The 118,271-nt window shown below is 41.6% G+C and overlaps 1 protein-coding gene across 1 annotated transcript; it reads left to right on the top strand.

The window, feature by feature from the left end:
- The first annotated feature begins 10,103 nt into the window (after positions 1-10,103).
- Positions 10,104-117,973, top strand: Ccdc3 (coiled-coil domain containing 3). Its single transcript, XM_047521408.1, has 3 exons — positions 10,104-10,773; positions 13,070-13,244; positions 115,938-117,973. The coding sequence occupies exons 1-3, from the start codon at positions 10,400-10,402 to the stop codon at positions 116,211-116,213; spliced, it is 825 nt and encodes a 274-aa protein (XP_047377364.1). The 5' UTR covers positions 10,104-10,399; the 3' UTR covers positions 116,214-117,973.
- Positions 117,974-118,271: the final 298 nt, after the last annotated feature.

Raw genomic sequence — 118,271 nt, 5'->3', positions numbered from 1 at the left:
TCTCTCTAAGTTTCCCAGGCTGGTCTTGAACTTAGGATCCTCCCGCCTCACCTCCTAAGTAGCTGGGAATTATAGGTGTGCACTACATTTATAACTCTGCCTGTAATTATAGGTATACATAGCAATGGATTACAGGCATGTGCCACTATACCTCATGGAGTATGACTTCTTTATTTAGCATTATTATTTTGAAATTCATCTCTGTTCTGATGTGTATGAATAGTTCATCGCTTTATTGCTGAGTAGTATTTCATTGTAAGTCACAGTTTATTTATCCATTTATCTGTGGATGGACTCTTGGGCTGTTCCCAGGTTTTGGATATTATAAATAAAGCTTCTATGGACATTCATATACAAAGTCTTTTGTGTGAAATATGCTTCAGTTCCCTTGAATAAATACATAGGAGTGGAATGGTTCTCTCAGCTGTTTATTTTTTTATGCAACTGTCACGTTGTTTTGCAAAGTGGTTGTACCGTGTTCCCACTAGCTGTGAATGAGAGTTCCAATTCCTCCAGTTCTCAGCAATACCTCTTATGGTTCTCAGTCTCTTTAATTTTTGCCATTCTAATAGGTGCTTATCTAAAAAATGATTTAAATTTGCATTTCCCTAATAACTGATGACATTGAGTATCTATTTATGTACTTATTTGACAACCCTACATCTTTTTGGTAAATTGTTCAAATCTTGCCTATTTTTATTAGGTTGTTTTCTTATCATTGAATTTCAAGAGTTCTTTATATATTCTGGATATGCCTTCTTTATCACATATATACTTCACAAATATTTTCTTTTTCTTTATTTTCTTTGTGGTACTATTGATTGAACTGAGCAGTTCTCTATCTCTAAGCTACATCCCCCCAAAATTCCCCTCTCGTTTTTTTATTTTGAGATGGGGGTCTCACCAAGTTACCCAGGATCTACTTGAATTTGTGATCCTCCTGCCTCAGCCTCCTGAGTAGCTGGGTTTATAGGTATGAACCATCATGCCCAACATTTTTAAGTATTTTCTTCCTGTTTATGACCTGGCATTTAATTCTCTTAACACTCTTTTGAAAGAGCAGAAGTTTTACTTTTTAATGAAATCCAATTTTTATCTAACTCAAGTTAGTGGAGGTTTTCTCTTAGAAATTTTGTAGTCTTTGTGCCATTTGTTTAAGTGACTGTCCTTTTACAATGAACAGTTTCATAGAAAATCAGTTCTTTACACGTAAGGGTTATTTCTAGGCTTCCTTGTCCTGTTGGCATATTTGTTTGTGTTTGTACCAAATATAATAATATGTCTTGAAATCAGATTTCTAGCCTTCTAATTCTGTTCTCTATTTTCTAAGTCGTTTTGGATATTTTAAGTTCTTTGTATTCTTTATAAAATTTGGATATGCATGTCACTTTCTACCAAGATGTCCACTGCAGTTTTCTTTGAGATTGCATCAATGTGGTAAGAACTGACACCTTAACAATATTGTATATCTTTACCTATGAAAAAATGTATGTGTGTATATATGCATATCTATAAATATATGTATTTTTCAGTCTTTAATTTCAGTAATATTTAAAGTTTCCAGTGTACGTGTCTTTCAGATTTTTTATCAGATGTGTTCCTGACTTAAATATATTTTGATGCCATTGTAGTGATATTATTTTTTTTAACCAACAAACTGATTTCCAATGTTTTTGCTTAGTGTATAGAATACAACTGACTTTTTATATATTGATCTTATATTCTGTACTTTATTAAACTTGCTTATTATTTCTAGTAGCATTTTTGTAGATTCATTTGACTTTTTCTAGAAAAATGATCTCATCACCTGAAAATAGAGTTTTACATCTTCTATTTCAATCTGCATGCTTTTCTTTATTTTTATTTTTCTTTATTTATTTTTTTTGACTTATTGCTCTGGCTAGAACCTTTAGTACTATGTTGCATAGAAGTGATGAGAGTTGACATCCTTGTCTTTCCTCATTTTAAGGAAAAGCTCTTACTGTCTCATATTAAGTGTAATATTCTCAATAGACTATTCAGAGACATTCTCAGGCTGAAGAAATTCTATTCTATTGCTGGTTTTCTGAGAATTCTTATCCGGAATCTCTCATCACATATATATACATATTTTTGAAGCATACATTCTTGAGTATATTAAATCTTGAAATTGCATTCAAGCTTTTTGGAACAATGATGTAAATCTATAAAGTTTACACACAGCAACATTTATTTCTATGTCTACTTATTAACATTAAAAACCATGAGTTTGTATTTCAGTCCCACAAAATCAAACTCTCTTCCTTACATATAATTCCCTTCTTTAATACTGGGAATGCTGGGGTCTGTTATCCTTAATAATATATTTATTGGACCCCTTCTTTTGTGTGCCCATTCTCCCATCCCTGCCACCAACCCACAGCTCCTGCAGATGCCTCCTCCACATCATCCCTGGGCTCTGACAGTCACTGTCCTGCTAGTGTCTGGCCTGCCATTAACATTCTCCTTACTCTGCTTGGCTGTCAGCTCCCTGGTCTGGCTGCCCTTCTGTTGGACAGCCATGTCACCCCAGCCATGCTCTGAACCTGGCGCTGGAGCATCCCCTTCCACATGGAAGCCCTTCCCACTTGTTCATGCACTGACATCCCATGTGGGTGGCTTCTTCACCCCCGCTGCCTTCTGATGCTCATGTTAGACTGCACCCTGGGAGGACCCTCTTTATCCTACTTAGACACTGACTGAATCAATGCAAAGCCTGCCATCCCACTTGGTTGTCCTCCTCACTTTCTGGACTTGAAACCCTCATGTCAAGCTACTCCTATGCAGCCAGTCCCTCCTAACCCTGTTTGAACTCTAACATCTTGCACTGACTCACTCCTCTGCATTGATGTCCTCCTCACCCCTCGCAGCTCATTCCTGCAGTGGGTAGTCCTGTGCAGAGGCTCCCCTTTTCTCGTCTGGACCCTCTGTCCCTCCTCTTGCCCCAACTTGGAGACCTAATTTGCCTGGTCCTACTAAAGACCTTTAGGACAAAGGTTTTTAGGAAAGGAAATGAAGAGGAGAAGGAAAAGGAAGAAATTACTCATTTATTTGCCACAACTAACTTTGACTAATTTTAAAATCAAACTCAAGAAAATTCCATGACTTTTTGACATGGATTTTTAAAAACTACATCAGGAGGAAATGACGTATTGACAGTACCAGATCTATTATTTTTCCTTCTGATTCAGGGTCTCTGGTTCCCAGGTTGGTCTTGAACTCATCTCTTCCAGTTTAAGCCTCCTGTGTAGCTGGGATTACAAGGCTTGCACCACTTCACCCTGATCCTTAGGTCTATCTTTAGAAGGTTCAGCTCCATCGTTGTAGAAATGTCTCTCATGAGGCAAACGTGACCATAATTAAGGTCAATTAGTATAATTATTAACATCAGAGCTCAGTCCAGTGTCCAGAGAAGACAGGAAAAATGAATGTATTAGAGAGGGGAAGAACCTGCACCCTGGAAAATCTCTGTGATTGGTCCTCTTTTGAGGCAAGGTATGACTGTAGAAGATGCCATCCCTGAAGTGGGTTCCCTGATTTCAAAGGAAGCAGTGGGATTCTGAAGTTGCAGGGGCCAAGTGGCAGTACTTAACTGCCCAAGGAGTGAAGTCTACCATAAAGAGTGGGAGGGTCATGTTAGTATTCAGAAGGTTTTGACTGGCAGACATCTTTGCCAGTGGTCATGATGTCCTTTAAACTAAATACATGAACATTCCTGGAGGAATTCCTGATCTGTATATTACAGGAAAAACTAAGTCTGGGAGCTGAAAACCTGATCTAAGTTGCCACAAAGGAGGGTTAGAGCCTCTTATTGGGTTTTCAGACATAAGTAAATTCACAGACACAGAGCCATTTAGACTAAAGGGAAGGTCAGGTATCCTTGAGAAAGGACGTGCACCATCACCAAAGTACACATCATGAATCTTCCTTCAAGACTTCTCCAAAGGGTCCTGGGTTGATTGACTAAAAGTCCTGTGTGTTGTAAAAAGGGAATAACCAGGAGGTCCTTTGAGGATTATTAGATACTGGCTCTGAATTGATACTAATTTCCAGACGGACCCAAGTACCACTATGGCCCAAAAGTCAAAGTAAGATCTTATCATATTCAGATAAAACATGTATTTAGTACAAATCAGACCCATGTTGGAGTAAGTTGGTCCAGAAATTCTCCTAGTGGTTATTTCCCCAGCTTATGAAGGTGTAATTGGAATAGACACAATTGACAACTAACAGATCTTGGCATTTGCTGTCTGACTCATAGGTGGTGGCTATTACTGTAGAAAGGGCTAAGTGGAAACCTCTTCAACTTTCATTCCTACCAAGAGAGTAAATCATAAGCAATTCTTTATCTCTGGGGGGGACAGCAAAAATTAATGCTGACATCAAAGATATGAAAGAAATGCAGGTGGTAAAGTCACATGCCCTCATTAATCTCCTTGGATTTCCAAGTTTGACCCATGCAAGAGTCACATGTATCTTAAAGAACAAATGAGGTTTACTGTAACCTTGATGAGATGGACACTAAAATTTTACATACTGTCCCAGATGAAGTGTCTTTCCTGGGAAATCAGTGTGTCCCTTTGTACATGCCTTGCAGTTACCTACTGGACTTCCCCTCATACTGATGTGTAAAGACTACCAGAAATAGTTTGCTCTTACTTGTCAGGGTTAACAATATACTTTCATAGGCTTGCACCAGGCTCCTGCTCTCTGCCACATTTATTCTGAAGAGATCTTGATTACCTTGATACTTCACAAAACATACATGGGGCCCCCACATTGATGACATTGGTGAACAGACGTGAAGTTCATAAAGTATCGGGTACTTTAGAGGTCTTAGTAAGATATGTGTGGAATTGAAGATGGAAGGGAGATAAGCCCCATAAAAACTCAAGGACCTGGCACATCAATGAAGTTTCTCAGCGTTCAATTGTCACTTCTCCAAAGTGAAAGTAAACTGGTTGCTCCTGGGGACCAATTACAATGGAAAAAGAGGAAAAATTTGGGGTCAGTCTTTTTGTCCTGTGGGGCAACATATATCACATTTGAATGCTACTTGGATGCATCTATAAAGTTACCTATAAAGCTAATTTTAAGTAGAAATGAGCAACAGACGGGTCTGCAGCATAAGACTCTGCAACACTGGAGTATTATTATTCATCAAGTCTGGTGACACTTAAAGTGTCTATGCAAAATAGGAACACCATGTGGAGTCTCTTGTAAGCAACAATTGGATAAGCATCAAACTCTAGGATCGAACCCAGGTCCTCAACATTCTAAGTGCTTTCCCACTGAACCACACCCCAGCCCCCCATTTTTTCCCAAAGGTATAGACAGGTTAGACCTTTAAAATTTTTATTTTGAGACAGGGTTTCACTAAGTTGCCCAGATTGGTCTTGAGCCTGCAACCCTCCTGCCTCAGTCTCCCAAGTGGTTGAGATTACAAGCATACATTACCATGCCTGGCTGAACCTGAAAAATCTATGTGTTATTATTGATATGAATATTTTCCTTTGGAAAAATAACTTCTCTCTTGATATCAGCCCTGGTAGAGATTGAATACCTAACCATGGTAGGTTGGTGAACATGTGAACTGAACTTCTCATCATGAACTAGATTTTACCTGACCTACCCAACCAGGAGGCTCTGTGAGTGTAACAGTAGTCTATCATCAAACAGAAATGATATATTAGGGACTGGGCTTGGGTAGGTCCAGAAGGTACAAGTTAGTTTCCCATACAAGTGACTTATATTGTTTGATTCTGAAGACACATTGCCCCTTCTCCCTCCTTTGGTTGATGGACTCTTGGAGATGTTCCTTATGACAATGGATTAAATCCTTTTCTGTTGATACAACACAATACCAGAGGCTAAGAATTTTATGAAGAAAAGAGAAGGATAATTAGTTTACAGTTTTGGAGGCTAAAAGTTTAAGAGTGGGTGGCCCTATCAGTTCAGTACCTGGTGAGGGTCTAATAACAGATGGCACTGTGGAAGGAGCATGTGGGTAAAAAAATCACATGGTGAGGTGAGGCCAGAGACCAAGGTGGGGGGAAAGTCTGGCTCTTTTAGTATAACTCACTCTCACAAAAACTAACTCGGTCCACAAGACTAGCATACATCCCTTCCAAAGAGTGATATCTTCGATGACCTAGTTACTTCCCACTAGACCCCAGCTCTTAAAGTGTCCACCACCTCTTAATACTAGGGAACCATTGGGGACCAGCACATGTATCCTTGGGCTACACACTGAATCCAAACCATTGAAGACCAATTGGCTAAGTTAGAAATAGCTCAAGTCTACTTTACTGTTCACTCTATATTTTATTTGGTCCTGCTCAGTACCACTCAGGGATGATCCTGAAGGACATTGGTGAAGGAAAATGCTCTATGGGTAGAACTCTGAGGAGTACATTTAGTTATCCATCTCATAGTCAGAATAAATGAGTCTTGGAATCAAGGAGTGTAAAGACCATGAGAAAATTGGTGACAAGGACATATGGGGAAGAGGGATATACACGGACCTCTCAGAATGGTCACTGATTGTGAAGACACTTGTATCTCATGTGAATGATGATCAAAGAGCATTCAGTGAAGAGGAGGTTTTTAGTATCTGGGTGGGAGAACCATACACTCTGTGGGTGCCAGTCAGTCCCAAGTGCTTGTTCAGCGAACCCATGAGCAGAGGCCATGGTGGGAGGAAGACAGGCTATTTATTGGCAACCACATGGGCTTCCCCTTTCCACAGCTGGCCTGCCTAACACTACTGCTGAGGGCCTACCAAGTGTCAACAAGAAATCACTATTGACTTCCTAATATGGTCCCATTTACCTGAGAAACCAGCAAGTCACCTAGTGGCAGGTTGATTATATCAAACCACTTTTATCTTGGAAGAGGTAGAGATTTTTACTGACTGGAATAGACACTTTCTGTATCTAGGTTTACTTCCTTGCCCATAATGCTGCTTTTAGTAGTGCCATCTGTAGATTCACTGAACACATTATTCACCATCATGGAATTTCCTGTGGCATCACTTCTGATCAATAATTCCCATAGCATCACTTCTTTCAAGGCAACGAAGTACAAACTGAGGGCTCATGGCCCAGAATGAACTGGTCTTACACCACATGGTACATCACATGGAAGCAATTAGAAAATTTTGGGAATGTGTAATGGCTTAGGAAAGACTCAGTTATAGTGCCACTTAGCAGTCAACACCCTGAAATCATGGGGTGCTGTCTTAAAGGATACTGTATATTCTTTGCAACAGAGAACAATGTATGATATTATGTATCTCATAACGAGAGTAGATGAGTCTTGGAATCAAGGGCGGAAGTGGCTTGATTCATGACTAAGTCCAATAATTCATTCATGGGTTTTTTGTTTCCCATTCTGGCTACCTTGAGTTCTGCTTATTTGAAGGTCTTAGTCTTAGAAGAGGAACTGCTCACCAGGGACACACCAATGGCTCCACCAGGAAAAGTCCCCTACTGGGTGAAGCCTACTGCCTGTTCTTACAGAGAAGGAAGACATGACTGATGTCTCCTCAGAATCCACAAACAGGACAATCTCGAGAAAGGGCTTTTGGAAAATACATTCTGGACAGTACTGGAAGAGTTTTGATTCTGGTAAGTTTATGCAAGAAGAGGGAACACAGCACATGTACTGCTCTTTGTTTATTTGCTTGTCTGAATGGAAAGAGAGGTTGAGGTTTTAAGGTTAGTAAGTAGACAAATCTTTTCCAGACCTCTGAGTCCCTTGAAGATGCAATTAAAAAGAAGAACTTTATTTTCTCCTGTCCTGTCTCTCTTATAATGTAGGACTGAAGTAGAGCAGGGCTCATGGAATATAACATTAATATTATTAGGTCAGTCACTCACTTGTCCAGCTATCCCTAGGGAATGTGCCAAGTTTCTTACTAACCATATACTCTATAAGCATCCTAAACAAAGAGCCAACTTGTGCCTCTAAGACATTTCCTATCTTTACCCCTATTCTCATGTTGGAGTTAAGTTTTTGGACTATAGAATCTGATGGCTGGGTTTTGAATTCTGGCTCACTTTCTAGCTTTGTGATCTTGGGTAATCGTTTAAACTCTCTGTGCTGGTTCCCTTATCTGCAAAATGAACATAATAGTAGTATTTACTTTGGAATTGTTTGGAGACTTAATTAAGGTAACATATGTAAAGTCCTTGCAACTGTCCTTGGCCCATAGCAAGCTATGAATAAACATTAGCATTTGTTAATAGTATGATTTCACAATGCTTACTCTAAGTCTACTCTCCAGAGAAACAAATCATTTTACATCCCCTTTCTATAGCAAACCTGCAGAACACCTGCTGAACAACTATTATGGGCTGCATTGTGCTCCCTGCTTCCCACTTCATATGTTAAAATTCTAACCCTCACTCCAACTGAATATATTTGGAAATAAGACCTTCAGGAAGATAATTGAAGTTAAATGAGTTCATAAAAGTGGAACCCTAATCCATTGGACTGGTGACCTCATCAGAAGAGGAAGAGGCACCAGAGATCTGACTCTGCATAGCACACAAAAGAAAGGCTACTTCTTGCTGTGAGAACCTGCAAGAAGATGGCCATCTACATGCCAGAAAGAGAGGCCTCTTGGACACCAGTCTTGACTTCTTGAACTTTTAGCCTCCAGAACAGGAAGAAATAAACATCTGTTGCTTTAGTCACACCGTGTGTGGTATTTAGTTATGGCAACCCTAGGCGACTAATATAATAACATTATGAAATTTTATAATTTAAATATTCATTAAGAGACAGATTAACACTCCAGAAAAAGTCTCTGGTGTTATCCTTGGATACCATTTGCCTGTTTTGTGATAGTCTACCAAGGCAGGTTACAGCAAGAGAGTCATATACCCTTGGTAATGCTGTCCCCTGGGTTACTTTTGACTAAGTTTTGCCTACAAAACTTCTAGGGATTCATTGTCTTTGAGGAGTTCACTCTTTCTTGTGCTTTTGGGTCTATCACAGCATGGGTGAGAATAAGAATTTGGTTGGCTGAGTCACTGACCAGTGACTAGGGTGCCCCTGGAGTCCCTTAATAGTGGTGTCTAGAGTCTTGACCCTTTCCTTGACTGAGGATACCCAAAGCTTTCTCCTGGTTCCTTCTGTTCCCTTTTCTTTCTGAGTCCCTGCAGCCCCTCCTACTCTAGAGCATTTTCACCCCAAGGCTTGCTTTTCAAAACCTGTGTCCACAACAACTATTCACAAGTGGAATCATCCTAACTGCAGGTATAAGACTCCCAGGAAGAAGATTGGGGTCCTGGGGAGGTGAGAACAGCCTTGGAATTTTTGCTCCCATTTCTGTATCCTCTCTCTCCTTCTTGCAGATCTTCCCAGGAACTCTCTTTCCTCCAAGTCACAGAAGAATGTGACTGGGGTTCAAAGCTGGAACACACAGAAATCTAAATTAATACGTTGCTTGCAGAACAGAGTCCTCCACTTTAAAACAAATTTGCTTATGAATCTAATGTAAACATATAATAGGTATGATGGATGTATGATGATGTGAATATACATATATATGTGATATGCATGATGATAGAATACAAGGTTTAATATTCATGTTTCTATCAATAAGCACTATTGTTTCCTCTTACTACATTAGGTATAATAAAGACAGTTTAGGGAGCATGTTGTTGAGTTTGGGTCTCCTCCAAATCACTCATTGACTCGCAAAATGCTGTTTCGAATTTACTCTAGAATTTATTTCTCAGGTGTAGGGTTTTCAGAATCTCTTATCAAGGCTTTCTGAAGATCATCATTAAAACTAATCAGACTCAGAGGCAGAACGAGAATGAATCTTTTAAGAAGTTTATTAGCCCACACTAAAAACTCGGATGATAAAATCAGATTCGATTTCTACGCATTTTGACTCTAATGAACTGTATAAAAACCGTACTGATGCAGAGTAAGCATGTTAATAAAGAGCAATTATTTGAAGTGCCACGTCTGGAACTCGTGACACCTGGCCAGCCCTGACCCGGCCCATGGCGGGGCGCTAGAGGAGGGCTGCGGGGTCCCGACCCGTCCCGGGGCCACCCGAGCGCCCGGGTCCCCGCCAGCCCCTCCCGCCGCGCCGCCGCCCCCTCCCCCGCCTCCGCCGCAGGGGGCAGGGCAGGAGGCGGGCGCGCGTCCCGCCCGGCCCCGCGACCCTTTTAAAGCGTGGCGGGCGCTGGCGGGGCAGGGCGAGCCCGGCGGCAGGGAGAGCGGCGCCCGAGCTCCCCCGAGCAGCCGCGAGCCAGGCCGCCCCGCCGGGGCCGCGCCGCGGCTCCCCGCCGCCCCTGCGCCCGGAGGGTCGGGCCATGCGCCCCGACTAGCGCGCCCGTCCGCCCGCCCGCCCGCCGGCATGCTGCGCCCGCTGCTGCTCGCCGCTCTCTGGCTGGCCGGCCGCCTCGCGCCCGCCCGCGCCTGCCAGCTGCCCTCGGACTGGAGGCCCCTGAGCGAGGGCTGCCGCGCGGAGCTGGCGGAGACCATCGTGTACGCCAAGGTGCTGGCGCTGCACCCCGAGGAGCCCGGCCTGTACAACTACCTGCCCTGGCAGTACCACGCCGGCCAGGGGGGGCTCTTCTACTCGGCCGAGGTCGAGATGCTGTGCGACCAGGCGTGGGGCAGCATGCTGGAGGTGCCCGCCGGCTCCAGGCTCAACCTCACGGGCCTGGGCTACTTCTCCTGCCACTCCCACACCGTGGTCCAGGACTACTCCTATTTCTTCTTCCTCAGGTGAGCCCGGCACCGCCGTCGCCACCGCCTGCTCTGCCTATTGGCCCGACCTTACGGGCTAGGGTTTCCTGCAGCCAGGTGGGGAACTCCCAGGGGTCTTGTCCGAGCCAGAGTTGAACGTGCCTTAGGACGCTCCTCTTAGGCTTCTTTATTCCCTCCTGCTCTGTCAGACTTCTCTGCAAAGATCCTGGCACCCCCTGGCTAAGGCCCTTTTTTAAAACGCAGAGGATTTCCGTGTTAAGATACACAGCAGTGTTTCAGGCACAGGGTCAAAGTGCTCTCCAACAATCCACTTGACTCATCTTCTTTTAAACTGGCTTCAAGTGGGAGTAGATTGGAATGGGCAGAAAAACAGTCTTTGCACTCCATCTGTCACTGGGATCTGGGCTCCGCCCTTCTGCCTAACTGATACTTGAGATATGGTTATTTCCCAAGAACTTTTGAAACTTCACTTGCATAGAGTGAGAAGCAAGGCTGGTTGATGCTAAAACACACAAATGACTGCAAGGCACCTGGGACAGAGAAGTTGCTTAACCCATATTCATTCTCCTCACTTCCACCCACCTCAGTGCAGGAATGTAGCTCCTGTATCCTCTTGTTCCACTGTCTTCCATCAACTACCTGGTTATTCAAAATAGCAAAGGTTTGAGGAGAGCCTGCTGGGTTCCAGACCCTGGATCACAATGTTTTGAAGAGTATAGAGGTGGAGGCTACAGATAAGTTTTTGCTGATTCTAGACCAACTTAGTCTTTGACAGTCCATGAAATTGACCTGTGGTCAGGATAGAAGCTCTGCCCAAGAGTTCAGTCAAGTTTTACTTACTATGAATGCTACGGAAATTTGAAATGCAGAACAGCAGATGGACCCCTAAATCCACTGGTTAACTGTGGTTGAACTATGAGTGATATAGACCATCTGAGAGAAACATCCAAATGAAATTTACTCTGTACTTCAAGATGGTGAATTAATCCAAAGTTGTCCTGATCAATGATAGTTCCAGACTTCCTAGTCTGAGGTGGCACTAAGGATAGTTGGAATGACTCTGCCTGGGTTTGCAGATTCATTTTTAACTCACATTCTTTCTCAGAAAGAAAACAGTTCCACGGAGGGATGTTCATAAGCTCATGGCAACACGTGTTTTCCATATTGAAGCCAGAATATCTAAGTTTAGAATACATGTCCTGCTTTGTGTTGGCTTGAGTGGTTTAGCTAGATTAGGTTTTTTGTTTTTATAATTGCCAGGAAAGTATAGTTTCTAAATAAAGTCTGCCAGGACTGAGAGAATGCCCTTTCTGATACAGAGAAACTTAGGTTTTTTTTTTTTTTTTTTTTTTTTCATGTTTTTATTTAGGAAAAATACTGAGAACCAAGCTCTAAAACCATTTGACTCTATTTTTCAAGGGTGGGGGTGAGCCCAAGTACTTGAGCAGACATTATTATTTTCAGTTTTTTAAATCGTGAAATACAGTTTTGTCCACTGGCTCTGGTGGCCAGCCAACTCTTTCATCTTTTGCTCTTACATATTTAGAAAAAGTTAGGGCAGACATACAAATGGTAGTCTGACAGATTCTCATTTCACAGGACTGTCTTGCCCTGAAGCGTGTTGACAGCAGCATACAAATCTTTCCTCCTTTGTTATTCTGGGATCCACTAGATGAGAACAGACTGGTCAGGCAGAGTGGCAGCACAGACTCACTGGGGAGTCTATCATGCTCCCTTTTACTCGGATTGTAATTCACATCTCCCTTTTCTTTTTCATGATTTAATCTTTCCATCAAGTGTTTTACACTAGGTTCTGTAAAGTTAGCCATTGTTTATAAACATAATCACACACACACACGCTACCCTCACTCTGCTCAGTTTTATTCTATTTTCTAGTGCAATTCTTGCCACATCACCGAGAAAGTAGGCACTATTGTAATCTTCTTTGAATAAATCGGAGGCTTAGAGAAATTGAAACATGTGTCAGGTCTTGAGCCTGTGTCATTAGGACTGGCCTATCTTTCACCAGGAAAAGAGATCTAGGAGAAGGAAGGCCCCTGGGACACACAAAGAGGCAACCAGGCATATGCACACACTTCCCCCCACTTCTTTGGCCAGACTCATTCTTTTGAAAACCTTAAGAATAAACCCAAGTAGTGAGAGTCAGAAAAACAATTAGAAGTAATAACTGAAGCAGCTCTTTCACAATAGCCATGCCTGGCAAGACCCTCGCACCCTAGATGATTCTTGATGGAAGCTGGTGGGTCCCCAGCGATCACGTGTATATTTCTGACTTTTTCCTCTTCTCTATTAGGATGGATGAAAATTATAACCTCTTGCCTCATGGAGTCAATTTCCAAGATGCCATCTTTCCAGATACACAAGAAAACAGAAGGATGTTTTCCAGCCTTTTCCAGTTTTCTAACTGTTCCCAAGGGCAGCAGCTGGCGACTTTCTCCAGTGACTGGGAGATCCAGGAAGACAATAGGGTAAGAATTGGCTGGACCCTGGGCCATAGAGCAAAACAGTAGGACAGCCCCATCTTGTATGAATTTTGTGACCAAAGGAGTTAAGGGTACTGTTCGAAAATTCAGACCAAAGCCTCAGTCCTCTTCTGTCTCCTTCCCACGTGGTAGAAAACACTGCTGTGAACTTTGAATTCCTAAGGCTTTGCTGTTTGATAAGGGACTCTTCACAAAGTGTGGAAACAAGATGGAAGGAAGGATGGCACACCATGCCTCAGTTTCCCCTTCTGCAAAAGGGAGACAATGGTAGCATTTACATCATAGCATTATATGATTGACATACATAAAGTGTAAATGTGTAAATCCCTTGGTATTGTGCTTAAAGAGTAAGTGCTCAGTACCTGTATGTCATGATGACTGTTGTTATTGATAGTCTAAAGAGTTTTCTTTGGGGAATAAAAAGTCTTTAAGGAATTGAAACAAAACAATAATCATAGCTGACGCTTCTGTGACTTTTTAAAAAATGATGCTTGCCAAGACTTATAGGGTGACCATTGTGGTTGTATAACATAAGGATCAGGATTATTTGTGGTATAAAATTATAAAAGGATCTTACAGTTGCCAAATACAAGTGTGGGGACAATTTGAGTATTCTTATTTTTCCAAAATAAGGAATTCCCACAGCAGAGTTGAGTGGAGAGTGGGTGAGATCAGTCTAGCTTATGGGGTGTTGGCCCATCACTTCCAATCCCCCATCAAAGGTGATTCTAGTGTATTGTGAAGACTGCTGGAGAAAGTTCTGATATGGGCCTTGCCTGGAATAAGGAGCTTTTTTTTACAGGTTAGAAATCACCTTGCACACATGAGGTGGCATCCTTCTTTCCATCCATGTGGGAAGTGACTTTTCTTGTCTGATGGTTTGGCCTGGGTAGCTGCCTTGTTCTGCAAAACCTCCTTACCTCCTGCCCAGGCTCCCTGGTCCCAGGGGTCTTCTTTATACTCTAGAACAGAAGCTGCTATCGTGATGGACAGTGTAGATGGAAGATATTTATTCTTTCACATTATCAAGTGTCAATTCTACCCTATTGACAGCAATCTAGATTCTTCTAACACCTCCTCCAGGCTTTGCCTGACTTTTCTGAAAGCGTATCCTTTATTTTGGTCCCAGCATGGTTCCAACCACCTGTTTGGTTTTTCCCTTCTTTTAAACTTGACTGTTGGCCACTCCATAGTGAATTGCATGTACCAAGGCTAAGCCTGAGTATTCCAAGCCTGAGTCACACCTAGTATGTTCCAAACGCAATCATTTTAGGCCTGGCCCTTTGACTCTGCATTGCGTGGGAGCTTTGCTTGTATAACTAGACCCTTGATAACAATAGATTTGTCAAGAGAGCAGATATTATTCTAAAAATACTTGATTAGCCCCGAAACTCTCGCAGTATAACTTGTTAGCCTTATGGTCACATAATGAAGCCATTAACATTTCTTTGGAATTAGATTTTTCCATCATTTGGGGAGCGGGGAGGAACAATGGGACCATGGAGAATTGCTTCAGTGTGAAGGCAGAGCTATTTCTGCTGATCGGATGTTATGTTGGGGAGAATTCCTTTCCCTTTCCCTTTTCCTTTACTGGCCCTGGCCTCTTCGATAACTAAGTGTGGGAGAGCTACATACATGGAGGAAGAGTCAAAGCCTCAGGGGAGGAAAGTAATTGTTCCAGAGTGCTATGCTGCTGGGCAGTTGAATCAAGGCACCCTGAACTTTTCCAGACCTTTGGCTTCTTCCATTTTTTATTTTTTGCCCATATCGAAAGGGACCACATACAAGTTAATGCAATTAGCTCATTTTAAAATTTAACTTGAAGCTAAAATTAAATACTTTAAAGAATTTTGTGATGTTCCTGGGGCTATTTTTGCATAGTCTGGAGTGATTAACTGTTGTGAATGGTTGCTTGCAGAGTTAGATGAAGAATTACTGATAATTACTTGCTCCTTTCGTTTAAAAAAAAGAAAAAAGAAAAAAAAGATAAAATGTCTGTCTTTTTCCTTGGGAAGGTTAGCATCAAGTTGTCTTTCCTACCCAGGCTGAATGCATCATGCAATCTTGGGAACAATCTCTATTTTTCCCTGAAGCTTAGAAGAGATCAAAACTGCTGCTCAGTTCCTTTTTATTCCAAAGGGAATTGGTGTTGGGAGACTTGTTAATCAGCACGCTAAGGCTTCACGTGTTCTGAGAGCAGTTTCGAATGGTCCTGAACTCTGCACCCATGCCCTTCTTGCAGCACATCTGGGACTGCAAATCCTGCAGGAATCTAGCAAGCTCTGAGCTTCCCATTGTTAATGACATTGTTAACTAAGCTTCTGTTCAGCCTCAACAGTGGATCCAGACTCCCGCCGCAAAGGACACATTTTATTCTCTTTGTTAATAGTTCTATCTTTATCTTGGAGTGTCACATGAATCTGGGACTGTAGAGTAGATCTGGAGGTGAAGAGATGGAACAGGAGGAAAATCTTACATAGGGAAGATTTTGTGTTGCACACCCAGGGTGCTGTACGACTCAGTCCTCGGGAGCAAATCCTTCCCACACTCTAGTTCCTTTCCAGTGCCTCTCCATCTTCACATATCCCACCCACCCCTCAGTTAATAGAAACACAATCTTGCTTTCAAAAGTTGCCAAGAAGTCAATAGTGTTACCAAGTGCTCAGTGGCTCTCGGGTTTGGTGTCATGGTGTTAATGGGGCTTGGGGGATGTCCTTGGCACAAGGGAGTGTTTCCTGGCAGGATTCTCTCCACACTAGCCAAGGACATTTTTCCTTCCTCTTTTCTCCTGCTGGTTGAGTCTAACAGTCAAAACAGAAGTTGGGATATTTTTCTTTCTCTGCCAGTGCTGTCCCCTAGGACCAAGACCTAGCTGACCCTTACTTACATAGTCTCTCATAAAATGCCATGAGATCGAAATAAAATTGGTGAAGGTCATGCTGCCATCATGTCCTCTTTTCCTTTTTTGGAGCTGGGAAGCACGTTGGAGGAGCTGCCTTAGAAGGAATGCAAACTCTTAATCAGAAGATCTAGATTGACTTCGCTGTCTCTGTGGAATGACCTTAGGCAGGTCCCTTCGTTTCTCAACTTCAGTTTTCTTATCTACAGAATGGGACTCATTATATAAACGATCTAACATTGCTCTGTCTAATCAGGACACACATTTGAAAGCACTTTTTTTAAACTCTGAACAGTGATATGCAGTTTATTACTGTACACAGATCATTTAAAAATGTTCCTTTAAAAATGACATTTAAAAAATTTAAAAAGCTTTCTGCTTTTAGCGGTCCTAAAACCTGTGGTTCCTTGTGAGAACAAGGAGAGGGATACATATGGGAGATAGGAATGGATAAAGTCTTTGTGCCTAGTTTCTTTTATTTAGCAGCATTTAATGGTTTCTGGGCAGGAGCGCTTTTTAAAGAAACAGATAACAGTCACAAGGGTTCAAATCTGAAAGTATAAATGTCAGGCAGTAGAGTTTCTCTGCCTCCTTCCAAATGAGTAGCTAGTGTTACTAGTTTCTTATGTAAACAGTCAATGTTCTTGTCCAACATATAAGCCAGACACATTATTTACTGTTGTCTTTGACACACATGGCTGCACCCTAGGCTCACTTCACTATTCCTTGCTTTACTCAAATAGACATTGAAGATTTTTGTGTATTGATACATATGAAGTTGCCTTAAATGTCTGCATAGTATTCCATTATATGCATATGGAAACATATGTAACCAAGTCCCCTACTGATGGGTTGTCAGATCGGTCCCAATATGTCACTATTATGAATAGTGCCGACATGTGGCATTGTTCCTGTGTTTTGTAGAATTGCTCAGTCTACTCTCTGGCACACATTTGAGTATCTACTCAGAGGCAGCTACTGTGTAAGACCCTAGAGTTTCAGTGTTTAACAAACTACAAAGGCCCTGGTGTCATAGAGCTCATTATTCTAATGTTGGTGATTGATAATGACTATATAATTTTAAGTGGTCAGTGCTCCAAGGAAAGAAAGAAAATAAGCAGAGGATCTGGTCTGGACTTGAAGGTGAAGAAATCCTTTTCTAATGAACTGATACTTAAGATCCGATGGGTAAAGAGGCAGCCCAGTTAAAGTGGGGGTAGGGGATAGCAATCCAGAGGAGGAGAGGAATCTGTGCAAAGGGTCTGGGGTGGCAGGGTACCTGGGGCCTTTGAAGAAGCAAAGAAGAGCCTGTGTCTGGAGCAAAGGGAGAAAGTGGGAAGGAAGGACAGGTGTACTGTCAGGAGGCTGGCCACGGAGGGCTTGATAGAACCTGGTGAGGAGCTAGTCTTTGTCCTAACAGCACTAGGGAAATCTTTGACCTTTTGAAAGAATCAAGTTTGCATGTTGAAGAGATGAAACTGACAAGCAGGGAAACTGGGATGGAGGAAATCCATGCAGGGCAGTGAGAAGACCTAGTAGTAGTTTGGAGCAAGCAGGCACAAGTTCTGGGGAGGTGGCTGTGACTGAGAGTGGAACATTCCTCACTGAAGCCCTTGAGGTGCGTAGGGGGAATCAAGTAGGTTGTATCTGGCTGTCCCCTAGGGAAAGTGGCCACCAGGAGGCAGGGGAATAAGGCAGGTAACTGGATTGACCACATGAAGGAACTGGAGGAGATGGAGAACTAGAAACCACATCAAGGGTGACTAAGCCCTGCTTATGGCATAAGAAAGTTCAGCACATATTGCTCAGTATCCATTTTGAATATAAAATTCTAGGAAACAGTTGATAGGCGTTAATGGCGGTTTGGTCTTTGATAATAAAGGAGAGGTGGTCAGAGGTTATGCCTATATTTCTGGCAGTGTAGACCACCTGTCAGCACCAAAACTAAAAACCTGCATAAGACAGTGTGGTAGGGGAATTTGAGTCTAGTTTTGGACATATTGAGTTGAGGTTCTTTAGGCCATCCATGGGTGATCTTGAATCCATTGTTGGGTCTATAGGTCGGGAGACTTGAGCTGATCTCTGAGTAGAGTATACAATTTGGGGACTCACCACCAATCAGATGCCAATTAAAACTGGATAAGACTGAGATTTCCAAGAGAAAGGGTTTAGAGAAAAAAGTAGAGGCTCGTGGGTTGGTAACATTGGTCAAGAAGGAGCAGTGAGAGAGATTGAAGGAAAACCAGGAGCGTTAGGGATCAGTGTTTGAAGGAGGATAAGAAGAATGAGTGATCAACAGAACCCAAAGCTATTGAGCAGTCTGTAAGAGGAGGGCCGAGAAGTAACCATTCAACTTTGGCAACCTAGAGGGAGGACACTTCCTACAGAGGAAGAAGAATCTAGATTGCGGTGGTGTGAGGACTGAGTGGGACCAAAGGCTGTGGAGCACCGTGAGAATGTCCCTTCCTTTCAGGCAGTTTGGCTGTGGATGGTCAAATACAGATCAGGCTGTTGGGGAGGGGTGTATATAAGGGTTGAGGGAGGGGATTTGAACCATCTTGGTTCTCATTTCTCTCCTCAGATACTCCCTATCCAAGCAGGCAAAACTAACCAAGGGCAGGAATATGTGTTCATTTACTATTGTACCTTTGGTGCATTTATGTCTTACACATTTGTTACACGAATGGCATATGTTCTGGTTTGGATGTGTGTGTTGCCCCAAAGGCTCCTGTGTTAATGCAGGAACATTCAGAGGTAAAATGAGTAGATTATGAGGACTGTAACCTAATCAGCCCATCCTAGCCTGAATGGACTGACCAGGAGGTAACTGTAGGCAGGTTGGGTGGACTAGAGGAGTTGGGTCACAGATGCACCCAAGAGACAGAAAACCTCCATCACCTGAAGAAACCTTTGTACTGCCTTTGGAAATCAACCCAACCAACCCTTCTTAGCCAAGCTCCTGGCAACTGCTGACTTCTTCATCGCTACAGTTTTGTGTGATATGATTAAAATCCTAAGTGGGCTGCATTTTTTAGTTGAGCTTCTCTACTGAGCATAATGCACTTGAACTTCATCCATCTTGTATATGTGGATAGTTCACTCCTTTTATTGCTGAGAAGTATTCGTGTGCATGAACCTTGGTTTCAGTTATCCATTCACCAGTTGGAAGACATTTAGGTTGTTTCTAGTGTTCGGTTACTACAGCCGCTATAAACATGCACATACAGGCTTTTCCTATGAACATAACCTTTTGTTTCTCTTGGGTAAATGCCTAGGGATGGGATTGCTGGATGGTAAGTGTATGTTTAACATTATAAGAAGCTGCCAACCTGTTTTCCAGAGTGACCATCATCTGGCATTTACATCAGCAATGTGTGGGAGTTCCAGTTGCTCTGCATCCTCATCAGTAATTGGTATCTTCAGTTATTTAAAAAATCCTAATAGGTATATAATGGTCTTTCATGGTAGTTTTAATATGCAGTTGACTAATGGTATCGAGCGTCTTTTTATTTGCCATCTCTGTATGTTCTTTGGTGAAGTGTCTACTCAAATCTTTTACCCATTGTTAAGTTGGGATTTTGGTTTTCTTGATCCTAAATGGAAGTCGTATGTCGGGAATGTGCTCTTCATATATTTTCTACCAGTCTGTGGCCTGTCTTTTCATTCTCCTGTTCACACCAGGGAGTTTGGAATTTTTGTGAAGTATAATGTATTCATTATTTTTCTTTTCTGGATGGACTCTTACTCAAACCCTACAAAGATTTTATTTTTTCTTAAAAATTTATATTTTTATATTATGTGTATATATAGTGAGTCAAAGTTTGCACAAGTTGTGAGGTATAGGTTGACTTTTTATGTTGTTGCATGTATCTATATACAATTTTTTGTGTGTGGTGCTAGGTGTCTTAGCTTTTTCTCTGCTGTGACTAAAAGACCTGACAAGACCAATTTTAGGGAGGAAGAGTTTATTTAAGGGCTCACAGTTTCAGAGGTCTCAGTCCATGGACAGTTGGCTCCATTTCTTGGGGCTCTAGGTGAGGCAGAACATCATGGCAGAAGAGTGCTGTGTGTTTATCTTTTTATCAATTTCACAACCATCTTGGTTGTTGGAATTTTATAGTGAATCTTATGATTAAGTAGTGTACAATCTTCCAACTTTGTCATTCAAAACCATTTAGTCTAATTTCTTCGCCTTTCCAAAGAAATTTTAGAAATAGCTTGTTGATGACTATGAAAAAAATCCTAGTATTTTGAATGTTACTGCATTGAATCTACAGGTCAATGGTACACCACATACGTACAGAATAAGCCCTAGTTTTTATTCAGAAGGAACTGACACATTAACAGCCTCAAATTATTCAATCCATGGACTTCATATCTCTTATTTGTTTAGACCTCCTTTGAGTTCTTTAATCAATATTTTGTAATTTTCAGCATATATCTCCTACACATATTTTTAGATTTGAATTTCTGTATTCCATTTTTGCTGCCATTATCAATGGTATTAGTGTATATTTTCATTTAAATTTTTATTGTTAGCCTATAGAAATACAGTTGATTTTTGTATATTAATCTCAGAATCCACAACTTGCTAAACCCACTTATTAGCTCCAAAGACTTTTGTATATTCCATGGCATTTTCTTTTCTTTTTTTTTTTTTTTAAACTGGTAATTGAACCCAGTTGTGCTTTATCACCACATCCCCAGTCCTTTTTAAAAATCTTTTGAGAGAGGATCTCACTAAATTGCTGAAACTGGTCTTGAACTTGGCAATCCTCCTGCTTCAGCCTCCTGAGTGGCTGGGATTATAGGCATTTTCCATGTGAATGATCATGTCAGTGGACATGGCTTGACTTTTGCCTTTCCAGATCATGTGCTTCTCTTTCTTTCTTGTTGCATGGACCAGGATCCTCAGTATGAGGTTACATAGGAGTGGGGAGAGTGGACCACCTATTCTAAACGTGTCAACTATAGATTTTTATAAATACCTTTCTTGAGATTAAGGAAGTTGCCGTTTCTGATTTTGTGGAGACTTTTGCCATTATATTACTGCTGGGTTCCATTTGCTAATATTTTGTTGAAGACTTTCTTATCCCCATGCTTATAAGGAATATGGGTCTGTAGTTTAACTTTCTTGTAATTCAGAAAAGTAATACTGGCCTCACAAAATGAATTGAGAGGTGTTCCTTCTATTTTCTGGATGAGATTTTGTAGCATTTTCTTTTCGCTGTTTATGTATTCATCTGCTAGGGCTGCCATAGCAAAGCACTACAGAATGGAGGTGAAGAGAAACTTATTTCCCATAGTTCTGAGACTGGAAGTCCAAGATCAAGGTGCCGGCAGGGTCAGGTTTCTTTGAGGACTCTCTCTTTGGCTTGCCGATGACCAATCTCCTTTACAGGATTGTCCTTGAGCATGTGCAACTGGTGTGTCTCTGTTCGTGCCCTGGAAGGGCACCAGTCAGATTGGATTAAGGACATACAAGGATTGATTAGGGCCACCCTAAAGGTCATTTTAACATAAATACTTCAAAGAATAGTCACATTCTGAGGTATCAGGGGTTAGAGAGTCAACGTATGAATTTTTTTTTTTTTTTTTTTTTTTTTTTTTGGCGGTACTGGGGATCGAACTCAGGGCCTTGTGCTTGCGAGGTAAGCACTCTACCAGCTGAGCTATCTCCCCAGCCCACGTATGAATTTTATGGGAACAAATTCAATCCATAATATTTTGGTAGAATTCACCAGTGAATTATCTGGGCTTGAAGTTTTCTTTTATTGGAAGATTTTAAATTACTAATTTTATTTTTTTTTCTTTATGTTCTTTTTCATACTGTACCAGGAATCAAACCCAGGACCTTATACCTGCTAGGCAGGTACTCTGTAATTGACCTACATCTCCAGCCCCTAATCCCATTTCTTTAATAGATTTAGGATGATTCAGATTATTTGTTCTTGCCTGTGCCATGGTGGCAGTGCAGATGGAGACTGTGTTGGCCTTAGGGCTAGGCTGAGTGAGAAAAGAGATGAAATAAGAGACAAAACCCAAGGACTTCCTCCATACTCTCTGGTACACAGGGCCCCTTTACTGTGTATCCTGGATAGAAATAAGAGCTTTCTCCTGGAGATGTTACTGAATAGTTCCATGATTCACCCTCCTTTGGGTCAGGTACCCATCGCCTCTAATTAATTTTTTCCTAAAGTTTAGCTTTTGTATTAGTTTTGTTCCTAGAGTTTTGCTTTTTGTATTATATGCAGAGATTTTTAGTTGTAATTAGAGGGAGTCATGGGCTATGGTCAGCTTACTTCATCTTGACTGGCACCAGAAATTCATGCTTCTGACTGGGCCCATTAAGAACATCTGGTCAAGCTTGGTTAGCATGTCAACAGGGCAGGAAAGAACAGTATTTTCTGATTTAAAGCAATTAGGAATGGGAAATAGGATCTGTAGCTTCAAAAGTGAGGTTTGAACCGGAAGTAGACCAAGAAAGTTAAAACTCAGTTCTGTGGATGTTCCCTAAAGAACCCTGGAACAGTCTGATTTAAAGATATGTCTGCAGGTGTGCCCAGGTCGTCAGGCACAACAGACCTTTTGATCAGGAGCAAAGGGGTTAATCCTTCCGGGAATACTTGAGCACCAGCTAAGTGTCCCCTTTTCTTTATTCTTCTTGGATACTGTACCCCAACTCAATAGGGTAATTTCTTAAAAGTGAGTTGCAATGTAGAATCCAAGACTTTTCAATGAAACTTTTCATATTCCTGCATGAAAATCATCCATCTTGTGCCTTTTAATGAATTTTTTACATATGATTTTATAACATGATGCATGGACCATTCAGAAAACATTAGTTCAATGCATAATTCAGATATTCAGACACTGACTTGTGCAATATAAAAAGAAAACTTCATTAACATCACCATTGATCTCATCAGGAAAGTCTTTAAATATTGGAAACTGTCAAACTCAGCAACAACTTTCCTAAAATTCCAATTTTTGCTTGACAACTCAAATTTTATCATTGGGAGAAAATAATTGTTTTCTTTGAAGTGACATGGTTATTATATTTATTTTTCAAGGAATTATCTATCAGATACTCAAACTTGAATAAATATAGTTTGCCATTCATCCTTTTAAGTAGAAATAATGTTTGCTGGTGAAAGCCTCTAGTTTGGCTGAGTACTTCACTGATGGGTCCTGTCCTTAACACAGCTGTGCACAGAAGGGCTTTATGTGCACATTTCACTTTTTGAGAGTATTAAAAATGTGTGTTCAAGAGTCAAGAATTAATCAGATTTTTTTACTGCTTCATCAAGGACATTGCTAAATTTCCTGGCAGCCCACATGCTGAAGAAGACCATGATCATGAGTGTCTTTTGGTGCCACGGCCTTGGCACTAAGGAGCCAGCAGTTTAATACCTTTGCTTGTGCACCAGCAGTGTACATGTTAACATGGTGAAAAGGAAACATGGTACCTTGGTATTATTCAGAAAATAGTTTTGATCTCCTGGACCACCTGGAAGAATCACTGGGTCCCCTAGGACTTTGTAGACTTTGAGAACTGCTGCGCTGGACTAACATGGAGGATGGTAAGAGAGGAAGCATTGACTTGAACTGAGCATTTAAGATTGGGGAGCATGTAATGGTCTAAGCAAATGGAGGTGTGTGACCTCTGTGTGGGACCCAGAATTTCAGAAGACCTGGAGTAAATCTTAAGCTTGGAATGCTTTCAGAAGCTGGGCTTATAGCACTGGAAAAAGTGGGAAGTTGCGTAGGTAGGATTGGGTTCAATTGTGGAGGGCAGCAAATACCTTTGAGAAAGATCCAGACAATCAGAAGAACTGAGTTCCACTCTGGACCGTGCTCACTAACTCATGGTGATCTTGGGAAAATGAGTTCACTTTTCTGAAACTTTTTACTCTTCACATAATTAGTACATGCTTAATACATAATTTATTCACTGAAATTAAATAGTTTTCACTTCTGGAAGTCAAAGGGGGGTTATGCTTTATTTTCCTGAGAGCTCTGTACACACTAGATGTCGATTCTGTTCTTCACATCATGGTTGAGTTAACTGAGATCTGACCTGGTTAAGTGAGATATGGGTCAGTGGTGACCAAGCAGGAAGTGAAATGGGGTCTCCTGACTTCAAGTTCACGGATCTATACAGGGTCTCCTGCCTCCCCAAACTGAGAGGCTTTTATCTCACAACACAATTGTTCCTTCCCTGACCCACTCCCCACCTGCTTCCCTTCCTTTGCCCTGCTGATCTGGTTTTATCTTATCCAGTGATCCATTAGTGTACACGCATTCTTCTTTGTGTCTCTTATCACAGCTGTGATTAAGTGATGGTTTGTGAGCATATTGGTTTCATGTCTTTGTCCTCCATAGTTTATAGGATGCAAACTCCTCATTCACCATTGTGTCCCCAGGACCTCACATGGTCCCACACACTAAGTAGGCATTCATGTAGTTGAGTGACAGTATTGAAGTGAAGACAGGGACTATCATGAATGCTGTCGACAAGAGAAGCTTGAGAAAGTTGGAAAGCCGCTCCAGGGGATGATGTTTGAAGTATTCCAGGAAGCCCTAGGAAGCGGGTGGTCCTTGCTGCAGAACTTATAGAATGATTATACTGTTTTCCAAGTGCTTTCGAGGCATGTAGGGTTGGCTCATGCTGCTCCCTGCCCTCTGGATGAAGGCTGTTCTCATATTCCCACATCACCATTTATTTGGCCAGATGTAGCCACATCTGTGAGGCAGGTAGGCAGTGGCCTTTCTCATTCATTCATACTTTCTTTCTACATATACACACTCAGTACTTATTATGTGTCTGGCACTGAGAATACAAAAAGGAATAAGAAAAAATGAGCTTCCTGTCTTCCTGGAGCTTACATTGGGGAGATAAAGTAACTACATCAGTCTCAGTCACTAGATTAGTCACTACCTCAGGCTACATCAGTCACCCCAGACAACCTGCTCTATCAATTGCTTCAGATAATAATATCCGACAATGATAGATTTTTGGCTAAGAATTAAGAGGATAATATGATAGAGAGGAACTGGCAGCTCCCTTAGGTTGAGGAAATGCCTTTAACCCAAAATCTGATGACCCAGGTCCAGTTGTGCCAAGATCAGGTAGGAAAGCATTTCAGGTAGAAGGAAAAGCCAGGGCAGTTGCCCTGAGGTCAAGAGCTCTGGGAACTTGAGGGATGGAGAGTGTGGACAGAGCATGGTTGGTAAGGGAAGAAGGGGACAACTGAGTTAGGAGAGGTGAGCAAAGGCCAGCCCATTTGGAACTTTCCAAGCAAGGATGAGAAGTTTAGATCCTTGTGCCTCAGGGAGCCATTGAATGGAGTGATGTGGTTAACGTGTCAGAGAATTAACACTATGGCTGCCAAGTGAGCCATAGATAGTTGGGGTGGGTGTGGCAGAAGTAGGAAGACCAATTAGGAAGCTACTGGAATAATCCTGGTCAGAACGAGGAAGCCTTAGCTTAGGGTCTAGCAGTGAGCACTGAAGAGAAATGGAGGATTCAGAATGTTTTCAAAGAGGAGCTTTCCTGTGTTTCCTATTTTGACTTTCATCACAAGCCACTCCTCCGTCTCCACTTTCTTTGAGGTCTGTGTCCTCTTACAGGGCCTCAGCCACCTCTAGGGTATGGCCAGTGACATATTTTGTGCTGTAAGATGTTACACTGCCTTTGGGAATATTTGTATCTTAATAAATTGCCTTGTTGAACATAAAGTTTTAAGGCAGCAATTTGTGTCTTGATAGGGCCTTAGAATGGAGTTCTGGGTTCTCACTCTGACTCACCACTAACCTTGTGACTTTGGATATAGTTCGACCACTTGGAACTCAGTTTCTTTATCTGTAAAATGAGTCTAATTGTATCTACCAATTATAAAAACAGAAACATACTAAAAAGTATAAAATATGGATGCCTCCAATTACTCCATCCTCTGTTGAAAATATCCCAAGTCAAAAATGCATCTAACACACCTGGTGGGCTGAACAGCACAACTTAGTCACACAGCATGAGGTAGAGCAGCAGATAGTCCCCTTGTGACCATGTGGATGATTGGCAGCTACAGCATCACAAGAGGATCAAACCACCTGTCACTAGCCTGGGGAAGAACAGAATTCCAATACAGTTTCTACTTTATCCGTGACACATAGGCACTGTTGTAAAGTCAAAAAGTCATCAGGTGAACTGTCATTAGGTTGGGGACCGTGCATACTGGTTACAGGTAAAGGGCTGTCGCGTCTCACACGACCCCATCAACATCCATGGGATCTTGAGGCAGATGGACTTTGCTCTACCCAAGAGAATTTTCAAGTACTTCCCTTCCTTCTTATCACTGTGTCGTGGATTGGGAGAATATAGCAGTAGACTCAGACCTGGTCTCTGAATTCAAGTGACAGGGTACAATTAACCCATGTGGGAAGATGATACTCCGTGCTGGTCCTCGTGAGATGGGAAGGAGTTGGTGGAGAGAGGGATTCAGACAGGAAGGCGCATGCGTGAGGGCTCAGCGGGGCAGGGAAGGTCCATGCTGGGGAATGGCAGGTAAACCAGGTGCGCAGGAAAGCCGGATGAGTTGTTTTGGAATGTAGGTCGTTCACACAAAGAGGTGGGTGCCCCCAACACGTGAAGGCGAGGGTGTGATTTCATGACGTGTGACTGCTGCACAGGTTGTTCCCCGTTCCCATCGGGAAGAGTTTCATTGTCATGCAGCGGTTACTTCTGAACGCTGACCCATACTCTCCCTGGTTACTGAAAAGAACTGTTTTGGAATACTTGGAGATTCACAGGCAGTTTCAAAAACAGGTCCCAGGTACCCCTCAGTCGTGCTGCTCGCTGTTGACAAACGTCTTGTGTGACTGCTGTATGTTATTAAGAACAGGCCATATGTTGGTCAAATCCAGAACTTTTCCAGATTGTGTGTGTGTGTGTGTGTGTGTGTGTGTGTGTGTAAGACTATGCAGTTCTGTCACCTGTGTAGCTTCCTGTACAGGACCACAGTCAAGCTGCACAACTGTCCATTACCACATGGCTCCTATCCATATCTCCCTTCTTGCCCATCACTATACCCTGGTGACCACTGACCTGTTCCTCATACTTGCGTCCCTATTCCATGTGTTATGTAACTGTAAATGTATAGCATAGGACTTTCGAGATTGTCTTTTCACTCAGTGTCCTTGAGGCTCCATCCACATATGACAGGTGACTACATTGCTGCTCTTTTTACCTTCTAAGTGCAGAATTATACCATGTGATGACTGTCCTTTCTTATTAGAGCTATGACTATAGACATTTCTCCTTATGGTGTGTTGAATTTTGATAGATTTTGATCCATGCTAGGTCAACTGTCTTTTTTGACTCGTTGACAATCATGTGACCTCACCAGCATGATCACTCCAAGAAAGGCTATATGCTAATTTTTGGACTGGAAAAAAAGTGCTGTGATTATGTGGTGGTGATGATTATGCAGTGAAATACGGGACATCTTGTGCCCCAGATTTCTAGAATATGTTTATTTGCTATTACTGAAACTCTGTGCCCATAAACAGCAACTTCCTTTTTCTTCTCCCTACTCCAAGCCTATCCCTCCAGCTCCTGGCAACCAGAATTCTGCTTTATGCTTTTGGGAGTTTACGTTTGATATTTATATAAGCAGAATCAGGCAATATGTGTCTTTCTGTGTGGCTGTCTTACTTAGCATAATGTCCTCAAGTTCCCTCCATGTCATAGTATGTGACATAGCTATAAATTTTGATTCATGCCAAGTCAGCCCTCATTTTTTGTCGGGGGGCGGGTACCAGGGAACTCAGGGGCACTCAACCACTGAGCCACATCCCCAGCCCTATTTTGTATTTTATTTAGAGACAGGATTGCTTAGTGGCTCACCTTTGCTGAGCCTGGCTTTGGACTCACCATCCTCCTCATGATCCTCCTGTCCCAGCCTCCAAAACCCACTGGGTTGTAATCCCAGTGTGCTACTGTGCTTAGCCCCTGTCCTCATTTTAACTGATTGGTAATCGTGTGATCGTACCATGACTCAGTTACTCCATCAACAAAATAGATATTAGTAAGCCATAAACTTGGGAGTAACTAAGATCAGAGCTTTGTAAACAGTTGGTACTCTAGTCCCGGGCACCCTCTCCAAAATGCCCTGGTCTGAGGTCAGCAGGGAGAGCTTCTACCCTGGCTGCCTGAAGAGGCTTCTCTGGGTGACTTTGTCTTTTCCTTAATTTGTATTCTATTCTTATATAATGAAATCCACTCTTCAATCCCTCAGGCCTTTCCCGAGAGCCTCAGATTATGATATCCTGAGTAGGAAAGGGAGGGAGCCAGGAAGGAGAGTGGTCCTCTACACCCGAAGAGGAGACTCCTGGAGCCAGTCTCCACCTGGCCCCATGAGCACCCTGTTCTGGGTTTGTTACGAAGGAAATGTGGTAAGGGACTAGAAGCAAAACTTGAGAGACAGAAATAAGCATCCTGGGAGTCTCACGGGTAGTAAATGGAAGTTCTGACTGCTGCTCCCAGAGTCTCCTGCAGTTGCTGACTTCATTAAATTCTCTCTCAATGTCTCACGGTCCCCACGGGGACACAGGTGCTGAATGTGTTCACTGTCTTTACAGGGGCGGTGCAAGGAGGGATAGGAGCCTCCTTGGTTCTCTTGCCATTAAGTTGTGGCTTTAAATCAGAAATGATCATTCATCTCCGCTTTGTCTCAGAAGCAGAGTTTGAACTCTCCCTGTGGACAGCTCAGCTCATGCCAGTTTCTCTGGGGAAGAGGACAAGTATCTGCTTTGTCCTTGCCTCTTCCCGTGCCCTCTTCTCCTGAGGGCCCTGTGCATCTGTGTCCTCTCGCCCAGGACTTGGCAGTGGCTTCAGCTCTTTTCTGAGCGTGCTCGGGAGTTTCCTAGACCTGTAGGGACATTCTGGGTTTGAGTGCACTGGCTAGAACAAACGCTGCCTGTGAGTCTTGGGCCAGGGGAGATGTCCTCCTGTTTCCTCATACTACTTTTGCTCTTTCTGGAAGAACCTGAGGGATGCTGTCAGACTCCAGTCCCCCTGGCTGGTTCTTACCTTCCTTTGGTAAATGAGCTGTGACATTTGGCAGATCCATGCATCCTCTAGGGCTCTAAACAAACCCTAGATACTTCCAGCATGTTCCAGGGGCTCAGGGCCCCAGACATTACCCAGCACACATGAGGCCAGTCTGTTAATTTTGCAAAGACACATGGTGAAGAACGTCTGGGCTCGAAGGGACCTGAGAGATTGTCTAATCCAAACGCTGAACATCACATCACAAAGACAAAGGCCCAGCATGGCTACTCCTGTTACCATGTCACCTAGTGATGCTGATTTGAATGTTACATGCAATGATTATAATTTCAATGATAAAACTTAAGAATAATTGTAGACTCACATAGGTTTCAAAAGTGCACAGGCCTTTGTCACAGCTTTGCAGTAGAGCAGAACAGTCATTGAAAGTCCAGCAAAGTAGCTGGGTATGGTGGTGCATGCCTGTAATCCCAGTGACCCTGGAGGCCGAGGCAGGAGGATCACAAATTCAAGGCCAGCGTCAGCAATTTAGCAAGGCCCTAAGAAACTTAGCAAAAACCTTTTTCAAAAGGGGCTGAGGATGTGGCTTGGTGGTTAAATGCTCCTGGGTTTAATCCCTGGTACCAAAAAAAAAAAAAAAATAGTCAAGTGAACCCAAATATATACATAAGCAAAGGAAGAACAGTTTTGTACAGTAAAATAGTTTTGCACAGGTGATAACCCTGTAGAGGCTTTCTAAGTTCTTTCTGATTATCTGTTCAAAGGGACTTCTTTCCATTTCCTTATTCTGAGCTGGAAAGAAGAGTGGATTTTCCAGTTTTCAGGGAAGGGATTGGAGCTAGGCCTGAACACCAGGCTGGCTTCTGTCTGCTGTCTGACTTCCTTTCCGTCAGTCTCCTCTCCAGTTCTCCCTGCAAACCCCAGATTGACCACCTGCCTTTCTGTCCTCCCTCCCAATCCCCAGGCCATACAGTTCTTCTGCTCCCCCAATTACTTTCCTGACTGTGGCAAGTAACCCCAAGTCTCTGCTAGACACTGATTCCATGAAATAATTCAAGTTAAAGTGTGAAAGGGTAGAGATAAAATTTATTAGTGCCCCATGAACATTGGCATTTGAAAACTTTGATCCCTTGACCCTAAAAATATAAATGGAGCAGACACTTCAGCAAGAGGGCAAAATAGCCATTCCTTCCTAGATGACATGTCGTGCCCCTTAAACGGCAGAGTTGACGTCATCCACATACCCTCTGTGCACAAAGCCAGGCCTGGGTTATTCCTCGGCCCTGTTATTCCAGAGGAAGATTAAGCCTGTGGTTATTCCCAGCATGACTTTTATGAATATTTATCTGAAACTATTTGCAGGTTCTTCTTTTAGCCCCAGTTCTTTTTATGAACTCAATATGTGTCTGTGTATGATGAAATACTGTTGATGGAGTCGGCAATAAATCTTCCTAGTGTTTGGAAAACGTGTGAAGATTTAGGAAAGGCTCAGTCAGGGTTTGGATTTTATCTTATATGACATGCTAATGAAGGAAACCCTCTGTGAGGGTCATTTCTTTAGCTTGTAGCCAATCCATGCGCAAGGATGTTTCTCTCATGCTGGGGGTTTGGTGCTTTCTGGAGAGACCTGAGAAAATTGGTTGTAGATGCTGTGGTTGTCAGCACTGCAGTCGGCAGCTAGCTCCATGGGGTGAGTTTTGCTCTCTTCCTTTTAGCAGCTGAAAGGACTCTGGTATGGACAGGCGTTTAGGGACATCAAAGAAAAACTTAGAAGTCACAGCTTTCTCTCACATGGAGGCTTACAAGTGGTGGGTTCCTCCTCAAACTTTGGACTGGGGCAGACTGGGGTGGACTCTGCAGTGTGGCCATGCTATTAGGCGTCTCTGAGCCTCAGCTGCTTTAGCTGTAATTCTAGGATAATGAGCCCTTTTCCTGGGTTATCTTGAGATGTAAATGAGATTTTTACTCATTTCTTGGTATGGACAAGAGAAGGGCCAGCAGGTGAATGAGAGCACTTAGGGTTGGTAAATACCAAATGTGGCTGACCTTGGGGCCCATCTCAGAAGGATGTTCAGGGTACAGTGTGCAGACTGAGGGATTTGGGCTTCTAAGAGCATGTCTCTTTAAATCTTGGGCCCCAGTAGGTAGGCACCGAGGCTGGCGTGCTGTGCAGTGGCATGTGGGATTCTCTGCCTAGGTCCAAGTGTGGGTTTGACAGGGGATGTGGAGAGGACTCAGTTTTGAGAGCGCACTTGGGCATGTGCGCTGGCTGGGAACCTGAAACTCTGGTCAGTTCCTTGATTAGGTGGGATAATGGGATTTTTGAGACATAGATTGTATTTTTAAAAACAGTTTTAAATTCATAGAAAAATTGAGCAGAAGACAGAGATCACTTATACCTCCTGTCCCCACATATACACAGCCTTCCCCACTATCCAGACCAGCTGGAAACCGCCAGTGTTCCACCATCATCGCCCAGAATCCATAGGTTACATTTGGGTTCACTTTTGGTATTGTGTATTTTATGAATATGGACAAATGTATAATGACATGTATCCTCCCTTATAGAATCTTAGAGAATAGTCCCAGTCTTAAGAATCTCCTGTATTCCACCAATTCCTTCCTCTAATCTAGTCTTACTGGGTTTTCAGCAAGAATTGAATGATTTTGCATGTTAGACAGGGCGTAGTTAGAGGGCTGCATATCTATTTCATCTATCTGTGTTGTCAAAAGCAGGCTGGCAGGCTCAGAGGCTGAAAAGTAAATCCCATAAGATACCCTACTTCATGACTCTGGATTCTTAAGAGTATGGGCAAATGTACATGACACGTATCCTTGACCATTCAGCTTTGCATGGTGGAATTCTTGGTCCTAAAATTCTTGACCACTGCTTTCCCCATTGCTATCACCTCTACCCACAAGCCACATATTCTCCCTGTTATTCTGGGTAATCTTTGAAGGTGGGGGTGTTTTTTCTCCGGCTGTGCATCTGCAGCCTAGCACATAGAAAGTAGCAAATGCTGGGTAAATGTTGAATCACCAGCTCCTGAACCCCCACTTGTCTCTTTCATGCCATCCTGGGATCATCTCTTGACGGCAGACCGCCCCTCCCTCCTGCTGCTGCTCCCTCCACTTGCCCGCCAGAGGGGAAACAGAGCAGAGGCCAGGTCTCTGGAGATGTGTGGACATTTCTTCCCAGCCGAGCCTCATGTGGCAGAGAGAGCTAGGGCGTGAGCGGGTTGAGATGGTGTTTCTCTAGTGTCTAGTGTCTGGTTCCAGTCTGGGGAGATATGGGGTGCAGAGGCAGATAGACACCCTACCTGCACAGGGATTTCACCTCCTGTCCTGAGGACAGTATGATGTAGTGTAGAAGGGTATGTCATGACGGCCCAGTTTCATGATGGGACTGTGTCCTGATTTCCAACCTGACTCATTTCAACTCACTAAAACCAGGGGAAACTAAATTTCCAACCTGCAAATTGGAATTGAACCCGCTGTCACCCTTGCTAACATGGATAAAGAATGAAGTGCTTTGGGGCCTTTCTCTAAAAATTGCTGGGTAATTTTACAACATGTACATTTCTTCTGTCAACTGCCAGGAGTTCCCTTTTGTGTAGGAGAAGGTTCTGGCAACAGTGACTATCAGCAAAACTCGTCTACCTGATTCCTGGCAGGTAGGCACCAGCCTGTTGAGAGCTACTGTTATAGGCCTGGCCATTTGCACAAAGGGACCCTTGCGCATTCTGAGACCACCAGAGGGGTGGTTCCAAAGTCATGTGCCCATCCTTCATCTAGTTGAAAAACAGCCGGGGCTGAATTAAGCTGATGGATTTGTTTTCTCTTCAAAAGGATTTTCTTCTACAAAGGTGCTGAAACTTATGTTCTTTTCCTTTAAAAGGCTGAACAAATGCTCAGCAGGTAGAGTAAAGGCTGAGCAGAACTCCAGAAAGCTCAAGTCTACTGAGAGCTTGGTCTTGGGGCAAGGGCTCCAGTGAACCATGGTTTGTTTCCATTGGAGGGCGGTGGGGAGGCCTAGAGTTGCATGCAACAGGTGTGGGGGGTCTTAATGGGTGGGTGGGGTGGGAAGGGCAGTGATTTCATTCCTTGTGAAGTGCTCCAAGATGGGCAGAGGCCAAAGAACCTGCACAGAGGGCATTTATAAGGGAGCCTGGCCCCTGGACCCTGCTCTTTGCTGGATCAGGGCCTTGGCTTCAAAGAGGGTGTGAATAGTGGGATCCAAACCTCAACACTAATTTAAACCTAGGAAAGGGGCTGACCAGAAAACCCCACATAGGGACTAGAGCAGAGGTAGCTAGGTGTAGACTAGACTCCATGCTTCAACAGGTGTTTAACCTTTGGAAATTCCTCAGTTTTGGCTTCAAGAGCCTCAGAGCCTTCATTGGTTATGTGACATGCAAGGGAAGCACATAATACCTACCTCTAAGGGGCTCTGATTTCATGAAACAATGTCTATAAAATACCAGAAACTGTAAGTCTCTAATGTGTAGTAGGTGTTCTAAAAATATGGACAATCAGTTATGAAACTGAGGGAACATGTTATTAGGGAGACTGAGCTGTATGTAGTGAAATCCTAAGGAGATGCAAATGTGGTCATTAGATCTTCATCTATAAATGGGTTTCAAGAATTTAGCTCAACCTGTGCTAAAAGAAGACCCATCAAAGAATCCAGGAGGTTGAAAGTCCAAAGGCTCCCAGAAAACCCTCTGCTCAGGCAATGATCTGGCCTGAAGGCACCTGCCACGTAGCAGGCAGCAGAGACCCAGGTGGTTAGCACTGAGTGATGGTTCTTTTCCATACACTTTCACAAAAGCTCCTGTCAACAGGTTACCAAACTCCTATTTATTTTTATTTTTTTAAAATATTTTTTAGATGTTAGTAGACTTTTATTTTATTTATTTATTTATATGTGGTGCTGAGAATTGAACCCAGTACCTCACACATGCTAGGCAAGCGCTCTACCACTGAGCCACAACCCCAGCCCTATTTTTTACTTTGAATTATGGTAAAAACTCATGCCATAAAATTTACCACTGGAATTGTTTTCAGGTAGATGGTTCTGTAGTGTTAAGTATATTCACATTTTTGGGTGTCATACCTTACCTTTGCATTTTGCAAAACTGAAATTGTCTACCCATTAACTCAAACTCCTCATCTCTCCCTATAACCACTATTTTCTGCTTTTGTGAATTTAACTACTCTAGGTATAATATTTAAGTAGAATTATACATTATTTGTCTTTTGTGACCGGCTTATTTTGCTAAGCATAATGTCCTCCAGGTTTATCTGTATTGTAGCGTGTGACAGGATTTCCTTTTTCTTAACTTTGAAGGATATTCCATTGTATGTATGGACCACATTTTCTTTATCTAGATGAACATTTGGGTCACTTCTACCTCTTGGCTATTGTGAATAATAGCCTCCATGGAGATGATGGTACAAATATATTTTTGAGACTCTACTTTTAATCCTTTTGGGCATTTTCCCAGAAGTGGAATTGGTGGATCTGAGAATGATTCTACTTTTTAATTTTTTGAGGGTCTACCATACTATTTACCACAGCAACTGCAGTTTTCCATTTCCACCAAGAGTACATGAGGTCTCAGTTTTTCTACATCCTTGCAACACTTTTTATTTATTTTATTGTTGTTGTTTTTTGTTTTTTTGATCTTAGCCATCCCAGTAGCTGTAAAGTGAAATCTCATTGTGGTTTTGGTTTTCATTTCTCTAGTGATGAGTAATGCTGAGTGTCTTTTCATATATATATATATATATATATATATATATATATATATATTGTCATCTGTTGGGCACTTGTTTTACAGCACAGCATCCCATTTCACAGACGTGCTGAATTTTTCAACCTGTGTCCTGCAGATGGGCGTTAACTCTTTTGGAGGCTTGGAGGCCTTCCCCAAGTTCCAGGCATGAATGTGAAGCATTGTGCCAGCTATGGGCTAGTTTCTTCATCTAAAAAAATGAAATAATACCTCATAGGATGGTTAGGAGGGTCAAATGTATGAACTCATGTTAATATAGCAAGGACTTAATACATGGTGGCTTTGATTATTATTAATGTGATTATCCTACCTTCTGTCTTCTTGTTGTCCTACTACTCCATCTTCTTCTTCTTCCATCCCCTACCTTGGACTTGGGCTCCAGGAAGTTTCCTTAACCCTGGGAAGAGGAGAGGAGGGTTATTGGCTCTGTGTTCTGGGGCTGTATTCATGCTACCCTAGTCGCCTCCCACCCACCTCCATTCTAATGCCTCAAACTAGTCCTGCTGCCTTCCGTTGTGCCTGGTAGAAATCAGGTCTTGCTGTCCATGAGGTTATCATTTCAGGAGGGGGCAAGAGGGGACTTGCCAGTGGGCCTTGAGGAGATGGGCCTCTGGGGCAAGGAGGAAGGGGCCACACCCTGACCCTGGGCTTCTCTGGGCTGCCGGGGAGAACTGCTACAAATCACTCTTCCCATTTCCTTTCTGGGATTCAGAGGAGACAGCCTCTGACTAGCAAGAACTTAACCCTGTTCTTGACCCTCTAATCCCTCCTCCTTTCTCTCTATAAATATGGGGGTGCCATTTTGGCTGGGGGGATTCAACCATGGGGAAGGTCATGGGTCTTCCCAGTTGTAAGCTCAGCTCCCAGTTCCATTGTGATTCATAACTTGAACTCTGCCCCACGCCCTCTGCTTCCTAGCACATCATGTTCCTGCTGGGCAGTATTCCATTCCACTCCACTCCACCCATCCCCTGCCTTCTGAGGGACACCACGAGATCGAGTTTAGGTGGATAAAGTGACCACACATGATTTCCAAATTCTGCATAATCAATGTTTCTCCAATATATCCATCACCCTCAGCTCCATCCCCTCTGCTCTTGGAGATAACAAGGGCTGTGAAAACACACTTTGAGAGAAAAACCGGAGGAGAGGAAAGTGGGCAGCCCTGCCAGCTGGACCGTGGAAACCTCTGGCCTGTGCCCAGCTGCCCTGTGCTTGTGCTCTGTTGATGGCGCCTTGCATGGAACATGCTGACCAGCTTGGCCAGGTTTGGAAAGCAGCCCGTCTCACAAATGGAAACTCCAGACAGGGAGCTTGCAGATTTGGTCCTGCTTTCTATATGAGATGAGCATTTCCTAACCATGGCCAGCACGACTTTCCTATCCAGCATCTTTCATTATGGTGGCCTCCGTTATTTCAGGTTTGGGGATGCCATGTTCATCACCCCTTATCTTCCACCAAGAAAGGGACTACTAATCACATCCTTTGACCACCGTAGGCCTTTCTAGAAGCCTTCCCAATTCTTGAGGCTCTTTGCTGCTGTACTCATTGGACCTTGACAACCATAGAAGTCATGATCCCCTTTTGATGGATGAACATGGAAATCAGAGACCCTCTCAGGATCATGGAATTCTCAGTGGTTATGAAAAAAAGAAATCCCAGGTTTCTTAATACTTGCTCTGGAACCTTTGTACCTTATGACACTATTGGGGGCAAAGGCTGGGGTCATGTAAGAGTCCTTGGGAATATGACACCTAGCTCAGATTTACCTGGAAGCTCAAATCAGTGAAAACTAAGTAACACATACAGTGAGGTTCATGAGGTGAAAAGGTAACTTATACCTTATCATTGATGTAAGGACAGAAACGCCAAATAATCGCTGCCTATGACCTTTTGAAGGAGACTGACATATTGGAAGAACTTAGTTGCTCCCACCCCGCCTGCCACTATTACATATACCCAAACACACAGGACTGATCCAGATGGGCCAGAAACAGTGAAACATCCCCTGGGAGCCCCTTCAAGGCTCAGGGATTAGGTCATTACATCTGTTGTTGCCTGATCCCCATCCATTTCCATTGCTCACACCTTCCCCTGTTGGGTGGCCTCTGTAGAGCTTCCTTGTCCTCTACTCAGGCTTGTGACTTGTCCTGTGGGTTGGACTGCTGTCCTTGGCAGACTAGGACATGTGGCTGGGGGCAGGGCCTTGTACTGTGCTACGATACAATTTTGTCTTCCTGCTCTGGTGACGGGGCCCTTCTGGTCTCTTTTCCCCTATGATCCATCAGACTATCTATTGGCAAGAGATCCCATCCATCTTTGAGAAATAAAACAAGCCAAGGGAGGCTTTGCTCCCTTGGACCTTAGAGAGCACCTGTCACAAAGGACTGAATCAATGATAGAGGCTGTCATTGTTCTTATTGTCACTTTTATTCCTCACAATTCTAAAAGCAAGGTGACGTTGTCCTGTTTTTATAGATGAGGAACCAGGCTTAGAAAAGAAGCCTACCCGGTCCTGAGGTCGGTGAATGGCAGCAATGGAATTCAAACCCAACTTGTCCAGATCCGAAGTCAGGGTTATTCTATCGCCCTACTTCCCCCAAATGAGAAACCAAACCAAGCTGGTTTGAGATTCCTCATTTTAAAAGGCATCTGGAATGTGATCCAGAGTCTCTAAGTGGCTGTGGGATAGGTTTCTCACTCACCCTGGGGGAAGGAAGGGGCCTTAACAAGAACTAGGCTGGTGTTAGGACTCCAGCTAAGAATGGGAGGTGGCTCAGGGTAGGGACTCAGACCCACCAGGAACAGGGATTGTGTATGGTGAGAGCTGGTTTCACTGTGAGGGCTGAGTGTTTCCGCCCTGCTGGTAAGAGGTGGAGGGAAGTTGAGGATCCCAGCTTGGGAGGCCACTCTGAAGCAGTGAGGTGGGGTGAGTTCACCGGGAGAGGGACAGGGGAGAACATAGGGAAGGCACAAGCCTTGGGGGTGTGGCTGCAGTTGCAGGTAGGAGAAGGGACAAGATCAGCCCAGGAAACAGAAGAAGCTGTTGCAAACATGGGTGGGAGATGGGAGGCATGTAGCAGAGGGCCCCAGGCCCAGAGCTGCCAGGAAGACAGGGCAGCAGTGCCAGAAGCTGAGATTGAAGGCCCGGGAAGGACACGGGACCTGGCAACAAGGTCACGTATGCCCAGGTGCAGTTTCCCGCCTTCCCCTGGGCTCTGTAGTCTCCACAAGAGAAGCCATGCTCAGAGTGAGTCATCTGAGGTCCTCAAAGACCAAGGGATGTTCAGTCTGCAGGACCTGTTAATGCAAGAAAAAGTCCTCATTCAGCTTGGAAAGGACAGAAGCCATGTTCGTTTTCCGCCCAGGCTTGGTTCAGATGCTCAGAATGGCCCCTTTCCAACTCCCCCCAGCCGGAGTTTTACTCCCTGGTGTAAATACAGTGTGTGAGGCCCCCGGGGACAGCCAGGAAAGCGGGAATCGGCACACACCAGTGGGCACGAGGTCTGCCTTAATAACAGTGCAGGACTTTTCTTCCCCTCAAAGTGCTGTGACTCTGTTGATCTCTATATTGATTAACCTTGACATCACACCTCTAAGTAGATGGCTTCCCAGTTTGAATGATGAACACTGAGAAGTAGAAGAATTTAATGATAATCTTGACTTTGTCAAGTGCTTTAGGAAATGTACATGGGACTATTTTTTTTACAAGTATAAATTGTACATGTTATATACAATATGTCTTAATATATATACATGTGGAATGGTTAAATTATGCTAATTAACATGTACGTTCCCTCCCAAGCTTGGTTTTATGGTGAGAAAACTTAAAATCTACCCTTTTAGCAATTTGCAGATAAACATTAACTGTAGCCACCATGATGTGTAATAGATCACTTTAAATTATTCCTCTTAAATGAAAATTTGTATCTACTGACAAACATATTCTCAGTCTCTCTAAGTCTCAGGCTTTGGTAGCTACCATTGAACTCTCTAGAGTGTGACTTTTTTACCCTCCATATATAAATGAATTCATGTAGCATTTGTCTTTTTGTGACTGGCTTTTTTCACTCAGTGTCCTCCAGTTTCATCCATGTTGTCACAGGTGACAGGATTTACTTTTTCTTTTTTTTAATTAGAAAAATTTTCTAAATTTTTTACAGACTGCATTTTGATTCATTGTACATAAATGGGGTAGATCATTTCCTTTCTATGGTTGTGCATGATGTAGATTCACACCATTCGTGTAATCATACATATACATAGGGTAATGATGTCTGTCTCATTCCACCATTTTTCATACCCTGTCTCACTCTCATTCCCTCTACGTAATCTAAAGTTCCTCCATTCTTCTCTCACCCTCCACCCCTATTATATTATCATCATCCACTTATCAGGGAAAACATTCAGCCTTTGGTTTTTGGGGATTGGCTTATTTCACTTAGCGTGATATTCTCCAATTCTATCCATTTATTTGCAAATGCCATAATATTCTTTATGGCTGAATAATATTCCATTGTGTATATATACCACAGTTTCTTTATCCATTCTTCTGTTGAAGGGCATCTAGGTTGGTTCCACAAAGGACTTAAAATTAGCATACTGCAGTAACACAGCCACATCAATGTTTATAGCAGCTCAATTCACAATAGGCTTTACTTTTTGAAGGCTAAATTGTCCTGTATGTGTGTGTGTGAGAGACAGATATATCAGTATCTGTCCATTTATCCACTGATGGACAATTGAGCTAATTCTAGGTCTTGATTATTGTAAATAATATTATAACGAACACGAGTGAAGATATCTTTTTGAGATACTGATTTCATTTTCTTTGGATTTGTACACAGTATTGGAACTGCTGGATCATACAGTGATTTGAATCATCGTTTTGTAGGGAACCTTCATACTGGTTCCCACAATGGTTCTGCCAGTTCACATTCCCACCAACAGTGTACAAGGCTCTCTCTGCACATTACTTACTCCTTCTCTATTTTATAAGTCATTCTAACAGGTGTGAAGAGATGTTTAATAGTTTTAATTTGCATTTCCCTGCATTTAATTTGCATTTTCTTAAACCTGTTGGCCATTTGTCTGTCTTTTCTTGAGAAATGTCTATTCAGCTCCTTTGGACCCCCCATCCCCATCCTTTTATTGGGTTGCTTTCTTACTGACATTTAGATGTTTGAGCTCCTTATATATTTTGGATATTAACCCCTTATCAGACGAATGGTTTGCAGATCTATCCTTCTTTCTCTGCTATTTCCTTTGCCATGTGGAAGCTTTCCAGTTTGATATGGTCCCATTTGTCTATGCTATTGGGTTCATATCAAAAGCCTTTCTATCCAGATCACTGTCCTTGAACTTTCCCACTGCATTTGGAGTTTTATAGTTTCAGGTCTTCTGTTTAAGTCTTTAATCCATTTTGAGTTTATTGTTTTTTAATGGTGTAAGACGAGGGTCTAATTTAATTTTTCTGCATGTGGATGACTAGTTTTCCCAGCACCATTTGCTGAAGAGACTTTCCTTTCCCTATATTGTATGTTTGTGGCATCTTTGTACAAAATCAACTGACACCAAATGCATGGACTTGTTTCCAGGCTCTCTATTTTGTTCTGTTGGTCAATGCACCTGTTTTTATGCCAGTACCATACTGTTTTGATTACTGTAGCTTTGTAGTGGATTTTCAAATCAAGTCATGTGAATGGGATGCCTCCAGTTTTGTTACTTTTGCTCAGGATTACTTTGGCTATTCAGAGTCTTTTGTGGTTCCATATTTTCTATTTCTGTATATATATGTGTATATATATATATATATATATATATATACATATACATACATACATACACACACACACACACACACACACACACACACACACATATATATCACTGGAATTTTGATAGGAATTGTGTTGTGTCTTTGGCTTTGGGTAGTTTTGGTAGTATGGACACAAGCTCATTTTGTGCTACTGTAACAGAATACCCGAGATTGGGTGATTCATAGAGAGCAGAGATATATTTCTTAGCATTCTGGAGGCAGGAAAGTCTAAGGACCATCTGGGGAGTGACTTCTTACTGTGTTATTCCATGGTGGAAGGCAGATGGGTTTGAGAGACAGAGCTCCAGACTCACTTTGATAGCAATCTACTCCACATTAATCTATTTATGAGGGCAGAGCCTTCCTAAATGTGTGTGTGTGTGTGTGTGTGTGTGTGTGTGTGTGTGTGTGTGTTACTGAGGATTGAACCCAGGGGAGGACTCTACCACTGATCTATATTACACCAACCCATTTTCATCCTTTTTTATTTAGTTTTGAGACAGGGTCTTGCTCAGTTACCAAGTCTGGTCTAAAACTTGTGATCCTCCTGCCTCAGCCTCCCAAGTTGCTGGAATTCCAGGCTTACCCTACTGCACCCTGCTCAATATATGACTTTATCATTGATTCATTCTTATTCCTGATTATAATTCTGTTCAGATTTTGCTTCTCATGATTTAGCCTTGGTAGGTAGTATGGTTTAGCAATGTATCAGTTTCTCCTAGTTTATCCACTTTGTTGGCATGTAATGTTCTTGATAGTCTCTTATCCTTTGTATTTCTATCCTATCAGTAGTAATGTCTCCTTTTCATGTCTGGTTTTGTTTGCACCTTCTCTCTCTTTATTTTTTATATTTTTTAGTCTGTCTAAAGATTTTAAAAACTTAGTTTTATTTGTTTTTTAATTTTCTTAGTCTCATTCATTTTTTTTTCTGTTTTGATCTTTATTATTTCCTTTCTTCTACAAGCTTTGGGATTAGATTGTTCTTTTTATAATTCCTTGAGGTAAATTGTGAGATTTATTTGGAATCTTCTTTTTGATGTAGGCATTTATTGCTATAAAATTCTGTGTTAGGACTGCTTTTGCCGTATCCCATAAGTTTTGGTATGTTATGTTTCCATATTTGTTTGTCTCAAGATATTTTTTAATTTCCTTTTTAATCTTTTTAGCCACTGACTGTTCAGGAGCATGTTGTTTAAATTCCACACATTTGTGATTTTTTTAAGATTCCTCCTATTATGAACTTCTAGCCTCATACCATTGTGGTTAGAAAATATACTCGATATAATTTGTCTTCTTAAATTTAAGATGTGGATGGATTAACATATCATGTATCCTGAAGAATGAACCACGGGCACTTAAAAAAGGATGTATATCCTGCTGCCGTTGGATGGAATGTTCTGTATGTGTCTGTTAGGTAAATGTGGTCTAAAGTGTAAAGTCTGCTTCCTGACTGATTTTATGACTGGATGATCTGTCCGTGGTTGAAAGTGGGTATGATTATATTGTAGTCTCTCTTTCATCAGCTCTATTATTATTTGCTTTATATGTTTACGTGCTAAGATGTTGGGTGATACATATTAACAATTGTCCTATCTTCTTTAAGAGTTGATCCCTCTATCATTCTGTAACAACTGTCTTGTTTTATAGGTTTGACTTAACTTCTGTTTTATCTGATATGAGCGTGGCTGTCCCTGCTCTTAGTCCATTGCATTGGCGTGGAATATCTTCTGCCATGCTTTCCCTTTCAATCTATGTCTTGAGGCTGCCTAGGGTTAGGTCCTGGTGTTTTATATTTTTACTGCTCCTTGTCTTTTTTGTTGGTAGTCAGGAGGCACTTATGTACCTTTCTTTTCATTGATGATGATGTAGTTTTTCTTTTACAGATCATTATATTTTCAAATGCTTCTATAGAATCATTTTTTATTTTTACAGATACAATTGCACATATTTCTTGTGTACATGATTTGAAGTACATATACATTGGCGAATGACTAAATGTTGCTGATTAACATCTGCATTACCTTACATAGTTATTTTTTGTAATGAGAAGACATCTATTCTGTCAATGTGTTTGAGAGTATATTAACTACATCACCATGTTATACAATAAATCTTTTGAACCTGCTTTTCCTGTCTAACTGAAATTTGGTATCCTTTGAGCAATACCTCCTTACCCACCTTCCCTCAACCACCCCAGTCACTGGTAACTACCATTCTACTCTCAACTTTTATATCAACCTGTTTAGATTCCACATTAGTGAAACTGTGATATTAGTCCATCGATTCTGGATTTATTTTATTTGATGCAGTGTCCTCCATATTCAATTCGATTCATATTGTTGTAATGACATGATTTTCTTTTTATGGCCAAATAATATTCCACCGTGTGTATCTACCATAGTTTCTTCGTCTGTCTGTCTTCTGATTCATATTGGCTAATGTGAATATTACTCTAGTAAACATGGGATTACAGATGTTTCTTTGACACAAATTTCATTTTCTTTGGATATATATTTATTAGTGGGGTTGCTGGATTATACAGTAGTTTGATTTTTAAGTTTTTGAGTGAACCTCTATGCTGTTTTCCATGATGGCTATGTTAATTTACATTTCCACTGACAGTGTACAGAGTTTCTGTTTCTTCACATCCTCACCAACTTTTGTGTCTTGTGTCTTTTTTATAACAGTAATTGTAGCAGGTGCCAGGTAATATCTCATTGTGGTTTTAACATGTATTTCGCTCATGATTAGTGATCTTCAGCATTTTTCATACCCATTGGACATTGGAATGGCTATAGTTTTTGAGAAATGTCTGTATATGTCTAAACTCAGTTTTTAAATCAGGTTGTTTTCTTGTTACTGAGTTGAGTTTCTCATATATTTTGATGATTAAACCATAATCAGATACATAATTTGCCACTGTGTTTTTTTATTGAAATTTAATCTTTTTATGTTCAAGGTAGGGATGTACTACTACCAATTTCAATTATTTTTTGGCCATTTTTTTTTTTAGATCCTTTCTTCCTTCCTTCCTTTCTTGTCCTCTTCATGATTTTGTGATATTATCCAGTGGCATGCTTTGGTTCCTCTTTTTTTTTTTTTTTTTTTGCAGTGCTGGGGGTTGAACCCAGGGCCTTGTGCAAAGCAAGCACTCTACCAACTGAGCTATATCCCCAGCCCTGGTTCCTCTCTCCTTTTATCTTTTGTGTAGCTACCAAAGATTTTTGTTTTGTAATTACCATAAGGACCACATAATGCATCTTACAGTTAAAATAGATCATTTTAAGATGCTAGCAAGTTAACTTCAATTGCATAAAAACAGTCTACGCTTTTATTCCACCCCCAACATTTTAATTTTGGTGTCATAATTTACATCCTTTTATCGTGTATCCTTTACTAGATTATTCTAGCTATTATTCTAATGCTTTGATCTTTAACTTTCATACTAAAGATATGCATGATCTACACCACATTTCCTAAAACTTCCTTCTGAATTTAAGTGTGTACTTACTTTTACCAGTGAGTTTTATAATTACATGGTTTTTTTGTTACTAACAATGGCCCTTTTAACCTAACAAAATCCTTTTTGTATTTCTCGAAAGACAAGTCTGGTGGTGAACTCCTTCAGCTCTTGTCTAAGAATGTCTTTCTTTCATTTCTGATAGACAACTTTGCCTATCAAGTAAAGTATGCTAGGTTAGCAATGTTTTTCCTTCAGGATTTTGAATATATCATCCTGTTCTCTTCTGATCTGTAAGTGTTCTGCTGAAAAATGTGCTGCTAACCTTATTGAAACTCCCTTATATGTGACATGATTCTTTAATTTTGCTGCTTTCAGGATCTTGCTTTCTTTCATTTTTGACAGTTTGATTATGATATTTTTTGGCATAATCTACATTTATTGGATCTGACTAGAAACTTGAACTTCCTGCATCTGGATATTCACACCTTTTCCCAGATTTGGAAAGTTTTCTGCTACTTCTCTGAATAAACTTCCTCATCCTCTTTCCTTAATTAACTCTTAAAATTTGAACATTTGCTTTTTTTCATTGCTTTTACATAATTCCCATAAGATTTATTTATTTTTAAATCTTCTTTTTCTCTTGACTATATATTTTCTAGTAATCTGTCTTTGAATTCAAATCGATTTGTTTTATTTTTAATTTTTTAATAAAAAAATCACAATTACAATTCACTCCCATTCCCAGGGAACATGAATGAGAGACTGGGGAGGGACTGGGATGTGCTTCCAATGGAAGACCCTTTACATGGAAACTAGAGGCCTGGGAAAGAGATCTCCCTTCCAGCAGATGTTACTATTTGGAAATAACTCAGTGCCCAAGGATGAGAAGCTGGAGCAGAAGCAGTTCACCCAGTTTACATTACTCCCAGGTGTTTCTTGTCTATAGACTGTAACATATATAGCAAGGTCTGGTCTTGGTATTATCCGTTGAATGGCTTGTAAAGGGGACCTAAATAAGATAGTTGGACTGCAGGATCCACTTTCTGTGCTGAGACACTTAATGATTTGTTATCATTAAAATGAACTCTTTTCACTTTCATAGAACTCTATGATTTATTGAATTACAAGTGAATTACATCTTTGGGTGCCACCTGTCTCTTCCATCTGTCATTTTATAGTTTTTATGTGTAATGAAGTCTTCTCATTAGGGGTGAATCATCTCAGGGTTCTGTTTTACATGATGTCTCTTTATAGCTAAAATTTCTAAACTGCTGGCCTCTAAAAGTTAATGACTTGTGATTACATGGGAAAAGAAGTCTTGACATTTAAGAACAATTCACTGTATTGTTTATACTTTGAATGTCATGGCTAATCACTTAGTTTGCCTTAGATGTGCTGTTATAGTCAAAACCATCAGCACTAAATAAATAATATATTTGCCTTTTTGTGTGCCTTGTGACAATGTGACTTGCACCTGTAGTCACCAACACATGCATGCATGCCCAAACACTCAAAATCTAACAAATTTGGCAGTAGGAATTAGCAATCTATAGTCAACTATTGATGAACTTGCTAAGCATGTTTTCAAGCTTACTTGTATGTGTACATGCGGTTAAGATAATATAGATCCATATAATGTATAAAATATGTGTTTGGATATCCTTGGCTCTACTTTGTAGGTGAAGAAAGGGACAAAGTCACCTAAAACCACACTACTATGCTAGTAAACGTATGAAGAATATGCAGGCATTTGAGATTCAAGTGTTGATGGGGTGAGCAGGAGATTTTCCTATACCCTCTGAGTTCAAAACTGGGTCTGTGAAATAAACCAACAGACTGTTAATGGGAGAAAAGCTGTATATTTTACATAGCTTTTATATAGCCTAATATAAAATATATTACTATTTCATATTATGTGCATTGCGGCATCACAGGAAAAAATGAATACTCTCAAAGCAGATTTAGAAACTAGCATACCCTCTTTGCAGGAGAGAGGGGAAAAGAGCTGTTGCCAACTTAGGGGAGAGTAAGTGGTTTGCTGGGGAGAGAAATGGGCTGGTAGGGGCATAGATAGGAGATGTGACAGTTTGTGATGGCCTGTCTGTCAGCTTCCCATCTCTCCTGTGATGAGTTAACTTTCCCTAATTGATAAGCCCCTAGAAGTGATTAACTGACTCTGGAGCTCCTTCTGGAGGATCAGTCTTTGGGCAGATGAAGGGAATTTAGAGAAAACCTCTGGTTGCTTTCCTCTTTCAAATGCTTTCAACTAGAGGAAACCAATAGGCCAAAACCTTCTTCACCTCCCTTTTAAAATTCATGTACAAACCTTAGTCTCAAATGCCCACAAGTTCTTAGTGTCTTTACTAACAAAGCAGTGTGGACTTTAGGTTTGGTCAGTAGCCTTCTTAATCTCTTTATCTGTAAAGTAGAGCTGATTCTATCATTAATGATGCCTTTAGCTACAAGTAAGAAATTTGGACTCAACTACTTTTTTTTTGATGTCCTGTCTTTTATTTTTTATTGGTGGCTTATAATTATGCACAGTAGTGGGATTCATTGTGACACATTTGCTTATGCATGTAACATAATTTAGTCAGTTTCATTCCCCAGAATCTCCTCTTTCGTCCCAGAGTTCCTTTCCTGTACTCTGCTGGCCTCCCTTCTGACTTGATGTGGACTCAACTAATTTAAAACAATGAGGAAATATTATTGCATGAGGCAAAATGCAAAAGCTATAGCAGTACCAGATGCAGGATAATCTGTGCTCTGGATCCTACGTTGGTGTCTCTGGGCCTGGCATTCTTGGTGGCATTTTGTTCTCAAGCTATCCCTTATAACTACAAAAAGGCTGCAGCAATTCCAGGCATCAACTCTAGAACCTACAGAATCCAAACAAGGAAGATATTCTCTGTTTCTGTGTGGCTTTTGTTAACAACAACAAAATTGTCCTTATGTACTTCTTTCCTCACAACCAGCAGAATTTTTCCCCATATATTGTTGTCTAGAAATGTGTTGACCTTCTGACCGTAAATGGCTTCCTTAGTTTTCTTAGACTAATAGGGACAGCCCACCCTGAGGTAATGGCCATGTGAAAGAGAATAGATCTTAACAACGTTGGGGTTCTATAAGAGGACACAGATTTAGGCAACCAATACAAAAAAATCCCCTAACTTATTAAATCCCATAGGACTATCATGAGGAAAACATGACAGAGTCACTGGAAAAGAGATGTCTCCAGAACAGGGTCTGGAGGAGGTCCTAGAGAGTGGGGAACTCGACTTGGGATCAGTGGGGTCCTTGACTTATGCAACAGAGAAGACTTTCAGAGAGTATCAGTAGAGGCACAGGTTGAGATTTATGTAGGAAACCAGAAACACATTCAAGGGAGGATGCCAACTATCTCAAAAAGGAGAGGTGCTGTGGGGGTTCCAGGCTCTCCTCTTAAAGGAAACTCTGTGAGGGTGGGTGTGGAAGAGTATGTAGGGAGGAGATCAGTCTGGGGATCGCAGGACAGTTTATGGTGGTCTGGTCATTCTCAGGAGCCTTTAGTTCACACGGTGTTCATTATCTGATCAACAGATAATGCTGGAAAGTCCCCTAAATGATAGGTTTCTTAAAATAATGCATCTCTCTTTGCTTAATGTATTTATTGGTGCACAAGGCAATTAACATAAGTGAGTGAATTTATGGTTAAGATTTATACATTTCCTAGAAACTTGGGAGTTACAGGCCCGAGACTGGCTTACAGAGTGACAGACCTGGAAAAGTGTGTGGAACTTCTAAATTCAAATTTTATTTCCTTGTCTTTCATTTATGTCTCCCTTTTGCCCATTTCTTTTATCTCCTCTATCCCAACATAACCCATGATTTAATGAGTTAACATGTGAAACTCTTGCAATAGTGCCCAAGACATGGAAAATACTTTATGTATATATACATGCTTGCTAAGGCTACTGTTATGATTAACGTATGGATTGGGTAAGTCTCAGGGAGCCATACCAATGAAAAGCCTAATTATGAATGGTGGCATTTGATTAGCGATAAAGCAATGAAGATGGAACTGCAGATAAACGAGGGAGAAGATCTAGTTGATACTCAGGGGCTAGGCGGAGATGGATGAGCAGCTGGCCTGTGTTTGGTCACAGTTTGTAATCAGGAGGGGTTAGAGGGAGCCTTCTAAATAATGGGGAAATGCCAGGGCCCAGTGTGTTAATGAAATCCAGTCTCAGAAGCCTCCTCTTTCTCACAGCTATTTTCTTTCACTAGTTGAAAGCAGTGGTTTACTGCAGAAGTATTTTTAAAGCAGCCAAGGCCTCTTAACCAAATAAAAAGTTTAGATTTCATTACTTTGGGCGAGGGAAGAATGGAGGTAGAAAATAGCATGTTGTATATATAGGTATGTAAATTTAAGTGTCCCTTTCTGAAAAGCACACACATAACATTTGCAAGAAACCATATAAAAGCACTAGCAGTCCTAGCCAAAAAAGGGAAAGACGAAAACTGACTTCTTAAGCTTTGAGCCATAACTAAAAATAATCATCTTAGTCTATGTGTGACACATTACTCAGGAAAAACTTTACTCTGTGTATCCTGAATGATTTTTAAGTTTTTTTTTTCCCCTCCATACTTTTTCTGACTTAAAGTGGGTCCCTGTTATATCTGATGGCATTTTATACCATTTGCGACTTAGTGTTCTGTTCTGGTCACTTGATGTGGTGTTTCAGATGTAACAGTGGTTGACTATAAAACTACCATTCATGTCCGTAAGAGAAAGCAGTTCTAAATGTAAAAACCCATTTCACATGAATGCATCAAGTCCTATTCTTGCAGCCTGAAAGATATTTCAGGGTTTGCTGCTTGTAATATTTTTCGAAGCAGATGGCTTGAAAGGGAAGGTGTCTATCCGATATTCTGTACAATGTGTCACATCGACTCCTTCCACTTCAGGGAAATCAAGGAAGGCATGGAGAAATTTTGGAGCTCTTACTCTGGCATGGAAAATGGCAGTTTGTTTTCATTCTTCTTGGCCTTTTTTCAGATCTTGCTTTCAATCTTCTCAGAGCAGTGTTCCATTATTTATAATCAACTTTATAAAAGTCCATGTTTGCCAATCTCTCTGACATTTAGTATATCCAAGTCCAAATAATCATTTCTTCCTTTACAGGAGATTTAAACTTCCTCCCACACCTACCCCTCGAAAATGACTCAGAGGGGCTTTCTCTACATTTCCAGTGTATTTTCTTTGAAGTTTAGGCAGCAGGGAGCTTCTTGGAAGCTTCCTGAGGGACTGAGGAGCACACACCTGGAGAGGGATGCAGTGGAAATAGTGATTTCATTTGATTACTTGAGGTAGGAAGGCCTTTGCTTCCACCTTGAGATGACCTTGAACTCCATCAGCTTTCTCCTGCTTGCATAGGCTTCCTTTGGAAACCAGAATAATGCACCTCAAGTTCCCAATTGTTCAGGCTTAAGAGAACAACAGGACAGGGAACTAGGATACATCCATACCGTGGTCCCAGAGAAGAAACCACAGAAAAAACACTCCAAATTGTTTATGCAAAAATTCTTCCAAGAGCTCACAATGACCATTTTTATGAATAGATTTGCTATATTAGACTGTAGCTGGGATAATTTAAGACTCATGGAACCTTTTTTTTCTTTTTCCTCCACTCTTTGGGCTATTTGGATCCCATTATTATTTAGACTTTCAGGAAATACTGGTATTGAGTTATGAGTTGACCTACCTACCTTTTCCTTTCCTGAAACAATCTTGGGAATATTACATTTCATGGTAGGTAGCAGTCACTTGTGATGCTAGATTTCCACAATCGCCCTGTGATCCACATCTCATTAGGAGCTTCACCTCTCAGATAAGGGAACTCAGACTTGGTGGGGTTAAGCCACTCACCCAAACCACCAGGCTTGGGCCATACAGAGCTATTTCTGGATGGAAGTTCTCCCTGACAACGCCTGGGAGACAGTCTGTATTGCTAAGAAGAAGGTCTATTTCTAGGCATCTTACCTGTTGTGGGATACATCTGTTCTACCTCATGCCTCCTTTATCTCCCACTGACATTTTTTAAATTAAAATTTTTGTTTTAGTTGTTAATGGATGTTTTAATTTTATTTATTTATATGTGGTGCTTGCCAGGCAAGCACTCTACCACTGAGCCACAACCCCAGCCCCCTACTGATATACTTTATTCTAAGAATACCAACCCAGACTGCAAAGGGAAGCAAAGTCTGAAGGTTACCACAAAGTCCCTGTATTTGTGCAGAGCCCGTATCATCTACAAATGCTTTTCCATTTATCTACCTGCTTGGTTTGGTCAGGATGGCTTGCTGTGGGTGTCGGGGCAGAATCCTCAGCTCGTGATCTGATGGGTGAAGCTTGGGCAGCAGTTCTTCTGAATCTGTGTTGACGTGTCTAAACCACTGGTGCTGGGGAGGCGTCCTGGCCCGTCTCCACACTTCTCCCCTCACCCACCGTAGACTGCACCCTGCTCCACCTCATGTTTTGTTTCCGCCTAATCTGTCATTTTGGCAGGAAAGCTTCTTGAGCCTAGTACAAAAACCCTGGAGGCAGGTTGAGTGTGGAAGGCTTTGGTCTGTGTACTCAACATAGATCAGGGCTGGAATGTCACATCAATCTCCCAGCCTAGCAGCTGCCTTCTGTGGACCTATAAGCAGATAAGCCTTGAACACAGGGATGGGGAATTTCCATCCTCTGAGGCACCAGGACCTTGCCCATCTTAGAATTCCAGCTCTCTCTCTCCTACCTCCATCTTTATTCTCAATCTTCGTCCCACCTGCTTCCCAAACACATACAAAAGAAACCCTAAAAAGCAATCAAATAATTCCAAAGTCTGTAGAGCTAAAGGGTAAACACACAAAAGATGTTCAAAGTTCCTGTGTCTCCACTTTTCATTACTTTGCCCTCAAAGACAGGAGTACACTTAATGCTGAGAAAACCATTCAGAATGGAGAGAAGGTTCTGATTCCTTGGGTCACACATGTAAGTTTTCTGGATGCCACATGACATAAGGTGTGCTCGCCAAATCTCAGGTGTTAAACAATGCAGGAGTGTTCAGAGTGAAATAAGGTTTTGAGAGCTGTAACCTAATGATCAATTCATTTGATGAATTAATAATTGGAATGGATTACTGGGTTGCATGATTGGAAGATGGAGGTCATTGGGGTTGTGCCCTACGTTTCCCCTGGATCCTCACACTCTGCTTCCTGCCAAGAGCTAAGCAAGTCACCTCTGCCTTCTCCTTCCACCATGATTGACATTCTGCCTCACCTCAGAACCCAGAGTAATAGAGCTGACTGGCCATGGTCTTAAACTGAAACCATAATAAACTTTTCCTCCTCCATGTTCTTGTCAGGTATTTTGTTCATAACATCAAAGAGCTGACTAACAGACCTGATAACCCCTGGCCTGGGGAGAGGTCCTGGCACTGGCCCTAACCAGCTGTGAGGATCTAGATCATGCCACTTATCCCCTTTGGACTTCCCATTGTTTGACAGTAAACCAGAGCTTAGATTGGATGATTCGTAAGGTCCCTTTCAGTCCTGACATTGTATTGTTGGGGCAGAAGAGGGTACTGTGTTCAAAATAATGGTTTCCCACAATCAAGTTTGATTCCTGAAGAAGTAACTGGGTATTTTGAAGGGAACACGAGGGGGGAGGTTGGTACACATGATTAATCCTTCTGGGTTTGTTACCTGGAGCTTATGGAAGTTAGGCTCCTCCCCTCTCAGAGACGGGAGAGAGTGCATCCTTCCTGATGATTACTTTCAAAGGATGGCTTCCAGGTCCTTGAGAATGACAGTTTTGAGTTGCAGGATACATATACATATCAAAGGAACAGAGAAAGTATCATTTTTAAAAAATGCTATAAGAAAAGTGAGGTCTGTTGTTGGCTGTAATAAATTCTGGCTGCCTTGAGTTCTCTCAGATGGGAACTCAAGGCTGGGTGGGTCATCTGAGGGATGTAACCCCAGGCTGCTGGAAGTCATGTTAGAGTTTGTTCAAGTCTTTGGATTGGAGGTAGGAGGTAGTAGATGAAATGTGTGTGTTAAATTTGCAGCCAAAGTTCGTTGAGGCCTAGTTGAGGGTGTATAAGAGCTTGACTAAAGTTGAAGGAGAGAGTCTTTGTCATTTCCTTGATCAGAATTGTATTACCTATCCTTGAAGAAACTCCAGGTGTAAGAATGTCCTTTCCATTATTAGTGAACGGTAACTTTAGACTGAGATTCATCTCCTGGAGTGGAGAAGGAGAAGGATCTCTGAGCACAAGACCAGGAGGAAGGTAAACAGAGTCAAGGTTCCAAAGCAGGGAGTGGCCCCCAGGGCCCTGTGTCCTCTTCCTCAACTGGAAGAAGACCCTGAATTTCTATCTCAACCATATTCCTACTCCATAGACATCCTAGGTAGAGTATAATTGACTTAATGGTCTCAGGGACAATACACCATACTTTGAAAGGTATAGTATGATGGGATAAGAAAGTTTTCCTTTTTTTTTTTCCCTAGTTTTTTCAACTGTGGGAATGGTAGTCTGGCACAGCAGCAGTGCAGTGGTCACAAGTCATTGAAACAGGGATAAAGTGCATCGGGTTTTGGTTATAAACCTGATGATCCATGGGGCTCACTTTGAATTCAGCTTCTTTTCCTCACTCCCAACACCCTGCCCTGTAATAATGGTAGAAAGGTCTGGAAATAATTTGACTTTGCTTCAGAAAATTTGTACTTTCAGCCATGAATCCAAATTGGAAGGCTTAGAGTAGAAGGAGGAGTAGCATCATAATTGGAGAATGAGGAGTAGGATTTTCTAAAGGGAAATACTACCGGTTGCCTAACTTAGATATGTCCTTGAAAAGTTAAATCATTTCATTTGCATTAGGAAAGCTTGGGACTCAAAGGAATCTTGGAGTGAATCTTTATAAAGATGGAAGTAAAGAATGTTGAGACTCATAACTCCATTTGGTATCCCAATGTGTCTAAGTACCAGACACATCTGAATATTAGAATTGCTCTGAGTACTTCAAAAATAAACAACTACTTGTGTTAAAAAAAACAAAATAGACACTCATCCTGAAGAACAGTTTGCTCTCATGGGTAGTGTGTGGTGACTATGTGTAGTATAGGACTGTGAATGACAACTGGTGAAGTCTAGGTGCGCCAGTCCATAGGCTAAAAACAAGAGGCAGATGGTAGTTGTTTGCTATCATGGCAGTCTTATGGATGACCCACGCATCATGATTGTCTGGGTCTCTTCCATGTTTTCATTGATAAATCATTTTGAATTACTGGATTGTAATTGGGCAAATATTTATATTGCATTCAATAATGTCCCTACTCTGGAAAGGAAATCCAGGGTAATATCCTCAAAATTGAAACTGTTTGAGCTGAATAAAATCTTTTATGAATGTCATGTTTGTTTGGATTTAAAATTCTGGAAATGTCAATAATTTGGAATGGTTCAGATAATGAGCATTCTGGGTAAACTACTTGAGTATTTTCTGAGTGAAGATTTTCAGACAGTACACGGCATGATTTCCCCATGGTAGATCAGAGGCCAGTATCAACACCCTAGGACCCAGATTTGGTCAGCTGGTCAAATATAGCCATTTGCCTATATATATATATTTTTTTTTTTGGCATGGTCCTGAGTTAAATGTGGTTTTTACATTTTTTTAAATGGTTAAAAAAATTTGTGATAGGTGAAAAATTAGGATTTCACTGTCCACAAATGAAGCTTCCTGGCTCTCAGCCACACACTGTCATTTGCTAATTGTGACTGCTTTTGTGCTACTATGCCATTGTACCACAAAACTGAAAAAGTCTCTGGCTTGTTCCTGAAAAAATTGCTGACCAGTTTACCAGACCCTTCCAAAGACTTCTGGTATTGTGTTTTCCCCATAAAAAAAAAAAATTCTTCTCAGGATTAAGGTTTCTGAGTATTGGGGAGGGGTGCTTTCATGGAACTTGCTGTGACTCTTCATACATCACAGTTCCAAAGTCAGTAAAGCTGAGTGGTTGTCCTTTCAGCCTGTTGTCCCTCAGTAAGTCAACAATAAGATTCTGGGTAGAATTTTCTCTGCCCACATTTCTACAGTTTGTACTTGAGGATATTCATAACTTCTGCATGGTACACCTGCTAAAGCATGGTTGACTCCTTACCTCCAGTTTCCTTTTTGCTTCAAACCATATCAGCATTTTATTTGCATGTATATTTTAATTTCTTAGCACTGCCTAAAGATAGGTTATGGGGACATAAGGTAGGTTAAAGGTAGGAGAAGGTCTATTTCCTGGATTATTCATTCATACCACCAATAAAGATTTATTAAGATTAATCATAACCCCCAAGGAGATTAAAATCCACTGGGTGAGTAAAACATATAACAGAGGAACTACAGCAAGATGTTCCAGCACAGCAATGGATACACACACACACACGTCACATGAACAGAATTTACTCTGAGAGGCTGCGGTTAGGGGCATGTGGTCAGGGAAGGTTTTGAGGTGGTCACATCTAACCTGGTGCTCAAAGGCAAATGGTAATAAATCACTGTGCTCCCAAAGATGGTTGGAAGTCCTGGCAGAGAATGCGGAACTGCACTGTCAGCAAGTCTTGAAACAGCCATGTGCAATTGGAGAATTTGAGTTAGTTCATTATTGCTAATGATGAAGTTTAAAATGGGGTAAGAAGGAAGCAGCAGCCATTTGAAAGGTAGGTGGGAACTCTGATATGAATAGATGTCATGGGCCTGTCTAGTGTTTGTTTCATATATGATACATCATAAACATTTTAAGCTAGAGGTAATATATCCTTGGTTATGTTTGTAAATGATTCTGTAAATGAAGCTGAATATATTTATTGCACCTCACCGAAACATTCCTTGTTGGGTTAAATACATTGTTCACATCTGTAAATAGTCACATGCTGTGTGGTGATGCTTAGGTCAGTGACTGACACGTGTGTGATGACATATACCAGCTATCCTGGGTGTATAGAAGGTGTGTGTAAGTCCATTCTGATATTGGTACAACAATGAAATTACCTAACAACACATTTTTCAGAATTTACCTCCATTTTTAAGTGACATGTGACTAATTGTTTTAAAGTTTAGGGCTTGTCCTAATTCATTCCTTCACAAAATTACTCATTCATTTAATATGTAGTGAGGGCTGAGTTTGTGCCAGGGGTTATCCAGGATCTGAAGATGGAACAGTTAAACAAAACCCAGCTTCCTCTCTTGTGAGCTCACATTCGGGCTGGCAACTCCTAGATCTCTGTGGCCGTTCATTGTTTGCAACGCAGGTGGTTTGAGGGAGCCACTCAAGCCTGTCTTATGGCCTTATCTGATTTGGGCCTAATCATTTCGGCTCTGGTTTCTGTGTGGCAACAATAAGTCACTTCTGCTCCACACCTTTATTTCCTTTCCTGTCAAAAGGATACAATCATGGCCATCATTGGTGTAAATGCCAGAAGAAGAAAGCAGACATTGTACAGATGGGGGCCAAGTTCCGTGGAAGGTGAATGTGTGTGAGACCTAAAAGGAAGGGTTCCCGTGAGAATATGAGCTAGCCATGGTCAGTGACTTCCAAACATTTTTGACTGTGGCCCACACGAAGAACATTTCATAACAAGTGACACAAGATAATGAAAGTTGATACCTGATGCTTTGTTCAATCCTGCTTTAGTGGGAGAGACCCACTGAATAGATCTCATAGCCTCCTGCTACTGGATTAGGACTTCAGAATAAACACTCCATTTAAATTGAATGTATTTAGTTGGCTGGGACAGGTTTTTAAAAAAATTTTTAGTTGTCAATGGACCTTTATTTATTTACATGTAGTGCTAAGAATTGAACCCAGGGCCTGACACATGCTAGGCAAGTGCTCTACCGCTGAGCCACAACCCCAGCCCCAGGAGGGTTTTAAACTTCCTTTTATTTCTCAGTGCTCACTAAATTTTTGTCTATGAATGGTTTCCACCCAATTGGCCTTTTATAACCCAAGTAACTGTGCACAAACTGAGCCACAGAGAACTTAAGGAAACCGAGTTCCACCTGCCCTATTATGTACTCCGCCACCTTTGAGGTGGTTCAGGCTGACCTGTCCCCTCCTCCCCATCACAAGTTGGGCACTACATGGAGCCAGGTGTGGCAGGCAGAAGCCACTTCCTCTGTCTTTCTTAGAGAGCTCTGCTGTCGGTGCTGAATCGTCCATCAGCTCACACCCCTTTCTCAGGAGAGGGCCACAGGTCTGAGCATGTGAGGTGCATGGGTTCTTCTAAGGGTTTCTTCCATGGACAAGAAGGTGGGACATTGAGAAATGCTTGTTTTCTTTGTTCATTTGTCTATGGGAGATTTAGTCAGAAAATCCAGGATAGAGAAAAAAAATGATAAAGACAGGTATTTCTGGAGTCCACAGCCCCATATCATGTGAAAACATGTTATGCTGTTTGAATAGAAACATCTAATCTCCTCTTGCTCTTTGCACCTGTGCTCATCTCAGCCATGATGGCTAGAAGCTGACCCTCTAGGTGGAGAATGACTTCCTTTCTCTAGATCTAGATTACCATTCCAGCAGGGATGTGCCCCTTCATTTTTAACTGAAATAAGCCCTTGAGCAGAGCTCCCTGGTGATCCTCAGGTCGACTCTTCTCCTCTGAAATATCCACTGCTTTCTGGCTCCTAAGGTGCTTTGGAGAAAGTGTTCTGTTATCTTGAATGCTCAGACCCACAGCGCTATTGATCATTTTTAGTTTATTAAGTACCTACTAAGCTTCATTCACATTAGATGGTGCAGAACTTCTGCACCAGACCAGATGAGAAAAGGACCAATGTGGTCTGGACTGAGAGAGGAAGGCTTCCAGGAGGAGCTGAGGCTGGCCCTGTGTTTTCAGGAGAATAGCAGATGTGGGGAAGAAGGAGAAGCCAGGCAAAGGCACAGAAATGAGCCAGCAGAGGTGAGCACAGGAGGTTATGGCATGCTTGGATGTGACAAGTAGTGTCAGCCTGGAGAGAATGTAGGTGTGTGAACAGTAGAGCAATAACTTCTCATGTTCAGGTGTGCACCCAAGAAAGCTCACAGAGCTGGGTATAAAAATGACTCCTAGTCATTATGGTCTCCAACTATACACGACTTCAACCTAATTTCACCACCTAATTTCTGGATGGTCTCTGCACCCACAGTGATCTCCCTGCATAGAGTTCATTATAATACTTTCTACTGGCCAGGAAACCCAGAATGGTGATATTCAGGGAATAGTCTTTTGTCCCAGGATCCAATGTGACTGCCTCAATCATCAGGCCAGGTTGTTACTCTATTGATTTAGAAAGTCAGTCTGTGATTGTAAATTTTCTCTCAGTAAGCAAGCACCCCGCTTGTGTGCTATTGGGGAAATTGGTATATATTCTTTAGAACCAGATTTAGCTTAAGGATCACAAATCCCAAGTACAATGACTCTCACTTTGGGGGTAAAGAGAGGGAGATCAGCTACTCCAGGAAAAGTCCTGAAAGTAGAGAAAAGAGTTTGAGGTGAAGGTATCTCCTCCCTCTGAGGCAGATGCAGTTCCCTCCTCCCTCCAGCCACACTGAATTCTTCCCTATGGAATCCAGCATGCCTGTGTGAGGCCCTGGTCTCCCCCAAGTCCTGAAAACCAGGCCAAGAGCGGGACTCTAAAGTCAGGCTTCATGTGTAGAAAGCCTGGATCTGCTACTTAGTAGTTGAAAAGCTTTTGCCTGACTTCTGAGCCTCTGCTTTCTCATTTAAAAACTGGGGAATAATGCTATCCATAGTGTATTTTTGTCCTTTGTGGCTGAATAAAACTCAGTTGTATAGATATGCCATATTTTCTTTACCCATTCATCCACTGATGGGAACCTAGGCTGTCCATAATTTGGCTATTGCGCTGCTGTAACCATGGGTCTATGTGTATTGCTATAGTATAATGATTGGTTCTTTAGGATAAATACCAAGGAGTAGTACAGTTGTGTTGTATCATGGCTCCATTCCTGGTCTTTTGAGGAAACACCATACTGATTTCCCCAGTGGTTGTACTGATTTGCAATCCCTCCAACAGTGTATAAATGTTCCCTTTACCTGTATCCTCACCAGCATTTATTATTTGTAGTCTTGATTGCCATTCCAACTCTAGTGAGAGAAAATCTGTGTAGTATTGCAGTTCCCTGTTTGCTAAAAATGTTGAATATTTTTATAAATATGTGTTGGCCATTCGTATTTCTTCTTTTAAGCTGTTTAGCTCATCTGCCCATTTATTGATTGGGTTATTTGGGTTTTAGTGATTAAGTTTTATTGAACTCTATACATTCTGCATATTACTACTACCAGAAGAGTCACAGCCAAAGATTTTTCTCCCATTCTATAGGTTCCTCTCTCTTCATGCTCTTGTTTCCTTTGCTATGCAGAAGTTTTTCAATTTGATGCCATCCTATTTACTAATTCTTGACATTATTTCCTAAGCTTCATGAGTCCTGTTGAGGTCATTTTCTCTGCCTATATATTAGAGTGTTGACCCTACATTTTCTTAAGCAGTTGCAAGGTTTCTGGTCCAAGTCCTAGGTCTTTGGTCCATTTTTAGTTGCCTCATTGTGCCAAATGATGGGGATCTAGTCTCATTGTTTTACAGACATGTATCCAGTACTCCCAGCACCCTTTTATAAAAAAGCTGTCTTTTCTCCAACTGGGTTTTGGTGCCTTTTTTTAAGAACCAGATCACTTTAGCTGTGTGGGTTTGTCTGTGTCCTCTATTCTGTACCGTTGGACTGTCTCTTTTGATCCCACTACCACACTGTGTGTGTTACCATAGCTCTGTAGTATAATTTGAAGTTGGGTATTGTGATGCTTTCTTAGCTTAGAATTTGTCTATTCTGGGGCTTTTATTCTATATGAATTTTAAGACCATTTCTTCTAGTTCTGTGAAGAATGTCATTGGTACTTTGAATATTGCATTGAATCTGTGGATCACTTTTATTAATATGGCCATTTTAATATTGAGGCATCTATTGTATTGATAAGCCCAAATCTTAGTGATCTAATCAGTCATGTCCAAGTACCTCCTATTTGCTAAGCTCCTGTTGTATAGCACAAAGCAAACTGAAGTTTTAGGTTCTTGCCTACAAGGGACTAAGTCTATTTAAGAACATAAAATACTATAGGTGACAGGTGGCCTGAGAGGTGATGGTGTGTAGTAGGAAAGTCAGGCATGATTCCATCAGCACTTTGTTATTTCTAGCACCCAACACTTGGGCACATGGTAGATGCTCATAAATAAATGAAGGTGGGAATCTTTGCCTACCCAGGCATAAACTTGAGAGCATTATATCCTCTGGTTGCTGGAGACTCAATTCCAAATCACTTACCAAGCACTTGATAGGTAACACAGGCTACCCTCCAACCCCCATCTAAACCACCTTCTTTCCTTATGTGGCCTTGGAAGAGGAATGTGGCATTTATTTAAGGCTACATTGGGCACATCAGAAACTGGACATGAGGCAGAGCAGTTCTTTTGGAAATTCAGGGATCAGAATTTTTGATTGACAGAGTAGAAATAGGAGTGAAAAGCACCAGGAAGAGAGCTCGCTTCTATCTTTTGCTCTTTTGTTTGATTTCTACTTTCCCCTATCCTGCTAAAGGAAGAGAGAAACTGGTGGTAGTGGGTTCATGGTGGGGACTATAGGAAAGACTGATGTTTTGTGGTAGCCTAGGATAAGATGAAGCAAACTGAATCATTCCTAGATTGTGAATGTGCTGAGGGAAAGACTGAAACCAGATTGGAGCAGAAAGACTTTATCCTGCCACACTAGCAAATGGAGTGTTGGTCTTGGGGCTGTAGTGAAAAGTCATATCTGGAAAAAGAACTGTCGGACAATTTTGACAGTTCATTTGAGCAAAGAACAATGCATGGATCTGGCAGGACTCACAACAAGAGATTCAGAGAGTTCCACCCAGAAGTGTGAGCAATGAGCTTTTACAACCGGCACAGGAAACAAGGTAGGAAAGTTGCTTGACTATAGTTAGGAGCTTGCCTGATTTGGGCTGGTGTGATCTGATCAGTTGGCTACCTGTGATTGGCTGAAACTATTTATTATAAAAATACACTCCAAAGTTAGGTTTTGGCTTACTACTAAGTTAGGAGCTAAAGTACAGAAACAGCCTTGGGCTAATGGGCTTTGGCTTATTTAACAATTCCCACTTTTTGGTCAGACTCTCGACCTTGAGAGATTAATTGAAACCTTGGACATGGACACACCTCCATGTCCCCATTATAATGGACTTGTTTGAACCTGGTATGGAATTTATAATTCATGAATCAGTGAGATCTGTTAACGGATTTGTTCATGTTTTGGTTGCTCCAACTGGAATGAGACCTTTTGGCACACGGTGGTGGCTGCATAAGGTGCTTGAGAGAATACAGTGTTCCGGGGAGATTACTGTGGTATCAGGAGGGTAATACCCAAAGGCTAAGACGTGCCCCCCAACAAGGTCTCCACAAAACAAGCCAATTAAAATCAAATAAAGAGTGATTCAGAAGAAGACTATTTTTTTTAAAGTAGCCTGTTTGTTGATTTCTTGTGCCAGAATTTCTACAATACCAGACATGTTTTCCCAAGTGTAACGGGAGGTAGTAGCTGTTGGGCATACTCCCCCATGGTCAGCCAAGAGTCCGAGGCAATCTTGTTATCTAAAGCAACTTGAACCAAGTGTTCAGAGAAGTTTATTGGGCAACAATGGCCTTTACAGTAGAGTCAGCTACAATAATTTTATGTTTGGAGATTTCTAATCATAACCTCATTTCCGACAAGGGAGGGAAGGAACATTCTACCGAAAGAACCAGTTAGATAGATGTGCACCTGCTGGAAAAATATTTTTTTGATGGCGCAAGTTAAAAGGTACACAGCAATGTTCAGTTATGGAGTGACAGTGGTACCATTAAAATCCCCCACCCGCACCGACCTCATTTCCCCCTTACTGGGTCATGGAGTTGCTAGCACATATGGGGTTGATGGATAAAATATCCTGGAGACAGGATACAGTCCAACAGACAATTCTCCAAGGGATGTCTTGTGCATTAGGGGGTCACAGTAGGTAAGACTACCAGTATTTATACAAAGCTCCACTATTAAATTATTGCATGGATGGGGGCTACTAACAACTGGAGAATCAGGGTTATGAATTTGTCTACCAACTGTTGGATTATCTTTTTTGTAGATATATGGCATAATTTAACTGCAAGATCTTCAAGGAATCTGAGTATGTGAATCTGAAAGCCTAACCCTGTTATAAAGGGGACCAAATGAACAATTTGAATAGGTGACCACCCGTGGAATATCAGTGAAATTTGTCACAGAGTGAACTAGAGGATCTCTGAATCATGTATGGATTGAGGTTTAGTGCAGCATATCCAATGTTTGGTTAAGTTGCCTGCAGAAGCTGTCAATTATAAAATCTTAACCATAGTATTATCTTGGCATGCATAAACAAATATGGCACAGGGAAGAGAGGAAAAAGAACCAAGGTTTCATGTTAGAGAATTCTTGATCTTTCATCTTGGGAATCTAGGATGCTATCTGTTTCCATCCTGGTCAGATTTACCTTGCAGTTTTCCAAGGATATTTAGTCCCACAGTCTGGAGGCTCCTTGTTTGGAGATGTGACCCAAGACTTGAAGTTCTGAAGTTTTTTCACAGTGCATTTGTGAGAACTCAGTACAGTTCTTCCCAACAGGGTTCAAAGGCAGTGTTTCTCTGGTGTGGTTTCCAAGAGACTCAGTCTCCAGGTTCTGTGCTATAGAAGGTCTGGCTCACATCACTTGGTGGATGATGTTGGACTTCTTTTATCAGGAAAAAATATACTTTGAAATAATGCATTAAAACTTTCCAATATCCATATTATAGTTTTCATAAGAGTAGAGATACATGAGTCCTATCAGTAGGGACATTAGTGTTCTAATGGTCATTTCATGAAGGGTAAATCTGTGTTTTCCAGTGGGATCTGATTGCCATCAGCCAATGGACTAGGCAGTTCAGGTGATTATTTTATCTTTGCTGAATTCCTATGTATTGCTAACACCTTATTTAACTATCATATAATTTGTCCAATGAAATGAGTTGATCAGTTGCTGGAGATTCTCCAGTAATATCTCATAGGGAAACACATTTTTCTAATAACATTTTAGTTCCTATTACGGTACTGGCGTTCCATGTGGGAAAGCTTTTATCCAACCAGAGAATATAAAGAATATTACAAGAACATTTTTATCTCATTGAGGGTGGCAATAAGTACTCAAATATTCTAGCAGGTGGTAAAAATGTACCACCTGAATTTTTGTTTGTCTTACCATTTTAGAGGTTTTAGAATAGTCACCATACCAATAATTTTATATAATCTGTATCATTTTATTTACTCATCTATATTTGAGCCATAGCAGCCAAAGAGGCAGGGAGAGGCACTGGGGATTGAATCCTGGGATGCTCTACCACTGAGCTATGTCACCAGCCCCTTTTATTTTTGTGTCTTGCTAACTTGCCTGGACTGGCCTTGAACTTGCAATCCTCCTGCTTTAGCCTCCCGAATTGCTGGGATTACAGTCTGTACACCCGAATGATGGCAGATTTTTTAGTAATGGAAGCTTGAAGGACTAGCTGGCAATCCAGGCTCTCCATGAATCCATGCTTAACATTGAACTTGCATCCTTTCTAAGTACCAGTTTTGCTTCTCTAATTCAGGTGAATAGCATTGTTTGTCATAGGTAACTTGACTTGATCAGGCTTCTGGAGTTCATTTGAATTGCATGTCTTCACAGTTTTAGAACTGATTTAGGATGAAAATGTACCAAGGCATTTCCTTGATATTCAAGTCTTCTGCTTGATTACTACATGGGTGAGCAGTTTTATGAGCCCACTAGTTTCATGAAAGTTCTGGCAATTCTTACCTAGTCTAATGGTCTGAGCTTAAGGTTTTCTGAAACTTGTTCTTATCAGAGTTCTTTCCATGAATTTCCTCAAAGATGAAATGCTTTAGGTTTATAATTGCTTGTAATATCTGTCAAGAAAGTGCCAGAGTAAAACTGTAAATACTAAGACATAAAATGGTCATGGTTTAAGATCTGATGAGAGTGCATTATAATGCAATTGACAATAAAATTTCATTTCTGTAATATATAACAGCTAATACCTCAAACTATGACAGATAGCATTATACCAGGACTATCAGATTTCTAGGACTTTCATGCAATTACAGGTAGACATTAACTACATACACAGTGATTCAACATCAGCATCACATATTATTTGATAATCCTCTCATGAATTCTAACATATCAAATAAGTAATTCAACATTCCTTTTCTTGTAAAAAGAAAGAACAGTCTTTTGAGCTATTCCAGTGGTCCAGAAACTCTCAAAATTAGTTTGAGGTTAAATGGTCTTAATTTATAATTTGATTTTGGAAATTGTCAAAATGCCAAAAGGTTTAAAAACACTTGATTAAAATAGGATCATAGGCTACTGTGAAAAAATACTTATTCATTTAACCTGAGTAATAATTAAATTTCTTCAAAGGCAAAAATAACCAGCCATGCAGTTGAAGAAAAAAGTAGATCTTTTATTTGAGCAGAGTTTCCTTAAATAATCAAAGACCTCATAATCTTGATAAGTTTCCTAGGCTAATTATTTAAAAGGTAAAGAACCTTCTATAATTTTTTAAGAGCAGAGGGAGGCTCTAAGAAAACGTGTTGCTTTAATAGAGGACCAAAGTCTAGTTTCATATCATAGTGCTGTTGATATTAAGGCTCATTTTTTAAAAACTTATAAATCCCTTCATATCTCAGCTAGCTTGATCACATATAAAATTCCTTCCCCAAAAGTCCTCTTCCACAACCCTTCTACTGCATTCTTGTGTTTATTCATTTTTTGTCATGTATTTTTCCTCTTTCTCATTATGGAATAATAGTCATTCTCCTTCGTGACAAGTATTCTTTTTCTCTTGACAGGACATATGTTCATACCTTACGGCTTTCCTTATCAAAAATACATTTTACCTTCTTGCATACTTGCATATGGAACTATTGCCTTTATTATTCCTGGCAATTTTTAGTTACATATATTAATAAGGTTACCAATGGTTATGAATCTTTAATTCCTTTGGTTTTGTAGTGAAAATCAAAAGTAAACTTAATTTCTAGTGAAAACTGAGAAGCAAATCTACGAATTATAATTTCTAGGTGTATGTGTTTTCTTGAATTTTTCAGTGTTACCCAGGTTTACTAAGAGACCCAACTATCTTTAGTTTCTGTAATAAATTTGCCTCCCCTGTAGCTTTTTATCTATATCCTGTTTTTTTTTTTTTTTTTTTTTTTTTTTTTTTTTTTGCGGGGCTCAGCCTAAAAATTAAATTGTTTATAGATGCCCCTTGGCCTTAATTTTACTCCTTCATGATAAGAATGTTAAAAACGTTCTGGTATATGGGGAACCTCTCTCACAGGAGAATATTATCTTACATCCACTTAACTCACATGTTTTTGAAAGTTATGCTTGGATTAACGCATGAAAATGAGACATTGAACAACACCCAAAATCTTTTCTTGCTGGCATTTTGTAATAAAGTTAACATGACCTTATTTTACTAATAAAATGTGATGCTGACAACTTGAAGACACCTGTCTTAATCAAACTGACAAACTTTGACCAGCTTTTATTTACCAAAGATTAGCCCAGATTCCATTAACTTGAAAACATTTGGGGTTAGTTTTATTGCTCTAAGAGCTTACAGAATAAGTGCCTTTTTTGTTGTTGTTGTTGTTCTTACTATGGTGATTGAACCCAGGGACACTCTACCACTGAGCTACATCTCCAGACCTTTTATTTTGAGACAAGTCTCACCAAGTTGCCTAGTTTGGACTTGAAATTGAGATTGTCCCACATCAGCCTTCTGAAACCTAGGATTATATGCATGTGCTACCATGCCTGGCTCCATACTCATTTTTAAAAGTCCATTAAAAAGAGCTCTTTCACCATTTCCCCCCCATATTTGTTATTGATGAATTATAATGGTGGAATTTGTTGTTACATTCATATATGCACACGGTATAATTTCCAATATCTTTAACACTCAAGTCATACTTCACACAACTTATATAAGGCAGAGGGCAGATAGGAAGGGGAAGAGTCAGTGTAGGTGGTTAGATAAGATTACAAACCAGTCAAAGGACTTGTTCAGGGCACAGAGCTGTCAAAATACAGGAACTTATTCTAAGCCAGTGTCACAGTGTCAGCTGGGGGTGGGACTTACCTGGGCATCTCGGGTAGGAGGAACTGTACTTACTAAAGACTGAGGACAGATTCAGAGGCTGATCTCTGTGGCGATTTTCTTGGGTAAATCTGGTGACAGGGTTGGGTTGCTCAGCCTCAAATGGGGATGTTGTATCCTTCATAACCTGGTGGACCAGGTTTTTCCAATATGAGTTTGATATGCCCATGCATCCATGAGCTTCTGATTAAATTGATAAGTTCACAGCATGATTAATTCATCAGTTTGTGCCTTATGGTTGTACCTGGCAGATGGTGGTTATTTACTTGTACAAACAAGGTATAGAGGCATCCCACCTCAGCACTTAAACAGAGTAGCTTCGAGAAAACTGCTTTACACAATGGAATGACCCAGGTTCAGACGCAGCCTGAAAGCTTCAGTTCTATATCTCAAAAAGTAACTCTGCACACCAACATTGATGATACTAACCAAAGACAGAAAAATATCACACACATGCACACATTGAACGATATAAACCACAGACAAAAGCATATCGTATGGTTTTCATTCTGAAATTTTGACCATGTGCCAGATAAAATAAGACAAAATTCATTCATGTCTACGAATCTTAAGTATGTTTCTGGCAGATAGAACAAGTTGAGATTACTTGCTCGGTTACTAAAGCTTTTTACTAATACTTGTGGAAATTAGTTCCCAAATCTTTTTCTTCTTATAGTAAGGAGTCATCTACCCTAAATTAATATTTTAAAGGGATAGCTGTCAAGTCCTAGAGAAGACTGGATAGAAAACTGACATCTCAAAAGACACAGAGCTTAGACTTCAGGGTTAAATACCAAGATCAACAGCTCGGTTTCATTTCTCCCCAAGGAGGAGTTTGGGGCAATGGTAATAGCAATAAGAAAAGGGTGCACAGATTGGTGGAACAATCACTTGTTTTAGAAAGAATGACTCTCATGGGAGAAGCGGGCTGAATAGAGAAAGAAACCAGTTCTTGAAAAATACTTTTTTGAAAATGGTCCAAGAATCCATTGGACAGGTACAAATACAGGGACCTTTGCACTTGATTTGAAACCTACATCACAGATTTTTTTTTTTTTTCCTCTAGGGGATTGGCTGGTAATTATGCCAGGAGTCAAGCCCTTGGTCTACTCCACTAGTGGGAAAACAGTCTAGGCCAAAACAGTAGGTCCTTCAGATGGCTGGTGTAGAAGTAGACAGTTTCGTTACCAGCAGCCTGGCTGTTGGCAATAAAAGCAGACCTCTCAATGCATAGAGTTCTTTAGTTTGATGCACCTTGGTTTTGGTTTTAAATACATATGAAGGAGTTCCTATAGCTAAAAAGACATGAACCCGTTTGCCTTTTGTAAGGAGTGACCCTTTTTACCTTTGCGATGTCCAGGTCCTTGGTGTCCTGAAGAATTGAACAAGACACACAGAAGTAACAGTACAGATTTATTGAAGGTGAAGATAGCATTGAGTTGGTAGAATGGAGTAGACTGAGTAAGAGAGAGGCTCAAGGTCCCAGTGTCTGCCAAGTTAGGATCTTTTACATCCTGAACTATGGGGCGTTCTCTTCCATATGCAAACCTGATTGAAGACCTTACCCCATTTTCTCCCACTGGTTATCTCAAGATACCTGATTAGAATTTTTTCCAATCCCCCCACCCCCATTGGCTACTTTAGAAAACCTAATTAGAATACTGCTCACTTTACTTCCATTGGTCATTTTAAATTTTGAACCTGTGATAAGAATTGTCATAGTAATGGGATTTATTGCATATAGGGACAGGACTTGTCTCCTTGTCATCTTCCAGCAGCTTCTTTTTAATAATACCCTGTTCCCACCCTCTTGGTGTCCCTGACCTCCTACCTAAAAAATCCTGTAATAATTCTGAGTTATCTTTGGGTAAGATCATTCATTTTTCTAGAAAAGCACAGGTTCTGTGTCCATGCATGAAACTGGTAGAGTTCCAGATAGATTCCCCGGATCTAAATGAACTCATGATTCTCCATTTTCTAGTAAAAGTGGAAGAGAAATGGCCCACTTTTACACCAACCATCTGATGAACCCACACCATCTGGGCTCCTACTGGGTCCAGTCCAGACAAAGAATTGCTCAAATGAAGTTGGCTCAAAACACACTTGTAGAACTCATAGCTAAGAAGAAACTTGCCCACAACCTCCAACTGTGGCCAGAGTGCAGGGGGCCCAGCAGGTACCTGGGCTTGGTCCCCTTGTGCTCTCCTGGGCACTGTCAATATCCTTATCCCACTTCTGATGCCAAAAGTTGTTTAAAACAATTGACAGTTCATCTGAGCAAAGAATGATCCATGAACTAGACAACTCAGAATTGGAGGAGATTCAGAGAATTCCATCAAACTGTTTTTATAGGCTGCACACAAAAGTCATCTTGTTAAAGAGTAAGGGCCTACAGCAGAGTTAAGGCAGCCATGGTAGTCCTCCCTTACTGGTTCTTGTGATCACACCAGAAAGATTTTAGACGTGGTTATCAGGCTTGAGTTTGTTAGAAGGGCTAGGAAAAGGAAAAAAGGAACCCTCTCAGAGAAAGAAAGAGGGGGAGTGTATCATACTCTCTAGTTTTATTGTCGAGGGGGGTGGTCCCAGGGAACTTTCCAGAGTCTCATCCCTTGACTAACAGGATTTAGTCATCAGACTTTCAAGTAGCCCCTGTGCACGGTCTTACCCCATGGAGGGGCGATTTTACTATAACATGCTAAAGATCCAAGGTCACTCTGTCCTATCCTGACTAGTTCTAATTTGAATTTGTTCTTACAGATTTTATTTTTGGAAGAATTATCCTATCTCCCCGCGTTCTGGAGTCTAGTCTGTGTAAGGGTCACAAAAGTACCCTGGCCCCCAGGTTAACTTGGGTTCTTGTTATCAGCAGGAAGGAGCCTTTTCCTCAGCAAAAGACCTATTAAGTCAGGCAGGGCTGCAGGTAAATTTTAAAAGAAAGCCTGTGGGGGTCAGCACAGTAGGCCCGGTTTACAGAATTCTTCCCTTAACCTCCTGTTGCCACCACTCATGTCTGTCGGTTACCCGTCAACCTGCCTGGCTACAGCGAAGCCTCTTCCTTATTTGAACATGATGCAGTAAGGCATTTCCCTTATTTGGAAATAATTTCAACAGTTGACTGCCTGCAATTGACGGAAACTTGGGTATTTGTTAAAAGCAAAAACACCTCAGTTAGGTTTTTAGTTTGTTTATATGCTAAATTGTTTCTTAACATAGGAATTCAAATTGTAGAGACAACCTCAGGTAAATGGGCTTCTGCTTATTTACCATTCCTTAGCTGCCTTTCTATGTCTGGTGTAGAGGTCGGAACACTTTCTAGGTCAGTTTCTTTTCAGTGAACCCTTTTCCAGAAATATGCACTGGTATACATGCTGTACTTCAGTTCTCTGTCAAGGTGCCTCCATGGCCCTTTGAAGCCCACAGAACACCAGAGGTTCAGAGGTCAGCAACTCATGCTCAGGGCTCTCAATTCAGCATCTCCCTTTCCTCCCATTGGACTGTGCGGGATAAACCATGTCGAGGCCACGGTCCCCTTCCAGTCACCTCCCCAGGCTGATCCCTGTTGCTAATTAGTTCTTTCTCATTTAATTCTGCCATGTTTCGATTGATTGGCAGAAAGCAAGGAAGAGCAGTAAATCGTCCACCTCAGATGTGCACTTGACTTACTATTTAGCTTATTGCTCACCACTGGTGTAGGAAGTGGATATGATCACCAAGGTTAGGTTCTATGAGGTTGATTGAACAGTTATATAGCTAGTGATTAGTTAAGTCAAATTCAGATGTGTCTGACACCAGGCCCTATTTTATTTCTACTATATCAAATACCTCTGGTATGGAACCACCCTATCTTTTTTTTGTGTGTGTGGTTTTATTTTATTTATTTATTTTTTTATTAAAAAACTTTTTTTTATTGTAAACAAATGGGATACATGTTGTTTCTCTATTTGTACACGGCGTAAAGGCATACCATTTGTGTAATCATAAATTTACATAGGGTAATGTTGTTTGATTCATTCTGTTATTTTTTTCCCTTCCCCCCCACCCCTCCCACCCCTCTTTTCCCTCTATACAGTCCTTCCTTCCTCCATTCTTGCCCTCCTCCCTAACCCTAACTCTAACCCTAACACTAACCCCTCCCACCCCCCATTATGTGTCATCATCCACTTATTAGCGATATCATTCATCCTTTGGTTTTTTGAGATTGGCTTATCTCACTTAGCATGATATTCTCCAGTTTCATCCATTTGCCTGCAAATGCCATAATTTTATCATTCTTTATGGCTGAGTAATATTCCATTGTATATATATACCACAGTTTCTTTATCCATTCATCAATTGAAGGACATCTAGGTTGGTTCCACAATCTGGCTATTGTGAACTGAGCAGCTATGAACATTGATGTGGCTGTATCTCTGTAATATGCTGATTTTAAGTCCTTTGGGTATAGGCCAAGGAGTGGGATAGCTGGGTCAAATGATGGTTCCATTCCAAGTTTTCTAAGGAGTCTCCACACTGCTTTCCAGAGTGGCTGCACTAATTTGCAGCCCCACCAGCAATGTATGAGTGTACCTTTCTCCCCACATCCTCGCCAACACCTGTTGTTGCTTGTATTCTTGATAATCGCCATTCTAATTGGGGTGAGATGGAATCTTAGGGTGGAACCACCCTAATCTTTAGGGCAACTTCTGCAGCCATCTAAGTTTATCCATTATGTGGACTACATGAGACTTTACAATGGAAAGATCTGCAAGGACCTCCATCCCCTGTACACAATAATATATTTGCAATGCAATAGCTATCCCCACATCTTAAATTCCAGCTATAAAGAGTAAACTTGGGAGAAAAAAAAATTTCAATTGTTCTTTTTCCAGATGTCTTATTTTTCTTTTGGTTTTGCTCCTGTAACTAAAATCATCTGATACATTTTGAACCATTTTCTATATAAAACATCCATCTTCAGGGTTCCAGCATGTTTCTGACATTTACATCCAATTGTTCACAAAGAAGTAAAATTAGAGATGTCGAAGGCTGTGGAATGGGCATTTAATCCATCTCGACCAGCTCTACCCTATTTCCAAAGGCCTCCAACCTTTAAAACAATTCAAGTTTATCAATTCAATCATTGTGTCCGGGAAATTCTTAGAATAAGCTGAATAGTTAATGCTATTATTAAATAATTGGCTGTTAGGGTTTCATTTGTTTTTGCTGGGTTACTTAATGGAATTGGCCAGGTTTTGCTTTCATCACCCTTCTACATAATTATTATGATTTGATCAGAATCTATCATGCAATCATTCTTTGGTATGATCCCCATGTGAGAGAGACTGACCTTCCCAGAGTGTCTAATTTATTCCTAGTTGTCAGCTGATATCTGGACAGAATTGATCTACCATCAACTAGTAATTACATCTGCTATAAAATGTAAATATTCTTTCTCATGTTACTTCATGTCCGATGGATTGGAAGAAGTTAGGGAAGCAATTTACATAACTCAAAAGTGGGACTCTTCCATTGGAATGGAAAGATTAGAGGATACAGAAATGTTTAAGGAATAGGGAAGAAAGATGAAGTTCCTACCTAAGAGCCTTCCACTCAACCCCCATAGAATAAGAAGCAAGGTCATTGGCTAAGGTTGAGGAGAGAGGATTTGTGGGGAGTGTTAAAGGACAGAGTCACTGTCACCAGGAACGGCCAAGCAGAGCTGATGTCAGAAATTCTGAATTTATAGTGGAAGCAGTTAACAACTCAGGAGAAGAGACAGATCTGTGGTTATCTGGTTGGTGTTTCTGGTTATCTTTATTAAGGTTTTACATCAATTCACTCATTAAATGTTACGTACCATGAGAGACAGTGTAGCTAGATAGGGAATGAGTGAAGACCGGGGCACACAGACTGACAGGAAGAAGAGATCAGGAGGCCACAAGATGCAGGAGGTCAAGAACAAAGGAAGTAAGAGGATAAGGGATCTGGAAGGATGGTAACTGAAGTCAGTACTATTACTCTGACTAGATGCAGAGCATTGTGCTGGACTTTTAGCACCCATTGGCTGATGGTTGTTAGATGATTGTGATTTCCAAGGTACAAGCATGGGAAGATAAATTGCTCCAGAGTTTCCCAGAGAGTCCATGGCAGAGCTAGGATACGAACACAGACAGCCTAGCCTCAAAGCTCACCCTCCTCACACTGTACTACATTCGCTGCCTCCAGAAGGGTGTGGTTAGAATGGGATGCAGAGTTTTGAAGGTGGACTAGTTCCAGATGATTGCGTGGATTGTGAATACTGGATATATCCCCAGGAGAAAGGAGCCTAAGCTAGGTGTGAGTGAAAGACACTGCAGGCAGGATTGCTGGATGCACTGTCCACAGGATTACTGATGTTGCTGCTGGGATGTTGATAGAACTTGAGTATTTTTGTTACCTGGTCCCCAGTCTTCTGTCCCCAAGTGTGGACTAGTAATCCAAAGGCCAGTCAGTGACAATATAAAGAGGGGTAGATAGCAATACCATCAGATGATCTGGATCCCGAAGCTCAAGGGTTCTTTATGTGGGTGGAGGAGGAATAATTTGGAAATGCCATTGTTGGGGAAGAGAAATTGGATCTCTTTCTCCTAGCCTGAGGGAGTGAGAAGCTGTATTTTGGGGAAAGAGCCAGGCTTCACCAAAGCAGGAAGAAGCAAGAGAAGACTCCTTGGGGACTTATTCTCCATACTCCATCCAGAGTTCCAGGAATTTGGGAGGAAGAGGACCCAGCTTTGTGCTGGATCAAAGGCATAACACAGATAAAACTGGAATAAGAATAGGGCACAGGATAGGAGCCTGAAGGAGTCAACATGGTGGTCTCCCTAAATTCCTCTCCCTCTGCAATCATGAGGATAAACAATGGGTACTCCACAGTATATTGTATTGCCAACATTTTTTGAAATTGTGTTGTATGTGTTCACATCCCATCATGTCTACAAAACATATTAAATACATTTTCAACTTACTATGGGGTTATATCCCAATAAACCACCAAGGCCTGCTTCCAGATGTCTGGTTTCTAATCTAACACGTCAAGAGAGCTCAGAAGTCACAACTCCATCCTAATAAAGATGGAAAAACCAAAAACAAATAACTCTTGTAAGGTTTGACAGAGAAATGAGGTCACAAGACAAATTGCTGCCTCCAAAATTGGAGGTGCAAGTTGGATACAGGGAATTACAACTCACTGGAGCAGAAACTCCCAAGGGAGCCAATACCAGGGTAAGACAAGCCTGAACTGTAATTGACGAGTTGCTGGAGGCTCAGAGTAGACAGGTCTGAGAGTTAAGAGCTCCAGGTGGTCCAGTCACAAGGTCCCCAGGCGTTTGTGCGTTTTATCTTCAGGAACTCTACCAGGTCCTCACAGGGAACACTGAAGGAAAACTCCCTGTGCTTCTGGCAGGAGGAGAGAGAGAGGAGCCCTTTTGAAAGATGCCAGAGCACTCTGTTTTTAGCAGTCTGCCCCCAGAGAAGGTATTTAACCAGAGCCTCACCTGCTGGGAAGGGAAATTCGCAATTCCATCTGGCCTCTAGGCTTCCCTGTGATAGAAGAAAAATATCCCGGGCTGGGGAGATAGCTCAGTTGGTAGAGTGCTTACCTTGCAAGCACAAGGCCCTGGGTTCAATCCCCAGCCCTGCCAAAAAAAAAAGAAAGAAAGAAAAATATCCCGTTTCAGTCTGCTTAAGCTGTCTTATCTCAGTCTGCTTAAGCTGTCCTATCTCAGTCTGCTTAAGCTGTCCTATCCCAAGGGGAGGAGACACTAGGAAGTGTGTGGGACTGTCACAGGCTTACTTAATCCTAAGACTAAACAACACTTCCCCTTCACACATACCTGACCACTGCATTACTAAAAGCCCATCTACCATGGTTGGTTTTTTTGCTTTTTGTTTTTTGCTTTCAGTAATGGGGATTGAACCCAGGGCGCTCTACAACTGAGTTACATCCTGGCCTGTTTTTTTTATTTTGAGACAGGGTCTCACTAAGTTGTCCACACTGGCTTTGAATTTGGGATTATAGGTGTGTGCCCCCACACCTGATACCATCACAGCTTCTTTAACACATCATATTGTGCTCATTCTTCACCAGAAAGGTATGTAGCATACTGAAGGCAAAAAAAAAAAAAAAAAAAAAAAAGTTTAAAGAGGGGGAGCAAGCGTCAAAGTGAGAATCAAACATGGCAGGAATGTTGGACTTAGAAGACCAGGAATTTTTTAAAATAAACATAATATGCTTTAGTGGAAAACTGGATGATATACAAGAGCAGATGAATAATGTAGGCAGAAATGTTGATCCTAAAGAATCAAAAAGACATGGTAGAAATCAAAATCACTAATGGAAATAAAGAAGGCCTTTAATGGATTCATCAGTGCTGTGGTCATGGCTAAAGAAGGAACGACAATAAAAGTTTCCAAAACTGAAGAGCAAAGAAAAAAACGAAGACTGGCGGGGGTTGGTGGCGGGGATTGGTGGCGGGGAGAAATAATATCCAAGAATTTTAACCTATATGTGATGGGAATACCAGAAGAAACAGAGAAAGGAATACCAGCAATATTTGAAGCAATAATGACTAAGAACTTCTCCAAGTTAATGTCAGATGCCAAATCACAGACTCAGAGAAGTTTGGGGAACACCAGGCAGGAAAAATGTCAAACTATTCCTGGGCATATCATATTTGAACTTCAGAAAGTCAAAAAAAAATCTTGAAGTGAAAATGAAACAACACCTTACCTGTAGAACAGCAAAGATAATAAATCAGACTTCTCAAAAACCACACAAACAAGAAGAGGGTGGTGTGAAATATTTAAAGTGAATAAAAAGCCACAAACCTTGAATTCTATGGAATTATCAAGTCAAAAGTAGAGGAGAAATAGGCTTTCTCAAGTTAACAAAGTTTTTTTTGGGGGGGTGGGGTGTATCTTATAAGAAATGTTAGAAGAACTTTGGAGGGAGGGAAAACTGTATAGCTCAGAAACTTGGATCAACATGAAGAAAGGATGCACAGTAGAGAATAAAGGTAAAATTAAAATGGCCTTAATCTGACAGATAAGTTTGTTCAAAATTATAATAATATGTTGAATTTCAGATATCTCTGTGTACAGATAAGCTTATTAAGTGAAATGAACAATAGCAATGATACAAGAGATGGGCTTAGTAATATTTTGTTACAAAGTACTAATACTTGTCAATCAGTATAATGGACTTGCATTACTTGTAAATGTATAGTGAAAACTCTAGGGCAATCAATAAAGTATAATTGGTATGCTAAGATAGAAAGTAAAATCATATAAAATGCTCAATTAAAGTCACGAAAGGCAGAAAATGCATGGAAGACAAAAATAGGAAGAACTATACCTCACAGAAAATATTAGCAAATATGATATTCTAACTAAAAAAGATTGTATAATCTGCTGTTTTGATCCACGTTGACATTCTTCTCAAGTCCACGTGTAACATTTATCAAGATTGACCCAGAATGTGCTCTGAAACACACATCTGCAAGTGTAGTAAAGGAATGGAAATACAATGTCTGTTCTCATACCAAAATGGGATTAAGCTAGAAACAACAAATATGTAAAAAATTTCCAAATACCTGGAGATTAAACAACATAGTTCAAAATAACAGGGCAAAGAAGAACTCTCAACAGAAATTTAATACTGTTATATTGTATTTTAATTTGTTGGATGCAGTGAAAACAATAGTTAGAGGGAAGTGAATAGCTTTAATGCATACATTAGAAAAGAAATGTCTAAAATAGTAACATAAATTCCACCTTTAGGAACTAGAAAAACGAAGGGCATATTAAATCCAAAGTCAGCAGAAAAGAATGAAAATTGAAGCAGAAATCAATCAATGTAATTGGAAACAAAACCTGGTTCTTTGAAAAAACTAGCAAGCCCCTAGCCTGGTAACTGAGGAAAAAGAGTGAGGACATAAATCGATACTATCAGGAGTAAAAGAGGGACATCACTCCTATGATCCAGATCCTATGGATATAAAAGGATAATGAAGTAATATTATGAACCATCTATGCCCACAAATTCATAACCTCAGTGAAATGGATCAATTCTTGAAAGATAATATTTGCCAAAAGTCACAGGAAGAATAGATACTATTATATCTATTAAGGAAACTGAGTAAATTAATAACCTTCCAAAATACAAGCACGAGGTCCAGATGTGTTCACTGGAAAATTAAAATTTAAGGATGAAATTATATCAACTCTATACAACCTCTTCTAGAAAATAGAAGCAGAGAAAACACTTCCTAAGTCATTCTGCAAGACCAGTATTACACTAATACTAAATCCAGTCAAGTACATTACAAGAAAACTACAGACCATCATAGATGCAAAAATCAACATAATTCTCTTACAGATGATTTAGAAAAAGTTATACACCACAATCAAGTGAGATTTATACAAGGCATGTAGAGCTGGTTTAACATTTAAGAAAATATACTAATGTTATATCAACAGACTGAAGAAAGAAAAGTCACATGATTGAAGCAATAGATGCAGAAAAAGCATTTGAAAAAATTCCACACCCATTAATGATAAAAAGTCATAGCAAACTTGGAACAGAGGGAGAAGTCTTCATCTTGATAAAGAACATCAATAAAAAACCATTAACTGACATCAAATTTAATGGCGACAAACTCAAAGCTTTCCTTCTAAGAATGGGAACAAGAGGAGGCTGTCCCATTACCACTGCTTTTCAGTATGTTGGAAGTCTTAGCTAATCCGTAAGACATGCAAAGGAAACCAAAGGCAAACAGATTGAGAAGGAAAATAGAAGCTTGCAAATGACAAGATTTATGTAAAGAATTTTGAAGGAACAGACCAAAAAAAAAGTCCTAAAATTAGTGATTATAGCAAGATTGCAGAATAGTTGATATATAAAAAAAAATCAATCACTTCCCTATATACTAGCAAGGAATAAGTAGGATATAAAATTAAAACATATTGTCATTTAAATTAACATTCCCCCCCAAATGAAATACATAGATATAATCTAACAAAATATATACAAGGTCTATATGAGGAATACTACAAAACTGACATCCTTCATCAAAGAAATAAATGGAAAGATATTTCATGTTCATAGATAGACTCAATATTGTTGGGATGCTGGTTTTTCTAACTTGATCTATAGGTTCAATGGAATTGTAGTAAGGCAAAGTTATTTTGTGGGTATTGACAAACTGATTTCTATAGGTTATATAAAGAGGCAGAAGACCCAGAATAGCCAATACAATATTGAAGGAGAACAACAAAGTTAGAAGACTTACATTAAGTCTTGAAGTTCAGGTAGTGTCAGTTAACAGTAATCAAGAGTGTGTGGTATTGGCCAAAAAAGAAAAAAAAAAGGCAATTCCTTTGACAAAGGAATAAAAGCACTTCACCGCAACAAAAATAATCATTTCAACAAATGGCATTGGAACAACTGGACATCCACATGCAAAAAATAAATTCTAGACAGACCTTACACCTTTACAAAATTTAACTCATAGACCTAAATGTAAAACACAAAACTATGAAACTTCTAAAAGATGACATAGGATAAAATCTAAGTGACCTTAGGGATAGCAATGACTTTTTAGATGCTAAACTAAAGGCATAACCCATGAAATAAGCAAGCTGCACTACATTAAAATTAAAAAAAGTCTGCTCTGCAAAAGGTAATGTCAAGAGAATGAGAACGCAATTTCACATTACAAAACACGTCTGAAAAAGAATTGCTGTCCTTAAAACTCTACCATAGGAAAATGAACAACCTGGTTTTAAAATGGGCAAAAGACCTGACTAGAAAACTCAAAGATATGTTATTAGTAAATACTTTATGAAAAGATGTTCAACCTCCTGTGTCATCAGGAAGCCAAGTATAGCAACACAATGCTATCACAACACCACTTAGGATGGCCAAAATCCAAAACATACCACCACATGCAGATGAGGTGCTGGAGTAGCAAGAACTCCAATTCATTGCTGGTGGGAATGCAAAATGGGACTTTGGAAGACCCTCTGGCAGTTTTTTTAACATACCATATAATCCGACAATCAGGCTCCTTGGTATTTACCTAAATTGAAATTTTTCATGTTCACATAAAAATGTACACATAGATGTTTATAGCAGATTTTTTCATAATTGATAAAAGTTGGAAACCACTGAGATATCCTTCAGTGGATGAATGGCATCTATATGACATTCTGGAAAAAGCAAAGCTGAAGGTACAGTAAAAAGATTAGTGGTTTCCAGGGTTAGTGGGGAGGGAGGGAGGAATGGGTAGAGCATAGAATTTTTAGGTCAGTGAAAATACTGACACTATACAAATGTATATTCAAAACCCATAGATGAGACACCACCATGAGTGAGCCCTAATGTAACTATGGACCCTAGGTGATAACGATGCATCAATATCAGTTTCATCAACCGTAACTACTGGGATATCCATAGTGGGGAAGCTTGTGCACACACAGCGACAGGGTATATGGGAATTCTCTATTTTCTGTTTACTTTTACTGTGACCCTAACACTGCTCTTGAAAATAAGTTATACTTTTTTTTTTTTTAATGTAGTATTTTCCTACCCAATGACAGTCTCTGAATTCTCATAGATCCTCTGGGTGGTGAGGATCCCAGTTAAGAACTCCTGCAGAGATAAACACACAGGCCACCATTCCTCATGGTCTGTAACTGCCCCACACTTGTGAGAGCTTCACACCAATTTCTGCTCATTGCTGTGAAGAGTGAGGCTGGGCCCAGAGCTTGGGATGAACATGTTTCGCAGATGCACTGTTCTTGCAAGTCCTTCTGGCTTCAGATACCCTCAGGGCACAGATTTCTCAACCTCAGCATTATGGACATTTGGGGATGGACAATTCTTTTTTATAGGAGACTGTCTGGGGCATTGAAATGTTTAGCAGCAACCCTGGTCTTTACCCTCCGATGCCAAGAGCATAACCCCCTAAGTCATTACAACTGAAAAGATCTCCGAACACTGTTAAACATCTCCGGGGGTTGAGAACGATCGCTCTAGAACATGGTGTTGGCTGTTAACCCAGTGATAGCAACCACAGTCCAACCACTGTCCAGTGCACAAGGAGAATTTTCTATCAGGCGTTTCAAAATAATATCCCCTCGATGTCTTTACCCTCTGACTAATACCACAGAAATGTTAACGAGTCAAGGACAATTTTTATTTCATGGAAAGAGAATGTTTTCCATAGTCCACAACATTAGTCAACAGAAATTAAATTTTTAAAAATTTTTAAATTTTATTTATTCTAATTAGTTGTACATGACAGAATGCATTTATACATTTTGATAGATCATACATAAATAGAGTATAATCTCTCATTTTTTCTGATTATACTTTTTTTTGGGGAACTGAACAGCTAGTTTTACTTTTTAATCTTATCACTTTTTTGGAAGGAAATAAAAAAGTAAATCTACTCCCATAGCACCTTAGTTACCACCAAATTAATCTTTCTGTAATTACGATGATGCAAACACAAATATATATTATATGCATAGTCACATATATTTTAACTAAAGTGCAGCTGTGCTGCATCATTCTGCAATTTGCTGTTTTGTCACTTAATATTTAACCCTTACTGGTGGCTCCCTTCCAAGTCAGTGCCTTGGGAACCTCCCTGCCTGGTTCAAATACCAACTCTGATTTTTGCGACTGTGTGACCTTGGGCAGGTTAATGGCCTTTCTGCATCTCTTCTTTAACATGTGGATGCCAACATTGCCTATTTTGTAAAGATGTTGAGAGGGTTAAATAAGGTCACACATATGGCACGTTGGAGAAGGTGATTAAGATTGCCAGCCCCACTAATAACTCAAGATATTTAAAAGAAAACAATAGCATGGCATTATTTTTTTCCTACCCAATAAAAAAGAACCATAACCTGCAGCATTGGTGAGTGAAGAAATGAGCAGAGTGCGGTGTTGGCAGGAAGTATAGAGCCATCGGACCTTTGGAATGTTTGGTGATTGATGTCTGAACTTGAAATGTGTTTACTAAATAACTCAGTTATTTCTCCTTTAGGAATTTATCCTCCAAAATTCAGAGCATAAATGTGTAAAGATATATGAACAAGGGTATTCATTTGCTTATGAGACCAAAATTTGTAGAAGTTTCAATTTCCATCAAAGAACATAGGTTAAATAAATTAAGGTCTATCTATGTAATAGAATTGCATTCAACTATTTAAAAAAAACAAGGTAGAGTTGGAAAATAAGAGCTAACGTGTTTCTGCTTTTACATATTGCAGGATCACATCGGTCATGCAGTCATACATGTACATGAGGTCCATGCGTTTCACTCTACTATCATTCCTCCCCCCTCAGATCCCTTCCCAGAAATTTTTAAAAAATGCTATTTATTGCCCTGTTTAACACCTGCAAATTGCTTTTGTGACAGATATATAAGATTTGATCAAAATGTATAAATGCATTCTACTGTCATGTACAGTGAATTAGAACAAATAAAAAAATTTAAAAAGAAAACAGGGCTGGGGAGGTAGCTCAGTCGGTAGAGTGCTTGCTTTGCAAGTACAAGGCCCTGGGTTCAATCCCCAGCACCTCCAAAAACAAAAAAAAAGAAAACAAAGATTTGAGGCCTGCCCGTGGCCAGTCAATGACCTATTATCACCAAATAGAAAAGAACTGAAAAGTGTTACCCAATTTCCTGCGGACACTATTTTATACTCTTGTCCTGGATAGCTTTTTGAGAAGATTAGAGACCTATCTGATGAAAAGGGATTGGCAGAAATTGTAGTGCGTGGGCTGCCGGATATTAGGACTTCTGTTCCGACTCTGCAGTGACGGAGAACCAAGGAAATCCCAACTCCTCATCTCTCATTATCATGTAGAAGCTCTTGTACTATGTATTTTTTTTCTTTGCAGACTGCTTTCTAATGTCTCTCGCTCTCATCTAATTACAAAAGGAAATTTAGTGACCAGATCAGAAACAGATTGTCATTCTGGCTTCTCTCGTCTTGTGTCCTCCAGAATATCACCTTGGCCCACGGCCACTGCCTTCTCAACTTGCCTGTGTTTCGTTTTCACGTACTGCTTTGCATTTTCACATTTGACCTCCTCCGGGTCCATCAGACTGGCATCATTACTCCCATTTTAAACAAAAAGGATCTCAAGAAGCAAAGTTCACCAGCTCAGAATCTTAGATGAACTTGACCTTGAGGTATGATGGACCCTGATGGAGCTTAGAGAAAGGATAGAAACTGGTCCTGGGAAGCCACTAAGAGTGAGGGAATCATCTCACCTTCTAATGGTCCAGAGAGGCAGAGGGACTCTGTTCCCCAAGCACTTGGACTTCACAGGCAAGGTGACAGCCTCTCAGACAAAGGTAGCCATTTCATGACCAGACCTCACAGCCCTTGAGAGAAGGCAGCTCTGCCCCTTTAAGGTCATTTTTAGTAAGAAAGGACAGATGCTCTAACATGACAGGCACAAAAGATAAAACTTGGAGGGGAGCAGTGGTCCATTTTCATGTTGAATTTTAACTTTGTTCAGTCCGTTGATTCCAGTTGGCCTGGATCCTCACCCATAGTTGAGGTCATCCAGGTGCCCCCAAACTGCTCCTGGGGCCAGGGGCACATCTTTCACAGTGATGATGCTGTGATAGAGACCGGTCTATCCCCTCACTTTGGATGCTGGACAGTGATCCCTTCAGTGGAACACAAACCCCTTGCAACCTCAGCTGGCTCAGCGGGAGGACCGACAGTTCACAGTTGCTGCTCCAGGGCTGGAATGATGAGAACCGAGGACACAGGCGCCTCACACTCTACCCCACCAGGGCTCCTATGCAAAATCCCTTCCTGCAGAGAGGCTGCGCCGGCCAGGCCGGCCGATCAGCAAACCTGGATGAAATGACAGCTCGGCTGCCGCTATTAAACATTCCCCTCTGGGAGGGATTCTAGAAGGAGATCGCTCTAGGTATTGAACCTCTTATGAAAGAGACAACTTCGGGGGACAAATACAGTCCTGCCAGGGGCAAGAAGATGGTTCACTTCATTTCACTGATCTTCCTACCAAGGGCGGCAAGGATCATCGTTCTGACGAAGGCTGGAGGAAAATTGAACAGAAAACTGAGAAATGAAATCATCGCAAGCTTCCTCTTTTCCTTTTGCTGTTCTCTCCCGTGCCTGGGCCTTTGTGAATTTTTTTTCTTTGCAAGATTTTGGCTTCCCAGGCTCTCAGAGAACAAAGATTGGATTTGGTGTAGACAAATGCTAGAACGGCTCACTGTGGCACTGGCTCACTTGTCTCACTTGTCTTGGGCCCTGGTTGTCACTGCAACTCCTCTGAGCCCTGAGTACGTCTATATTCAGTTTTATTTGGACAGCGTTGCTATGCCATTTCCTTGGCTGTGTCTTAACATGCTGAGGCCCTGGGTGTGCACACCTGCATTCCTTGACATCTCCCATATGCCCCAGCATCGCCTTGAGGTTAGAAGAAAATTAGAGAGTTGCTTATGAGTTGGCAACGTTCATCTCTTACAGACCTTGCTTTACTGTGGTTCCTGTTCTGATTTTGAGATTGATAGGACTTCTACATCTTGTTTGGGCTTTTCAGATGCAGATTGAATTTCACTTGAATTGGAAAAAGTTTCTGTTCCAGATGATTCTAATGGGGTCCATGGGAGTCTAATATGGTTCAAATTGGCTTAAGCAGATTCAGTGTATTCATTAAGAAATGAGCCACGATCCCCCTGGAGTGTTTTGAAACAGAATTCCCTCCGAAGGTTTGTCATTATGGTTCTTTACATATGTGGTAGTCATGATCATTTGTAGAGATCTTTGTTAAGTCAAAAAGGAGACTCCTTTTCTTGTCATCTTGTAGCGCAAATGACCCAGTTTCTCTTAAGAAATCAAAGTTTTTTGTTTTTTGTTTTTTGGTTTTTTTTTTTTAAGAAAAAGGAAAGAGGACTGTTATAACATGAAAGAGACTCAGGAGCTGAAACACTCATTGAATTTCATGGGCCTTATATGAATCTCAATTTAAACAAACCAAATACAGTCAGACATCCATGTCCTCAAGTTCCATACATCTGCAAATTTAACCAATCACAGATCAAAAGCACTGAGAAAAAAATTGTAGCTGTACTGAACAGATGCAGATTAAAACAAAACAAAACAAAAAAGCATTCCCTCAACAATAGAGCATTTACATTGTTTTAGGTAGGTTAAGTGATCTAGAGATGATTTAAAATACACAGGAAAATGTGCATGGTTATATGCCAGCTTAAGCATCTGCAGGTTTTGGTATCTACACGGGACTGGCTCCCAAACCCCCTTCCCCATTAAATACCAACAAATCCCTGATACACTTATATGAGTATTAGCTAATATTGATCAGTTATTTCAAGTGTGAAAATAGTATAGTGGTTCTGATTTTTTAAATATCCTTATCAGCTACAGATGCCTGTTAAAGTACTTACAGATGAGATATGGGATTTCCTTAAAAATATTTGGCAAAAAATAGTTAAGAAAGAGCCAGTGGATAGATGAAACAAGGCAAAAATGCTAGGAATTACTGAAGGCAGATGATAACTTTACTATATGGAAGTTGACCGTACTAATCTTTTTACTTTTATGTTTTTCTGGAAGTTTCCGTAATAAAAATATTTTTTAAAAGAGACCTTTGTTGGTGGAAATGGAAAACAGGAGTGGACAAATTTCATATCAGCTGATGTGAAGGGGAATAGAATCTTGGGACCCCTTGCTTTGCTACTAAAAATCTTAAAACAGTACCCCGAAACAACTTCCATACTGTAAAAAAAAAAAATATGCATTTTATTTATCACAGTGTTCCCTAAATTTTCTCTATGTATTTTTGTCTTTAAGAGTATGAACACTTATGTCCTTATAAGTTGACCTTTGATAAAATGTCCTATGATCTCCAATAATACTCCATGTCTTGAAGTCTACCTGCCTATTCTGAGCTTTCTTCTGCTCAGGGTTTATATCATCTTTTTTGCCATTCTTTTGCTTTCAACCTGTGCGTATCTGTGTAAAGTCCCTTTCTTGAAAACAGATTTTGTATCCAGTTTGGTGATCTGTTTATTGTTTAGCCCACTCAGATGTAATGGTTGGGTCAAGTCTACCATTTTGCTCTTTGCTGTTTTCCATTTCTCGATTGTTATTTGACCTCTGTTCTTGCCTTGATGGAAAAACAGAATATACAGCAAGGAAAGGAAGCCCTCTCAGTGTGGATAGATGCAGAATTCTGGGAAGCCTAGCTACACCACATTCTTTGAACATAGTGCTTCCCCAGGACACAAATCCAATACATCCTGAATAAGGTTCCCTAGAGCAGGTGTTGATGTCACTTTCCCAACCCAGGTTCTGATGACTACAACCAGTTACATACCACCCACTGCATGGAGCAGGGACCAACTGGTGACCTCAAAAATCACAGCTGTCTTCACACTCCACCTGTATGTCCAGGCCATGCCATGGATTAGTGCTATTTTTTCTTTGCACTCTCCTAAATGTGGAGCTGTTTCTGCCTTGCCCAGTACCTAGTCCCCGTCCAGTCCTGGAGCACTGTCCTACACCTGAGTCATCAGGTGGCCAGCTGAGCTCTGCTGAGGCCCAGCCTCTTCTCTTGGGTCTAGCTCCTGAAATACCCCACTGCACCTACAGCTTCTGATTCTACAGCCAAGTAAGTTCTTCGAGGCCTGTCCCACCTAGCAAGCTGACCATGTGGGAGTTTACAGTTTTTGTCCTGCATGGCTTTTCTTGGCCTCATATGTAAAGTTTGAGCTATAGCATCCTAGTTCAACTATCCCTTGAGCACAGTACTTAACTCTGGGCACAATAATAGTAAGGACTGGAGAGTTTGAGATGTGGATTCAGACCATAAAGTTTCCAGGAAGATGTGAGCAATGGTCCAGGAATGTTTGCCCTGGGCAGAGATGACTTGGGGAAGATGGGGTGGCTGTGTACAAACCTTTGGCTGTTACTTTGTGAAAGAGAAATAGATTTATTCTGTGTAACTCCAGAGGCAAGAGTTAAAACCATACTTGTTACATTGCCATATAAAGTACACAGATAGGTTTACCCCTGGGATAGGCAAACCCACCTATCTCAAAGCACAGTGTGCTCAAGAACCAAAGGCAAGGAAATAGAGTGGATGTCAGCTATGGTCAGAGTAACATACCACAGGGGTGTTCATGGGAAAGCAGACGTGAACTTGCTGGAGAATTTGCTCAGGGTCTGCCTTCATGGGTGACAGGTACCTACAGGGCCTCAGAGAAGGTGACTTGGCAGGTCTGGATTTTATTTCCCCTTCGTGGTATTGGGTTTGAACCCAGGGCCTTGGGCATGCTAGGAAAACATTCCACCAACTAAACTATATCCCTGACTCCTGAATTTTGAAATTGTTCTTGATGAGTAGGCTACAAAGGATTTTAAAGAGGGAAAAGGACATTTTCTTTCTTAAACTAAGAATGGCGACCTATTGAATATAAGCCAAAGAGGCACAAAGTACAGGCCAGTTGGGGCCTCTGACAGCTCTCCCAGTGCCTGGATTCTGAGCCCCTCTGTTCCATGTCCCTCTGGAATCCCAGGGCTTCTGCTCCTCAGTTGGATTCTCCTGGTACTGTGCGCTTCGCTTAGAACATCTCTGCCTCCCAAGCTTGCCTTCACCCTTGAATAGTATTGGTGGCCCCCTTGTGTTCAACACACAGAAGTTTCTGAAGCTTCAGGCTAAATCCACTGTCTCTACCTATGCCTAGTATTACCTGAGGGCTTCTCACCCCTGCCATGTCCATCTCCATCTTACAGAACTGCCAAGTTTTCACTGAAAATCTCTAGCTGCTCTCACTTGATCCTCTTAGACTCTTCACCACTGTCTCCCACACTCGAGACCCAAGGTGGCCACCTATTTTGGAGAGTCTCATACATATTTATGCACAGGACAGAAGAGTAGAAGTTGCAGTATGGATACTCCAGTCTCAAAGCCCACATCTCCATTACGACATTTAGAATGAGAAGTCAGGGATTTGTAGAGATCCATGGGAAGGCAGTGGATTAAGAACAGGAAGAGAGATTTCAACCCCAGGCCCCTTGTGGAGTGTGCACCTGGCTGTTCCACTTAGGCTATTCTCAGAATCATCAGGGTTTAGATATTCTTAGGCTAAGTGAAACGTGACAGATTGGCTGCCATGGCAACCAGTTATAAATTCTGTTTTGGCAGTGAGTTTTCACTTCGGAAGGCATTCTAGGATTTCTCCTTCAACCCACAGGCATAGGGTTTCCTAAAGCATAACGGAGCTCATTTCTGCTCAGAAGTGGTTGCAGCCTACCAGCTATCCTGTGTCTTCAACAACACTCTCTGGCAAGGTGGCGGAAAGGCAGATTGGAAATATGAAATGTCCTGCTTTTTGTCTCCTTTACCACTTTCTGGGAGATTCAGATGGGTCCTAAGAACTGAGAGTTTCATTTAGACATTTGCATAGCCTATGCCAATGAAAGCAGAAATTGAGGTCAAGAAGCTTCTAGAGCATCTGAAACCAGGCTCGTTCAAGGCACAAAACTGAGCTCACAGATGAATCTCACACCGCTCCAATAATCCACTCTCTACTGCTTTCCCTACAAAATGTACCCATTCCACGGGAGTTAGGGGTGTGAATTGCTGAGTTCAGGTACCCTTATCAACATTGGCAAATTTACACATGGCAGAGGCGGCTGTGTCCAAAGACTAAAAGCTCGGAGTAGTGTTTTTGACTTATAAAACAGACTGAGGTTCAGCCAAAGGGAAGAGTTTTGATAGAAACCAAAGCTCCTTAGGATTCAGACAACAGCAAGCCTGACTGTTCCTCTCTACCACATCCTGGAACCTAACAAGTTCCAGACATGGGGCCAGGGTGGTGAGTGATAAAGATGAGCTTCAAATGCAAGCTTGTCCTGGTACACAGCACACACACGACTGATATATGTATTCATTCCAGAGGTAAATCCATCTATGTACCTCATAAAAAATAATATAATTGGCTTTCATTCTTGCATCTACAGGATAAATGCAAAAAGAGAGGTTCCCAGAGACGTGGGAGGCAAGAAGTGGTGAATTACCTGACTGAGGGATCCAGGAGTGGCTTGGTGAAGGTGGCATTAAAGATTGGCCCTGGAGAGGGGAGCATTGCAGCTGGTGGGAAGGAGGACATGCCAGGAGGAAGCATCAGAATAAAGATTCAGAAGTGATGTCTGGAGTAGCCCAGGGAACAGCGAGACGAGTTCAGTGTGCCTGTAATCTAGGTGCTTGTGACTGAGTACCTATGCGAAGCAGCACAGCCGAGGACTCTCTCAGTGTGGCCTCCAGTTGCCTTTGGAGGTTTTGAGCAGAGACACGACATGATGCAAGTGTACCAGCATGTGTTCCCCAAGCAGGGGACATCACCTAGAGCTTACTTTCCCTTCCAGAAGATTAAACGTACAGACGGTGGGCCCGTGGGGAGTCTGTGGGACTTTCTTCCAATCTGGTTTTGTCTACCCAGTTCCTTTCCTGTGTTCTGAGGCTTTCAAAGCATCCAGATGGTCTGCTTCCCCCAACTGACTTTTAAAAAGAAGTGATTTATTCTTCAAATCCAGCAAGGGATTGTCTTTCTTATCTCACTCGGGCGAGGGGGCAGGGAAGGAAAGGATGTCGTAAGTTTGTATACTGAACATTTGGCAAGAATCAGCACAGGAGGATGTTTTCCCGAGACCAGAAGGCCCTGGGATCCCTTTCTAGGCTGTCAATTGGCATTTGGGGAAGTGTCTGTTTCTTCACATTCCAAACAATGAGACATGACATCTAAGTTGGCATTTTTTGCCAGATTCAGCCAAAGGGAAGAGTTTTGATAGAAACCAAAGCTCCTTAGGATTCAGACAACAGCAAGCCTGACTGTTCCTCTGTACCACATCCTGGGACAACTTGAGCTCCCTGGATTCCCACCAGCAGGCTAGCACCTGAAAGTGGGGTGGGGTGGGGGCTGAAGGTGGAAGAGGATGTTGTGGAGAGAAGGAAGTGAGAAAGAGGGGACCCTGGCAGGGAAGGGTGCAGTTCAGGACGGCTCCTGGAACAGAGGGCCAGAGCATGCAACATGGCCTTCGGGGGCCGAGCCCTTGCACGCCTCTCAATCCTCACAGCGGCTCTAACAGACATTAGTGACCCCCTTTTGTGGCAGAGGAAATAGGCCCCAGGAGGTTTGTCAAGGACACATAGCTGCCAAGGAAGGCAGTGGGCAAGTCCTTGGCCAGCACACCTGACTCCAAAGCATCTCCAGATGCAGAGAAGCTGGGACCAGGACTGGCAGGAGGCCCAGGAGCCTGTGCTCCATAGGTAGGTCATCAGCAGGTTGTATTCGCAAGCCCAGTACCTTCATGAGAAAGCAAAGAACCATCTGGAAGAAAAAAAAACAAAAAACAAAAAAACTGATTTGTAGGGAAGCAGAAGCCAGGCAGATGCTAGAAGGAATTAGTGTGGGATAGAAAATCTTAGGGAGTCAAAGAGGAGGCCTGGGAGGTGGATGGTGGTGGTGACTGCATACCAGCTGAGCGTACTTCCTGTCAATCAGTTGTGCTCCTACCAGCCATTAAGACAGTACATTTTATGGTCTCTATATAATTGTTACATTTTTGCATGATTAAAAAAGTTTTGGAGGCTGGTTGTACACAGTGTGAATGTATTTAACCCTGCTGAACTGTACACTTCGATGGTCAATACTATGTGTATTTTATCACAGTAAAAGTATTTTTTTAAAAAAGATAAGGCCAGCTTTTTCACTAGTTAGTGAAGCCTGACAGTGGACAGGGCTACCCAGTTCAAGTTCAGTCAGAGGCCTCTGGCCCTTGGCTGACCCTTAAGACAGACATCCACAGGCAGCCTTGGGGACAGGATCACAGGACAGAAGGACTCCAGCCCCAGAGGATGTATAAAGTTTACAAGTCCAAAGGTCACCTTCTCTCAGACTACAGTGGAATTTGACAGTCATTAAAAGCTCAGACTGACATCCTTCCTCACTCAAGATGTGTCCTTAATTTGTTTTAAATTAAATACTCAGACTACTTGCAGTGGGATTATGGAAGGAGATGAGAAGACTATCATCTGTGGTGGTGGTTTTAAGTTTTATTGTTTGGTGACTAAAGTCACCATGTCCCAGGCAAATATCTTAACATGTAGTTTGCCCCTGTTTTTCTTGAGAGTAATTGGGAGGTGGTTGATAACTGAGGAGAATGCTCTTGGATGTGCTTTTAGTCTCTGGTTTGCAAATTAACTATCCTCATTTTAAGACCTCAAGTGTTCCCACTAGCAGTTGGTTTGTCGTGGAGCTACGAGCATAGGGACACAACCTTTTAAGACAGATGGTCTGATTTCAAGTTCAAGCTCATGTGATCTGAGGCAAGTGACTCTTAGAGCTTCAGTTTTATAATCTATAAAACAGTGATAAAAGCAAAAACTACCATAAGGGTTGAGCATCAGAATTTAATAAGGGAATATGTGCCAAACTACTAGCCTGGTACATAATAAATGCTCAATAAATGATACCTGACACCAGGCAGTCATGAAGCAAAGGTCCCAAGTCTAGTGAACTTTCTACCTAAATAGATAATCACTCCTTCTCCCAGCTGGAGCCCACTCTGAACTGTCCACATTTGATGTCCCAATGCCTCAGCATGCTTGGCAACTGCTCCTTTTTCACTTGACAGGACGTACTGGTGGGAATCCTTCCTGACTCGTGGAATGCAATTTGTGACTTGTGATTGGTCAGCCTCAATTCCACTCATGACCAGGTTCCTGGACACTGCCTGTCTCTTGTCTAGCCCTTCTTACTTAAAATTGCAACTGCAAAGTCTTTGTGATCCATACAGGGTGAGGACTTAGCCACAACACATGTTCCCAGGAGATAATGCCCTGGCTCTCTGTGGGGCAACAAGTATATACTGAGTGTTTACACACAGAACTGCGAGGCCCCAAGATGACCACAAGAGAATACAACCCAGGAGCTGACAGTCCCTCCAAAGACGGAGGCACTTAATTTGTGTACTTAGGAATGAGTAGTATTTTAAGCATGTGTGAATACACCGTCTGTGCAAATGTGTTACAAGTAGAAGCACAGCTTCCTTTACACTCTGAGTCCTGGAATCTTCCTGTTTAAGTCAGCTTTCTCTCTGCCGTGACTAAAAGATCTGACCAGAACAATTTTAGGAGGAAAAGTTCTGAGGGATTACGGTTTCAGAGGTCTGAGTCCATAGAAGGCTGACTGCATTCCTTGGGACCCAAGGCGGGGCTGAACATCATGGCGGAAGAGTGTGGCAGAGGGAAGCAGCTCACGTCAGGAAGCAGAGTCCACTTGCCAGATTGAAATATATACCCAAAGCCACGCCCAATTCCCACTCCTCCAGCCACGCCCACCACCTCAGTTACCAGTTAATCCCTATCAGAGGAGTAAATCACTGATTGGGTTAAGACTCTCACAACCCAATCATTTCTCCTCTGAACCCTCCAGCATTGTCTCACACGTGAGCTTTTGGGGGACACCTCACATCCAAACCATAACACCTCCCCAGAGATAACCATGTTGCTAATGTCTTGGATCTGAAATGTCCCCCAAAAGCCACATGCTGAAGTCTCAGACACCAGCCCATGGTGCTACTGGGAGGTGGTGGAACTTTTAGGAGATGGGACCTACTGGGAGGAAGTAGAAAATTGTAGACACGCCCTTGGGGAGTGTCTTGGGACCCTTGGGCCTCCCTCTCAGCTTCCCACCATAGCTGAGTGGCTCTGCTAGGTGCTCCCCATCACGATGCTCCTCTTCACCACAGGCCCCCAGCAACCATGGACTGAAACCCCCCAAACTAAGCCAAAATCTCCTCCTTTATGTTCCCACGTATTTTGTCACAGTGACAGAAAACTGACAAACTCATATACTAAAGACCCTTCCAGACCTCTAACTAGGACTTTACACACATACACATTCAACCTTGGTTTTGTGTTTTCTTTTTTTTTTCCATGAATGGTATTTATATGACTAGTTAAAAAACTTGGTGGGTTTTGTTGCAGATCTTTCCCTTTTCATCGTTTCAATTGCAGACAGTATTAACAGTTCCCTTACTGAGAGGCATTAAAGTTGTTCTTCCTTTTTCAATCTGCAGTGATCAGCCTTGTTTGTCCCCCTTATAAACATCTGCACATATTTTTCTACACAGATAATGAGAGGAAAATGCTACTTTTATAGGTGAAATCCGTAATGAAACAAAATGTCATGGCTTTATTCTCTAGGAACAAAAGATAAAATCAAGAGTGTATTTAAGAAAAAATAATGGGCAGGGAAGCTGATCACAGAAGCACATACTTTGAATTAATTTTTAAAGGTTAACTTTTTAATAATCAAATAGCATGTGGTTTTTAATCCATTCAAAATATGTATGGCATGATATAGGTTTCATATTATATTTTAAGATTTTTATGGAATCCTTCTGTATTTTAAGAATTTTAGCCAAGACATTTTTTGGGAAAAAAAATCCTATCACATGTTATATAACTAATAAAAGCCATATGGTGTTGGTATATTAACCCATAGCTAACTAGGACAAAGTTGGCCATTTCAGACCTTATTCTGATTCCTAAAGGCAGAGGCAATATGAGTGAGTGTGAAGGGGAAAAGTATTTACTAAAATAGGGGTGAACAATCAATTTTCTGTTCAGAAGAGTTTTACTTACATGCTCACTTCATGCCTACACCCAATTAGAGGCAATTCAAAGATATAAATATGAAAAATAAAACCTTAAGTCAGCATGAAATTTTTAGAAAAAAATTTGGTGACAAAGCAAAATTCTAAGAAATTTTGTTTCCTTTAGTAATTTTGCTTTCAAGTATCAGTCCTAAAGAAATACTTCTGATACAGAAAAATATGGTGTTTTAAAATCTTTACTTAAAATAGCACAAAATTTAAGAACAGCTTGAGAGTCCTATATAAAGTGTCTGGTTAAGTAAATTAAGAAATAATCTTAGGGGCTGGGGTTGTGGCTCAGTGGTGGAGAGCTTGCCTAACATGTGCGAGGCACTGGCTTCAACTCTTAGCACCACATAAAAATAAATAAAAAAGGTCTATCAACATCTAAAAATTTTTTTAAGAAATCATCTTAAATGAAATAGTTGTAGCCATTAGACTAAGAAACTCCTGGATTCCTGGGCTGTTTTTATGCAATGAAAGTTTGTTTTGTTTTTTACATTTTACTTTTTTAGTTGAATTTGTAATAATGGAGGTAGTGGTGGGGGGAGTATTTAGAGTCAGAACTCATATTAGGCACTGGGGAGAGAAAAATTAAATCAACAAGAGGAGAAACTGAGGAAAGGCAGAGGGGAACCTTGCCTATCTTTCAACATCAAATCAAGAAATCAGGGGAAGCAAAAGATTAGGGGAGAGATTGTGGAGCCAACCTAGATGTCCTTCAATTGATGAATGGATAAAGAAACTGTGGCATATATACACAATGGAATATTACTCTGCCATAAAGAATGATAAAATGATGGCATTTGCAGGCAAATGGATGAAATTGGAGAATATCATGCTAAGTGAGATAAGCCAATCTCAAAAAACTAAAGGATGGATGATTTCGCTGATAAGCAGATGATGACATATAATGGGGGGTGGGAGGGGTTAGCGTTAGGGTTAGGGTTAGGTTTCAGGTTAGGGTTAAGGAGGGGGCCAAGAATGGAGGAAGGAAGGACTGTATAGAGGGAAAAGAGGGGTGGGAGGGGTGGGGGGGGAAGGAAAAAAAATAACAGAATGAATCAAACAACATTACTCTATGTAAATTTATGATTACACAAATGGTATGCCTTGACTCCATGTACAGAGACACAACATGTATCCCATTTGTTTACAATAAAAAAATTAAAATTAAAAATGAAAAAAATTATAAATCCAATTAAAATTTTTTTGTATTCTAATTAGCTGTATATGACAGTAGTATGCATTTATGCAGTTTGATAAATCATCTATAAATGGAGTATAATTTCTCATTTTTCTGATTGTACATACTGTAGGATCACATCGGTCATGCAGTCATACCCGTACATGAGGCAATGATGTCTGTTTCACTCTGCTATCCTTCCTCCCTTCCTCCCCTCCCTTCACTCCCCTCTACCTAAATAACTCTATCCTTCCCTATCCCCGCCCCTTTATTGTGAATTAGCATCCACATATCAGAGAAAGCATTCAGCCTTTGGCTTTTTGGGTTTGGCTTATTTTGCTTCCATCTGCCCTCCTTCCCCAGGGCTGGGAGTTACTTCCCAGCAAGGGAGTGAGTGGGAGTTCGGAGGTGGGTCTCTCATCCTATGCACAGATGTCACTGTGCTGCTCCTTCCCATGTCCTCCTGGAGAGGGGCCAACAGAAACGGAGGGGTTAGGGAATGCGGTTCCAGAAGTAAGGAAGGGTCACCAGGGGCCCCCGATACCGATTCTCCTCTGGCTGGAGGTGGGCAGGAAGGAGACATCTCAAGTACCCAGTAGCCAGAAAAAGAAGATGGCGAGGAACAGAAGAGGGATCCTGCCATCTGGAGGCCAGGCGACCCTCCCAGTCCCTGATCTGCACCTGCCCCCTGCGGAAAGGCTCGTGAGCTTTGAAGATGGAGGTGAAAAAGCCAAAGGGAAAAGCACCAACACCAGACGAGAAGTGAAACCCGTCCCCCCTGCCGTGTCACCAATGGCTGGAATCCCCCTCTGCTCTCTGGAGTGGGTCGCTGGCCCCGGGGGCCGGGTGAAGTTTTCAATCTGGGATCCTGGAGCTTCTGGCTCCCTCGCCCATAAAACTGGACAAATTCTCTGCTGATGCCAGCTGTACACACTGGGCACTCTTGCCACTCTGGCCATGTCTCCAGCCACTGAGGAAGACAGGGCCAACCGCACAGGTGGCCACCTGCACTGACCACATCTTCCCGAGCAGTTTCCAAACACACATTACATCCAAAGGTGGCATGTGCCCTGCCCCGCTCACATTTTGGCCCTTTGCGGGACAGAGGTGGGGCCCGTCCTCCTCTGCTGGTACCACAGCCAGTTCGGTTTCTCCCACACGTACTCCAGCTGTGGAAGCTGTAAAAGCAGAATTCACAAAAAGAAACACACAACAGTGTTTTAAGAAACAAACATCAGCAAATTACAGGACTCTCCAGTATTCGTCTCACTCATAGAAACATCAGTTTGAACTATTCTCCACAAACAAAAACAACTTCGAAAGTGTGGCGAAGAAACAAGAAAAGATAGTTTTACATTCCAAACATCACCCTTCCACCAACTCCTGGCAGCAGGGTGTAGATACACCTTTCTACCCAGGGAAAGGTAAGGGAAATGAGTACCAAGTTTTGCCTCCGAATGCAACACCAGGCCCACCCCAGTAAAATCCAGTGCCATAAGACCCTCATAACTCCAACTGCAGACCAGTACCCTTGGACTAAGCTTCTAAGGATTCCCCATCACTGGGCCCAGCACCAGGCAGGCCCTCACAGCCCTTGCCTCCAGGTGCACCCACTGGCAGGCCATTCCTGGTGGCCCCAGAGCACAGACTTCTCAGATTCCAAAGCAGACCTGAGCCAGGTTGCCCCTCTAGCCCCAGGCTTCAGGCCTGCTCTCACACCATGTGTGTGGACACAGGCCTGCCTGATGCTAGGCTGGCCCCTCTCGCCCAACTTCCCAACAGACCTGCAGTTCAGACCCATCTCAGTCCACCCCAAAAGGACCCAAGCTCCAAGAATTAGCCCAGTCCTCATAAACCTAGATTCCACACCTGCTCCAACACCAGGCCAGTCCCCATGGCTCCAAACTCCAGAGTACCCAAGGTCCAGACTCACTCCACAACTCCAAATATCAGAGACCCTTCAGAAGATTTAATTGCTAAGTTGGCCTTTATAAATGGAAGCTCTAGGACCACCCCTGGAAGACCCAGTTTTCATGGTCCCAGGACCCAGGCCTACCTTTGTGGACTGGCTCTAGGTCCATCCCAGAGGGATCAGGCACCAGACCCATCCCAGCACCTGGCTACCCACTGCAGACCCAGGTGCAAGGACTACCACAGTACCAGGTCAGCCACTTTGGACCTATGCTTCAGACTGGCCCCCATGGACCCAGTTAACATCCACTTAGTGGAGCCAAGTGAAGGACTTTCCCGGCCAAACCAATCTTCAAAGACTGAAGTAAGTCCCTACTTCCTCAGCTTTTCAGAGCACTTACCCTATAAAGATCTAGAACAATCGGGAAAGCAGGAAAACACCAAAAAACAAATGAAGCACCCTAAAGAGATAGCATGAATTACCTGACAATTTAAAATAATTGCTTTAAAGAAACTGAACAAACTTCAAGAAAGTATAAAAAAGCCAGTGAGCCAGGAAAGCAATAAGTGACCCAAATAAATTAACTGAGAGATTGAAATGATTAAAAATTTCTGGTGATGAAAAATAGTGAATGGAATGAAAAATGAAAGAGAAAATCAAAAGCAGAATTGATCAAGCAAAAGAAAGGATCTGAGCTCAAAGATGTTATTTGAAAATATATAGTCAAGTGAGGAGGGAAAAGATCAAAAAGGAATGAAAAAAGCTTTGGGAACTTATGGGCTCACATCAAGAAAGCAAAATTTCAGTTATAGGAGTTCAAGAAGGAAAAGAAGACAAAAGAATACAAAAGTTATTTAAAGAAATAATAAAATCTGGATAAACATACAAATATTCAGGTGTAGGAAAGTCAAAGGTCTCCAGTCAGATTCAATCCAAACAAAATTACAACAAGACATTATAATCAAACTGTCAAAAAGCAAAGACAAACAGGAGCCTGAGAGCAGCAAGAGAAAAATAAGAAAATCACAAATTAAGGGACTTCCAATAATGGAACAGATTTCTTGACAAAAACTTCACAATCCAGAAGAAAGTGGAATGATATATTCCAAACTGCCAAAGCAAAAAAATAAAAACTATCATCGAGAAATATTATGTCCAGCAAAGCTATCCTGCAGAAAAGAAGAAGAAATAAAGACTTTCCCAGGCAAACAAAGTCTGAGGGAGTTCATCGGCAGACCTGTCTTGCAAAAATGCTAAATCTTCATGCTGAAAGAACAGGACATTAATTAGTAACATGAAAACATAAAGATATAAAACTCACTAATAAAAAGTACACAAATTCAGAATACTCTGATATGTACCTTTAGTATGAAGGTTAAAAAAGAAAACTACTAAAAAAAAAAAAAACAGCTACAATAATCTGTTAAGAGATTCACAGTTTTAAAACAAAATATGGGGTGGGATAAAACTATAGTTTTTGTTAATGTGATCCGTTATTAGTGTGAAATAACCTATTATAACTATAGGATATTTGATGTAAGCCTAATGGTAACCACAAAGCAGAAAGCTATCATAGATACACAAAGGAATCAAAAAATACCCTGGAGAAAATTAACCATAAAGGAAATTAGTAAGAGAGGAAGAAACAAACAATAATTCCAGAAAACAATGAAGAAATAACAAAATGGAAATGATAAGGTGCCTTACCTATCAATAATCACCTCAAATATAAAGGCATCAAATTCTCTTATCAAAAGACACAGCCATTCCAGTGGTTGGATGGATTGAAATAAGAAAGGACCCAATTATAAGTTGTCTGAAAGAGACTCACTTCACCTGTGAGAACACTTCACTTTTAAAATTAAAAGTGAAGGAATGGGAGATTATTTTATACAAATGGAAACCAAAACAGAGCAGGGGTAGGTATACCTAATAAAATAGACTAAGTTTAAGAAAAAAATGCCATTATATAGTGACAAAGGGATCAATTCATCAAAAGGATACACAATTGTAACTATATACATGCTCAACGGAGCACTTAAATATAAAGCAAATATTTATAAATTTGATTTGTACACAATACAATAAAAGATGCAATTCAATATCCTACTTTCAGCAATGGACACACCATCCAAATAGATAAATCAATAAGAAACATTAGCCTTAACCCATCTTGTGCCACTGTTCTACATGTGGAACACCTATGAAAACTTAAATATAGTACACACCATAATTATAGCATCAGAATTCCTAAGTTATAGGTTATGATTTCCAACCTATTTTAATGCACAGGTCTTAATTTCATTGAAATAGTCAGAATTGAATACTTGGAACTTAATGACCAAATGGAAGGATATTGAACATTTTATTAAAGAGTAGCAGAATACACATTCTTCAAGCTCATGTGGCATATTCTACAGGATGGGTATGTTAGGCCACAAGTCTTTACAAATTTAGATGATTGAAATCACGTCAAGTATCTTTTCCAACCACAATGGTATGAAACTAGAAACAACAGGAGTAATTTCAGAAAAATCACATGTTCCTTAATATACAATAGGTCAAAGAAGAACTTTTAAAGGAAATGAAAAAATATCTTAGGATAAAACAAATATGGAAACAATATATCAAAATTTATGGGATGTAACAAAAGCAGTTCCAAGAGGGACACTTACGGCAATAAATGCCTACATTTTTAAAAAATCCCAAATAAGCAACCTAACATTACCTTAACAACTAGAAAATTAAAAAAGGAAATAAATATGAGAGAAGAAATACATGAAAGAGATACTAGAAAAATATAACAGATCAATAAAACAAAGATTTGGTGTATTTTTTTTAAAGATGAAGACGATTGATAAACCTTCAGCTAGACTAAGAAAAAAAGACTCAAATAGATAAAATCAGAAATAAAGGAGAAGAAATCACAAGCAACACTACAGAAATACAAAAGATCACAAAAGACTAATATAAACAATTATATGCCAACAAATTGGTTAACTAGAAGAAAGGCACAAATTCCTAAACACATATCACCTATCAAGACTAAATCATGAAGACAGAAATCTAGGGCACAGGGTGGGAGTGGGCACATTAGGGAGAAAGAAAGAGAAAAGAAGCGAAGGAAGGAAATCCGAACAGATGAGTAACAAGAGCAGAGAATGAGTTAGTAGCAAAAACTCTTCCATCAAAGAAATGCCCAGGACAAATGGTTTCACTGCTGATTTCTACCAAACATTTAAAAAAAACAAACCTCAGTCCTTCTTAAACTCTTCCAAAAATTGAACAAGAGGGAATAATTCCAATAGTATTCCCCGGATATGAATGCTAGACAAGGACACTACAAAAAAGAATCGTACATGCCAAAATTTCTGATGAAAATAGATGCAAAGATTCTTAGCAGAAATACTAGCAAACCTATTTCAGCAGCAAGAAGATCAGTCACATGATCAAGTGGGATTCATCCCTGTGTGAGAGCATAGTTCAGTGTACACAAACCCTAAAGGAAATACAGCACATGAACAGAATGGAGGACAGACACCTAAGATGGTCTCAACTGACACAGAAAAAGCACTTGACAATTTCAACATCCTTTCACTATTAAAACAACAGCAACAAATTAGGTATAGAAGGAATGTTGCCAATACAATAAAGGCTACGTGACCAACCACAGCTAATATCATGCTCAATGGTGCAGAAGCGAATGCTTTTCCTCTAAGGTTGAAAGCAAGACCAAGACTCTCAAAAGTCTCCCAACTTCCGTTTATCACAGTGTTGGAAGTCCTGGCCAGAGTAGTTAGACAAGAGAAAGAAAAGTCCTACAAGTTGGTAAAGAAGTAGTTTCATGGTCCTGTTTGCAACAACATGATCTTATTACACATAGAAAACACTAAAGACACCACAAAATAAAGGAATTCGGTGAAGTGTCAGGATATAACAGCAACAGGTACAACTCAGGAGTGTTTCTACATACTAACGAATTTTCTGAAAAAGAAATCAAGAAAGCAATTCCATTTATAATGGCAATAAGAATAAAATTCTTAGGAGTAGATTTAGCAGAAGAGGTGAAATCTCTCTACAGTGGAAACTATTGGAAATACTGATGAAAGAAACTGAAGATAATACAAATAGATATGTTCGTGAACTAGAATAAAATTGTGATATTCATACTAGCCAAAATGACCTATAGATTTGATGCAATCCCTATCAAAATTCCAGTGACATTTTTACCATGATAGAAAAAAAATCGTAAAATGTGTATAGAACCTTGAAAGATCCCAAATAGCCAAAATTATCCTGAACACAAAAGCACACAACTCAAACCATCACATTATCTGATAATCACATTATTTGATTATCTTCAAAATATACTACAAAAGTGTAGTAATCAAAACAGCATGGAATTAAAAACAGACCCATGGAAACAGTCTAACAGAAGAGAGTCCAGAAATAAATCCATGCCAACATTTATTTCTTACATTTATGCCAGGAACACGATAGGAAAAGAGTAGTCTCTTCAATAAATGGTGCTGGGAAATGGGTATCCACAAAGAGGGAAATTAGACCCTCATCTTACACTGTTTTTATTAAAAAAAAATCAATTCAGACTGGATTAGAGTCAGATATAACACCTGAAACTGTTAAAAAAAAAAACAAAACACAGAAAAAGTCACTGAAGGAAAGCTCTAGTCTGGGTGAGGATTCTTTTGAATTTGACCCTAAAAGCACAGGTAACAAAGCAAAAATAGACAAATTGGGATTACATCGAATTAAATGCTTCTGCAAGACCAACACAATCAATAGGCTAAAGAGGAAGCCTATAGGATTGGAGAAAATATTCACAAACCCTGCATCCCACAGGGGGGTTAACAGAAAAAAAATATATAAGGAATTTAAACTCATTACAAAACAACTTCATGAAAATATGACAAAGGACCTGAATCAACATTTCTCCAAAGAAGACACAAATGTCCAGTAGCTGTATTAGCAAAGTCCTCAGGGAAAGGCAAGTTAAAATCATGGTTCAGCACCTACACCTGTCAGAATGGCTGTTACTGGGGGTAGGGGAGGGAAGGTGGGATGAGGGGGCATGTTGGTCAAAGGATATAAAATTTCAGGTAGGAAGACTAAGCTCAAGAGATCTATTGTGCATCATGGTGAGTACACACAATCCCAGTGAACTATAAATGTAAAAATTGCTGAAAGAGTTCATGAAAAGAGTACCTTTTGTGTTCTCATTATAAAAAGATAAATGAGGTAATGCACGTTAATTCAATTTAGCCCTTCCACAACACATCCATAATTTCAAAATGTGATGGTGCATGTGATATACATAATTTCACTTATCAATTTTAAATTAAAAAAAATTATAAGTATTGTGTTTTTAATAGGCTAAAAAAATCTTGCCAGTTTTGAAAAAAAAATGAATAAAAGTCATCTTTGGGGAGATTTTAGGTGACTCTTCTATTTCTTAGTAGCTTCCCATTTTTAAAAGATTAGCATATGATAGTTTTATAATTCATTATTTCATTCAACGCCCCTCCCTTGAGGACTAACTATGTGTCAGGAGTAGTACTGAGCACGGGGGCCATAACAATAAGACAAAGGCCCTGTTTTACAGTGAAAGAAAGAGACAGTTAACCATTAATAAGTAAACCCCATAATGCTATTAGGCAAACGGGCAGGGTGATGATAGACTCATTAGGGGGAGCCACTTACAGGGTGCTGAGGAAAGCTATCTAAGGAAGTTACACAGGAACCAGGATGAGAATGAGCCTGCCACACAGAGCATGGAACAGCATTCCAGGAAGATGGAACAGAAAACTGCTTAAGTGGTAGTTAGGAATAACTTAGGATTTTTAGAATAATAATTATGGTATGTTTAACTTTTCATCTCACAAATAGTGTCCATTTTTCACTTGTCACAGGGTTTGGCCAAAACCACATACTTGGTAGGGTTCTGTAATTTAACATTTTCCACATAGAAATGTTGCCAGTGTTGTTAAAATTTTCAAGTTTGCAAGGATTTATGCCAGATACCAAGCCAGGAAAGACAACTTTTGAATTGGCGGAAACACACATCACTGTGCTTCAGTTATCTGTTTGTCAGCTGTTGTTTACAGGTTTTCCAATAATATTTTTACTGAATCAGTATTAACTGAAAATTGATTCTGGGACATAAAAATGATTGATTGAGCCTGGCAATAGGTAATACTAACCCCAGCCAGTGCTTGGGACTTTAAGGCTTACCGAACGCATTTAGGCCTTCCTCAGCGGTATTAGCAGTGCCTCTACTTTAAGAAAGAAGGAGAATGTGGCCAGCGAGTGGCAGAGCCATGCGTAAAGCAAGGTCTTGCTAAATCACACCGCAACGCTTGGCAACCTAAGGACAGCAAGCTCCCGGGTGCCTGGGCTCCAGGGCCACCTGTCAGTCCAGTAGCAGAAAAAACCATGTCCAAGTTTGATAAACTCCCAAATAAACAGTCTGTCAGCCGAGTAGGCCCTGGACACGGCTGTGTGGACAAGTCATCAGTCTCTGGGAGGTAAACACGAGTGGCTCACAGCTCGTAAATTTCCATCCCATTCCCCCGCAGGCGGGCGGCCAGAGCCCTGGGGGTTTGTAGCCAGCAGTAGTGCCCGGCAAGCCCAGCGGCGCAGCGAGTGGCCCACGCAACCTGGCCCTTGCTGCCTGTCTCAGCAGAACAGCTGGAGCTGAACCCTAATCACCGGTATCCAGGGCTGCCAAAGGTCTCGGTTCAAAGGTGGGTCCGGCGGGCCACCCCAGTGGGACGGGAGCAGGGGCAGAGCCTGCCCGCTTCTGTCATCCCCTCCTCCTCGCACGGAGCGCCGTGGACGCGTGGTCCGGGGCCCAGCCCGGCTGCTCCCAGCCTTGTTGACATCGGGAGGGGCTGCCTTGAGCTCTCCCTGGACGGAGGGGTCCAGGGACAAAGGACAGGCATTGCTTTGCCGGGTGATGTTCTTCCCTTGGGCAGTGACCCGAGATGGGGAACAAAAGAGCGGGAGCTGGCTGGCGGTTCCCTGCACTTCACTCAGCCAGGGGCTGCCCACCAACGGCGGGAGCAGGAACGAACCCGACCTAAGCCCCACGCGGGGCAGGATCAACTCCTGGGTGTGGGCAAGAGGCTCTGCCATCCGTCCCTTGCCCTCTTCCCCTGCAGCCTGAGTCGCCGTGGAGGCTGGGCGTACACACACCAGGTCGATCCAAAGATGATTTTAAAACATTAAACTCTGAGATTCCAGAATGCACCCAGCCCTCTAAGGAATGCCTCTCTCAGCCGGTCCGCCATGAGATGAGCCGGCCATGGCTGGCGGGCTGAGGACTGAGATGCCCGAGAAGGCTTTAGACAGCCAGAGGCGCCAAAGGTTGGGAAGCTGTCTTTCAGAGGCTGTAACTGAGAGCCATGAATGCCCAAGGTCAAGTAAATGGAAGCCCTGCACCTAGACCAGTGTCCCATCCACTGATTTTTTTGGAGTGAATTTCTGTTAATCTTAAAAAAAAAAAAAAAAAACAAAAAACCCTCCCCCCACTCCAGCTTGCGAGCCTTTCCTCCACCCACCATGGAACGGGGTCAACCACCAGAGCCGCACAGCTTCCTATCTGAGGAGCTGTGGTTTCAGCATTCCTCTCTTCTGTAGTTCTAAAAAAAGTACTAGGGGTTGGAATCGACAACCCCCATAACCTAGGGTTTTCCAGGCTTCTTCACATTACAGAACAACTTTTGCACAACTCCCTGGGCAAAGGCAGGAGGCTGCGCAGAGCCCAGGGGGCCGGCTGCTCACTCTAGCAGACCACGCTTGCTACGTGTTGGGGAGCTCACGTGAGTTGGGGAGACTCATGATAAAACAGAGAAGTCTGTTTAACCAGTGCCCAAGGCTGTGTCAGTGCATATGATAGCACAGAGGAAGAGGTAGCATGCAGTATTCCTTCAACTTTACAAAAAATAAATAAATGAATTAATTAAATAAAAACAACAACGACAAACAAAAAACCACCAAATTTTGGCCTCCAGGAAAGCATCCCATGAGTGTTCCATAGACCCCACTCTGTAGTGGATTTATCTGAAGACATGGCTTTGTTCTCTCCCTGAGTTTAAGGGGCTCAAGGTCTGGGAGGGGGGCTAGTCAGAAGATGTCAATGAGATAAACTTGACAATGGAATCAAGGTAAGATTACAGAGCGCTGCTCTTAGCAACCAGGAAGGCCTCCCAGAGAAGAGGATGCCCTGAACCAAGACTTGGGGAACACACAGAATAATGAGGTGAAGGTGGGTTAGCACTTGTCCAGGTACGAGGAAGCAGATGTGCAGAGGCCTCGATACTTGAGAGAACCCAGGGTGGTTAGGAAAGAGAAATTCAATAAGCGAGGTCACACTCATTATGAATAATAGAAAGATCCATGCGTTCTTATACTGGGTGCCGTATGAAATGATTTGTGTACACGGCCTGATTTAATCTTCAAAGCAGTTCCATGAAGAGGCATAATTATTCCCATTTCATACGTGAGGACACCAAGTTAAGGCAGGTTCATAAACTTAAGCAAGACCCACTCTCAGGCGATGGGGAGCAGTGGGCTCCACAGAATCTAACAGGTGTCTGGTACACCCCATGTCAAATCCTATGAGCTAGGATTGGGACCCGGTTTTGCCCAACTCAAACCCATTCCTACTGGTGATGCTCAGTTGCTTCTTCCTTGGGTAGCAGGGTGGGAGACGTGGGAGAGACAGCTGGGGCTGGGCTCAGCCAGTGGAAAGAACTCTCGCTCCAGCTCTGGCCCCTGACCCCCTGCTTGACCCCATCTGCACTCGCCTCCCCTCCAGCCAAGGCTGTCTGGGGCATATGCCTTTCCTTCTCTTGGGCTCCTGGCACAGGGGAGCCAGCTCTTTTGACTTTGGGTGGAGCAGAGAACCTGCTGCCAAGTCAAATAGTCATTGGAATCCCAGGTTGTTCCTCCAGAGAGTCCTCAGAAGAACTTCCCTGCTGTCACTTCCGAGATCTGGGAGTGTCTCAGCAGTGCTGGGCATCATCCAGCCTGGTCCCGTTGAATCCCTCAGGAAACCACTCTGGTAGGTGTGGCTCTCCCAACCACCTCCTCACACATTGCAAAATGCACAAGGGATTTAAAGGACACTGAAACAAGCTGCATTCCCAGCCTGTTTACCAAAAGGGCCAACAAGAACTGTGGAGGACCTGGGTTGAGGTCCCGCAGAGCCCCTGAATCACAGTGAAGGCATCTTGGCCTCTGCTGTCTACTGTCTCTAGACTTTCTACAGCTCTAAGTTCTAGAAAGTGTATCTTTCCATTTTTGTTGGGGGAAGCATTTTAGAAACAGTTGGTTAGTTATGTGGAAAAGAGCCATTTTGTTAATTTCCATTTGGATGTTTGAAATTGACAGCGGTCCATTGAGATGGAGTCAGAAGGATCCTTGACAAGGATCAGTGGGACCCTGAGCTGTGGCTTGGCATCCCAAGGCACTAATCACAAATCAGTAAGGTCCAAAGCAGTGTAGAAAGGTGGACGTGTGGACAGGGGGTTCTTGGGAGGCTCTAGGACCAGGTGTGTTCCTGTCCCTCTGCTTCCCCTTCATTCTTTGGCTGTAGACCATCCTCTCTCCAAACCCATCCAGCTGTCAGCTGCTGCATTTGCACTTCCATTTGCCTGGAGCCCCTCCTCAGGTCAGAGTTCAGATATTTTCCCCTCCCAGCAAAGGGCCAGATAGGAAGTATCTTAGGCTATGAACCACTGGTTTCTATCCCATTTATACAGCCCTACCATTGTAGCACTAAAGTTGCTACTGATGATATGTAAACATCCAAGTGTTACTGTGTTCTAATAAAACTTTATTCACAAAAAGAGGTGATGGGCCAGATTTGGCCACAGGCTGGTCACTACTCTAGACTTTCTTTTTTCCTTCCTTCTCATTTTTGAATCCCAAGAACAGAAATGAAGTGTGAAAAAGACAAGCTCTTTGTCTTTGTTGTTGCTTTTGGACTGCCCTTCCCTTATTTTTTACATTTCAGAAAGTACACTTTGTCTTGTCTTTGTAGGTGGTTATTTAAATCAAAAGCAGCTGTGAAGACAAGAGCCTTCTCAGGATTTTCCTGCTACCATGAAGCAATTTCTAAATACACTTTTTGTTTAGCTAGATGCAAAGTTTACAGGTGTATTGCAGAGTAACCCAGAAAAACCTTCTGCACCATACAGTGTCCAGGCACAGAAAAATGCTTCTTGCTGTAATGGATACAGAAGTCAAAATGGTCTAGAAATGATTGAGGCGATTCTAGATAACATGAATACATATCCTTACCCTTTCAAGATCTTGATTGTGAAGCTTTCTCACACCATCCAGGCTCAGAAATCAAATAGAAAGTTTTCAGAAGAAGCTCCAAGTGAGGAACTCACCATGGGTTTGTCCTGTCTTTGAAGACAGGTGAACAGAAGGCCACATTAATATCGTTTGACCATAAGCATGCTCCCCAGAACCTGTCCCTCAGCCACAGGCATCAGGATAGAGGAAAAATAACAACTAATGACTCATGAACCTTCAGGTCATGGTGAAAAGGATGCTCCCTCCTTTGTTTCAGTGTAAGAAGTGTGCAAACCAATGTTTGGAAAATAGCCATGACAGAACATCAAGGGGAAAAACTTAGAACATTTAATAATGGCCTCCTTCCAATTTTGTTTAAAATCTATCTATACCCACAGAGGCAAACTAGGAAAACATTAAAATGTCAACAGTGGCTATCTTTCTGCAATAGAATTACAGATGGTTTTAGTTTTTTTATCTTTTTAAAAAAAAAATTTTTCCCCTCTCATCAGCATGTTGCTTTTATAGCTTTAAAATGTGTTATTTTAAAAGATGAGGAAGAATAGATTTCCCAGCCTAACTTTTGTCTTGTTGAAAGTAAAGAGAGGCTTCCCCCATGGCAGTCTTTCCATCTGCCCTGAAGCAGGCATCCTGTTGCCACATGGAAACTTCCAGAGGCAAATCGTGCCATAGGAGAACCAGGAGAATGTTGGAGGTGCTTAAGCATCTGGCAGGCGAATGATTTCTCCACCTCTTCCAGCTGTCGGAAGTGGTGGGACGGGTGGAGGAAGGGCTGTGTGGTGGGAAGCTGGCTTGGGGGCTGCCCATAGGACTGTTTTTCCTTTGGTTCTTCTTCAAAGAAAATGCAGTAGTACCTGTTTCAGCCTGGTCTGGCCTTGCCTTTCCTCTTCTTAATTTACCAAAAAATACCACAAAGCTAAATGAGCATATGACTTTTTTTTTTTTTTAAACGGCAGTTTTTAAGAGATTCATTTCATTTGGAAAACATTTCAGAGAAAGGGAAGTTTCTTAAAGAAACACACATATTTGAAATCATAGCTCTCCTCTAGAAGTTCTTGCATCTTTAATCAGAAAGAATTCTCTTTTGGGGTGATGGCCTAGATTCAGGAAGCCTCCTTTACACACCTTTGGTTGTAGCTCCATTATTTTAGGCATTGCCTAAATTCCTACTGACCTACATCCTGGAGACAGGGTCTTCTTTGCTACTGAGATCAAGACCTTTGGCATCATAAGGAACCCTGGGTCATGGTTTGTACCCTTAGTGATGTTGGACAGTTACAAGTTACTTTGATGGCTTTTTGCTCCTACCTGTGCTAAAGAGAGGCTACAAGGACCAGAGGATGATGTTCACTAAGGAACTCAGTCATCCCATTCTTTCCACACTCAGCTCTGCCATTAATCATTTCCATCTCAATGATTACCCACCCCGCACACGCGTCCACACCCACTCTTCAAGGCCCTTCCTCTCTTCCCTCTTGATTTCTTCAGGTGATCATGGTGATTGTCAAGTTGTTCTTGGTTGGTTGGTGTTGCTGGAGACAATGTTTCTTCTCTTACACTACATTCCCCAGAGTAGGGAAGAGTTGGCCCTCGGGCCAGAGGATGCCTACAAAGCATCAGTGTCTTAGAAGAGCCCTGTTCACTAGTGCTCACTGGGCCTCACCATTCCACTGAGTTTAAGATGCAGCTTTTGAAGACTGTCAGAAAACATGCCATAAATTACTCTTTGATGTTTTGTTTCAGTAACATGATTGGATTCTATCCAAGGAGTCAAGTCAAAACCCTGACCTCTTGTTTTAACAGATTTTGCTAAGCCCCTTTTATCCTGTTCTGGGCTTAAGAATCTACCATAACTTATAGAAAGACCATGATGATGAGAGTGGATATAAAGTGCTTTTCTAGTCACTTGGGCACTGACTGGTTATGAAGTATACAGAGACCTCCTCATGTACAACAGAAATAATGATTTGTCCCAAGAGTTTCCTGTACCCAGCTTCTCTCTTTTTTTTTTTTTTATTGTAAACAAATGGGATACATGTTGTTTCTCTGTTTGTACATGGCGTAAAGGCATACCATTTGTGTAATCATAAATTTACATAGGGTAATGTTGTTTGATTCATTCTGTTATTTTTTTCCTCCCCCTCAACCCCTCCCACCCCTCTTTTCCCTCTATACAGTCCTTCCTTCCTCCATTCTTGCCCCCCTCCCTAATCCTAACTCTAACCCTAAAACTAACCCCTCCCACGCCCCATTATGTATCATCATCCACTTATTAGCGATATCATTCGTCCTTTGGTTTTTTGAGATTGGCTTATTTCACTTAGCATGATATTCTCCAGTTTCATCCATTTGCCTGCAAATGCCATAATTTTATCATTCTTTATGGCTGAGTAATATTCCATTGTATATATATACCACAGTTTCTTTATCCATTCATCAATTGAAGGACATCTAGGTTGGTTCCACAATCTGGCTATTGTGAACTGAGCAGCTATGAACATTGATGTGGCTGTATCTCTGTAATATGCTGATTTTAAGTCCTTTGGGTATAGGCCGAGGAGTGGGATAGCTGGGTCAAATGGCGGTTCCATTCCAAGTTTTCTAAGGAGTCTCCACACTGCGTTCCAGAGTGGCTGCACTAATTTGCAACCCCACCAGCAATGTATGAGTGTACCTTTCTCCCCACATCCTCGCCAATACCTGTTGTTGCTTGTATTCTTGATAATCGCCATTCTAATTGGGGTGAGATGGAATCTTAGGGTGGTTTTGATTTGCATTTCTCTTATTACTAGAGATGTTGAACATTTTTCCATATGTTTGTTGATTGCTTGTAGATCTTCTTCTGTGAAGTGTCTATTCATTTCCTTAGCCCATTTGTCCATTGGATTATTTGCATTCTTGGTGTAGAGTTTTTTGAGTTCTTTATAGATTCTGAAGATTAGTAATCTATCTGAAGTATGATTGGCAAAGATTTTCTCCCACTCTGTAGGCTCTTTCTTCGCATTGCTGATAGTTTCCTTTGCTGAGAGAAAGCTTTTTAGTTTGAATCTATCCCAGTTATTGATCTTGCTTTTATTTCTTGTGCTATGGGAGTCCTGTTGAGGAAGTCTGGTCCTAAGCCGACATGTTGAAGCTCTGGACCTACCTTTTCTTCTATGAGATGCAAGTTCTCTGGTCTGATTCCGAGGTCCTTAATCCATTTTGAGTTTAGTTTCATGCATGGTGAGAGATATGGGTTTGGTTTCATTCTGTTGCATATGGATTTCCAATTTTCCCAGCACCATTTGTTGAAGAGGCTATCTTTTCTCCATTGCATATTTTTGGCCCCTTTGTCTAGTATGAGAAAATTGTATTTATTTGGGTTTGTGTCTGTGTCCTCTATTCTGTACCATTGATCCACCTTTCTATTTTGGTACCAATACCATGCCGTTTTTGTTACTATTGCTTTGTAGTAGAGTTGAAGATCTGGTATTGTGATACCCCCTGCTTCACTCTTTCTGCCAAGGATTGCTTTAGCTATTCTGGGTTTTTTATTCTTCCAGATGAATTTCATAATTGCTTGCTCGATTTCTGTAAGGTACATCATTGGGATTTTAATTGGAATTGCATTGAATCTGTATAGAACTTTTGGTAGTATGACCATTTTGACAATATTAATTCTTCCTATCCAAGAACATGGGAGATCTTTCCATCTTCTAAGGTTTTCTTTAATTTCTTTCTTTAGTGTTCTGTAGTTCTCATTGTAGAGGTCTTTCACCTCTTTTGTGAGATTGATTCCCAAGTATTTTATTTTTTTCGATGCTATTGTGAATGGGGTAGTTTTCCTAATTTCTCTTTCTGAAGATTCATCACTTATGTATAAAAATGCCTTAGATTTATGTGCATTGATCTTATATCCCGCTACTTTACTGAATTCACTAATGAGATCTAAAAGTTTTCTGCTGGAATTTCCTGGTTCCTCTAAGTATACAATCATATCATCAGCAAATAGGGATAGTTTGAGTTCTTCTTTTCCTATTCGTATCCCTTTAATTTCTTTGGTCTGTCTAATTGCTCTGGCTAGAGTTTCAAGGATGATATTGAAAAGAAGTGGTGAAAGAGGGCATCCCTGCCTTGTTCCAGTTTTTAGGGGGAATGCTTTCAGTTTTTCACCATTTAGAATGATATTAGCCATGGGCTTAGCATAGATGGCCTTTACAATGTTAAGGAATGTTCCCACTATCCCTATTTTTTCTAGTGTTTTGAGCATGAAGGGGTGCTGTATTTTATCAAATTCTTTTTCTGCATCTATTGAAATAATCATGTGATTCTTGACTTTAAGTCTATTGATATGGCGAATTACATTTATTGATTTCCTGATGTTGAACCAACCTTGCATCTCTGGGATGAAACCCACTTGATCATGGTGCACTATCTTTTTAATATGTTTTTGTATGCGATTTGCTAAAATTTTGTTTAGAATTTTTGCGTTGATGTTCATTAAGGATATTGGTCTGAAATTTTCTTTCCTCGATGTGTCTCTGTCTGGTTTAGGTATCAGGGTAATATTGGCTTCATAGAATGAGTTTGGGAGGGTTCCCTCCTCTTCTATTTTATGGAATACTTTGAGAAGTATTGGAATGAGCTCTTCTTTAAAGGTTTTGTAGAACTTGGCTGAGAACCCATCTGGTCCTGGACTTTTCTTTGTTGGTAGGCTATTGATGACTTCTTCTATTTCATTACTTGAAATTGGTCTACTTAAATTGTGTATGTCCTCCTCGTTCAGTTTAGGCAATTCATATGTCTCTAGAAACCTGTTGATGTCTTTGAAATTTTCTATTTTGTTGGAGTATAGATTTTCAAAATAGCTTCTAATTATGTTTTGTATTTCAGTCGTGTCTGTTGTGATATTTCCTTGTTCGTTCCGAATTTTAGTGATTTGGGTTTTCTCTCATCTTCTCTTTGTTAGTGTGGCTGAAGGTTTATCAATTTTGTTTATTTTTTCGAAGAACCAACTATTTATTTTGTCAATTTTTTGTATTGTTTCTTTTGTTTCAATTTCGTTGATTTCAGCTCTGAGTTTAACTATTTCCTGTCTTCTACTACTTTGGGTCTTGGTCTGTTCTTCTTTTTCTAGGGCTTTGAGCTGTAGTGTTAGGTCGTTGATTTGTTGAGTTTTACTTCTTTTATTAAATGCGCTCCATGAAATAAATTTTCCTCTAAGTACTGCTTTCATAGTGTCCCAGAGATTTTGATATGATCTTTCTTTGTTCTCATTTACCTCTAAGAATTTTTTAATTTCCTTCCTAATATCTTCTGTTATCCATTCATCATATAATAGCATATTGTTTAATCTCCAGGTGTTGGAGTAGTTTCTGTTTTTTACTCTTTCATTTATTTCTAACTTCAATCCATTATGATCTGATAGAATACAAGGTAGTGTCTCTATCTTCTTGTATTTGCTGACATTAGCTTTGTGGCATAATATATGGTCTATTTTAGAGAAGGATCCATGTGCTGCTGAGAAGAAAGTATATTCGCTCTTGGTTGGATGGTATATTCTATAAATGTCTGTTAAGTCTAAATTATTGATTGTGTTATTGAGATCTATGGTTTCTTTGTTCAATTTTTGTTTGGAAGATCTGTCCAGTGGTGAGAGAGGTGTGTTAAAATCACCTAGTATTATTGTGTTATGGTCTATTTGGTTTCTAAAATTGAGAAGGATTTGTTTGACATACATGGATGAGCCACTGTTTGGGGCATAGATGTTATGATTGTTATATCTTGCTGATTTATGCTTCCCTTAAGCAGTATGAAATGTCCTTCTTTATCCCTTCTGACTATCTTTGGCTTGAAGTCCACATTATCTGAAATGAGGATGGATACTCCAGCTTTTTTGCTGAGTCCATGTGCATGGTATGTTTTTCCCCATCCTTTTACCTTTAGTCTATGGGTATCTCTAAGAGGTGAGTCTCTTGCAGGCAACATATTGTTGGATCTTTCTTTTTAATCCAATCTGCCAGTCTATGTCTTTTGATTGATGAATTCAGGCCATTAACATTCAGGGTTATTATTGAGATATGATTTGTATTCCCGGTCATTTGGTTCATATTTAAAATTTTATTCATTTATTTATTTATATTTTGACACAACTTGGTTCCTCCTTTATTTGACAGTTCCTTTAGGATAATTCCTCCCTTTGCTGATTTGCTTCTTTGTTTTTTTATCTCTTCCTCATGGAATATTTTGCTGAGAATGTTCTGTAATGCTGGCTTTCTTTTGTAAATTCTTTTAGCTTTTGTTTATCATGGAATGATTTTAGTTCATCGTCAAATTTGAAGGTAAGTTTTGCTGGGTATAAGATTCTTGGTTGGCATCCATTTTCTTTCAGAGCTTGAAAAATGTTGTTCCAGGCCCTTCTAGCTTTTAGGGTCTGGATTGAAAAATCTGCTGATATCCGTATTGGTTTCCCCCTGAATGTAATTTGTTTTTTTTTCTCTCACAGCCTTTAAAATTCTGTCTTTATTTTGTATGTTAGGTATTTTCATTATAATGTGCCTTGGTGTGGGTCTGTTGTAATTTTGTGTATTTGGAGTCCTATAAGCCTCTTGAACTTGATTTTCCATTTCATTCTTTATATTTGGGAAATTTTCTGATATTATTTCATTGAATAGATTGTTCATTTCTTTGGTTTGTTTCTCTAAGCCTTCCTCAATCCCAATAATTCTCAAATTTGGCCTTTTCATGATATCCCATAGTTCTTGCAGATTCTGTTCATGATTTCTTACCATCTTCTCTGTTTGTTTCAACTTTGTTTTCAAGGTTAAATATTTTGTCTTCAGTATCTGAAGTTCTGTCTTCCAGGTGTTCTATCCTATTGGTTATGCTTTCTATGGAGTTTTTAATTTGGTTTATTGTTTCCTTCATTTCAAGGATTTCAGTTTGTTTTTTTTTCAATATCTCTAACTCTTTATTGAAATGATCTTTTGCTTCCTGTATTTGCTCTTTTAACTGTCGATTAGTTTGATCATTCAATGCCTGCATTTGCTTTTTCATCTCATCATTTAATGCCTGCATTTGCTCTTTCATCTCATCGTTTGCTTCCCTGATCATTTTAATTATGTACATTCTGAACTCCTTTTCTGTCATTTCTTCTGCCATGCTGTCGTTGGATTTTATTGATGTAACATCTAGATTTGTTTGGGGCATTTTCTTCCCTTGTTTTCTCATATTGTTCAGGAATCAGTGGGTCATTAAGATATTGCAGATTTCCTCTATCGACTTATAATGTCCCCGAAGATTGCTAGTATATCCCCTCTTATCCTTCAGTAGCCTGAAGTCTTGGAGGAAGTTGATAATGCGGAGCTCCACGAAGAAGCTGCCTCTCTAGGGGTGGTGACCCTTAGGTGGGGTATATTCCCTGCTAGTGGGCAGAGGTGCCTCCACTTGTTGACCAATGGTCATCCAACGGGGAACTAGGCTGCGGGCTGAGGCAAGGCCTGTTTTGAGCCTGTGTCTCTGGTTTTACCGTCCCTGTGGGAAAAACCTCACCCGGCAGGGAAGACTCACCCAGTGGGGAGGTCTCGCTGGTCAGTTCCCCTCCTAAAGGTTCCCCTCAATCTACAACTACTGCCCGGACTGGGTTGTCTTCCTCTGCAATGTTCCCAGGGGCCCGAACCTACCTCCTGGGCCTGGGAGCCTCACCCTTCGCAGGCGAGTCTCCTTAGGCTGCCTCTCCCAGAGAATCTGCCCGCAGTCCTGGAAACTTCGCTCCGCCCCTAGGCGTGTCTCTGTTTCGGCTCTTCCAGCAAGAAGCCACCTAGCTCCTGGGACCCTGCTCTGCACCTAATCGCCTGGCTATGCGGCCCCTCCTCTGAGCCACCACCTGGAACCCCGTACAATAGCTCCGATACCCAGAGACCCGCCACACACCTCCTCTCCGGACAGCGGCCGGGTTTCCGATGCAGTCACTAGGAGTCCAAGCAACTCACTTCGCGTCTCCTCCTCCCGCCAATCGCCCGTAGCCGTAGGCAGTCACTCCGAGGAGTCCAAGTGACCCGCCCTGTTCCTCCTCCTCCTCCTTGGGGTAGCCCCCCCGGGTGTTCAGGAGCGGTCACTTTGAGTGCAATCAACTCACCACTCGCCTCCTCCTCTGGCAACCGCCTGTAGCTCTGATGCAGTCACTCCTAGACCAAGCGACCCGCCGCGCTCCTCCTCTTCCTCCAGGCAACCCCCCGGTGTTCAGAAGTGGTCGTTCTGCGTCCAAACAGCTCGCCACGCAGCTCCTCCTCAGGCAGCCTCCCAGAGCCCCAGTGGTCGCTCCAAGTCCAAGTGCTGTGCTGAGCCGCCTCCTCTACGATGATCCCAGTTGTCCGTGTTTCTTTTTAAGGGGTCTCATTTTGGCCAGAGGAGGGCACTGTTGCACACGTGGTCTCCCCTCTAATGGTGACAGGAGCCCAAAGCTCTTTATTAAACAGCAGATATTTTGGGAAAATGTCACTTGGCTCAGATTTTTATCATACACTTCTAATGACCAGGGAAACAAAATTACAAAGACCAATGTGAACTGGGTCTTAAAGAGTTTGTGCTCTGTCAAGGGTGTCGAGACCTCTGGTAAATAAGTGTAGGATGCTACATAGACTCCAAAGGAGGATGCACTACATACAGTGGGGGACACTGTGGGAGGCGTGGCCAAAGCGGGCCCACAGACTGCTTCCAAGACTGCCAGACTGCTGGGGGGTGCAGTAACAGCATTCCAGGCAGAAGAAAGTGTGGCAGAGGTCCCCAAGATAAGGGAATGCAAGATATGCAGACAGGAACAACCAGGAGCCAGTTTGCTTTTGTGCATAAAGTGTGAAACAGTAGTAGGAATAGTAAGACGAGGGCTGTAGGCCAGCTGTGATCCCAAACGTTAGGAGTTTTAAGAGACTCTTCTATGACAGTAACTGGGGCGTGGCTCTGAGCACTTCCAGGTCAAACTCATTCAGTCCTCCAAAACCATGATGATCCCACGGTACACGTGAGGCAACCAAGTGTTGCCTGCCAAGTTCCCCGAGAAGGAGACTTTAAGATGAATGTGCAGGAAGCTTTCTGAGAATGTCCCTGGGATTAGAGGACACACCTGGGGAGGGATGGCAGGAGAGGAAGCTGGCCTGCAATGTCAACTTCAACAAGGGCCAGCTTACCCCATGGGGCACTCTGAGGCTGGGACGGCCCTTCAGAGATGTTCCAAGCTAGGATGAGAATTTCTGGCTTTCCTACCCTTGTGTTGGTCAGTCATTGGATACAGGTGCCCCAGGGAAGGGGGCAGGATCTTGGGCAGCTCTCGTAAATCAGGGGCAGGTTCTGGAGAGACACTCAGCTGAGGGCAGAGTGTAAGAAACTCAGGGAACAAATCCTTCCATTCCAAAGGCTGTCTGGCTGCACTACCCTGGGCTTAAGAAGGTTGCCAAGCTAGTTGCAGTGACCCAGCAACTCTGCAGGCTGAGGCAGGTAGATTACAAGTTTGAGGTCAGCCTTAGCAACTTAGGGAGCTGTATCAAAATTTTTAAAAGGGGGTGGGAATGTAGTTCAGTAATATCCCTTGGTTCAATTCATAGCCCCCCCTCACCCCCACTGCCCAAAAAAAGCCACATTCACAAGGCCACCACTCAAGCAGAAGAGGCAGGGTCTGAAACCAAGGCAGACGGACCCACTTTTAACCTCATACTATATTGCAATATAGGCTGTGGGGCTTGAAGAATATAGTCTTCCCTCAATATTCATAGAGGATTGATTCCAGAACCCCAAAATCTGCAAATGCACAAGTCCCTTACAGAAAATGGCAGTCTATGCAAGTCTCCTGCATGGTTTTGTCATCTCTGGATTACTTGTAATACCTAATGCAATGTGAATGCATGTAAATAGTTGTTCTACTGTATTGCTTAGGGACTAATGATAAAGTCGACACATGTTCAGCACAGGTGCAAACCATCCTAGGCCCAACTCCACAGTACACAAACGAGGGGAAAGGCAAACACTCAAGCACCGAGAGTTAGAGATTGGGTACAGCTGGGTATGCCCACACCAGTGTGGGTTCAAGGTAGCACTCGGCATGCAGCAAATTCTAACTGTGCTTTCTGAAACTTTCTGAAATTTTCTTCTGCAAGCATATTCTTTAACTGTGGTTAGTTGCAGCCAGGGATGGAGAACCCACAAATATAAAACGTGCAGATAAGGAGGACTCACTAATTCTAAGCAGAGGAAAGTCAAGGCTTAAGCCTTTGAGAGCACAGCTCTTGATAATGTAGAACATGTCGAGAAGCTGGAGATGAGAAAATGTTGTGTATGTATGTGTATTTTGTATGTGTGTGTGTGTGTGTGTGTGTGTAACATTAGCATATAGTACCAAATTCAAATAGTATAAAAGTACACAGTGAAAATAAATCTCACTCTGTCCCCACTCCTCCCTGGATAGTGTATATTTAAGCATAGATACATATGGATATCAGATTTTATACTCTTGGTATGACATCATCTACACTGTTCTGCACAAGGCTTTGTATTTTAACCCCAAAACTTAAGACTCTGCTACTAAGCATGCAGAAGGAGTTGCCTTACTCTCTGAAAGGTGCAAACTTTTCCATTACATAAAGATTTACTATAATTTGAGCTAGACTTCTCTGCATGGGCATATTAGGTTGCTTTTAAATAACAATACTGTAATGTTTGTTCATGTGACAGTTTGCACATGTCTTTCTCCTCTGTTTAAATGACAGCTATGTTTCCTTTCCTGTGAACCATCCAAATACTTTGAGCTTTGCAGTTTGGGGCTTTGGTCTTTGAGTCCCAGAGAGCTTTCATTTTTGCTGGGATACTATTTAGAATATCTCTTTAAGCCCAAATTCATCAAGGAATCCAAATACAGAAAGCAAAGACAGGGTTCTATGTTTTAGGTCAGGGCAGGATTGGCAGGGTGGAGGGCAAGATCACGGTCAAAGCCATACCACTTTTGTTCTCAGGTTAGGGTGGGAGTTATCCGGGCTGTGCGGCTTGCTGGGTGCTTAGCAGCACCTGGGGAAGCTTGAGACTCACCTGCTCTCCCTCCACCATCCTCTGTCCCCAGCTCATGTGCTCCTCGGTGCAGAAAGCGCTGTTTGAGGAGGAGGACCATGTCAAGAAACTGCAGCAGAAGGTGGCCACGCTGGAGAAGCGGAACAGGCAACTCCGCGAACGGGTGAAGAAGGTCAAGAGGTCTTTGCGGCAGGCGCGGAAGAACGGCCGCCACCTGGAGCTGGTGAACCAGAAACTCAGCGAGAAGCTGGCGGCTGTGGCGGGCACGCTGCCGCACATCAATGCCCTGGGGCGGGAGCCCGCGCGCGCCCCCTACCTGCGGGGGTAGTGGGACGCAGAGGGCTGCGGGGACCCTTGCCTTTCTCGGTGGGAATTAGGGATGACGTGCCCCTATTTCAAACTTTATAGGAGATGTTCTGTTCTGCATTTGGTAGAGTCTAACTGGATAAAGTGCTGTTCTTGCTTTCCCCTGGGGTGCTGGCCTGAGCATCAGATCCCACATGCTGCCCCATCCTAGCGTGACCCCAATATGGTGTTTGAAGTCCAGAGACAGCATGATCCTCAGGGGTTGTGCGCTCCCCTAGAATCTAAGCTCAGCTTCTTGGGTGTGTGTTGGAGGGGGCAGTCTGGAAAGTGCCCAGGGTGGAAAGAGAACACTTTAAAATCTAAGTGTATAAGACATCAAGAGGTTCAGCCTTTATTTCAAAAGAGTTCCCAAGAAGGAAACTGAAGCAAGTCCTGGAAGCTTCTGGTGCCTCCTTGTCCCCTTCTTTGGGAACAGGACACCTATATGCAAATGTGCAGGGCACCCCTGCTCCAGGAAGTATTCCCCTCACAGCTGGGGTAGCTTATTAGTTAATGAGCTTATCACAGGTCAGGGAATTGAGTCCAGAGTGGGGTAGCACTTTAAACATCAAACAAGATGAATTATACCTGATACCCAACCTGAGCTCCTCAGGATTGACGATAATACTTACAGGTTGCTTGAATGCAGAGAGCAATTGACCTTAGGGGCCCACGTCTTCCATCACACTGCATTCCCAAATTGGAATTTAGCTTGGCCACTGAATTTCCAACCTCTTGTTTGCTCAGTCATTACTTCTAATGTCTCTGAGTTTAAAGTGAGCTGCCCCAGTACACTGTGAACGGTTCTGCCAAGACACCTGTTTACCTATGGAGATTGAGCAAACTTACCTCGTTCCCACACAGGCTCCCAGAGGGCTTTCCACAGGCATTCCCACTTCTGCTTCTTTCTGAAAATGTACTGTGCCCCCCAACCCCTGTCCCCAACCACCCATGAGGCCTGACTATGCCCGGGTAAAAATAGTTGCTCATTAGTGCACTTGTCTTTGTGTCAGTTCCTTAAACAATCAAAGCACTTCTTAGGAAAGAAAACTTTTAAAGCAATACAAGAAAAAAAAGAGTATTCACTAATCACTCAAGCACATTTGATCAAGCCCCAGCTGTGTTATTAAGTCAGTTGAGGGGTCAGCTCTTGTTTATCTTCCAATTGTAGCCCTGCAAACAACAGGTGCCCTTCCCTGCTATTTCTCCAAAAGAAGCTTTTGGACCATATCAGAGTGCCATCCAGAGACCACCCTGGGTACTTGTGGGGCTCCTGATGCCACCCTCTCCCCTAGAAATGCTGATCACTCTTAGACTTCCACTGTTCTGTTGTTAGGAAAGCAAGTGCTTCTTGTTATAGCAGCCACTCTAGGAATGTGAACCTTGTGTTGCTTGAGTCTTGGTGTCAGGATGCTGCCCCAGGGGGAGAAGTCTATGCCCTGGACTGGACAGGATGGGAGCTTTTGCCTAGGGGCACTCAACTGCCAAGCTTCTGCCATCAACTTGTTAGTTGTATTCTTCACAGTATGCTGCAATTCAAGGTGTATTTTCTAGTTTATTCAACCTGGGGACATTTCATTAAGGCAGTTTTGCTCGCACTCAAGGGAATGGTAAGCCTAGAGGTGATTTACAGCCAGGGCTTAGAGAACTGTGGAGCTGGATCCCTACAGATGCCTTATGTTCTGCTTTTCCAATAAATAACAAGCAGTGACTTAAACCACAACAACGAGACAATGAGTGTTTCTTTGGGGCCAGAGAAATTTCAGGATTTCCAGCTTTGATGTGGAAAAGTGATTTCTATCCTCTGGGATACTGCCTTCAAGTAATCCCTGGGGCACTCAGGAGACTGAGTTCAAGCCTGCTGTACCGTCCCATCTGGATGTGGCCTAACCCTCTCTCTCCCTGGGTTCCCATCTCTCAATCCACCTGCAGAAAAGCAGTGTTATCCTGCTCGCTCCTCACAGGGGACATGCGGTGTCATTAATCAATGTCTTCAGAAACATACTCCAGTCTGTTGCCAAAGGAGACTCCCCAGGTCCCT

This window comes from Sciurus carolinensis, chromosome 12, assembly GCF_902686445.1.
Source record: "Sciurus carolinensis chromosome 12, mSciCar1.2, whole genome shotgun sequence".
NCBI lineage: Eukaryota > Metazoa > Chordata > Mammalia > Rodentia > Sciuridae > Sciurus > Sciurus carolinensis.
The sequence above is the reverse complement of the archived record's forward strand: the minus strand, read 5'-3'. Positions and strand labels throughout refer to the sequence as shown.

Coding starts and splice junctions, on each gene's coding strand:
- Ccdc3 (XM_047521408.1), top strand. CDS start 10,400: ATGCTGCGCCCGCTGCTGCTCGCCGCTCTCTGGCTGGCCGGCCGCCTC. Junction 10,774..13,069: donor TCCTATTTCTTCTTCCTCAG/GTGAGCCCGGCA, acceptor CTTCTCTATTAG/GATGGATGAAAATTATAACC. Junction 13,245..115,937: donor AGATCCAGGAAGACAATAGG/GTAAGAATTGGC, acceptor CTCTGTCCCCAG/CTCATGTGCTCCTCGGTGCA.